This window comes from Scyliorhinus canicula, chromosome 1 (assembly GCF_902713615.1).
Source record: "Scyliorhinus canicula chromosome 1, sScyCan1.1, whole genome shotgun sequence".
In the NCBI taxonomy this organism is placed as follows: Eukaryota; Metazoa; Chordata; class Chondrichthyes; order Carcharhiniformes; family Scyliorhinidae; genus Scyliorhinus; species Scyliorhinus canicula.
Genome location: NC_052146.1, coordinates 82674745 through 82818923, shown reverse-complemented (window position 1 = coordinate 82818923; position 144179 = coordinate 82674745). Strand labels below are relative to the sequence as shown.

Sequence of the window (144179 nt, the reverse complement as noted above, 5' to 3'; positions counted from 1 at the left end):
TGCCGGTCACGGCAATTCTCCGGCCCGGCCCCAAGGTGAGAGAATCCCGCCCAGTATTTACTAATTTGACGACTTAGAGTATTTCTGAACACCAACCATCTGGCCGTTCTGGAAGTAAGCAAATGAGTAACAAGATATTACTATACATAATATAACAGAGCTAAAGCAAGAAAAGCCCAAAATCGAAAAGCTAGAAAATTTAGAGGAAGAAATTGGGTGACTTAGATGTGAATTATTGGAGCTGAATTCAGAAAAAGTGAGCTACAATTCGTAAAAAGCAAGTTAGCATCGGAAAATGCAAAGCTTAAAATGGAAGTATCAGGACTTCTGATCCAGAATAGGGAACTGAAAGAGAGGTTACCAGAGAAATCCCTCACCTGGGGGAGCGTCAACGGGCCCTCAACACCCATACAACTGTGGCTCGTCCCCAAAACAGTAGATGTAACCCCAGAAACCCCGCCCGTGCCTCCACCTCTAATAGTTTGCGAGGTAATAGAGGCCTTTCCCGACGTAGGACGTACCATTCCAATGAAAAAGAAGCCAGTCGCAACCGCAAGCACTTCCGCAGCAGTTCCATTTCATTCCAAAGTAAAAGTAATTAAACTGGAGCACTTGAAAAATAAATCATCAAAGGGAGTCATAGAATCTGATTTTGTAACTGAGTCAGAATCCTCAGAATCCTGTAGCGACTCTGGTGAAGAGATTATTCAGGAGAAGGATGTTACGTTCTAATGCATTGCAATGATTGAGTCAGTACACCAAAGAACAACGACTCCTCACTCAGACTCCCGGAGGTTGCAGTGTCACGTGGTGTAGTTCTACTGCCACCTGCTGGTTGGAGGTCTAACATATTAACATATAGAATTGCTTATGCATATCATTACATCCCCTTTCCTTTAGATTTTAACAAAAATATAATATACATAATTTCAACCAATTATCATACATATGATATGCATAGCACAACAATTCCGATTATTTACAATTACAGTGTCCACTACAGATTCAGTCTGTCAGGCTTCTTTCGATGTCTGATTGATCTTCTAAACTTTTGTTGATACATTGAATCTGCTTGACATTCTAGTGGCTCTGAAGGTGCCTCTGTTGGAATTGCATTACTCTGTGCATCTTCAAATGGACACTTGATTCTTGTTCAGGTTGCGTTGGTTCGGATAGACAGAGGTTTTCACACTTCATCTGATGACAGTGAAATAACAGGTTGCTGGATTTTTATCAAAGGTCTTCTGTTCCTCCTGAGTACCTATCCTTGTTCTGTGATGACTGTATAGGACTTTGGACCTATCTTCTGTATCACCTTCCCACACTTTGACCAGCCATCAGGATCCTCCATCCTTACGATATCATTGTGTTCTACGTGCTGGGACCAGAGTCCTGGCGAATTGTATAACTAGGTCTGGAGATAGGGCTTTAAACTAATAGTGGGGGGAAGGGTTCAGTTGTAGGGAGAATTAGAAAATCAAAGTTAAAGGAGAGGGTAGAAGTGCAGGTTAATGATGAGGACTTTCAACTAGTTAAAGGAGTCGAGGGCTCAGGAGAGGCTAGCAAAACTTCCAGACCACGTAATAGAACAGAGACTATAGAAGGTGGCAGGAATCTAATCTCAAGCAGAGCAAAAAAGGTGGCAAGTATGAAAAGGGAGGTGGTCAATGCAGGACTGAGGGTGCTGTACCTAAATGTGCACAGCGTACGGAACAAGGTAAATGAGCTTGTTGCGTCCATTGAAATTGGCCGGTAAGATGTTGTGGACATCACAGAGATCTGGCTGCAAGGGGATCAGAGCTGGGATCTAAATTTCCTAAGGATACGTGTCCTATCGAAAGGACAGGCAGATGGGCAAAGGGGCGATAGCAAGAAGCGATATAGGATCGGAAGGCATAGAATCTCTGTGGGTAGAGTTGAGGAATCGCAAAGATAAAAAGACCCTGATCAGAGTTATGTACAGGTCCCCTCGCAGCAGTCAAGTTGTGGGGTAGCAAGTAAATCAGGAGATAGAAAAGGCATATAAAAAAGACTATATTACAATCATCATGTAATATGCAGATGGACTGGAAAAATTAGGTTGTTGTGGATCCCAAGGAAAGGAATTTGTGGAATATCTAAGAGATGGGTTTTTTTGGTGCAGCTTGTGACATCCTACTAGGGAAGAGGCAATTCTGGATTTGGTGATGTGTAATGAGGCAGAGTTGATTCAGGAACTTAAGGTGAATGAACCCTTAGGGAGCAGTGACCACAATTGTTAGAATTTACCCTGCAGTTTGAGAGGGAGAAGCTGGAATCAGATGTAACAGTATTACAATTAAATAAGGGTAACTATGAAAAAGGAGGAGAATAAAAAATATTTAATAAAAAAATAAGGGTAACTAGAAAGATATGAGAGAGGAGCTGGCCAGAGTTGGTTGGAAAAGGAGCCTAGGACGGAAGACAGTGGAACAGCAATGGGGGTTATTCGGGAGGCACAACAGAAGTTCATCCCAAGGAGGAGGAAACATGCTAAGGGGAGGTGAGGCAACCCATGACTAACGACGGAAGTCAAGGATAGCATAAAAGAAAAAACATACAAAGTGGCGAGGATTAGTGGGAAGCCAGAGCATTGGAAAGCCTTTAAAAGTGAGCAAAGGACAACTAAAAAGCAATAAGGGGGGAGATGAAATATGAGTGTAAGCTAGCTAGTAATATAAAAGAAGATAGGAAGAGCTTTTTTCAATATATAAAAGAGAGAGGCAAAAATAGATATTGGCCACTGGAAAATGAGGCTGAAGAAGTAATAATAGGAAACAAAGAAATGGCAGAGGAACTGAATAGTTACTTGGCATCAGTCTTCTCAGTGCAAGACACAAGTGGGATGCCAAAGCTCCAGGAGAATCAGGGGGCAAAGGTGAGTGTAGTGGCCATCACTAAGGAGAAGGTTCTACGGAAACTGAAAGGTATGAAGTTGGATAAATCACCTGGACCAGACAGACTACACCCCAGGGTTCTAAAAGAGATAGCTGAGGAGATTGTGGAGCATTGTTGGTGATTGTTCAGGAATCACTGGAGGCAGTGATGGTCCCAGAGGACTGGAAAGTGACTAATGTAACACCGCTGTTTAAGGATGGAGAGAGGCAGAAGATGGAAAATTATAGGTCAGTTAGCCTGACTTCGGTCATTGGTAAGATTTTACTGTCCATCATTAAAGATGAGATCACGGGGTACTTGGAAGTGCATGGTAAAATAGGACTGAGTCAGTACGGCTTCGTCAAGGGGAGGTAATGTCTGACAATCTGTTAGAGTTCTTTGAGGAGGTAACAAGGAAGTTAGACAAAGGAGAACCAGTGCACGTGATTTATTTAGATTTCCAGAAGGCCTTTGACAAGGTGCCGCATAGGAGACCGTTAAATAATTTAAGAGCCAATGGTGTTAAGGGTATGATCCTGGCATGGATAGGGGATTGGCTGACTGACAGAAGGCAGAGAGTGGGGATAAAGGGATCTTTTATAGGACGGCAGCCAGTGACTAGTAGTGTGCCTCAGGGGTCTGTGCTGGGACCACAACTTTTCACAATATACATTAATGATCTGTAAGAAGAAACTGAAGGCACTGTTGCTAAGTTTGCAGATGAGACAAAGATATTTAGAGGGACAGGTAATATTGAGGAAGCGAGGGGGGGCCGGGGACAGGTGGCTGCAGAAGGACTTGGACTGTCCACTCTACAAGAAGTGGACAAAGAAGTGGCAGATGGGACTTCCGGTGGCGACCATGGAGTGAGTGATTGCACATTTGGTGGCTCCCGCTCGTGGCAGTTTTTTTCAGTCCTTTTCCACGCTTAACAGGTGGATGTGAGGTGGAATAAAGGTGCAGGGGAGTATGGGGAAGAGAGTGACTCTCTGGTGTATGGAGCTGAGGGTCAGAAGCGGTCGAAAAAGAGGGAATCAGTCGGTTGGTGCGACACCTGCGACGCATGTGGAGATGGCAGAGGGGCAAGAAGCGACCCTGCCAGATCAGTGGTCAAAGGACCAGTCGGTGAGCCTCTTAAATGAGAAGTTCACCCAGCAACAGAATGAGAGTCTGGAGGACCTGGCCCAGGCGGTGGGTTTGATCAAGACAATGGTCGACCGCGTGGAGACGAAGCTGGCAGCTCAGGGTCAGGTGATCTAGAAGATGGAGGAGGTGATGGGGGATCACGAGGCGCAGTCTGCCTCGATGGCAGCGGAGATGGGGCTGATACGCGATCAGCAGAGGCGGCTTCAGGAGAAGGTTGAAGACCTAGAGAACTGGTCCCGCAGGCAGAATATTAGGATTGTGGGCCTGCTGGAGGGGAGTGAGGGAGCAGACACCGGTGCGTATGTGGGGAGGATGCTGGAGAAGCTGCTTGGATAGGGTGCGTTTGCATGGCCTTTGGAGGTGGATCGAGCGCACAGGGCGCTGATGAGGAGGCTGCAGCGGGGAGAGCCGCCGAGGGCGATGGAGGTGCGGCTGCACCGGTTCATGGACAAGGAGCGAATTATGAGGTGGGCCAGGCAGACGAGGCACTGTACCTGGGAGGGCAGTGAAATTCAAGCGTACCAGGACCAGAGTGCAGAGCTGGCCAAGAGGAGAGCGAGCTTTAACAAGGTCAAGGCAGCCCTCTACAAGAAGGGGGTGAAGTTTGAGCTACTGTACCCGGCACATCTGTGGGTGACTACGAAGGCTGGGAATTGTACTTTAGCTTGGCGGAGGAGGCGGTAGAATTTGTCAGAGACAATGGGCTGGCAGGAGAAGGTGGACTTTGAACTTTGGTGGAGATGCTGTGCTGTTGTTGTTAACTTATGTTTGGGGCCGTTTCTTTCTTTATCGGCTTCAGGTTTGTTCTTTGTCCTTTGTTAAGAGATGGGGGGTGGTCTCTTTGTTTGGGCTTGGGGAGGGGTTGTGTTTGGTTCATTTGCACTAATGTTTGAATGTGGGGAGGGGCATTAACAGGGGGTAGGGTGCGAGGTGCCATGGGCGGGGGCTGCCACCTGCTGGGCGGACTAGTTCATGGAAACGCAATGGGGGGGTGAGGGGAAGGTCAGTGGCAGAATGCGGCAGTGGTTGTTGCTGGGGGAGTGGAGGTAGCAGGAAGTGCTGCTGACAGGAGAAGGGTATTTAATGTGTATGGGGAGGAGGATCGATGACGGTGGGCGCTTAAGGGCGGGCCTGGGGAAGTGCGGGAAACGGCCGGAGGCTGGCACAAGAGGGATTGTGGTTGATCGGCAGGGTGGGGGAGGGGAGGGCAGGGCAGGGTGCCCCCCCCCCCCCCGACCAGGCTGTGCGAGGAGTGAATGGGCCAGTCAAGATGGCCCGTGTATTCGCACACTTAAAGCGATTGAAGGTGGATGTGTCCATATTACAAGAGACGCATCTGAAGGTGGGGGACCAGATTAGGCTGAGGTAGGGATGGGTTGGGCAAGCATTGCATTCAGGGTTGGATTTTAAAATGAGGTAGGTGGCGATTTTGGTCAATAAGTGGGTGGCGCTTGAGGTGGGAAATATGGTGGCGGACTCTTGGGGGAGGTATGTTATGGTAAGCAGGAAATTGGAGGGGATTCCGGTGATGTTAGTCAACATCTAGGCCTCGAACTCGGACGATGTGGAATTTATGAGGTGGGATTTTCGTTTTACTCCCATGTGCACAAGGTGTAGTTCCGAGTAGATTTTCTTGTGGTGGATAAGACGTTATTATCAAGGGTGGTAGAAGTCCAGTATTCGGTAACAGTGGTGTTGGATCATGCCCCTCACTGGGTGGATTGACGAGTAAGCAAGGGGGGCGGCAGGGCCCACAGTGGAGGCTGGATGTGGGACTGTTAGTGGAGGAAGAGGTGTGTGAGCGGGTGAGGAAGGCCATCTGGCAGTATATTGAGATTACTGACACGGGAGAGATTTCGGCAGTATGGTTTGGGAGGCACTGAAAGCATTGGTCAGGGAGGCATTTATTTTGATTTGGGCACACAGGGAGAAGGCGGAGCAGGTGGAGATAGAAAGGCTAGTGGAGGAAATCCTGCAGGTGGACAGGAGATATGCAGAAGCTCCAGAGGAAGGGCTGTTAAAGGAACGCCACAGGGGTTGCTATCCACGGGTAAGGTGGAAGGGCAGTTGAGAAGGGCAAGAGGGAAGGTATCTGAGAATGGGGAGAAAGTGAGCAGGATGTGGGTAGGGGTGGTGTAGGGTGAGGGTGGTGGGGGTGAGGGGGGGGTTGAGGGTAGTGTGGGGGTGATGTTGGTGTGGGGGTTAGGGTGTTGTGGGGGTGAGGGTGGAGGTATGGGTGGTGTGGGGGTGAGTGTGGTGTGGAGGTGGTGTAGGGTCTAACTCCACCTCAGCGACCTCCCTTTCCAGCGCCCACTGCTCTGTCATGGTTAGGGGCCGCAGGTATGGCAGTCCTCCTCCTGTCTTCTCTCAATCCCAGCAGTTGTGTGTGGCCTTCTCGGGGGGGGGGGGGGGGGGGGGGGGGGGGGGGGGGGGGGGGGGGGGGGACAGATAACGAAAGTGTTACACAGTCCGACATATGCAGCCAAGGGTGTGGGTAGCTGGTAGCCTCAGTGACCAGGGCACCCAGCCATGGTGGCTTGTATGGGTGCTGACATGTGGTGCAGGGGGGTGGTTTGCCCGCCCTCTGGGTGGGGGGGGGGGTAGGGTTAGGGGTATATGGAATGGGGGTTACTGCCAGGGGCACAGTGCTGCCTACTCACCCTGGCCGCCCTGAGGAGTCGTGCAGTTTCTTGCGGTACTGCTGGCTAGTCCGGATGGTGTTGCCCACGGCGCTGACCGCCTTTGGCACCTGCCCCCAGGCACAAAAAGAATACCGGCAGCTGGCAGCCTTCTTCCCGGGCCGAGGTACAGGGTCATCCTCCTCTCCTCCACTGTGTCCAGGAGGGTCTCCAGTTCAGCATCGGTAAATCTCAGGACTACTCTCCTTGCTGCCATCCTGTTGGTTGGGATTGGGATGCAGTGTGTCGGGAGTGAAGTGTGTATATTGTTATGGGCCAGGGTTTAGAAAATTCCAAAGTATATAATGGACTTCACCTGACCCACAACTATTTATAGAATTTGGTTATGAGGAGCACAAGGACCTACTTTCCAGGTTGTATTCAACAGAAGGCCTGAAGCACTTCTAAACAAAACAAAGTTTATTCTACAAATTCAGTTAAGATTTTATAAACACTTTTTATCAACTACAAACATAAATTCCCCACACAGTTACAGTTCTCTCTATATATATAATCCTTAATAACTTCCCTTTCTGCTGTTTCAACTTGATAACAACATCCAATAAAACCAGGAAAACCCTTTTAACAAAACAGTAGGTTTGAATTCTTTACAGAAAACAATTATCACTTTTAAATTATCAAGTGATCTGAACACCTTTTAACATACAAAGGGAGAAGAAGCCTTCTTTTTCTGAATCCAGCTTCCAACAGTGTAAACCAAAAGTAAAACTCAGAGCCACAGCCCAGCCCCCAGCTCAAAACGAAAGTAAACCCAGCGCCACAGCCCAGCTCCACCCACACAATGACATCACTGAAGCCATGCGATAATGCAAACAATTCTGAAAAGGACACTCGCATGACACCTCCCCTCAAGAAAAAATAAATAAACCATCAACTTCAAAGATGGTTTGCACTGAGTGCTGAATTTGGGTGCATTTGAGTGCTATAGGGGCTGGTTTAGCTCGAAGGGGCTGGTTTAGCTCAAAGGGGCTGGTTTAGCACACTCGGCTAAATCGCTGGCTTTTAAAGCAGACCAAGCAGGCCAGCAGCACGGTTCAATTCCCGTACCAGCCTCCCCGGACAGGCGCTGGAATGTGGCGACTAGGGGCTTTTCACAGTAACTTCATTGAAGCCTACTCGTGACAATAAGCGATTTTCATTTAATTTCATTTTCATAGTGAGAGTTTGGTGACTGAGTGATATTAAGCGTTTATTTTTAATTTTTATCCAAAGTCTAGTCTTTCTTTTGTTTAGTTAATTAACTTAAAAGTTGCTGTTTGGTTGAGAAGAAAGTGGATTTTCAATCAGCTTTAAACAAAGGTTCTACTTGTAGCTACTTGCAGCTGGAGCTTGTTAATTAGTTAATTGGATTAGGCCAGTTTTCAAAGGCTAGAGTCACAGTATAAATCTGAGCTAGCTACAGTGCAGACTTTGTTTGCACTGAGTGCTGAATTTGGGTGCATTTGAGTGCTTTACTGAGAGTTTGGTGACTGAGTGAGTGTTAAATTTGGGTGCATTTGAGTGCTATAGTGAGAGGTTGGGAACTGAGGGAGTGCTGAATTTGGGTGCATTTGAGTGCTATAGTGAGAGTTTGGTGACTGAGGGAGTGCTGAATTTGGGTGCATTTGAGTGCTATAGTGAGTTTGGTGACTGAGGGAGTTAGGTGAGGAGGGAGTAAGGTGCTCCTTTCATTTCATTTCCTACATTACCTCAGAGCGTGAAGGGAGCCGGGAGTTACAGAGACTGCAGCTGACTGGGAGCAGAGTCGGAGGGCGGAGTTCCAGTTGCTCCACACTGCAGCTATATTCTGTAAGGTAAGAAGGGATGGAGGCCAGGGCAGTTGCATGCTCCTCCTGTAGGATGTGGGTGGTGAGGGATACTACCGGTGTCCCCACTGACTATACCTGCGGGAAGTGCACCCCAACTCCAGCTCCTCAGAGACCGTGTTAGGGAACTGGGGCTGGAGCTGGATGAACTTCGGATCATCTGGGATGCAGAGGGTGTAATAGAGAAGAGTTACAGGGAGGTAGCCACATCCAAGGTATAGGACAAGAGTAGCTGCGTTACATTCAGGGGAAAGGAAATGAACAGGCAGACAGTGCAGGGATACCTCGTGGTCGTTCCTCTTCAAAACAAGTATACCATTTTGGATGCTGTTGGGGGGGGGGATGACCTACTGGGGGAAGGCCCCAGCGGCCAGGTCTCTGGCACTGAGTATGGCTCTGGGGCTCAGAAGGAAAGGGGGGAGAATAGAAAAGCAACAGTGATAGGAGACTCAATGGTTAGGGGAATAGATAGGAGACTCCCGGAAGCTATGTTGCCGTTCGGCTGCCAGGGCCAGGGATGTCTCGGATCGTGTCTTCAGGATCCTTAAGGGGGAGGGTGAGCAGCCAGAAGTTGTGGTGCACATTGGTACCAACGACATAGGTAGGAAAAGGGGTGCCGATATAATAAACGAGTTTAGGGAGTTAGGCTGGAAGTTAAAAGCCAGGACAGACAGTTGTCATCTCTGGTTTGTTGCCAGTGCCACGTGATAGCGAGGCTAGGAATAGGGAGAGAGTGCAGTTGAACACGTGGCTGCAGGAATGGTGTAGGAGGGAGGGCTTCAGGTATTTGGATAATTGGAGCGTATTCTGGGGAAGGTAGGACCTGTACAAGCAGGACAGGTTGCATCCGAACCAGAGGGGCACCAATATCCTGGGAGGGAGGTTTTCTAGTACTCTTCAGGAGGGTTTTAACCAATTTGGCAGGGGAATAGGAACCAGACTTGTAGTTCAGCAACTAAGGACGTCAAAGCGTGTTGTGAGGCAGTGGGAAGGTAACACTGACAAAGGAGAGTACTTTCAGGCACAGAGATGGGTTGAAGTGTGTATACTTCAACGCAAGAAGCATCAGGAATAAGGTGGGTGAATTTAAGGCATAGATCGGTTCTTGGGACTATGATGTGGTGGCCATCACGGAAACTTGGATAGAAGAGTGACAGAAATGGTTGTTGGAGGTTCTTGGTTATAGATGTTTCAAAAAGATTAGGGAGGGTGGTAAAAGAGGTGGGGGGGGGGGGTTGCATTGTTAATAAGAGATAGTATAACAGCTGCAGAAAGGCAGTTCAAGGCGGATCTGCCTAATGAGGTAGTATGGGTTGAAGTCAGAAATAGGAAAGGAGCAGTCACCTTGTTGGGAGTTTTCTATAGGCACCCCAATAGCAACAGAGGTGTGGAAACAGATTTTGGAAAGGTGCAGAAGTCACAGGGTAGTAGTCATGGGTGACTTCAACTTCCCAAATATTTAGAGGAAACTCCTTAGATCAAATAGTTTGGGTGGAGTGGTGTTTGTGCAGTGTGTCCAGGAAGCTTTTCTAACACAGTATGTAGATTGTCCGACCAGAGGGGAGGCCATATTGGATTTGGTACTTGGTAATGAACCAGGGCAGGTGATAGATTTGTTAGTGGGGGGAGCATTTTGGAGACAGTGACCACAATTCTGTGACTTTCACTTTAGTAATGGAGAGGGATAGGTGCGTGCAACAGGGCAAGGTTTACAATTGGGGGAAGGGTAAATACAATGCTGTCAGACAAGAATTGCAGTGCATAAGTTGGGAATATAGGCTCTCAGGGAAGGACACCAGTGAAATGTGGAACTTGTTCAAGGAACAGATACTATGTGTCCTTGATATGTATGTCCCTGTCAGGCAGGGAAGAGATGGACCAGTGAGGGAACCATGGTTGACAAGAGAGGTTGAATGTCTTGTTAAGAGGAAGAAGGATACTTATGTAAGGCTGAGGAAAGGTTCAGACAGGGCGCTGGAGGGATACAAGATAGCCAGGAGGGAACTGAAGAAAGGGATTAGGAGAGCTAAGAGAGGGCATGAAAAATCTTTGGCGGGTAGAATAAAGGAAAACCCCAAGGTCTTTTACATAGATGTGAGAAATATGAGAATGACTAGAGCGAGGGTGGGTCCGATCAAGGACAGTAGCGGGAGGTTGTGTATTGAGTCTGAAGAGATAGGAGAGGTCTTGAACAAGTACTTTTCTTCAGTATTTACAAACGAGAGGGGCCATATTGTTGGAAAGGACAGTGTGAAACAGACTGGTAAGCTCGAGGAGATACTTGTTCGGAAGGAAGATGTGTTGGGTATTTTGAAAAACTTGAGGATAGACAAGTCCCCCGGGCCTGATGGGATATATCCAAGGATTCTATGGGAAGTAAGAGATGAAATTGCAGAGCCGTTGGCAATGATCTTTTCGTCCTCACTGTCAACAAGGGTGGTACCAGGGGATTGGAGAGTGGTGAATGTCGTGGCCATGTTCAAGAAAGGGAATAGGGATAACCCTGAGAATTACAGGCCAGTTAGTCTTACTTCTAAGGTAGGCAATGTAATGGAAAGGGTACTGAGGGATAGGATTTCTGAGCATCTGGAAAGACACTGCTTGATTAGGGATAGTCAGCACGGATTTGTGAAGGGTTGGTCTTGCCTCACAAGTCTTATTGAATTCTTTGAGAAGGTGACCAAGCATGTGGATGAAGGTAAAGCAGTGGATGTAGTGTACATGGATTTTAGTAAGGCATTTGATAAGGTTCCCCATGGTTGGCTTATGCAGAAAGTAAGGAGGCATGGGTTAGTGGGGAATTTGGCCAGTTGGATAATGAACTGGCTAACCGATAGAAGTCAGAGAGTGGTGGTGGATGGCAAATATTCAGCCTGGAGCCCAGTTACCAGTGGCGTACCGCAGGGATCAGTTCTGGGTCCTCTGCTGTTTGTGATTTTCATTAATGACTTGGATGAGGGAGTTGAAGGGTGGGTCAGTAAATTTGCAGACGATACGAAGATTGGTGGAGTTGCGGATACTCAGGAGGGCTGTTGTCGGCTGCAAAGAGACATAGATAGGATGCAGAGCTGGGCTGATAAGTGGCAGATGGCGTTTAACCCTTAAAAGTCTGAGGTTGTCCATTTTGGAAGGACAAATATGAATGCGGAATACAGGGTTAACGGTAGGGTTCTTGGCAATGTGGAGGAGCAGGGAGATCTTGGGGTCTCTGTTCATAGATCTTTGAAAGTTGCCACTCAAGTGGATAGAGCTGTGAAGAAGGTCTATGGTGTGCTAGCGTTCATTAGCAGAGGGATTGAATTTAAGAGCAGTGAGGTGATGATGCAGCTGTACAAAACCTTGGTAAGGTCACATTTGGAGTACTCTGTGCAGTTCTGGTCACCTCATTTTAGGAAGGATGTGGAAGCTTTGGAAAAGGTGCAAAGGAGATTTACCAGGATGTTGCCTGGAATGGAGAGTCGGTCTTACGAGGAAAGGTTGAGGGTGCTAGGCCTTTTCTCATTAGAACGGAGAAGGATGAGGGGCGACTTGATAGAGGTTTATAAGATGATCAGGTGAATAGATAGAGTAGACAGTCAGACAATTTTCCCGGGTGGAACAAACCATTACAAGGGGACATTAATTTAAGGTGAATGGTGGAAGATATAGGGGGGATGTCAGAGGTAGGTTCTTTACCCAGAGAGTAGTAGGGGCATGGAATGCACTGCCTGTGGAAGTAGTTGAGTCGGAAACATTAGGGACCTTCAAGCGGCTATTGGATAGGTACCTGGATTACAGTAGAATGATGGGGTGTAGATGAATTTGTTCTTAATCTAGGACAAAAGTTCGGCACAACATCGTGGCCCGAAGGGCCTGTTTTGTGCTGTATTTTTCTATGTTCTATGTTCTATAGTTTCACTTTTCACCTTTTCACTTTCCTTAAAGAAAAATTGACAGTAAATATACTAATTTTTAAACAAAACAAAACACGAAAACATTTATAATAACATAGTCCATTTTAGTTCTTCTTCCTGCAACTGGAATGCTCTTTGTCTCTTTGGACAAGAAGGTCTCCGCTCATCCATCCATTTCTCTACGCCTAGGCATTTTTCTTTAAGGTCAGGTTATTTGGTTCAATCCAATCACAGAGCCTCTTGTAATTCTCCAACACAGGAGAATTGGTCAACACAGCCTTGAGGCCTTCAAATGCCTGTTGACACTCTGCTGTCTACTGAAATTTGCGACGTTTCTTCAGCAAGTCAGTCAGTGGAGCAACCACGCTGCTAAAATTTGGCATAAATTTTCGGTAAAATCCACTCATGCCAAGAAAACCCATTATTTCCCTGCGTGTCGAGGGTTATTGGAAACTCCCCAATAACTTTTGTTTTGACATCCCGTGGGACTATTCGACCCGGTCCAATTGTATGGCCAAGGAACGTAACTTGGGCTTTTCCAAATTCTCTTTTGGCTAGGTTTACCACCAAACCTGCCTCCTGAAGTCAATCGAATAACTCCATCAGATGCTTCAAATGTTCTTTCCATGTCTGACTGAAAATCACCAGATCGTCAATGTATACCAAACAATTGGGTAATCCTGAAACAACTTTGTTAGTTAACCGTTAAAATGTGGCTGGGGCGTTTTTCATGCCAAATGCCATAACTTTGAAATGGTATATACCATCTGGAGTCACAAAAGCTGAAATCTCCTTCGCCCTTTCGGATAAAGGTAACCTTTAAGTAAATCCAGTTTGGAAATAAAAGCTGATTGTCCCACCTTCTCAATTCAATCCCCCAAGCATGGGATCAGATAAGAGTCTGTTCTTGTAACTGCATTAACCTTTCTATAGTCCACACACAATTGTTGGGTACTGTCTGGTTTCGGTACCATCACTATGGGTGAGCTCCATTGGCTGCAACCCACTTTAATTATGTAATTTTTAAGCATACTTTCAATTTCTTTGTTAACCTGTGCCAATTTTAAAGGGTTAAATCTACATGGATGTTGTTTAATTGGACAGCATTTCCCACATCTACATCACGTATAACTATTTTAGTACTTCCCAACTTATCTCCACAAACTTGCCCATGTGATATTAATAACTTTCAGGTCAGTTCATTTTTCTTTTGGAAGGTAATTAAACAATTTATCCCAATTTTTAAGAACATCCTTGTTATCCAATTTAATTTGAGGAATGTCAAATTCAGAGTCATCTGGATTCGGTTCTTCAATTTGAGTTAGAATCACTAAAACCTACTCCTGTTGCTCTCCTTCCCTTTCAAAGTATCTTTTAAGCATATTCACATGACACACTCAGTGAGTCATCCTTCTATCTGGTGTTTTTACCACATAATTCACTTCACTTAATTTCCTTTCAATCTGATAAGGCCCACAAAATCTTGCTTTTAAAGGTTCACCTACTACTGGTAACAATACTAAAACTTTATATCCACTGGCAAAACTACAAACTTTTGCTTTCTTGTCCGCTACCCGTTTCATCACATGTTGTGCAACTTTTAAATGTTGTCTAGCCAATTCACCTGCTCTATTTAATCGTTCCCTAAAATTTGACATGTAATCCAATAATGTAATTTCCGATTTCCCATTCACCAATTTTTCCTTAATCAATTTAAGTGATCCTTTTACCTCATGACCAAAAATTAGATCAAAAGGACTGAATTTGGTTGACTCATTAGGTGCATCCCTAATTGCAAACAGTACAAATGGAATTCCTTTATCCCAATCCTCTGGATAATCGTGACAATAAACCCTCAACATTGTCTTTAATGTCTGACGCCACCTTTCTAACGCTCCCTGTGATTCTGAATGGTACGCAGTTGATTTAAATTGTTTTATTCCTAAGCTATCCATAATTTCCTTGAATAACCTTGAGGTAAAATTTGATCCTTGATCCAATTGTATTTCTGTGGGTAGTCCATATCTAGTAAAGAATTTAAGTAACTCCTTCACAATCTTTTTAGCTGTAATATTTTTAAAAATAAATTTAGATTACCCAATAATTTTTTCCAATTATGGGGCAATTTAGTGTGGCCAATCCACCTACTCTGCACATTTTTTGGGGTTGTGGGGGTGAAACCCATGCAGTCACGGGGAGAATCTTGAGCTGTAATATTAAGTATTGGAATGGCCTCTGGAAACCTAGTAGACACATCCATTATAGTCAAAAGATATTGGTTCCCACTTTTCATTTTAGGAAGTGGTCCTGCGCAATCAATTAGGACCCTTATAAAAGATTCCTCAAATGCTGGAATGGGTATTAAGGGCGCTGGTTTTATCACTGCTTGAGATTTCCCTATCACTTGACATGTGTGACATGATCGACAAAATGTAACTACATCTTTATGTAGACCAGGCCAATAAAAATGTTTTTGAATTTTAGCTTGAGTTTTCCTTAATCCCAAATGACCTGCGACTGGTACATCATATGTTACTCGCAGCACCTCCTTTCTATAACCTACTGGCAATACCAGTTGATGAACTTCTGCCCACTTTACATCCACCTGCGTATGTAAAGGTCTCCATTTTCTCATCAAGACATCATTTTTAAGGTAATAATATTCTGGTATACACTCAGATTCCTCTTCCGTATATGCTTTCTGATACATCCGTTTTATTTCTTTCTCTTTCTCTTGTAACTCCGCCAATTTTCCTGAACTAAAAATATCCGCCTCATCCTCCACCTGTTCCTGTTCTTTTCCAACCACCTGATCAAAAATCGTTTCTGATAATTGAACTTCAACTTTCTCTTCACTCTTTGATTTCTCCTCTTGTGTTAACCTATGACTTTGCGATCATGTTACGACACGATCCGGAAACTCCCAGGATATTCGGCCTTCAACACTTCAGTTGTTTGATTTTCCACTGGCTTATCAACCACAGTAGGCATCACTCCCACCTGCGATCCAGCTATATCATTACGCAAGATAAGCTGTATTCCTGGTCAAGGTAGTTTCTCTGTTACTCCTACTACCACTTCACCACCCTTCAGTGGACTTTACAACCTTACCTTATATAATGGAACACTACTCTTCTCACCCTGAATTCCACATATTACCACCTTTTCTGGCATTATTCTTCTCAAAGTACATAACTTCTCATCTCCTACCATCAAAGATTGACTGGCTCCCATATCTGTTAAAATTCTGAGTTTTTTTACCTACTCCTCCTGATACACATGAGTAAACTTTACCCACACAAGTAAACTTTTGAAATAGATCTGGCACCTTCTGATCAATCACCTCTTGATCAGGCTGTACAATCTTTTGCACCTCCTTTGCTTCACTTGGGCTTTCCTTTACCACTTTACCAAGCCCCACTGTCTGATCCTGTTTTACTACATCAGTGCTTTTCTTCAATCACCAACACTGTGACTTTACATGACCTAGTTTATTACAGTAAAAACATCTGAAACTTTTCATTTCTCTTCCACCCTCCTGGATTTCTTTTTTAATCTGAGGTACACTCACCTTATTATCTCCCATCAGATCCCCTTTACCTTTAGCACTTGAGTATTTCTCATGTCCCCAGTTTCTATCCCTCACAGGCTGAAACTGATGTCGGAAACCAAATTTTGATTTATGAACTAATTCATAATCATCTGCCATTTCTGCTGCTAATCTCACAGTTTTAACCCTCTGCTCTTCCACAAGAATTCGCACTACATCAGGAATTGAATTTTTAAACTCCTCCAAAAGTATAATTTCTCTAAGAGCTCCATACGTTTGGTCTATTTTCAAAGCCCTTATCCGCCTATCAAAACTACTCTGATCCTTTCAAACTTCATGTATGTTTGACCAGGTTCTTTCCTTAAATTTCTAAACATTTGTCTGTAGGCTTCAGGCACTAGTTCATATGCACCTAAGATGATTTTTTTCACCTCCTCATATGTCCCAGATACCTCCTCTGATAGTGATGCAAACACTTCACTAGCTCTACCTACCAACTTTGTTTGAGTCAGCAATACCCACATGTCCTGTGGCCATTTCATTCATTGAGCTACCTTCTCAAACAAAATAAAAAAGGCTTTTACCTCCTTCTCATCAAACTTTGGCAATGCTTCAACAGATTTAAATAGATCCCGATCAAGTCTTCGACTACGACGCTCATGCTCACTATCCTCATCACTATCCTCAGACTGTACGTTTCTCTTTACATCCGCCAATTTTAACTGACTGTCATGTTTCATGGCCATTTTCTTAAGTTCAAACTCTCTCTCTCTTTTCCCTTTTCCTTGATCTGTACCTCTCTTTCTCTTTCTTTTTGTTATGCTAGGAGTATTCTTTCTTTGTCTCTTTCCTCTTTCTCCTTTTCTTTTTGTTCTGCTAGGGCTATTCTTTCTTTTCCCCTCATTTCGTATTCAAGCTGCTTTAATTCTTTTTCATGTTCAAGCCGCTTGATCTGTAATTGAATTCTTGTCATTTCCAATTATTCTGACTGTGTTCAGGCAATTTTAAGTGCCCAGCTGCGGCTGTAATTACTGCTTCTTTTTGTATGTTGTCAGGTAATGCTAACTGCAATGTTTTTGCCAAATCCATAAGCCTTTTTTTAGTCTCTGTTTGTAAGGTATTGAGTGTGACCTTCTCCACCCCAAAAACTTCTGAGCCTTTGAAAGAGCCATTGTCCACAACACACTCCCTACTTAAACTGGAATACCACACCTGAAAAACAAACACAAATATGCTCACCACTCCCTGTCTTTAAGTTCACTACGCCAACCCAATAACGAAAGGTAGACTTTTATCCCAGATGAGCCCCCAATTTGTTCTGGGCCAGGTTTAGAAATATGGTTACAAGGAGCACAAGGGCCTACTTTCCAGGTTGTATTCAACAGAAGGCCTTAACACCTTTAAACAAAGCAAAGTTTATTCTACGAATTTAGTTAACATTTTATAAACACGTACAGTAAGCATTTTTTTATCAACTACAAACATAAATTCCCCACACAGCAATAGTTCTCTCTATATATATATAAAATCCTTAATAACCTCCCTTTCTGCAGTTTCAACTTAATAACAACATCCAATAAAACCAGGAAAACCCTTTTAATAAAACAGTAGGTTTGATTTTTTTTTAACAGAAAACAGTTATCAAGTGATCTGGACACCTTTTAACATATATATATATAGAGAGAGAAGAAGCCTTCTTTTTCTGAATCCAGCCTCCAACAGTATAAACCGAGAGTAAAACTCAGAGCCACAGCCCAGCTCCCAGCTCAAAACAAAAGTAAACCCAGAGCCACAGCCCAGCTCCACTCACACATTGACATCAATGAAGCCATTTGATAATGCAAACATTTCTTAAAGGGACACTCGCATGACAATATGTGGCTGCAGCTTGTCAGCCTCCCGAGTGTCAATCGCAAAATCAGCGAATCCAGCACCATTTCTCATTGGAATTGATTGTGTTTCATGTGACGCTTGTGCTAGCCCTTTAACAGTAGCGGAATCGGTCCAAGTGTGGCACCAGTTTTGCTGTCGTGAAAGTCCACCAAATGTGTGTCGACGTCAACATTTAGTCTCAGGACGGAGAATCCCGTCCATGGTTATTGTGTTTTTACTGATAAAGCTGGGGCGGGATTCTCCTGTGGCGGGGTCCTCCGCTTTGCCGGCAGTGCACTCAAGCCCGTGGAGAGTGGCCACAATGGGAAACCCCATTGGCCGGCTGCCAGGATGGAGAATCCCTGCTGGGATGGGAGCACCATGCCAGAAAACGGCTGTGTCAGGACAATCACGTCCTTGGTGGGTGTAAGTAATTGGAGCAGTCTAGGGCCAAAGATCTCGAAATGTTTATAAGAATGATTTGTTTATTCACTGAGCTTGCGACTCCGGGTTAAGGTGGGCTGGAATTGACAGGTAAATGGGAAGCCTCTTAAGGTGGAAGTGTATACAGGGGCATCAGCCACTATGATGGGCAAGCACACATTTCAGTACTGAGAGAGGGTGTCCACCCATTGAATTTGAAGGGCACTTCTGCCAAGTTGAAGACTTATACAGGAAAATAGAAATAAAAGGCACCACAATGGTACCTGTAAGCTATCAACAATAATCGACCCAACTCCCAGGGCTAATAGTGATGAGTGAAAGACCTAGCCTTTTCGGCCACGATTGGCTTCAAGAAACCAAGTTGAAAAATCACTGCCCAATTCAAGTGCGGGAAGGGGTTTTACTGAACTGATAAGAAAATACGAGAGCAATTTCTGCAATGAATTAGGCGAAATCAAAGCACTACAAGCGAAGATCTTTGTGGATCCAGAGGAGACACCCTGATGCTTGAGGGCAAGACTGGTACTGTATGTCTTATGTGAGAAAGTGGATACTGAGTTAAAGAGGTTGAAAGAACTAGGCATTATCCAGCCAGTTCCATTCTTGGAATGGGCCGCACCGATAGTCCCTGTATTGAAGCAGGACAAGACTAACTGCATTTGCAGTGATTATAAGCTAATAGTTAATCAGGCCACCGAGCTGAATAAATAGACAATAGAAATAGGCAGGAGGTCAATCTTACGCAAAGCTAGATATGAGTCACATTTAAATTAGATGTCGCTTCCCGCGGGATATGTCACAATAAACACACACAAAGACCTGTTCCAGTACATGTACCTCCTTTTTTTAAAATGAATTTATAGCACCCAATTATTTTTTTCCAATTAAGGGGTAATTTGGCATGGTCAATCCACCTACCCTGCACATCTTTGGATTGTGGGGGTGAATCCCACGCAGATACAGGGAGAATGCGCAAACTTCACACGGACAGTGACCTAGGGCCGGAATCGAACCCGGGTCCTTAGCACCATGAGGTAGCAGTGCTAACTACTGCGCCACCCTGCCACCCAGAGCCTGCCTTTTAGCATGTCTTTGGCATGTATAATATTCCAAAGGGGAATGGAGAGTCTGCTACAGGGGCTACCTTGGGTTGTAGTATACCTTGATGATATCCTTGTAACTGGATGAATAGAGGTCGAGCATCTAGCAAACATAAAGGAGGTGTGAAAGAGATTTCAGGAAGCTGGAGTTTGCCTCAAGAAAGAGAAGTGCATCTTTCAACCACCGAGGTAGCCTCCCTGGGGCACCTTGTAGATGTACAAGGATTGCACACCATAGAGTCATAGAATTTACAGTGCAGAAGGAGGCCATTTGGCCCATCGAGTCTGCACGGGTCCTTGGAAAGAGCACCCTACATAAGCCCATGCCTCCACCCTTTCGCCGTAATCTGACCTAACCTTTTCGACCCTAAGGGGCAATTTAACATGGTCAATCCACCAGACCACCTGGAGGAAACCTATTCAGACACGGGGAGGAAATGAAAACTCTGCACAGTCACCCGAGGCCGTAATTGAACCCTGGAGCTATGAGGCAGCAGTGGTAACCACTGTACCACCACACCCCCACACCCCAATGGAAGGCAAGGCCAAAGCAATAAAGAAGGCGTCTGCTCTCACAAACTCAACTCAACTCAAATCATTTTTGGGGATGGTAAACTACTCTGGATGTTTTATACCCAACTTAGCAATGGTATAGACCCCCTTGCATATTCTGCTAAAGAAAGACTACCTTCTGCCTGGACTGCTGTTCGACTTTCAGATAGGGGTGACTGATGGGAGTCTCTGATGGGGTCACTGTTTAGGGCTCTGCTGGGTGTCTCTGTTATGGGTCTCTGATGGGAATCTCTGATGGAGGTTCTGTTGTGGGTCTCTGATGGGGTCTTTGATTGGGTTTCTGATGTGGGGATCTCTGATGGGGGTCTTTGTTAGGGGTCTCTGATGGGCGTTGCTGATGGGAGTCGCTGATGGGAGTTCTGATGGTGGTGTCTGTTGGGGGTCTCTGTTGGGGGGGTCTGATGAGGGGTTATGGGCAGGGCGGTGTCTGGTCACCCTCATATGTGCTGTGGGTGATGCCCCATTATTCCTGTGGTGGGGTGGAGAATGGCGGGTGGCAGAATCTGCATTTTCAGGGCAAGGGGGTCCGTCCCGGATGTCGACATTGTGCCGCTCACTCAGAATGGCAGCCCGATACCAGGATTCTGAAGGAATCTGGCAAGATCACCCTCCATTATAATTAACTTAGCACTAAAGGAGAGAGACTCGCATACTGGGCCCCACTCCTATCACCACGATGACCAGTGGCGATTCTCTGCTGGTGGGAGCTTTTAGGCTCCAGAACGGAAAATCCAGGCCATTAGAACTGTGCCTTATCGTCCAGTTTCAAACGGACTAGTCGAGAGAGTCAATCAAACTTTTGAGTCTGGCCTTAAGAAACTGTTCAGAGGAACCTTGGAGATCAAAATCTCATGATTCCTCCTTAGCTGTCATACCACTGCACATGCACCGGGACTTCCAGCACAGAACTTCTAATAAGACGTCATCTCAGGATACGACTGAGCCTCGTGTTTCCAAATTTGCCAGGGAGGGTAGAAGTTAGCCAAAGTAATTAGAAGGAAATCCATGATTCACATAGAACACATTTCTGGTAAATGAAGTCGGGGACATGAGAAACTTCGGTAGTGGATCAAATAGGGTTCTCAAAATTATTGTCTCTAAGCCCGGACCTGTTTCAACCAAGTAAACATGGAGAGATGGATCATTCATAAACATTTGGAACTTTTGAAGAAGAGAGATGCTCCAGCTGTCAGCGTTGCCATCAAGAAATGTTTTCAAGGGCAGCACGGTTGAGCAGTGGTTAGCACTGCAGCCTCATGGCGCCGAGGTCCCAAGTTTGATCCTGGCTCTGGGTCACTGTCCGGATGGAGTTTGCACATTCTCCCCCTATTTGCGTTGGTTTCGCCCCCACAACCCAAAAGATGAGCAGGGTAGGTGGATTGGCCACGCTAAATTGCCCCTTAATTGGAAAAAATGAATTGGATACTCTAAATTTATTATATTTAAAAAAAATGTTTTCAACCCGTAAGCACCAAAATACCTGATCGATCTGTCATTGACACAATTGATTTCTCCGTGGGAACAAAGAGTCCCAATTGCCTGTGCCAGAAGAGGACGGCGGTCCCCGGAAGACGGCGGCGGGTACCCAGGGAGAGGGCGGCGGGTCCCCAGGGCAGTGGCAGACCTACAATTTTGGGGCCCTGAAGCTTGAACTGTTATGGGGGCCCCTTCGCAACCAGCAACGAGGTCTGGATAACCACTGTTATCTTCTTAAATGGGGTTGTTCCATGACAGATCACCACAAATTGTTTTAAAATTTAACCACTACAGCTCAGATTTTGATTAAAATTGCTGTACTGGATTATCTCACATGTCAAAGTCACTGGTGTGAATAAAACATTCTGATGCCTTCAAGTTATGGGGGGATGAAAATTAGGGAAATGTTATATACATGCATGATGCATCATAGAATGATGAAATAAAACATAGAAAAGACCACAGTCAATATAATCTTTTATTTTAGACACCTATGAGAATACATACTACATGAAGCACATTTTACAAAATACTTTTTTCTGTTTTTTCTAGCAACATATTCACGTACAGTTTTGTCATATGAGAGCTTCCTTGGAATCCCATTTTCTAGAGACAATATGCATAAAGAATTTAAGCGCTCTTCAGTCATGATAGACAAAAATTTGTTCTTTATAAAGGATAGCTTTGAAAAATTCCTTTCTGCTTCACAGCTCGTGATAGGCATTGTCAAGTACAGCTTAAGCGCAGTAGTAATATTGGGGAACACTTCAATTAAGCATATTCCAGCTTTACCAACTTGTGGTATAAATTCTTTGCCTCTCGCTTACATTCAGGCTTATCTACTGAGTCTTCAAAAATATGTTTGAGAGTTTGTAAAATACCCATATATCCATTTTTAATTGCCCGGACTGCTTCATAGTGTGCAGACCATCTAATTACACTTAAGCTCTTTAGAGAAAAATGTAGATTGCCCTGTGTGTTTAAAATCCCCCATCTTCATGGAGATCCAGAAAAGAAAACATACAGCTCCTGCGAAATGCCAAAATAGTCAACAACTTCAGGTACAGTAAACACTGCCTTTTCTCCAACAAGGTTAAGTGAATGGGCTGCACATGGTACATAGTCTGCGAACCTGTTAATGTTTTTAAAGAATGCTTGCAGCCCTTAGTCCGAGCCCTTCATGTTAGATGCATTATTGTAGGACTGACCACGGATATTTTCTCTTTTTTTTTAAATAATTTTTATTGGAATTTTTTACAGAAAGTTGTATAGCAACAAGCAGTAATATGCAACTAACAGCCCCATAACACCCACAATTCCCCCCAAACCGCATCACATGTATCACACTCCCCCCCACCCCCCCCCCCCAACAAGAGAACTTAACCATAAATTAAAATTAAATAAATCAAATTTAAATAAAATAAGCAAACATAATCAACGTTCCCCCCCCCCCCCCCACCCCGGGTTGCTGCTGCTACTGTCCCAGTACCCTATCGTTGAGCCAGAAAGTCGAGGAAAGGTTGCCATCGTTTAAAGAGCCCTTGCACCGATCCTCTCAGGGCAAATTTGACCTTCTCAAGCTTACCGCCATGTCATTGATCCAGGTCTCCATGCTTGGGGGCCTTGCGTCCTTCCATTGTAGCAAAATCCTACTAGGGACGCAAAGACCAGCACACCGGCCTCTTTCGCCTCCTGCACTCCCGGCTCTACCCCAACCCCAAAGATCGCGAGTCCCCATCCTGGCTTGACCCTGGATCCCACCACCCTTGACACCGTCCTCGCCACCCCCTTCCAGAACTCCTCCAATGCCGGGCATGCCCAGAAGATATGGGCATGGTTCGCTGGACTCCCCAAGCACCTGACACATCTATCTTCACCCCCAAAGAACCTACTCATCCTCGTCCCAGTCATGTGGGCCCTATGCAGCACCTTGAATTGAATGAGGCTAAGCCGCGCACACGAGGAGGAAGAATTTACCCTCTCCAGGGCATCAGCCCATGTCCCGTCTTCGATCTGTTCCCCCAGTTCCCCCTCCCACTTCGTTTTCAGCTCCTCTACTCATGCCTCTTCCACCTCCTGCATAAGCTTGTAGATATCGGATATCTTCCCCTCCCCGACCCAGACCCCCGAGAGCACCCTGTCACTCACCCCCCTCGCGGGGAGCGCAGGGAATCCCTCCACCTGCTGTCTAGCAAATGCCTTTACCTGCAGATATCTAAACATGTTTCCCGGCGGGAGCCCAAATTTCTCCTCCAACTCCCCCAGGCTCGCAAACCTTCCGTCGATAAACAGGTCCCTCAGCTGTCTAATGCCCGCTCTATACCATCCCTGAAATCCCCCATCCATGTTCCCCGGGACAAACCTATGGTTCCCCCTTAATGGAGCCTCCATCGAGCCCCCCACATCTCCCCTATGTCGCCTCCACTGCCCCCAAATCTTGAGGGTAGCCGCCACCACCGGACTCATGGTATACCTCGTGGGAGGGAGCGGCCACAGCACCGTTACCAGGGCCCCCAGGCTTGTATCCCCACAGGACACTCTCTCCATCCGTTTCCATGCTGCCCCCTCCCCCTCCATCACCCACTTACGCACCATCGACACGTTGGCCGCCCAGTAGTACCCCGAGAGCTTGGGCAACGCCAGCCCCCCCCCCCCCCATCTCTACTCTGCTCCAAGAAGACCCTCTTCACCCTCGGGGTGCCATGCGCCCAAACAAATCCCATGATGCTGCTGGTCACCCTTTTAAAAAAGGCCCTAGGGATAAAGATGGGCAAGCACTGGAAGAGGAACAAGAACCTCGGGAGAACCAAACCACGGGTATTTTCAAGTGAAAGCTTATGTTCACCCAGGACTTGTTGTATTTTGTTGAACAAGGTCGTGGATGAATGGTTTTCTATCAGTAAAAATGTTAAAAATCTCTCACAGGGCTTTCCATTATAGCAGTATCGAACCACAATTACCAGCTGGTCAACATGTGTCAGGTCAGGCGTGGAGTCAACAATAATAGAGTAGTATTTGGTGTTGATTTGATTCACAATTTCACCTTGCACATGTTTTACCATGATTTCTATCAATTCTTCATACACGGGTTTGGATAGGTAAGTAGCATTTACTTTTTCATTTTTACATTTCTCGAGATGGGCATGTAAAAATGGGTCGAACTCTGCAATAAGTTCAATGGCCCCCATGAAGTTTCCATTATTTGGTGAGCCCCACTTCTCCTCATGACCTCTAAATGCCAAACCCTTTTCACTTAAAAACTTTATAACAGCTACAACTCTTTTCAGTACTTCAAAATAGTACTGTATGGTTTTTCATAATAAACACGTGTAATTTAACACAAATTCACCCTTTTATTACTTTTTCATAAATACTTGTACTGTAATATAGTATTAGCCGAGGCTATGCGGTCGTAGGCTACCTTCCGTTCACCTCTTCATAAAAACAATAGGCTAAGGCTAATCTAACACTATTTCACCTTTATTACTTACCTTACTTTTCTAAATATAACATGTATTTTTGACTAGGGGTAATTAAAATATTGTATCCTTATGAACACTTTATTGAAAAAAATTATTGTCTAGATCGCTACCACGAGTGCTATCACGTTAGCATTGTGACTGCCTTTTTAACGGCTCCCCTTTTTTGTTATGACACGTCATCTACTGTTTGTATTTCTGTCATAAATCTTAATAGTGTTTTAAATTATTTATAATTATTTTATATTAAATATATTTAGAATGGACTTCCAGTTGCGGCTATGCGGAGCTAAGCCGCACGTTCGGCAGCTCCCGCTATTTAGGGACTTTTGGGCCGTTTCGAGGGCCCCAAACGGCGCTGTTTCTACGCATCCCGGTGGGGGAAGGTGCCTGGAAGAACTTGCCCCACACTATATGGTGCTCACCCGGAGTGGGAAGAAGAAAAAGGCTGCAGTAACTCCCCAAAATAAACAGGGGAAGAAAAACAAAATGGCGGCCGGCGCTCCCGCTATTTAGGGACTTTTGGGCCATTTCGAGGGCCCCAAACGGCGCTGTTTCTACGCATCCCGGTGGGGGAAGGTGCCTGGAAGAACTTACTCCACACTATATGGTGGAAAAGGCTGCAGTAACTCCCCCAAAAAAACGGGGGAAGAAAAACAAAATGGCGGCCGGCGCAACACCCGAGGACTGGTGGAAGTGGGCGCAGGAGCAACAGGCCTCGCTCCTACGTTGTTTTGCTGAGCTGAAGGCTGAGCTGCTGGACTCCATGAATGCAACTACGACCAAGCTGCTTGGGACCCAGGCGGCACAGGAGGAGTCTATTCGGGAGTTGCAGCGGCAGGCCGTTGAAAGAGAGGAGGAGGCCGTGGTCCTCGTGGGGAAAGTGGAGTTGCACGAGGCACTTCATAAAAAGTGGCAGGACCGCTAGGAGGAGCTGGACGTTCGCACGAGGCGAAAGAATCTGAGGATCCTGGGCCTGGCGGAGGGGCTGAAGGGGTCGGATCTCCCGGCGTATGTGACCACGATGTTGAGCTCGTTGATGGGAGCGGGGTCCTTCCATTTGCCCCTGGAGCTCGAGGGAGCGCACAGAGTGATGGCCAGGAGGCCCAAGGCAGGTGAGCCCCCGAGGGCTGTGCTGGTGCGGTTCCACCGATTCAGTGACCGGGAGTGTGTGCTGCGCTGGGCCAAGAAAGAGAGGAGCAGTAAATGGGAGAGTTCGGTAGTGTGGATCTGCCGGGACTGGAGTGCGGAGGTGGCTGAGCGGCGGGCCGGGTTCAGCCGGACGAGGGCGGTGCTTCATGCTAAGTGGGTCGGGTTTGGAATGCTGCAGCCTGCGCGCCTGTGGGTGACATACAAGGACCGGCACCATTACTTCGAGTCCCCGGAGGAGGCGTGGGCCTTTGTACAGGCGGAGAAGCTGGACTCGAACTAGGGCCTGGGGACATACTTTGGCCGGCGTTGTTTCCGCTGTGGCTGTTTTGTTCCAACTATTTCAACTTTTTTAACTTCGACATGTGTGTTATGTATGCTGGTTTTCTGTTTGCTCTGTTTACGGGTGGGTTTGTTTGTTGGGCATGGTTGTGGGTTAGGTGGGGAGTGTTGGGGGTTTGTGTTCTATATGTTCTCTTCTGTACGGGGCTGGGGATTGAGGGGAAACTGGATTTTGGGGAACTGCGTCAGAAGGGTGGGGTGTGGCAGTGTGAAAGCGCGGGCTTGCCTCTGGTCGAGCGGGGTGTGCTGGCCTGGGGCGAACATCTGCCAAGCTATGGCTAGTCGGCGGGGGAGGGGGGCGTGTTGCCCTCTGATCCGGCTGATTACCTGGAATGTGAGGGGGGTGAACGGGCCGGTTAAGAGAACCATGGTGTTCTCCCATCTAAGAGGGTTGAAGGCGGACGTGGCTATGCTCTAGGAGACCCACCTGAAGGTGGCGGACCAGGTCCGTCTGAGGAAGGGGTGGAGGAGGGCAGGTTTATCATTCAGGATTGGACGCGAAGAACCGGGGGGTGGCGATTCTAGTGGGGAAGAGGGTGGCGTTTGAGGCGGCTGAGGTGGTGTCGGACAAGGAGGGCAGATATATCATGGTGAGGGGTAGGCTGCAGGGGAGAGAAGGTGGTGCTGGTGAACGTATATGCCCCGAATTGGGATGATGCTGGCTTCATGAGGCGATTGTTGGGCCGCATCCCGGACCTGGAGGCAGGGGGCCTGATCATGGGGGGAGATTTTAACACAGTGCTGGATCCCACACTGGACCGGTCCAGTTCAAGGACGGGTAGGAGACCGGCGGTGGCCAAAGTGCAGAGGGGATACATGGACCAGATGGGAGGGGTGGATCCCTGGAGGTTTGGGAGACTGAGAGCGCGGGAGTATTCCTTTTTCTCTCACGTCCATAGGGTTTATTCCCGGATAGACTTTTTTGTCCTGAGCAGGGGATTGATTCCGAGGGTGCAGGATGCTGAGTACTCGGCCATAGCGATTTCGGACCATGCCCCTGATCTGGAGATGGGAGAGGCGCGGGACCAGCGCCCGCTTTGGCGCCTGGATGTGGGGATGCTGGCGGAGGAGGAGGTGTGTAAGAGGGTTCGGAGAAGCATTGAGGGGTATCTGGATACCAATGATACGGGGGAGGTCCAGGTGGGGATGGTCTGGAAGGCTCTGAAAGCAGTGATCCGGGGGGAGCTGATCTCCATCCGGGCCCACAGGGAAAGGAGGGAGAGTAAGGAGAGGGAGAGACTGGTGGGAGAGCTCCTGGATGTGGACAGGAGATACGTGGAGGCACCGGAGGAGGGATTGCTGGGAGAACGGCGCATGTTGCAGGCCAATTTTGACTTGTTGACCACCAGAAAGGCAGAGACACAGTGGAGGAGGGCGCGGTATATGAGTATGGGGAGAAGGCGAGCAGGATGTTGGCGCATCAGCTCCGTAGGCGAGATGCGGCTAGGGAAATTGGGGGAGTGAAGGATGGGGGTGGAAATGTAGTGCAGAAGGGGACAGAAGTAAACGGGGTCTTTAGGGACTTTTACGAGGGATTGTACCGGTCGGAACCTCCGAGGGGGAGAGAGGGGATGGAGAGCTTCATGAACAGGCTATGTTTCCCAAGGGTTCAAGAGAGGCTGGTAGAGGGGCTGGGGGCGCCGATAGAGTTGGAGGAGCTAGTCAGGAGGATCGGGCAAATGCAGTCAGGTAAGGCCCCGGGGCCGGACGGGTTCCCGGCAGAATTTTACAAAAATATGTGGACCTGGTGGGTCCCCTGCTGGTACGAACTTTCAATGAGGCGTGGGAGGGGGGGCTTTGCCCCCGACGATGTCGCGGGCACTGATCTCTTTGATCCTAAAACGGGATAAGGACCCCTTGCAGTGTGGATCATATAGGCCTATCTTGCTCCTTAACGTAGACGCTAAGTTGCTGGCGAAGATCCTGGCTACCAGGATAGAGGATTGTGTGCCAGAGGTAATTCATGAAGATCAGACAAGATTTGTCAAGGGGCGGCAGCTCAACACGAATGTGCGGAGACTGCTCAATGTTATCATGATGCCGGCAGTGGAGGGGGAGACGGAGATAGTGGTGGCGCTGGACGCAGAGAAAGCGCTTGATAGAGTTGAGTGGGGGTACCAGTGGGAGGTGCTGGAGAGGTTTGGATTTGGGGAGGGATTCATCAAATGGGTGAGGCTGCTTTACGCAGCGCCGATGGCGAGTGTAGTCACAAATGGAAGGAGATCGGAGTATTTTAGGCTCTATCATGGGACCAGGCAGGGGTGTCCTCTGTCCCCCCTGCTCTTTGCACTGGCGATTGAACCGCTGGCCATGGCGTTGAGGGAGTCAGGGAAATGGAGGGGTCTGGTGCGGGGTGGGGAGGAGCACCGGGTATCGCTGTATGCGGACGACCTGCTGTTATATGTGGCGGACCCAGAGGGGGGAATTCCGGGGGTGATGGAGCTGTTAGCGGAATTTGGGGGCTTCTCGGGCTATAAGCTAAACTTAGGAAAGAGCGAGGTATTTGTAGTGCACCCGGGAGATCTGGAGGAGGGAATTGGGAGGCTCCCCTTCAGGAGGGCAGTGAAGAGTTTCAGGTACCTGGGGGTGCAGGTGGCCAGGAGTTGGGGGGCTCTTCATAAGCTTAACTTCACCAGACTAGTGGAACAGATGGAGGAGGAATTTAAAAGGTGGGACATGGTGCCGCTATCGCTGGCGGGCAGAGTGCAATCCGTCAAAATGACGGTTCTCCCGAGGTTCTTGTTCCTCTTCCAGTGCTTGCCCATCTTTATCCCTAGGGCCTTTTTTAAAAGGGTAACCAGCAGCATCATGGGATTTGTTTGGGCCCATGGCACCCCGAGGGTGAAGAGGGTCTTCTTGGAGCGGAGTAGAGATGGGGGGGGGCTGACGTTGCACAACCTCTCGGGGTACTACTGGGCGGCCAACGTGTCGATGGTGCGTAAGTGGGTGATGGAGGGGGAGGGGGCAGCATGGAAACGGATGGAGAGAGCGTCCTGTGGGGATACAAGCCTGGGGGCCCTGGTAACGGCGCCGTGGCCACTCCCTCCCACGAGCTATACCACAAGTCCGGTGGTGGCAGCTACCCTCAAGATTTGGGGGCAGTGGAGGCGACATAGGGGAGAAGTGGGGGGCTCGATGGAGGCTCCGTGAAGGGGGAACCATAGGTTTGTCCCGGGGAACATGGATGGGGGATTTCAGGGATGGTATAGAGCGGGCATTAGACAGCTGAGGGACCTGTTTATCGACGGAAGGTTTGCGAGCCTGGGGGAGTTGGAGGAGAAATTTGGGCTCCCGCCGGGAAACATGTTTAGATATCTGCAGGTAAAGGCATTTGCTAGACGGCAGGTGGAGAGATTCCCTGCGCTCCCCGCGAGGGGGGTGAGTGACAGGGTGCTCTCGGGGGTCTGGGTCGGGGAGGGGAAGATATCCGATATCTACAAGCTTATGCAGGAGGTGGAAGAGGCATGAGTAGAGGAGCTGAAAACGAAGTGGGAGGGGGAACTGGGGGAACAGATCGAAGACGGGACATGGGCTGATGCCCTGGAGAGGGTAAATTCTTCCTCCTCGTGTGCGCGGCTTAGCCTCATTCAATTCAAGGTGCTGCATAGGGTCCACATGACTGGGACGAGGATGAGTAGGTTCTTTGGGGGTGAAGATAGATGTGTCAGGTGCTTGGGGAGTCCAGCGAACCATGCCCATATCTTCTGGGCATGCCCGGCATTGGAGGAGTTCTGGAAGGGGGTGGCGAGGACGGTGTCAAGGGTGGTGGGATCCAGGGTCAAGCCAGGATGGGGACTCGCGATCTTTGGGGTTGGGGTAGAGCCGGGAGTGCAGGAGGCGAAAGAGGCCGGTGTGCTGGTCTTTGCGTCCCTAGTAGGATTTTGCTACAATGGAAGGACGCAAGGCCCCCAAGCGTGGAGACCTGGATCAATGACATGGCGGTAAGCTTGAGAAGGTCAAATTTGCCCTGAGAGGATCGGTGCAAGGGCTCTTTAAACGATGGCAACCTTTCCTCGACTTTCTGGCTCAACGATAGGGTACTGGGACAGTAGCAGCAGCAACCCGGGGTGGGGGGGGGGGGGGGGAACGTTGATTATGTTTGCTTATTTTATTTAAATTTGATTTATTTAATTTTAATTTATGGTTAAGTTCTCTTGTTGGGGGTGGGTGGGGGGAGTGGAGGGTGGGGTGGGGGGAGTGTGATACATGTGATGTTACGGTTTGGGGGGAATTGTGGGTGTTATGGGGCTGTTAGTTGCATATTACTGCTTGTTGCTATACTTGTTGTTATATTTTTATATTTTCTGTAAAAAATTCCAATAAAAATTATTTTAAAATAAATTTATATATTTAGAATGAAACATCCTTAATTTGAACGTTTTTTCGTTTACGGCTAGCCTACATGATACTTCAATAACCTTTTAATTTTTATTTTAACTATTATTTTGTATTGAATTACACTACATTATTAATATTATTATTTTTTTAAAATCCCTTCTCATACAGTAGACCCAAAATTTTTAAGCAATGTGGACTAAAGTCGCTTCTGGGGCCCCTCCGGGATTAGGGCCCCTGAAGCTTAAGCTTCATTAGTTTCATAGTTGTGCCGCTAACAATTGTACACACAAGACTCGATAAGGTACAAGAGAGGCTTTATTACAGTGAGATGCTATTCCTCTGGCTGCAGCTGTAGAATGGTATCTCAGTGAAGCTCATGCATATTTATACTGCTCCCTGGGGGCGGAGCTAGCCGGCAGGGGCTTACCAGCAAACCTGTAATCCAGGTACTGTCATAAATCCCCTAATGCAAGCACACTCATATATACAGTGGTAGAGATCACCACATTCACCCCCTGTAAAAAATGAGTCCGGCGGGGCTGACGTGAAACTATAATACATAGAAGTGATATAATTACAGAGGGGGGGGGGGGAAATCAAGAGTCAATTGGCAACCCAGCGCCAGTCACAGGTTGAGTCGGATCGGCGGTCGAACGTTCCGTTCTGAGCGACGCAGTAGTGGTACCGACGTCTGCACAGGCGGTGTCGGCGACGACGGCGTAGGTGCTGGCAGTGTTGGTGCTGGCCAGTGGCGGGATGACTCCGGGAGCGAGCCAGAATCCTCCATGTCCTCTAGTGTAGGCAGGGGGACGAGGGATGGACCTGATGGGGCTGAATTCGGGGGCGCCGGGGAAAAGGAGGGTGGCGCGTGGGTAGGGAGAGGCATGGGCATGGGATCGGCACCCGCGGGAGCCAGGTCCCTGAGCAAGACTGTATCCTGGCGGCCCTCGGGGAACTCCATGTAGGCATATTGGGGGTTCACGTGGAGCAGGCATACCTTGTCCACCAGGGGGTCTGCCTTGTGGTGCCAGACATGCCTACGAAGAAGGACTGGCCCTGGAGCAGTGAGCCAAGTCGGGAGCGACACCCCGGATGTAGACTTCCTAGGGAAGGCAAAAACACATTCATTGGGTGTATTGTTAGTTGCGGTGCACAACAGTGACCGAATGGAATGGAGCGCGTCAGGGAGGACCTGCTGCCAGTGAGCGGCTGGGAGGTTCCTGGACCATAGGGCCAGCTGGACGGCCCTCCATACTGTCCCGTTCTCCCTCCCTACCTGCCCGTTTCCCCGGGGGTTGTAGCTGGTCGTCCTGCTGGAGGCGATACCCCTGCTGAGCAGGAACTGACGCAGCTCATTACTCATGAACGAGGATCCCCTGTCACTGTGGATATAGTCGGGGAAACCGAACAGAGCGAATATGGAATCATGGGCCTTGATGACGGTGGCAGACGTCATATCCGGGCATGGGATGGCGAACGGGAACCTAGAGAATTCATCGACCACACTAAGGATATATGTGTTGCGGTCGGTGGAGGGGAGGGGCCCTTTGAAGTCCACGCTGAGGCGTTCAAAGGGGCGGGACGCTTTCACCAGGCCCGCGCGGTCTGGCCAGTAGAAGTGCGGCTTGCACTCGGCACAGACCTGGCAGTCTCTGGTGACTATCCGTACTTCCTCGACGGAGTAGGGCAGATTGCAGGCTTTGACCAGATGGTACAACCGAGTGACCCCCGGATGGCAAAGGCACTTGCAAGGCACGGAGCTGGTTCACTTGTGCGCTGGCACATGTAACTTGGGAGAGGGCGTCTGGGGGCTCGTTGAGCTTGCCGGGGCGATACAAGATCTCGTAATTATAGGTGGAGAGCTCGATTCTCCACCGCAAGATTTTATCAGTTTTGATCTTGCCCCGCTGCGTGTTGTTGAACATGAAGGCTACCGACCATTGGTCAGTGAGGAGAGTGAATCTCCTGCCGGTCAGGTAATGCCTCCAGTGCCGCACCGCTTCAACGATTGCCTGGGCCTCCTTTTCAACAGAGGAATGTCGGATTTCGGTGACATGAAGGGTGCGGGAAAAGAATGCCACGGGTCTGCCTGGCTGGTTCAGCGTGGCGGCAAGTGTGACATCTGAAACGTCGCTCTCTACTTGGAAGGGCAGTGTCACGTCTACTGCGTGCATCCCGGCCTTGGCTATGTCAGAGCGAATACGGGCGAAGGCCTGTTGTGCCTCGGCCGAGAGGGGAAATTGTGTGGACTGGATTAGTGGGCGGGCCTTGTCCGCGTATTATGGGACCCACTGGGCGTAGGAGGAAAAGAACCCAGGCAGCGTTTGAGGGCCTTGGGGCAGTAGGGGAGGGGAAGCTCCATGAGGGGGCGCATGCGGTCGGGATCGGGCCCCAGTAGTCCGTTCTGGACTACGTAGCCGAGGATGGCTAAGCGGTCTGTGCGGAACACACACTACTCCTTGTTATACGTAAGGTTAAGGAGAGATGCGGTGTGGAGAAATTTAGCAAGGTTGGCGTCATGGTCCTGCTGGTCATGGCTGCAGATGGTGACATTGTCTAAGTACGGAAACATGGCCCACAGTCCGTACCGGTCAACCATTCGGTCCATTTCTCGCTGAAAAACCGAGACCCCGTTAGTGACGCCGAAGGGAACCCTAAGAAATTGATACAGTCGACCATCCGCCTCGAAGGCAGCGTAGGGACGGTCCGATTTACGGATGGGGAGCTGGTGCCAGGCAGATTTCAGGTCAATTGTCGAGAAGACCCGGTACTGCGCAATCTGTTTGACCATATCAGATATGCGAGGCAGGGGGTACGCGTCGAGCATACCGGTTGATGGTCTGGCTGTAGTCCACGACCATCCTATGCTTCTCCCCAGTTTTAACCACCACAACTTGGGCTCTCCAGGGACTGTTGCTGGCCTCGATAATACCCTTCCGAAGCCTTACCGTGTCTGGATGGATGAAGCTGTCCATGCTCCCGGAGTCGATGAGGCAGGAGGTCGCGTGGCCGTTGACAAGCACCGTCGTGGAAGCGTTGGCCAGGATGCGAGGACGGGACTGGTCGACCGTCATTGAGGTGAGTAGCGGGCGATCGACCGAAGAGTCCGACAAGTCCGATGAATAGCGGCTGCGACCCGGGTCCCGTGGTCCAGTTCCGAGGGGAGGACAAAATGGCGACGTCTGGAGTACCTGCAGAGAAGACGATGGCGGCGCCCATGCAGCGCACGTTGCGGGGGCGGAGCAAGATGGCGGCGACCATGGAGCACATGTTGCAGGGGCGGAGCAAGATGGCGGCGACCATGGAACGCACATGGCGGCAGCGGCAAAAGATGGCGGCGCCATCCGATCGCACGTGGAGTCGGGGAAGGAAGATGGCACTACCCACTCATCGCACGTGGCCCCGGGGGTGGTGGACGGCAGGGCCCATTGCGCGATCGGCTGCGGCGAGGGGGGAGTTCGGGCGCGATAGCGGCAACTGCGTGGGACTGACACACCGCTGCATAGTGGCCTTTCTTGCCACAAGACTTGCAGTGCGGGCCGGGCAGCGCTGGCGGGGGTGCTTCTGCTGACCGCAGAAGTAGCAGCGGGTACCCCCAGGGTACGCGGTGCGGCGAGCGGCACAGGCATACTGCGTGGGAGCAGCTCCAGTCGGGGGGGGTCGGTTGCGGGGTCCACGAGGGGTAGGATGGGTGGGCCGAGCGGCATTACGGGAAGCGGCAGTCATTGAGAGCGCTAAGGTCTTTGTTGCCGCAAGATGGAGAGCGGCCCCTTCCAGCAGTTGTTGCCGGATGGGGTCCGATGCAATACCCGTAACAAATGCATCCCGCACGAGTAGATTCGAATGTTCCGTGGCCAAGACGGCCTGGCAGTCGCAGTCCCGTACTAGAGGGATAAGGGCCCCCCAGAAGTCCTTAATCGACTCATCCGGTTGTTGAACGCGAGTGGAGAGTACATGTCTCGCAAACAGAGTGTTCGTCGATTGTGCGTCATTTTCTTTGAGCAGTTCCATGGCCCGGGCGTAATTAGGCGCGTCCTGGATCAGCGGGAACATGCTGGAGCTCAGTCTGGAGTAAAGGAGTTGTACCTTCTGAGCCTCCAATGGTTCAGGGTCCGCTGAGGAGATGTAGGCCTCGAAAACAGCCAGCCAGTGGTTGAAGTCTTTCCTGGCGTGTGGCGACTGCGGATCCAGCTGCAGGTGATCAGGCTTGATTCTGATGTCCATGGTTTTGGGAAAATCTCACTGTAATAAATTGTGGCGCTAACAATTGCACACAAAAAACTCGATGAGGTACAAGAGAGGCTTTATTACAGTGAGATGCTATTCTTCTGGCTGCAGCTGTAGAATGGTATCTCAGTGAAGCTCATGCATATTTATACTGCTCCCTGGGGGCACAGCTAGCCCAGGGGCTTACCAGCAAACCTGTAATACAGGTACTGCCGTACATCCCCTAATGCACGCACACTCATATATACAGTGGTAGAGATCACCACAATAGTAGATCCGCCCCTGCCCCAGGGAGAGGGTGCCAGGTCCCCAGGGAGAGGGCATTGGGACCCCGGGGACAGGACACCCTCTTTGTCAATGAGTCATCCAGACTCGAAACGTTAGCTCCCTTCTCTCTCCACAGATGTTGTCAGACGCGCAGAGTTTGTCCAGCATTTTCTGATTTTCTTTCAGATTCCAGCAGTAATTTGCTTTTATCGACTTGAATAGCCATTGACAGGCTGAACTCTTTTGAGGGTTCAACCAGTAAAACTAAATGAACCTAACTAAGGGAAAAATTAAAAGAGGCTGCCCCTTAAAGGGGCACTGCCCTGAACAAAAACAAAGATCAAGTGAAATTTAAAAGGTGGTTAAAGGGGTCGATAAAACACCCCAGACCCTTCTGTCCCCACCGGGCACGGAAGGGTACCATGGTGCCCGTGGACATTGCATGTTCCCTCACCAGGAACACCCGGCCGTGAATGAAGCCACAGAAGTGGGGCAGACAGTCAAGTTGGATGACTCCCTCATCGCCGCTGCCTGGACCTCTTAATGGCAAGTTCGCCAGGCCCAGGTGCATGTTCACGAGGACGTCTTTCTCCTTTCCTGCCCCTCTAAACACCGGTTGCCCATAGATCAGGAGCGTGGGATTGAAGTTAAAAAAAAAAATTCAAGAAAAGGTTTGATAAATAATTAAAAAGGGCGTGCAGCCCTTAATGTAGACATGGTCCATGGACTCCACAACTCTGAAAAAGTGACAGGCGTCTTGGGAATCCGTGAACTGGTGAATTGATGGATGCATGGCATGGCTGCATGCATCAGTCTCCACTCCAGGTCCCTAAGATTGATGGGGAGGACTCCTCTGTCGAAGGAACTCGTTGCCGGATGGCAGCAAGGCACTCCAAAGCTTGAACATAGAACATACAGTGCAGAAGGAAACTGTTTGGCCCATCGAGTCTGCACTGACCCACTTAAGCCCTCACTTCCACCCTATCCCCGTAACCCAATAACCACTCCTAAACTTCTTTTGAACTCTAAGAGCAATTTAGCATGGCCGATCCACCTAACCTGCACGTCTTTGGACTGTGGGAGGAAACCGGAGAACCCGGAGGAAACCCACACAGACACGGGGAAAACGTGCAGACTCTGCACAGACAGTGACCCAGCGGGGAATCGAACCTGGGACCCCGGCTCTGTGAAGCCACAGTGCTAGCCACTTGTGCTACCATGCTGCCCCATGCTGCTTGGTTGGGTGATGGGCAAGGGCAAGGAGGTGAAAGGTGTGGAGCAGCAACCCAAAGAGGAAACCGCTGTGTGGAGTGTCAAAGGGCATGGAGGGCATTTCTGTCAGGCGACTAGGATTTGGGGTTTGGGCCAATGTGAAATTCTGTCCGAGCAGGGGTCCGCTCAGACTGGAGTCCACCGCACACCTACACATGAGTTCCAGGGTACTCTGATGGAGGTAGAGCCCATAATAGTGAAACTCAGTTAAGGGACTGCCGCTGGGGGATAGGCAACTGCATAGCCATCCTCAGGAACGACTCGGATACTAAGTTACCCAGGCCCACTCGCAGAACCACTCCAAGCAAGGGAAAACTAGGTCCAGACAGAAGGCAGCCCCTGCAGCTTTTCGCCTGGCAAAATATTGTAGTTGTTGCCAGAGATCGGAGCCAGAGAGGAGAAACAGAAGCCCAAAACCACCAGCTTGGAGAAGGACAATTAGGCCAGGGTACAGGGTACAGGGTACAACTAAATTACGTAATGATGGTTAAATCAAAACACATTAAATTATCCATAAGGTTAAATGGACGCCCACAATAATGGAAGTTGACACTGGAGCAGCCGGATAGGGGAAACGGTATTCAATAAAATTCGCACTGGACTCCTTGTCCCTAACCAGGACCTCGGCAAAACTGAGGACATACACAGGGGAACCACTGAGAGTGTTGGGCACAACACATATACCTCTGGCTTATGGAGAGCAACTGGTTCAGCTGCCTTTAATGGTAGTGAAAGGTGCGGGACCGAGCTTAGTGGGACGGAACTGGTTAAAAGAGATCCAGCTGGATTGGGTAAACATTTTCCAGCTGGAAAATGGTCGCCTGAGCGAACTCCTGTGCAGATACCCAGAGGTTTTCCGAGAAGGACTCGGAACAATAAAGGGAGCAAAGGCAACATTACATGTAGATCCAGAGGCAGTCCCAAAATTCTACAAGGCCTGACCAGTACCTTTCACATTAAGGCAGAAAGTCGATACAGAAATCAAAAGATTGGAGTGTCAGGGAATAATAAAACTGTACAGTTTGCAGAATGGGCGGCACCCATGGTGCCTATCGTTAAGCCGGATGGCTCGGTCGGCCTTTGTGGAGATTTCAAACAAATGATTAATCGTTACTTGCAACTGGACAAATACCCAATTCCCCAGATTGAAGATTTGTATGCAAAGCTGGCTAGAGGACTCTTATTCTCAAAGCTGGATATGAGCCACGCATATCTACAGCTGAAGCTGGATGAAGAATCGCAAAAATGCTCAACAATAAACAGCCTGAAGGGCCTTTTTCAGTATACAAGATGACCCTTCGGGGTATCGTCAGCTTGTGCGATATTCCAGAGGACAATGGTGAATATATTACAAGGGTTACTACAGATCGCCATTTACCTGGACAACGTCCTCATTACGGGAAAAACAAAGGCAGAACACCTGCAAAACCTGGAGGAAGTCCTTAGGAGGTTTTCAGCAGCAGTGTGCGCCTAAAGAGGGAGAAATGTGTTTTTCTAGCACCTCAAGTAACTTATCTGGGGTACATGGTTGACAAGACAGTGTTACACACTTTGGAGGATCGGGTTTTTTATTTTATTTGATTTGATTTATTATTGTCACATGTATTAGTATACAGTGAAAAATATTGTTTCTTGCATGCTGTACAAACAATGCATACCAAACATAGGGAAGGAAGGAGAGACTGTAAAATATAATGTTACAGTTATAGCAAGGTGTAGAGAAAAGATCAACTGAATACGAAGTAGGTCCATTCAAAAGTCTGATGGCAGTAGGAAAGAAGCTGTTCTTGAGTCGGTTGGTACGTGACCTCAAACTTTGGTATCTTTTTCCTGACGGAAGAAGGTGGAAGAGAGAAGAGAATATGTCCGGGTGCGTGGGGTCCCTAATGCTGGTTGCCTTTCCGAGGCAGCGGGAATTATAGATACAGTCAATGGATGGGAGGCTGGTTTGCGCGATGGACTGGGCTACATTCACGACCTTTTGTAGTTTCCTGCGGTCTTGGGCAGAGCAGGCTCCATACTAAGCTGTGATACAACCAGAAAGAATGCTTTCTATGGTGCATCTGTAGAAGTTGGTGAGGGTCATAGCTGACATGCCAAATTTCCTTAGTCTTCTGAGAAAGTAGAGTGGTGAGGGCGATTAAAGATGCCCTGGTCCCCACCACAATCCAGGAGTTAAGATCTTTTTTAGGATTGATGACATAATATGGAAAGTTCATATAGAACAGGGCTTCCATCCTGGACCTTCTACACCAATTACTTAAAAGGGGGCAAGCCTGGGAGTGGTCAGCCCCGCCAAGACAGGGCTTTCAAGAAGATAAAAGAACAGCTCTCCTCAGAGGACGTCTTGGCACACTACGACCCCAGGAAAGAGTTGGTGCACACTTGCGACACGTCTCCATATGGGGTTGGGGCAGTTCTGGCACACAGAGGACGAAACGGACAGGAACGGCCTGTAGAGTTTGCTTCCAGGACGTTAGCAGCAGCAGAGCAAAAGTACGCCCAAACTGAAAAGGAAGGACTGGCTGTGATCTTCGCAGTGAAGAAATTTCACCAGTATTTGTACGGGCGGAAATTCACTATAGTCACAGACCACAAGCCATTGCTGGATTTGCTGAAAGAAGACAAAGCAATAACACCAATAGCTTGGCCCGGATCCAATGCTGGGCCCTACTATTGGCTGCGTATCAGTATCAATTGGAGCATCAGTCGGGAACCCGGGTGGCAAACACCGATGCATTAAGCAGGCTGCCATTACTGGACACCCCGCCATTAGTACCCAGAATAGAGGAAACTGTGATGACATTACATTTCCTGGACACCCTTCCAGTGGCCGCACAAAACATTTGTTCGTAGACTCAAAAGGACCCGGTTTTATCAAAAGTAAAACACATGGTGCTAACGGGGGAGATGGAAAAACCGGTCCAGGCGGAATTCCACCCTTACTGGAGCAGATCAATGTGCAAGATGGGATACTGCTATGGGGAGCTCAAGTAATAGTTCCAAGTCAAGGCCGTCGAGCCATACTGGGTGAACTACATCATGGGCACCCTGGAGTCTCAAAAATGAAGATGCTGGCCAGGAGCTATGTATGGTGGCCGGGCCTGGACACAGATATCAGTAGGTCGGTGCCAAGAATGCCAACAAGGGAAGGTGCCACCAGCTGCCCCGCTGCACCCATGGGAATGGCCGGGTAGACCATGGCCGTGACTTCATGTCAATTTTGCAGGCCTGTTTATGGGTTCAATGTTTTTTGTAATAGTAGACGCCCATTCCGAAAGGCTTGATGTCTACCAAATGAACTCTGCAAATTCAACAGCTACAATCGAAAAACTTTGCACCTTGTTTGCAACACATGGTATCCCGGAGGTGTTAGTTTCAGATAATGGATCGGTTTTCACCAGCCAGGAGTTCTCAAAATGCATGAAGTCAAACGGCATTCGGCCCATAAGGACGGCACCATACCACCCGGCATCAAATGGGTTGGCGGAGAGAGCCGCCCAGGCCCTCAAAGTCGGGTTGAAAAAGCAGTCCGCAGCATCAGTGGATGAGGAATTGAACAAAAGAGTATGATATAAAATGGGATAATTAGTTAGGATAATGTAGAGGTAGACTCTAGTATAGGAGAGCCGAAGATTAGGATAGTGCATTTATAGGCATTCAGGTTGCAATGAATGAACAAAGGAACTGGGCAAAGCATGGTCAGGAAGGGGGGATGGGCAGCCGTTAGGGCAGATCTTTGTGCAAAGGGTGCTGCCAGGAAAGTTGGGTGAAAGGAGCCTCAGGCCAGGTTAAGGAATGTGGGGAAAGCCTACGGGAGCTTTGCATTTGCACTGTTGCCTGATTTGGTCATGTGTATGTGAAAGTTGATGCTACCTGAATGTATATGAAATGAGATGCTTTGTCCCTTTATCTTCACTCACTCTGGAAGCTTCAGGAGACCAAGTGGTGTCCTGCCTTTTTATCAGAGTGAGTGGAGCTTGCAAGCTGTTTGAAATAAATGATAATCAATACCTACAGTCCGACTTGGTGATTTACTGAGACTAGACTGACAGCAAAAGAACTCGAAATCGTCATTGAGACTAAACTATTGCCCTGGCTATTTGACTACAGGACAACCCCACACGCCACAACGGGAATAGCACCGGTGGAGCTACTCGTGGGCAGACGACTCCGAACCAGGTTGAGTCTACTATTCCCAAATTTAGGCGGAAAAGTAGAGCGACACCAAGAGGCCCAATGCAGGGGCCACGACAACACTCACCGAGAAAGGCAGTTCAACACGGGCGAAAAAGTATGAGTCAGAAATTATGCCAATGGCCCCGCATGGCTAGCAGGAACAGTCAAGGCCAGGACAGGACCTGTGTCGTATGAGATACATGTGGGAAAACATGTAATAAAGAAACACCTGGACCAAGTGCAGATCTCAGATTCGTTTCCTCCCCCGGAACTGACTCAGAACAGTATACCGAGGACTGTGGAGAATCTTACCCGACGAACTATTCACGCCCCTCCGACACCACTGGTGAGGACATCGGACTTGGATATGGACGCAATGGATAATGCTGCAGCTGTCCCACTGCCGCCGGAGGAAATAGGTGAACCACCCCTCAGGCGCTCACATTGGAAAAGACGGGAGCCTAGACGTTATAGCCCTCCTACGTCGGAGGCCGAAGTGGAGGGTCCGGACCCGGCGCAGAAACTAAGCAGGAGACCCGTGAGTCATGAGGACCATGGAGGCTCCTCTGACTTTGGGGGGGGAGGGGTGTAATGACTTAGACCAGGCCTTTGAGATTGGCCAATTAGAATATGAGTTCCCTGATTAGTGGCCCAAGTAGGGGCTGGTTTAGCACACTGGGCTAAATCGCTGGCTTTTATAGCAGACCAAGCAGGCCAGCAGCACGGTTCGATTCCCGTACCAGCCTCCCCGGACAGGCGCCGGAATGTGGCGACTAGGGACTTTTCACAGTAACTTAATTGAAGCCTACTTGTGACAATAAGCAATTTTCATTTCATTTCATTTCAATCATCGAACCCCTTTCTGTGTATATAATAGGGAGTGTCAGATCCTCTGCACTCCCAGTGTAGACAGCAAGCTGGATGCACCTGGTTGTTTGGCTGTTGGTTTTGTAAATAAAAGGAATTCTGGTGAAGGGACTTCTGCCTCCGTAGACTTAATACAAGAGACCACATCCCTGATACAGAGACCCCTCCCCTGGCACAGACCCCGTCCGGATAGTGACCCCATCCTCAGTCCATGGCCCCACCTCAGTACAGAGACCACATCCCTGGTACAGAGACCCCTCCCCCTGGCATAGACCCTGCCTGGATAGCGACCCCATCCTCAGTCCATGGCCCCACCTCAATACAGAGACCACATCCCTGGTACAGAGTCCCAGGCCCAGAGCTCCGAAACCCCGCCCCCTGGTACAGACCCTGCCCTCAGCACAGACCTCACCCTGATAAAGAGACCCAGCCCTCAGTCCTTGACCCACCCCAGTACAGAGACCATGCCCCCCGTAGAGAGCCCCGAGCACAGAGACCCCGTCCCTTGGCACATACCCCGCCCTCAGCACAGACCTGCTCTAGTACTGAGACCCCGTCCTGGTACACAGACCCTGCCCTCAGCACCGACCCCGCTCTCAGCACAGACCCAACCCTGGTGCTGAGACCACACCGTCAGCACAGACCCTCTCACAGTCCCTGCCCTGGTACAGAGACCCCACCCTCAGCACAGACCCACCCTCAGAACAGACCTCACCCTCAGCACAGACTCACCCTCAGAACAGACCCCACCCTCAGAACAGACCCCACCCTCAGAACAGACCCCACCCTCAGCACAGACCCCGCCCTCAGCACAGACCCCACCCTGGTACAGAGGCCCTGCCCTCAGCAAACCCCACCCTGGTACAGAGGCCCTGCTCTCAGCACAGACCCCACCCTCAGCACAGACCCCACCCTGGTACAGAGACCCCGCCCTCAGCACAGACCCAACCCTCAGCATAGACCCCGCCCTGGCACAGACACCCCTCCCTCAGCACAGACCCCGCCCTCAGCATAGACCCCGCCCTCAGCACAGACCTGCCCCCAGCACAGACCCTCCCTCAGCACAGACCCCACCCTCAGCACAGACCCCACCCTCAGCACAGACCCTACTCTAGTACAGACCCCACCCTCAGCACAGACCCCACCCTCAGCACACCTGCCCTCAGCACAGACCCTCCCTCAGCACAGACCCCGCCCTCAGCACAGACCCCGCCCTCAGCACAGACCCGTCCCTCAGCACAGACACCGCCCTCAGCACAGACCCTGCCCTCAGCACAGGCCCCACCCTCAGCACAGACCCTCCCTCAGCACAGACCCCGCCCTCAGCACAGACCCTCCCTCAGCACAGACCCTGCCCTCAGCACAGACCCCACCCTCAGCACAGACCCCGCCCTCAGCACAGACCCCGCCCTCAGCACAGACCCGTCCCTCAGCACAGACCCCGTCCTGGTATAGAGACCCTCCCTCAGCACCAACCCTGCTCTCAGCACAGACCGTGCCCTCAGCAAGACCCCACCCTCAGCACCGCCCCCCATCATCACAGACCCCGCCCTCATCACCGACCCTCCCTCAGCACAGACACAGCCCTGGTAAAGAGACCCTGCCCTCAGCACAGGCCCCACCCTCAGCACAGACCCCACCCTCAGCACAGGCCCCACCCTCAGCACAGACCCACCCTCAGCACAGGCCCCACCCTCAGCACAGGCCCCACCCTCAGCACAGGCCCCACCCTCAGCACAGACCCTCCCTCAGCACAGACCCTCCCTCAGCACAGACCCCGTCCTCAGCACAGGTCCCACCCTCAGCACAGACCCTCCCTCAGCACAGACCCCGCCATCAGCACAGACCCCGCCCTCAGCACAGACCCCGCCATCAGCAGAGACCCCTCCCTGAGCACAGAACCGCCCCAGTACACAGACCCCACCCTCAGCACAGACCCCTCCATCAGCACAGACCCTGCCCTCAGCAAAGGCCCCACCCTTAGCACAGGCCCCACCCTCAGCACAGGCCCCGCCCTCAGCACAGACCCCTCCCTGAGCACAGAACCGCCCTCACACAGGCCCCACCCTCGGCACAGACCCCACCCTCAGCACAGACCCCACCCTCAGCACAGGCCCCGCCCTCAGCACAGACCCCGCCCTCAGCACAGACCCCACCCTCAGCACAGACCCCACCCTCAGCACAGGCCCCACCCTCAGCACAGACCCCTCCCTCAGCACAGACCCCACCCTCAGCACAGGCCCCACCCTCAGCACAGACCCCACCCTCAGCACAGGCTGCACCCTCAGCACAGACCCTCCCTCAGCACAGACCCTCCCTCAGCGCAGACCCCACCCTCAGCAAAGACCCTCCCTCAGCACAGACCCCGCCATCAGCACAGACCCCCTCACAGTCCCTGCCCTGGTACAGAGGCCCCGCCCTCAGCACAGACCCGTCCCTCAGCACAGACCCCGTCCTGGTATAGAGACCCTCCCTCAGTGCCGACCCTGCTCTCAGCACAGACCGTGCCCTCAGCAAGACCCCACCCTCAGCACCGCCCCCCGTCATCACAGACCCCGCCCTCATCACCAACCCTCCGTCAGCACAGACCCAGCCCTGGTAAAGAGACCCCGCCCTCAGCACAGACCCCACGCTCAGCACAGACCCCACCCTCAGCACAGGCCCCACCCTCAGCACAGACCCACCCTCAGCACAGGCCCCACCCTCAGCACAGGCCCCACCCTCAGAACAGGCCCCACCCTCAGCACAGGCCCCACCCTCAACACAGGCCCCACCCTCAGCACAGACCCTCCCTCAGCACAGTCCCCGCCCTCAGCACAGACCCCGCCATCAGCACAGGCCCCACCCTCAGCACAGGCCCCACCCTCAGCACAGGCCCCACCCTCAGCACAGGCCCCGCCATCAGCACAGACCCCGGCCTCAGCACAGGCCCCACCCTCAGCACAGACCCCACCCTCAGCACAGACCCCACCCTCAGCACAGACCCCACCCTCAGCACAGACCCAGCCCTCAGCACAGTCCCTGCCCTGGCACAGAGACCCCTCCCTCAGCAAAGACCCCACCCTCAGCACAGACCTCCCCCCAGCACAGACCTAACCCTCAGCACAGACCCCACCCTCAGCACAGACCCCGCCCTCAGCACAGGCCCCACCCTCAGCACAGACCCCACCCTCAGCACAGGCCGCACCCTCAGCACAGACCCTCCCTCAGCACAGACCCTCCCTCAGCACAGACCCCACCCTCAGCACAGGCCCCACCCTCAGCACAGACCCTCCCTCAGCACAGACCCTCCCTCAGCACAGACCCCGCCCTCAGCACAGACCCCACCCTCAGCACAGGCCCCACCCTCAGCACAGACCCTCCCTCAGCACAGACCCTCCCTCAGCACAGACCCCGCCCTCAGCACAGACCCCGCCCTGGAAAAGGGACCCTGCATCTGCACAGACCCTCCCTCAGCACAGACCATGCCCTGGCACAGAGACCCCACTCTCAGCACAGACCCCGCCCTCAGCACAGACCCGTCCGTCAGCAGTCCCCGCCCTGGTACAGAGGCCCCTCCCTCAGCACAGCCCCTCCCTCAGCACAGACCCGCCCTCAGCAGACCCCGCCCTCAGCACAGACCCCGCCCTCAGCACAGACCCTGCCCTCAGCACAGACCCCGCCCTCAGCACAGACCCCACCCTCAGCACAGACCCGCCCTGGAACAGGGTCCCTACCTCAGCACAGACACTGCCCTCAGCACAGACCTCACCCTCAGCACAGACCCAACCTTCAGCACAGGCCCCGCTCTCAGCACAGACCCTCCCTCAGCACAGGCCCTGCCCTGCTACAGAGATCCCGCCCTTAGCACAGACCCCGCTCTCAGCACAGACCCTCCCTCAGCACAGGCCCCACCACAGCACAGACCCCGCCCTCAGCACAGGTCCCACCCTCAGCACAGACCCCGCCCTGCTACAGAGATCCCGCCCTTAGCACAGACCCCGCTCTCAGCACAGACCCTCCCTCAGCACAGGCCCCACCACAGCACAGACCCCGCCCTCAGCACAGACCCTCCCTCAGCACAGGCCCCACCACAGCACAGACCCCGCCCTCAGCACAGGTCCCACCCTCAGCACAGACCCCGCCCTGCTACAGAGATCCCGCCCTTAGCACAGACCCCGCTCTCAGCACAGACCCTCCCTCAGCACAGGCCCCACCTCAGCACAGACCCCGCCCTCAGCACAGACCCTCCCTCAGCACAGGCCCTGCCCTGCTACAGAGATCCCGCCCTTAGCACAGACCCCGCTCTCAGCACAGACCCTCCCTCAGCACAGGCCCCACCACAGCACAGACCCCGCCCTCAGCACAGGTCCCACCCTCAGCACAGACCCCGCCCTGCTACAGAGATCCCGCCCTTAGCACAGACCCCGCTCTCAGCACAGACCCTCCCTCAGCACAGGCCCCACCACAGCACAGACCCCGCCCTCAGCACAGACCCTCCCTCAGCACAGGCCCCACCACAGCACAGACCCCGCCCTCAGCACAGGTCCCACCCTCAGCACAGACCCCGCCCTGCTACAGAGATCCCGCCCTTAGCACAGACCCCGCTCTCAGCACAGACCCTCCCTCAGCACAGGCCCCACCTCAGCACAGACCCCGCCCTCAGCACAGACCCTCCCTCAGCACAGGCCCCACCTCAGCACAGACCCCGCCCTCAGCACAGACCCTCCCTCAGCACAGGCCCCACCACAGCACAGACCCCGCCCTCAGCACAGGTCCCACCCTCAGCACAGACCCCGCCCTGCTACAGAGATCCCGCCCTTAGCACAGACCCCGCTCTCAGCACAGACCCTCCCTCAGCACAGGCCCCACCACAGCACAGACCCCGCCCTCAGCACAGACCCCCCCTCAGCACAGGCCCCACCACAGCACAGACCCCGCCCTCAGCACAGGTCCCGCCCTCAGCACAGACCCCGCCCTGCTACAGAGATCCCGCCCTTAGCACAGACCCCGCTCTCAGCACAGACCCTCCCTCAGCACAGGCCCCACCACAGCACAGACCCCGCCCTCAGCACAGGTCCCGCCCTCAGCACAGGTCCGACCCTCAGCACAGACCCCGCCCTCAGCACAGACCCCACCCTCAGCACAGGCCCCGCCCTCAGCACAGACCCCACCCTCAGCACAAACCCCGCCCTCAGCACAGACCCTGCCCTCAGCACAGACACCGCCCACAGCACAGACCCCACCCGAGTACAGACCCCGCCCTCAGCAGACCCCGCCCTCAGCACAAACCCCGCCCTCAGCACAGACCCTCCCTCAGCACAGACCCCACCCTGGTACAGACTCCACCCTCAGCACAGGCCCCGCCCACATACACAGGCCCCGCCCCCAGTTCATGGGAACGTCTATTCCCATCATGCTCTCCGCGGTGTAGTCGCCATCTTATGTGTTTCCCGGAGCCTGAGCGCGCAGCCGGGGCCGGGGCGGCAGCTGCCGGCTGGAGGATGCCTGGCGGATAAATGTGGCCCAAAGCCGACATCCCTTTGCTGTTGTTGTTTATTGCAACGGTGGCGGAGCCGGAACGACCAGGTACCTGCGTGGAGGATGGATCAAGACAGGGCCGGGCCGACCAGCGGCCTAGACTCCGGGCAGAGGGGGAGACTGGGGCGAGAGACAGAGAGAGACTGAATAAGGGAGGGAGAGAAAGTGAGAGAGACTGTATCGGGGAGAGTGAGAGAGAGAGAAAGAGAGAGAGAGACTGTATCGGGGGGAGTGAGAGACTGTATCGGGGGGGGGGGGGTGAGAGAGACTGTATCGGGGGGGGGGGGGGGGTGAGAGAGACTGTATGGGGTGGGGGGAGTGAGAGAGACTATCGGGGAGAGTGAGAGAGACTGTATCGGGGGGGGGGGGGTGAGAGAGACTGTATGGGGTGGGGGGGGGAGTGAGAGAGACTATCGGGGAGAGTGAGAGACTATCGGGGAGAGTGAGAGAGACTGTATCGGGGGGGAGAGAGTGAGAGAGACTGTATGGGGGGGGGGGGAGTGAGAGAGACTGTATCGGGGAGAGTGAGAGACTGTATCGGGGGGGAGAGAGTGAGAGAGACTGTATCGGGGAGAGTGAGAGACTGTATCGGGGAGAGTGAGAGACTGTATCGGGGAGAGTGAGAGACGGTATCGGGGGGGAGAGAGTGAGAGAGACTGTATGGGGGGGGGGAGTGAGAGAGACTGTATCGGGGAGAGTGAGAGACTATCGGGGAGAGTGAGAGAGAGAGACTATCTGGGAGAGAGAGAGACTATCTGGGAGAGAGAGAGAGAGACTGAATCGGGGAGGGAGAGAGAGAGAGACTGTATCGGGGGGGGGGGGAGAGAGAGCGAGAGACTGTATGGGGGGGGGGAGAGAGAGAGACTGTATCGGGGGGGGGGGGGGGGAGAGAGTGAGAGACTATCGGGGAGAGTGAGTGAGAGAGAGTGAATCGGGGGAGAGAGAGAGTGAGAGAGACTGTATCTGGGAGAGAGAGAGAGAGAGAGACTGTATCTGGGAGAGAGAGAGACTGTATCGGGGGGAGAGTGAGAGAGACTGAATCGGGGGAGTGAGAGAGACTGAATCGGGGAGGGGAGAGAGTGAGAGAGACTATGGGGGGGGGGAGGGGGAGAGAGTGAGAGAGACTGTATGGGGGGGGAGAGTGACAGACTGTATGGGGGGGGGAGAGTGAGAGAGACTGCGTGGGGGGGGAGAGAGAGACTGTATGGGGGGAGAGAGTGAGAGAGACTGTATCGGGGAGAGAGTGACGTGAGAGAGACTGTATCGGGGGAGAGTGAGAGAGACTCTGGGAGGGAGAGTGAGAGAGACTGTATCGGGGAGAGTGAGTGAGAGAGAGAGAGACTGTATCGGGGAGAGTGAGAGACTGTATCGGGGGGGATGAGAGAGACTGTATCGGGGAGAGTGAGAGAAAGAGAGAGAGACTATCTGGGAGAGAGAGAGAGAGACTATCGGGGAGAGAGTGAGAGAGACTGAATCGGGGAGGGAGAGAGAGAGAGAGACTGTATCGGGGGGGAGAGAGTGAGAGACTGTATGGGGGGGGGAAGAGAGTGAGAGACTGTATCGGGGGGGGGAGGAAGAGAGTGAGAGACTGTATCGGGGAGAGAGAGAGAGAGAGAGACTATCGGGGAGAGAGTGAGAGAGACCGAATCGGGGAGAGTGAGAGAGACTATCGGGGAGAGTGAGAGAGAGTGAATCGGGGGAGAGAGAGAGAGTGAGAGAGACTGTATCGGGGAGAGTGAGAGAGAGTGAATCGGGGGAGAGAGAGAGTGAGAGAGACTGTATCGGGGAGAGTGAGAGACTGTATCTGGGAGAGAGAGAGAGACTATCTGGGAGTGAGAGAGACTGTATCGGGGGGAGAGTGAGAGAGACTGAATCGGGGGAGTGAGAGAGACTGAATCGGGGAGGGGAGAGAGTGAGAGAGACTATGGGGGGGAGGGGGAGAGAGTGAGAGAGACTGTATGGGGGGGGAGAGTGACAGACTGTATCAGGGGGAGAGAGTGAGAGAGACTGTATGGGGGGGGAGAGAGTGAGAGAGACTGTATCGGGGAGAGAGTGACGTGAGAAAGACTATCGGGGGAGAGTGAGAGAGACTCTGGGAGAGAGAGAGTGAGAGAGACTTCGGGGGAGAGTGCGAGAGACTGTATGGGGGGGAGAGAGACTGTATCGGGGGGGAGAGTGAGAGACTGTATCGGGGGGGGGGAGTGTGAGAGCGACTCTGGGAGGGAGAGAGTGAGACTGACTCTGGGAGGGAGAGAGAGAGACTGAATCGGGGGAGAGAGAGTGAGAGACTGTTTCGGGGGAGAGCGAGTGAGAGACTATCGGGGGGGAGAGAGAGAGACTCGGGGAGAGAGAGAGAGAGACTGTATCGGGGAGGGAGTGAGAGAGACTATCGGGAGAGAGTGAGAGAGAGTATCGGGGAGAAAGAGTGAGAGAGGCTGTATCGGGGAGTGAGAGAGGCTGTATCGGGGAGTGAGAGAGGCTGTATCGGGGAGTGAGAGAGGCTGTATCGGGGAGTGAGAGAGGCTGTATCGGGGAGTGAGAGAGGCTGTATCGGGGAGTGAGAGAGGCTGTATCGGGGAGTGAGAGAGGCTGTATCGGGGAGTGAGAGAGGCTGTATCGGGGAGTGAGAGAGGCTGTATCGGGGAGTGAGAGAGGCTGTATCGGGGAGTGAGAGAGGCTGTATCGGGGAGTGAGAGAGGCTGTATCGGGGAGTGAGAGAGGCTGTATCGGGGAGTGAGAGAGGCTGTATCGGGGAGTGAGAGAGGCTGTATCGGGGAGTGAGAGAGGCTGTATCGGGGAGTGAGAGAGGCTGTATCGGGGAGTGAGAGAGGCTGTATCGGGGAGTGAGAGAGGCTGCATCGGGGAGTGAGAGGCTGTATCGGGGTGGGAGAGAGTGAGAGAGACTGTATCGGGGTGGGAGAGAGTGAGAGAGACTGTATCGGGGGGGAGAGAGTGAGAGAGACTGTATCGGGGGGGAGAGAGTGAGAGAGACTATCGGGGGGGAGAGAGTGAGAGAGACTGTATCGGGGGGAGAGAGTGAGAGAGACTGTATCGGGGGGAGAGAGACTGTATCGGGGGGGGGGGGAGAGTGAGAGAGACTGTATCGGGGGGGGGGGGAGAGTGAGAGAGACTGTATCGGGGGGGGAGAGAGTGAGAGAGACTGTATCGGGGGGGGGAGAGAGTGAGAGAGACTGTATCGGGGGGGAGAGAGTGAGAGAGACTGTATCGGGGGGGAGAGAGTGAGAGAGACTGTATCGGGGGAGAGAGTGAGAGAGACTGTATCGGGGGGGGGAGAGAGTGAGAGAGACTGTATCGGGGGGGAAGAGAGTGAGAGAGACTGTATCGGGGAGAGTGAGAGAGTCTGTATCGTGGAGAGAGAGAGTGCGAGAGACTGTATCGGGAGGGGGAGAGAGAGAGAGAGACTATCGGGGGGGGGGGGGAAAGAGAGTGAGTGAGAGAGACTGTATCTGGGGGAGGGGGAGAGAGACTATCTAATAATAACAATTGCTTATTGTCACAAGTCGGCTTCAATTATGTTACTGTGAAAAGCCCCTAGTTGCCACATTCCGGTGCCTGCTCGGGGAGACCGGTACGTGAACCGAACCCGCGCTGCTGTCATTGTTCTGTATTACAAGCCTACTGTGCTAAACCAGCCCCCTATCTCTTTCCCCACCCCCAAAATCTGGGGGGGGGTGGGGGTGGAGGCTGTATCCGGTGGGGAGCGAGACTGTATCCGGTGGGGAGCGAGACTGTATCCGGTGGGGGGAGCGAGACTGTAACTGGGCAGGGAGCGAGACTGTAACTGGGCAGGGAGCGAGACTATCGGGGGGGGGGGGGGGGGGGGGGGAGCGAGACTGTATCGGGGGGGGGGGGGGGCGGGGGGAGCGAGACTGTAACCGGGCAGGGAGCGAGACTGTAACCGGGCAGGGAGCGAGACTGGATCTGCGGGGAGGGACAGAGAAAAAGAAACTATGTGGCTGCATAGAAGTGCAGTGGTTAATAATATTAATAATCACTTATTGTCACAAGTAGGCTTCAATGAAGTTACTGTGAAAAGCTCCTAGTCGCCAACTTCCGGCACCTGTTCAGGGAGGCCGGTACGGGAATTGAACGCACGTTGCTGGCATTGTTCTGCATTACAAGCCAGCTGAAGAATAAAGGGATTAAGGGTTATGGTGTTCGGGCCGGAAAGTGGAGCTGAGTCCACAAAAGATCAGCCATGATCTCATTGAATGGCGGAGCAGGCTCGAGGGGCCAGATGGCCTACTCCTCCTCCTTGTTCTTATGTTTAGCCCACTGTGCTAAACCTGCCCCTAACAGCATTCTTGCTTCACAGCGCCAGGGTCCCAGGTTCGATTCCCGGCTTGGGTCGCTATCTGCGGAGTCTGCACGTTCTCCTTGTGTCTGCGTGCTCCTGGATCTGCGTGGGTTTTGTCCTGCAGTTTCGATTTCCTCCCATAAGTCCCAAAAGACGTGCAGTTAGGTAATTTGGATATTCTGAATTCTCCCTCCATATACCCGATCAGGCGCGACTAACTATCTGTGGGGGGGGGGGGGGGGGGGGGGGGAGGCGAGACTAACTATCTGTGGGTAGGGGGAAGAGAGACTCACTGTACCTTTATTAAGAGTAACATTGAGTGCAAATTTATGGAGGTCATGTTGAACGTGCCAACAACATTGTTGGTTCAATGGAGACTGTCTAATTCTGGGTACCTTACCTGAGGAAGAAGGTGAAGACATTGGAGAGAGCACGGAGGTGATTCACAAGAATGGTTCCAGCAATAAAGAACTGTAGCTATGAAGATAGAATGGAGAGGTTCGGACTTTTCTTTGAATAAAAGAAGGCTGAGAGGAGACTTGATTGAGGTATTCTTAAGATCCTGAGGGGTATAGATGGGGTAAATAGTGAGGAATTGTTCCCACTCGAGTGCATCAAGTACTAGAGGGCACAGATTCAAAATACTCGGCATTCAAAATAATTGGCAAAAGGCGTAAAATAATGTGAGGAGATTTGTTATCACCCAGACAGTTGTAGTCTGGAACAAACTTCTTGAGAGGTTGGTGGAGACAGGTTTGATCAAGGTATTCAAAAAGGAATTGGATTGCTATCTGATAAAGAATGCTCAAGGTTACACGATGAGCCATGGGAATGGGGTTAGGTAGAATGCTCTTTGAGAGGGCTAATGCAGTATAAATGAACCAGATGGTCTCCTGCATTGTAATGATTCTGTTTTGGTTTCAGTTTGGGTTGCAATGATTGAACCACCCACACAAAGCTGAGATTACTTTAACCACCGCTTGTTAAGAAGTGTTGCTCGTTGTGCTCTCCTTAATTTGCTCTGTTTTAATTACGTTTGCTCAAGAGTCGCCAGGTATCTATTCGATACCGCCACAAGGTTCAAAACCGAATACTGATCAAAGACTTGATACACCAGTTAGTAAGTTTGAAATCAATGCACATTTATTTACACACACAGTCAATTATTACTCATGCACAAACTCTACTCACTAAACTACAACTACTACTAAAAGCCTATACTTAGCTTCGGGTGCCCACTGAGTCAGAGGAACAATGGCCGTTGTCCGATCTGAGGCTGCTGGCATTGAACTGGTATGGAATAGTAGCTAGGAGCGCCAATCTCGTAGCGTGCGTTGACTTTAGACTTACTTGGCTGGTGCTTGGCGGGTCTCTCATCGCTGAGAGCCAAGGCCAAGATGAAGGTGAAGAAGAAGAGAGCGATCTGTCTTTGGGGACTCCTCTTTATACCCCAAAGGGGCTTCGTGCTCTTTTGGGCGCTTCCTGAACTTGGCCCCAATTAATTGGACCATGTCCTAATCATTTGTATTGATTTCTCCAATAAAGGGGGCGTTGCTTGATCACTGGGCAGGTCCTAGGTGACCGTTGGCCTGCCTTTGTTTTAGTCTCCACTGGCGCCGGGGAGTCTGCCCTGGTACCGATTGCTTAAATGTTTCTCTTTTGTCCCCGGAGATAGCTCATTACTATGCTAATGGCTTGTAGTATCGGTTTTGTCTGGGAGCTGCAAACTCCAATCCACAGGCAAACCTTGCACCTGCTTGTTTCCTTAGCACTGTCCAATTTTCCCTTTACTCTTTGCAAGTGTCCATTTTGAAATCGGGACGTGGCCACCCCAGGTGGCTACAAAAGCATGGGATGATTTTACCTTGTGCAGCTGTGCCCTGGCACCTCCATCCCAGATGTGAAGGAGCAGTCTGAGGCACTGACACTGCCATCCACAATTTTCTCAGTGCCAGGGGACTGTACCTTTTCTGCGTTTCAATTCAAGAGTGAGTATTGACCACACAGTCGAGCCAATGTGCAAAGGGTACCAGGGAATCAGTGAGATGAACAAAAATGGACAAAGAATGCTGAGCTATGCTGTTACCATCAAATCTGTCTGACAAACAACTACTTCCAAACCAAGGTCTCCTGGAGAGACCTGAGATCACTCCACTGGACCAACTAAATCTCATAATCGGCAGACATACCACTTTCAATAGCATCCTCATCACTTCTAACTATCCAGCGCAGGCTGTGACACTGACCATTCCCTCGTGTGTTACAATTTTAAGCTTCAGCCAAGGAAACAATACCTCTCCAAGAAAAAGTCTGTCTGACACTGTGCCAATCAATGCTGGGTGAAACTGCAAGAACGTACTACCTGCTGCTGAATCCGATGCTACAGGGAAGTATGAAGCAATAAAGAAAACAATCGGCGCAGCACCAACCAAATTAAACTCCAAGGCAAATAAGGGGTTGGCTATCACTGAACCTAGCAAGCTGATGGTAGGTGGCTGGAGCATTGCCTCAAACTCTGCAACATAGTTGTCACTGAAGAGGTTCTCAGTGCCATTCCTGATTTTCCTGTCATCGAGTTGTTGTCCTGGCTTGGAGACAAATGAAGTCCATAAGCTGTCAGAGGGTCGAGTACCAATACAGCTCATATCTTTCAATGGCATTCACAAAAACATGCACTAATATAAATATTTTCATAGGAATGAAGTGGTGTATGGACTCTGAACTCAATTGTGAAGTTGTGAATAGTTGAGGCCTCAACTCTGATCCCTGTGGGCAGCCACACTCCTTTCTGACTAGGAACTACATTACTGTTCCATCTCCGCTGGACCCCAGAACTCCCTCACTAACAGCACTGTGAGCGTACACCAAATGGAGTGCTGTGGCTTAAGTTGGTGGTTCACTACCATCTTCCTGGGCAATTGGGGACATGCAATAAATGCTGACATTGCCAGTGATGCCCATATATTGAATTTAAAAAATAGTTGTTTAACTGAGCAGACAGTTGCAAAAGGACAAAGAGGGGGCCAAACTGTTGACAATGGACTTTTTTATTCGTTCAGGGAATGTGGACATCACCAGCATTCATTGCCTATCCCTAAATGCCCTTCAACGTCTTGCTAGGCCATTTCGGAAGGTATTTAGGAGTCAACCACATTGCTGTGGAATTCACATGTAGGATGGCAGATTTCCTTCTCGAAGGACATTAATGAACAGCAACAATGGTTTCATGATCATTCGGCTATTTAACTCCCAGATTTTACTGAATTCAAATTTCATCATTCGAATCCGGGTCCCCGGAGATTACCCTGGGTCTCTGGATCACTAGTCCAGTGACAATATCACTAGGTCACTGCCTCCCTTGAATGTGGGGGAATTATGAGATTACCCACTTGGGATCTAAAAAAAGAAAATAGAAATAATGATGAGACACCAAGAATTATGGAGGAGTAAAGAGATTAAGGGGTCCTGATTCACGAGTATACAGGCAAAAAGGCTATTGAAATATTGACCTTTATCTTGACCGCTTGAAAATAAAGTTGCAGATTTCTGTCTTTTGATCACTGAAAACTGACTCTAGCTTTAAATGAATCACATAATTTGGGAAGGAACCACCTGGCTCATCACATTGCACCAACTCTGAGCATCTCCCCATAACTCTGCACATTCTTCCTTATCAGATCTGAATCCAATTCCCTTTTGACTAGTTGTTCAGGCAAGCAACCTGCTTAAATCTCTGCCTTCCTCTCGCATTGGCAAATTAGGGTCTGCTGGAATTTCTTGTGAATGAGCCACCTGTCAATAACATTTCCAACTGCAAAAGCGGAGCGGAAACACTGACATTGAGGATTAGAAACGGAAAATGTGGTGCTGGATTGTCAGCTTGCACCTTGCAGAAGAAAGGGCAGCTCATCCTTTTGTGAGAGACCATTCAGTGTGGCATTGCTCAGTAACCGACCGAGTCAGGTGGCATCACCACTTGTGTACAGCTCATATCCTTTAATGGCATTCACAGAGGCAATGTATACATAGTATTTATCAACTAAAGCCATGTATCAAGCAACAAGATGTGGTATTGAACTCTGCTATCCTCTTTGGGACTTGTGGGACGAAACCCAAGCAGACTCTGCACAGCCAGTGACCCAAGCCGGGAATCAAACCCAGGTTCCTGGTGCGGTGAAGCAACAGTGCTAACTGTATCTGATCTCAAACCCCTACACGTGGATTTAAAGGTCAGGCTCAGCTAGGCTGGTTGTGCACTGATGTAAGGAAAATACTACAGATGCCAGGATCTGAATCAAGATTAGAGGATACTGGAGAAACAGGTCTGGCAGAGTCTATTAGGAGAAAAAAGAGTCAATGTTTTGAGACCATTAGCCTTTTATCAGAACTGAAGGGAGGGAGAATATGTTAGAAATGTAGAAACTGGAACAAAAAGTAGTAACTTTAAGAAAAGAGAGATGACATGGTGTGAGGGGAGGGAGAGATGCACTGAGGCAATACAGCATGAGGGGCAGCACGGTAGCATGGTGGTTAGCATAAATGCTTCACAGCTCCAGGGTCCCAGGTTCGATTCCCGGCTGGGTCACTGTCTGTGCGGAGTCTGCACGTCCTCCCCGTTTGTCCTGGGAGGATGGTTGAGCAGGGGCGAGGGGAATCAAGCTAACTGGGCGGTCTAGTTCACGGAAGCCCAGTGGGGGGTTAGCAGGTGGTTAGTGCATTGATGAGGGTTGGGGTTGTTATTTTGTGGTGTGGGGGAGGGGGTGAACTGTTGACAGTGGAGGGGTTTCTAAAAGGTGGTATGGGGAAGGTCAATGACTGGGCGGGCTGAGGTGCCGTGCCTGAGGTGGTGCAGGACGCGGGCTGGGGGCTGGCCCAGGAGGGGCTATGGTTGATCGGCAAGGAGGGAGGTGTTGAAGGCAGTGGTGGGAGGGGAATTCTTATCGATACGGGCACGTAGGGAGGAGAAGATCCTGCAGGTGGGCAAGAGGTATTCTGAAGCCCTGGACACAGGGCTGTTGGTAGAGTGTCAGAAGCTGCAGATGGAGTTTGTGTTATAGAATTTACAGTGCAGAAGGAGGCCATTCAGCCCATCGAGCCTGCACCGGCCCTAGGAAAGAGCACCTTACCTAAGCCCATACCTCCATCGTAACCCCACCAAACCTTTTTTGGACACTAAGGGCAATTTAGCATGGCCAATCCACCTAACCTGCATATCTTTGGACTGTGGGAGGAAACCGGAGCACCCGGAGGAAACGCACGCAGACACGGGGAGAACGTGCAGACTCCGCACAGTGACTCTGGAGCTGTGAAGCTGCTGTGCTAACCACTGTGCTACCGTGTTGCCCAATCTACGGGGAAGGCGGTGCACAGTTGAGAGGGGCAGTGCATGAATATGGTGAGGTGAGCAGGTTACTGCTGCACCAATTGAGGCAGCGAGGGAGATCAGGAAAGTGAAGGACAATGGGGGGGGGGGGGGGGGCAATGCGGTTTTGGATCCAGTGGGGGTGACTGGGGTATTTAGGGATTTTTACATTGGGCTGTATGAGTCTGAACCCCCAACCAGGGTGAAGGGGATGAAGCGGTTTTTAGAGGGGTCGGAGTTCCCGAGGTTGGAAGAGGTGCTGGTGGAGGGCCGGGGGCCCCAATTGGGTTGGTAGAAATGGTGGCGGGGCTGGAGACGATGTAGTTGGGCAAGGCTCAGGGTGTGGATGGATGCCCAGTGGAGTTTATAAAAAGTTCTTGGGGCTGCTGGGGCCCTTGCTGGTGAGGGCTTTTAATGAGGCATGGAGGGGGGTGTACCTCCCAACAATGTTGCAGGCCTCGAGATCTCATGCTGAAGCGGGATACGGATGCGGAGTAATGTGGCTTGTACAGGCTGATCTCCCTGTTAAATGTGGATGCCAAGTTATTGGCCTCGAGAATAGAGGATTGTGTGCCAGGAGTGATAGGGAGGGACCAGACGGGGTTCGTGAAGGGAAGGCATCTGGTGGCGAATATCAGGAGGTTGCTAAATGTCATAATGATGCCCTTCGAGGGACGAGAGGTGGTGGTCGCCATGGATGAGGAGAAGGCATTCGATAGTGGCAAGTGTGCGGACGAACCATGTGAGGTCGGACTGTTTTAAGCTGCACCGGGGGGACAAGGCAGGGATGTCAACTCTCCCCACTGCTTTTTGCCTTGGCAATAGAGCCAAGAGCGCTGCGGGCATGTCCGTGGCTTGGGGGTTTCTGGCAGAGGTTTGCTAACGTCATGTCAGAGGTACTGAAGGTATGAGTGGTTCCGAGTCCAGAGGTGGTGACTTTTGATGTATCAGAAGACCTGGGAGTCCAGGGGGTGAGAGAGGCTGATCTCTTAGCCTTTGCCTCCCTGGTAGCCTCCGGAGACTGATTTTATTGGCATCGAGAGACTCTGAGCCCCCGAAGCCGCGGGTGTGGGCTTATGACATGGCTGTGTTTCTTCGGCTCGAGAAGATTAAGTTCACCCTGAGGGGATTGATGCTTGGGTTTGCCCGGAGGTGGCAGCCGTTTATCGACTTCTTTGGGAAAAAATTAAGCTATCAGCAGTGGGGTTTGGGGGGGGGGGGGGGGGGGGGGGGGGAGAGGCATGGGTGGTTGGGTAAGGCGGGGATTGTTTGTGGGAAATTGGGATTGGGGAGTTGTTTATGTAAGCCATGTCGGCTGGGTTTTGTCGTTGGTTGGGTGAGTGTTCATCGAGCTCTTTTGATATCTAGTTAAAATTATAAATGCCTTAATAAAAAGAATTTAAAAAAAAGAGATGTCTGTTACTTAGAGGATGATTTATTAATCAAACATTGGCCTTTACTTAAGATTGGCTGGTATCAATCAGGAATAATTCCGTGTCTATGTGCGCCGCCTCATGAGAATAGGTTTTCTCATGCCACTGCTGGCCGTGGACGTTGCTATAACTAATTATTTGATACATTCCTATTACTAAATGCACTGAAATACAATGGTCTATTCATTATGTGAAACATTCGTTGAAACAATGTCCGAATTTCTACAGACAAGACCATAAAGTTCAGTAGTTAATTCATTATCTGAAACAATTCATAATCATTTCACAATGTGGAGATGCCGCCGTTGGACTGGGCTGGGCACAGTAAGAAGTCTTACACCATCAGGTTAAAGTCCAACAGGTTTATTTCAAATCACTAACTTTCGGAGCGCAGCTCCTTCCTCAGCTGCACTCCGAAAGCTAGTGATTCGAAACAAACCTGTTGGTCTTTAACCTGATGTTGTAAGACTTGCTGCATCTTTTCACAGTCATGGCATTTTGAATAATTCCATTCTTTAGCTCTGCACTCAGTCAGTACCTAAAAAAACATCAATAAATCAATAGTCTATCGGTTAGAGTTGAATCTGGGTCCCTGGTTCTGTGAGGCATATTGTTACTCAGTCTATCACCAGAAATGGAGGTAGAGAGGGGTCAAGGAAGGGAAGTAAAGTGTGGTTATGCACAGGTTGTTTTTGACCAGAGAACTTTTAAAAGATTCAATATTACCAAATTCCTTCAAACGTTAGCTGTCTTGATAAATAATGTTTTGATTTGCTGGTTGACTTTTAAAGCTGCTTGTTCTCTGTTTCTTGTAGGTCCACGGCTAGGCCTGGCCAGACTTTTATCAGGTGAGTGTTTTATATAGAAAATAGGGGCAGGAGGAGGGCATTCAGCCAATCAAGCCTGCTCCACCATTCATTCTGATCATCGCTGATCATCGAACTCCTTAACTTGTTCCTGCTTTTCCCCCCCGTATCCTTTGATCCTTTTAGTCCCAAGAGCTATATCAAACTCTTTAAAAACGTAGAATATCTTGGCCTCAACTGCTGTCTGGTCGTGAATTTCACAGGCTCACCACTCTCTGGGTCAAGAAATCTCTTCTCATCTCAGTCCCAAATGGTCTACCCAATATCTTCAGATTGTGACCCCTGGTTCTGTATTCTCCCGCCATCAGGAACATCCTTCATGCATCTACCCTGTCTAGTACTGTTAGAATTTCATAGATTTCTATAAGATTCCTCCCTCATATTCGTAAACAACATCCACTGGCTCCTCATCATCAACGCCATTGGTTACATACTCAAAAGAATTCCAGTAGATTTGTCGAGCAGAATTTCCCTTTTTATAAATCCATGCTGATTCTGTCTAATCCCACCACTCTTTTCCAAGTGCTCTGCTATAAAATCTTTTATAATAGACTCTCGCATTTTCCCCACTACTGATGTCAGACTGACTGATTTATAATTCCCTCCTGGTGATCACCAGTTCATCCGCCATTTCTAGGACCACTTCCTTAACTTTTTTAAAATTAATTTACGGGATGTGGGCGTTGCTGGTTAGGCCAGCATTTATTGCACATCCCTAATTGCCCTAATGGTGATGGTGAGCTGCCTTGAACTGCTGCAGTCCCTGACGTGTAGATACACCAACGTGTTGTTAGGGAGGGTGTTCCAGGATTTTACCCCAGCGACAGTGAAGGAACAGTGATATTTTTCCAAGTCAGGGTAGTGAGTGACTTGGAGGGGAACCTCGTGGTGGTGTTCCCAGGTACCTGCTGCTCATGTCCTCTGGGATGTAGATTATCAGGCCCTGGGGATTTATCGGCTTTCAATCCCATCAATTTCCCTAACATTTCCCTACTAATACTGATTTCCTTAATTTCATCCCTCTCACTCAACCTTATGTTCCCCAACATTTCTGGTACGTTATTTGTGTCCTGCTTTTGTGAAGACAGAACTAAAGTATGTATGTAGTTGGTCAGCCATTTCTTTGTCCCTATTATAAATTCCCCTGTTTCTGACATCTTTATTCAATCCTTTTCTCTTTACATACCTACAGAAGCTTTTACAATCTGTTTTTATGTTCCCTGCAAGTGTGCTCTATTTCCCCCTTCCTAATTAATCCCATTGTCATTCTTTGCTGAATTTTAAACTGCTCCCAATCCTCAGGTCTGCTGTTCTATCTGGCCCATTTGTACCCCTCTTCCTTGGATCCAATACTATCTCTAATTTCCCTTGTAAACCAGAGTTAGCTCAAGTTTCCCGCTTTTTATTTGGCCCAGAGAGGAATAAATTATTACAGTTCACCCATGGGTTCTTTCGATGTTTGTCATTGCCTATTCGCTGTCAACTCTTTTTAAGTAATGTTTCCCAGCCCATCCGAGGTAATTTGTGCCTCATCCCATCAAAGTTACCTTTATTTGCATTCAGGGCCCTTGCCTCAGAATCAATAACGTCACACTCCAGCTTGACAAATTCTGTGATAATCACCAAGTGGCCTTGCACAACTAGTTTGTCAATGATTCCTTTCTCATTACACAATATACAGTCTAGGATGGCCTGTTCTCTAGCTCGTTCCTCAACATATTGGTTCAGAAAACCACCCCGAAAACACATTTTATAGTATTTTTACTAGTTTGATTTGACTAATCTAGTTGTAGATTAAAGTCACCCACATTTGCAGGAGTACCTTTATTGCATGTGTCTCTAATTTCCTGTTTCATTCTGTCCCCCAAACCACTACAGTTTGAGGGTCAATATACAACGCTCACTAATGTTTTTTGCATCTTGGAAAAAGTTCTCCTTCAGATTCCACACTGTTGCAACTACTATCCTTTCCCACAATTGCATTAATTTCCTTCATTTAAAAAAAAAAAATTTTATTCAAGTTTTTCAATAACAAATTTTATCCCCACAATTTAAAACAAACAAGGCGTGTTTCCACACCAACACAAGAAAAGAACTCTTCCCCCCCCCCCAAAATAAATAATAACAAAAAACCAACAGCAATACAAGAAAGAAGAAAATAACAACATAGCAAACCCACCGCCGCAAAACCAAACCCTCTAACCATCCCCAAAACCCCCCCCCAAGTTGCTGCCAGACCGACCACACTCTACCCCTTCGCCAGGAAGTCGAAAAAAGGCTGCCACTGCCGAAAGAACCCCTGTACCGACCCCTTCAGGGCAAACTTCATCCTCTCCAACTTGATGAACCCAGACATGTCGCTGATCCAGGCCTCCGAACTCGGGGGCCACGTATCCCTCCACTGTAACAGAATCCTGCGCCGGGCTACTAGAGACGCAAAGGCCAGAATGCCGGCCTCTCTCGCCTCCTGCACTCCCGGCTCCGAAGCTACCCCAAAGATCGCGAGCCCCCAGCCCGGCTTGACCCTAGACCCGACCACTTCCGACAAAATCCCCGCCACCCCCTTCCAAAACCTCTCCAAGGCCAGACAAGCCCAGAACATATGGGTGTGGTTCGCCGGGCCTCCCGCACCTATCTTCCCCCCCGAAGAACCGGCTCATCCTTGCCCCTGTCATGTGAGCCCTATGTAGCACCTTCAGCTGAATTAGGCTGAGCCGTGCGCAAGAGGAGGAGGAATTCACCCTCTCCAGGGTGTCCGACCACGTTCCATCTTCAATCTCTTCCCCTAGCTCTTCCTCCCACTTCGCTTTGAGCTCTTCTACTGAGGCCTCCTCCTCCTCCTGCATCAGCTGGTAAATAGCCAAGATCTTTCCTTCACCGACCCACGTCCCTGAAAGCACCCTATCTTGCACCCCACCTTGGCGGCAGCCGCGGAAACTCCGCCACCTGCCTCTTAACAAATGCCCTGACCTGCATATACCTAAAAGCATTCCCAGGGGGGAGGTTCCACTTCCCCACCAGCTCTTCCAGAGTCGCGAACTTCCCATCCAGGAAGAGGTCCCCAAATTGTCTGATGAAGGTCTACACAAGCACCGTCTTGTCTGTCCTCAGATGGTAGACCTATTGTGTGATGCAGAATATCTGATATTGGAAGACAGGTTAATGTTCCATGAGTATTCCTTACAAGTGCTCAGTAAATTTAGGATTTATCCAGGCTCATTTAAGAAGACCCTGATGCCTAATATTATTGCACTAGTCTCCTGATGGGGCTCTCAGTTTGTCCTAACCCCATCTATTTTATTTGCAGAGTAGTAATTTACTGGTTTTGTTTTCACCATTTGTAGGTTTTCTTTCTCTTCCTGTGTGTAAAGGTAATTGGGGATTCTTCCCTACAGTTCTGCCCACCATTTAAATAGCTGTGATGGGATACCTCTAATAGCACTTTACTTAAATACTGCAAGGAGTGCAGCAAAAGTATTTAGATGATTGCCACTTGATAACAGTATTGTCTTGCCTTTCACAGAGCTGCGATGTACCTCTGGACAGTTTGCTTGTAATACTGGAACTATTAAGTGTATTCCTCTCACCTGGCATTGTGACGGCTGGCAGACCTGTGAAGATGGCAGTGATGAACTGGATTGTCCAGGTGAACTATAAGATGAGGGATTGAGTGTTACTTATGATCATATCTGTAAATACCACCTCTATCTGGGATTTTATAGTTAACTTGACTAGAACTTTAAAAGATGCAAAATAAGTTAAAGTTTAAGAGCGGCACGGTGGCACAGGTTAGCACTGCTGTCTCACAGTGCCAGGAACCTGTGTTTGATTCTGACCTTGGGTGACTGTGGAGTGTGCACATTCTCCCCGTGTCTGTGTGGGTTTCCTCTGGGAGCTCCTGTTTCCTTCCACAGTCCAAAGATGTGCAGGTTAGATGGATTGGCCATGCTAAATTGCCCCTTGGTGTCCAATTGTTAGGTAGGGTTACAGGGAAGTGGTGTGGGCCTAGGAATGGTGCACTTCTGGATGGTCAGTTCAGACTCGATGGGCAGAATGGCCTCCTCCAACACGAGTGATTCTGTGACGCTGCTTTGACCAAAAGGCATTTGATGCAGTGCCGCACAACAGCCTTCTGGGTAAAGTTATAGCTCATGGAAGAAAAGGGACATTAGCAACATCTTAGGCTTTATTAATAGGGGCGTAGAGTACACGAGGAAGGAGATTATGTTGAATAAAAACAAATTACTGCAGATGCTGGAATCTGAAACGAAAGGGAAAATGCTGGAAAATCTCTGCAAGTCTGGCAGCATCTGCAGGGAGAGAAAAGAGCTAACGTTTCGAGTCCGATGACTCTTTGTCAAAGAGATTATGTTGAACTTGTATAATACACTAGTTGGGCCACAGCTGGCATATTGTGCCCTGTCTTGAGCACCACACTTTAGGAAGGATGTGAAGGCTTTGGAGAGAGTGCAGAAAAGATTCATGAGAATGATTCCAGGGATTCGGAGCTTCAGTTATGAGGATAGATTGGAGCAGTTTGGATTGTTTCCTTGGTAAAGAGAAGGCTGAGAGAAGATTTGATAGAGGTGTTTAAGATCATGAGAGGTCAGCCCGGTGGTGGCGGCGACCCTAAGAATCTGGGGACAATGGAGACGGCATAGGGGGTAAACGGGGTAAACAGGGGGCTCGATGGAGGCTCCATTGGGTGGCAATCATCGGTTCATCCCAGGGAACAGGGATGGGGATTTAGGGGGTGGCAAAGGGTGGGCATCAGTAAATTGAGGGACCTGTTTATTGGCGGGAGGTTTGCGGGCCTGGGGGAACTGGAAGATAAATTTGGGCTTCCCCAAGGGAACATGTTCAGATACTTGCAGGTAAAGGTGTTTGCTAGGCGACAGGTAGAGGGATTCCCTTTGCTGCCCTCGCGGGGGACGATGGACAGAGTGCTTTCGGGGGTGTGGGTCGGAGAGGGGAAGGTGTCTGACATCTATAAGGTAATGCAGGAGGTGGAGGAGTCGTCAGTGGAGGAGCTGAAGGCTAAATGGGAGGAGGAACTCGGGGAGCAGATAGAGGACGGGACTTGGGAGGATGCTTTGGAGAGAGTCAACTCTTCCTCCTCATGTGCGAGGCTTAGTCTCATCCAATTTAAGGTGCTGCACCGGGCCCACATGTCCGGGACTAGGATGAGTAGGTTCTTTGGGGGTGAGGACAGGTGAACCAGATGTTTGGGGAGTCCAGCGAACCACGCCTATATGTTCTGGGCATGCCCAGCACTGGAAGAATTCTGGAAGGGGGTGGCGGGGACGGTGTCGAGGGTGGTTGGATCCAGGGTCAAACCAGGGTGGGGACTCGCGATTTTTGGAGTTGCGGTAGAGCCAGAAGTGCAGAAGGCGAAAGAGGCCGGTGTCCTGGCCTTTGCGTCCCTAGTAGCCCGACGAAGGATCTTGCTGCAGTGGAAGGATGCGAGGCCCCCCAAGTGTGGAGACCTGGATCAGTGACATGGCGGGATTTATAAAATTGGAAAGGGTCAAATTTGCCCTGAGAGGATCAATACAAGGGTTCTATAAACGATGGCAGCCTTTTCTGGACTTCCTGGCTCAAAGATAGGTATCTTGGTCAATAGCAGCAGCAACCCGGGGGGGGGGGGGTTGTTCCTTATTGTAGTTTCTATTATGTAACTTAATATTGTGTTAATTTGCGTTGTTGTTAATATGCTGTGTTGTTCATAGAGGTGGGGCGAATGTTTATGATTGCTACTATTATTGTTATTTTTGGTATTTTATTATGGTTCGTTGTTGTATAAATTCAAAATTTTTCAATAAAAATTATTTTATAAAAAAAAGATCATGAGAGGTCTAGACAGAATAGATGGTGAGATGCTGTTCCAACTCATCATTGATGTTTATAGTTTTTAGCACTAAGCTAGTCCCAATTGCCCGCATTTGGCCCATATCCCTCTGTACCCATCTTTCCCTTATAGCTGTCTAAATGCTTTTTAAAATACAAAGTTGTACCCACCTCTACTACTGCCTCTGGCAACTTGTTCCAGACACTCACCACCCTCCTGTATGAAAATATTGCCCCTCTGGACCCTTTTGTATTTCTCCCCCCCTCAGTTTAAACTCCTTAAACTCATGAAAAAATTGAGAACAAGAAGGACACCGATGTAAGGTATTGTCAAAAGAAGCAAAAGCAACATGAGAAAAAAAAAATCACTTTGAGTGGTTAGGGTCTGGAATGCGCGGCCAGAGTGTGGTGCAGGCAGGTTCAATTGTAGCTTTCTAAAGGGAACTGGACTGTTCTCTGAAAATGAAGAATGCTCAGGGTTACAGGAAGAAGGCAAGAAATTGGCAGTAAATGAATTGCTCATTTGGGGAGCCAGTGCAGACATGTTGAGTCAAATGGCCTCCTTATAGGCTGTTAACAATCCTTTGATTCGTAAATGTCTGCATTCCTTATTTCTTTGCCGTGTACAATCAGAAATCCAAAACTTGGTGCCAGTGGTTGCTGGCAGCCTTCGCTTTGGTGCCAGTGGCTACCAGCTTGAATCCCTGTGGGTCATGGAAAATCTGGAAAAGTCATAGAAATTTCAAAACAAAAGGGCCCAAAATCCATAGGAATTTGTTTCTAAAGATCTGACTTTGTGGAGTTCCAACCTTTTCCAATGTTTTTCTGACCTCCATCTCCCATTCTCTATAATTGTTTCCTTTGCATATCTGGGATCCAGTGCAGGTTTATTTCTCTCTTCTCTCTCTCTTTCCCCCCCCCCCCCTCCCTCCTCCTCCCTCCTCCTCCTCCTGTTTGATCCCAGTGACTGGCTGATTTGGAGACTGCCAGAACAACAACAGTCATTGTCTGAGTAGCCTGTCCAGTCTAACCTTAGATTGGCTTTGGACACTGCCAGAACAATGGAGGTAACTGACCAAGTAGTATGCTCCAATATTTCCTCGTCCTTGTTTGTTGGCCTTGTGTGAGGCAGGGTTCAAGATATGTGGGAGATGTAGGTATATTCACCCTCAAAACACCACCAGTAGCCTGCGAAAAGTAAAGATGGGGTGACAGATATAAGAAAGGTTGTCCCAGTAGAATATTTCTGTACACCCTGGGCCTGGCTGAACAGTTGGAAACGCAGGTAAAGAAAGTGAGAAAACAAAATGCAGTTTTATTGGAGGAGCAGAGAGGAAGCATGGGAGGAGCTGCTGCTCCAATCACAGATTCTGTCTCTCCCAGAAACTAAATCTGTGATTGGATGAGCAGCAAGGGTAGTACGTAGTCGCAAAGCTGTCATTGGAGGAACTGGAGCAATTATCCTAGACAACGATCTGTGTTTGACTGAAACTTCCTACATCCTCTGCGATGAGACTAAACTAGCTAGTGACTCATCAGAGGATCTGTAGAATAGATAGGCTTTTCAAACTGCATAACCTGCATGAGGAGGCAGAAGACTGACTGAGCGAGTGACAAATTAGATTTGCATGAGGATTCGGGGCATGGGGGAAAAGTGCTTCAAGGTTTATTGCTACTCGTAAAGTGAGTTACATTATTAGTCGGATTTATCAGTACCAGTAAGGGTTATTAATAGTTGTTAGTTGTAAGGTTTATTAAGTTACGGTCAAATAAAATTAATAGAAGTCAACCAAAGGAAAATAAAGTTTGTGTAAGTAACTTAAAGACATGGCTCAGTCGCATATTATGCATGTCCTATAGTAAGTGGGTAGTTACTACGAGTGACCCAGGCACCCATGTGCAGAAAGTTAAGCTACAGGTTTTTTAACTCGAGTGGGGGCTGAAGTTACCGTGGTGCATCCATGAGGCTGAGAGCTATGTGGATAGCATATTCAGAGGTTGGCTAGGGACATGGGGGCAGAAAGGGGATACATGACTGCCAGGCAGCCCCAAGAGAGCCAGGACTGAAATAGTGGGTGCTCTGAGGATTTATTTTCTGATCCTCAATAGATACAGGCGAGGTATCAGAGGATTGGGGTCTGTGAATATTGTATCATAGTTTCACAAGGGATAGACCAGATAATTATAGACTGGTTAGTCTGAGTTCGATGTTGGGCCAATTATTAGAATCAATTTTGAGAGCCAGGATAAACTATCACTTGGGCACAGATTGATCAGGGTTCATCAGGATGGTTTTAAGGGAAAGTTGTGCCTTACTAACTGAATTGAATTTTTTGAAGAAGTAATAAGGAAGGTTGACGAGTGTAGTACAATTGATGCAGTCTGTGAATTTTAGTAAAGCATTTGACAAGATCCCACATGGCAGACTGGTCAGAAAAGTAAAAAGCCAATTGGATAATCGTAGTTTTACAACATGAAAAAGAGGCCCTTTGGCCCAACGCGTCCGAGCTGACCATCAAGCACATTAATCCCATTTTCCAGCATTTGGTCCATAGCCTTGTATGAAATAGCATTTCAAGCGCGGATCTAAATGCATCTTAAAAATTGCGTGTTCCTGCTTCTACCACCCTATAAGGCAGTGAGTCCCAGATTCCAACCACCCTCTGGGTGAAAAAGTTTTTGCTCACTTATCCTCTAAATCTCCTGCCCATTACCATAAATCTATGCCCCCTGGTTATTGACCTCTCCACTAAGGGGAAAAAGTACCTCCTGTCCACCCTATCTATGTCCCACATAATTTTATGTACCTCAATCTGGTCCCCCCTCCGCCTTCTGTGCTCCAGGGAAAACAACCCCAGCCTATTAAGTCTCTCTTGATAGCTGAAGCGATCCAGGCCAGGCAACATCCTGATGAATCTCCTCTGCACCCTCTCCAGTGCAATCACTTCTTTCCTATAGTGTGGTGACAACAGTACTCCAGCTGGGGCCTAACCAGTGTTTCATACAGCTCCAGCATAACCTCCCTGCTTTTATATTCAATGCCTTGGTTAATGATAGCGAGAATCACCTAGGCCTGCTTAGTCACCTTGTCAACCTGCCCTGCTGCTTTCAGAAATCTGTGAACATGCACACCAAAATCCCTTTGATCCTCTGCACTTCCTCAGATCCGACTATTCAATGTATGTTCCCTTGCCTTGTTAGTCCTCCTAAAATGTACTATCTCACACTTTTCATGATTAAATTCCATTTGCCACTCTGCTGCCCACCTAACCAGCCCGTCTATATAGTCCTGTAATCTAAGGCCTTGCTCCTCACTCTTTGCCGCACCACCGATTTTTGTCAAATCTGCAGACTTACTTATCATACCTCCTCCATTCCCAACCAGATCATAAATGTATACTGCAAATAGCAAGGGTCCCTACACCGATCCCTGTGGCACACCACTCGATACAGGCTTCCGGTCACCACAACTTTCAACCATCACCCTCTGCCTCCTACCATTAAGCTGGTGTTGGATCCAGTTTAACCAAATTGCCTGGATCCCATGTGCTCTTACTACCATCATCAGCCGCCCATGTGGGACCTTGTCAAAAGCCTTACTAAAGTCAATGTGGACTATGTCATCCGTACTACTCTCATCTACACTTCTAGTCACCTAGAAGGGAACGTGGTGGGTTGGAGCCAAAATTGGCTCAGTGACAGGAAACAGGATGACTGATGAATGTTTTAGTGAACGATGAGCAGTTCCAATGGCCTTCCACAGGGCTCAGTTTTGGGTCCCCTGTTGTATATATTAAATGTGTGAGGCATGATTGGGAAATTTGCAATGACACAAAAATCAGCAGTGTAATTGATAGTGAAGAGGATAGCTGCTGTCTCCAGAATTATCTCAATGGTTGGTTGAGAGGATGGAAAGGTAGCAAATGGAATTGAATCTGGAAAGTGTGAGGTAATGCATTTGAGGAGTGCAAACAAAGCAAGGGAATGCTCATTAAATGGGAGGATGTTGAGGGGGGGCTGAGGAAGTGAGAGACCTTGAAGTGGAAGCACATAATTGCTCCGGAGGGAGTGCAGAAGAGACTTACAAAAATGTTGCCAGGGCTTGAAAATTGTAGCAATGAGGAAAGATTGGATAGGCTGGCGATGAACTGATTGGAGTACAACCTCGAATGTAGTGTGGAAGTTTGGTAGCTGAGGGAAACTTTCTTTAAAAAATCTAATCTTGTTTATATTTGTGTTTTAACATTTAACTGCAAGTCTCATCCAGGGGTCTAAGCAGGGAGATAGCAGCTATCCTCTATCCTCTAGCAGCAATTGAAATAGTTAATTAAGGAAACTGACCTGAGCTGGTCTCTGCTGTACCTGGACTCAGTTGGTCCCTTTGTTCGGAACATATAACTCACAATCTCAGCACTGCAGTGCAACCTCAAACTGAGTGTGGCGGTTTGGTGAGCTGAGGGGAGTTCGGTGAGGAGGGGGGGATGTGCTTGTTTGCTTTATCTAACTTTTTCAACCTGTGGGAATTGCCTTCTGCTCTACTGCAGGGAAGAGGGGAACTGTTGGTGAGTATCTGGCAAGTGATCATGGTCTATTTTCCTACAGTTTGAAATAGTACTGAAATTTGTGATACTATTAATAAATATATAAAAACAAATAATTGAATAAAATAATTAAGTAATTAAAGCTCATGCTTATGGCAGGACAGATGATATGTCATGGCTGCAGCTCATACTGGTGTTATCCAGGACGAGCATGTCTGCGGCTTAAGGAGCTTCGGCTCAAAGTCATTTAGCTGGAGGCTGAGCTGCGGACATTGTGACAGACCAGGGAAGTGAGAGTTACCTGGAGGCTTTGTTTCAGGATGCAGTCACAGTCTTTAGGATACAATCTTCTGATTTGGAAAGTGTTCAGGGACACGTGGGTGTGATTGCAGTTGGGGCAGGGAAGGGGACCCAGAGAGCAGGAGTGTTAGCCTCTGCAATTGCCCAACAGGTTTCGGGTCCTTTCAGCTTGTCTTAATGAGTGTGGGAGTTAGAGGGTGGATGAGTTGATTAGCCATGGCACTGTGGCAGAGGAAGCCATTCAAGTGCAGAGTACAAGAATGTAGTGGTATTAGGGGACTGTATAATGAGGGAGATTGACACTGTTCTCTGTAGCAAGGAGAGTGTGTCTAGACACAGTGTTGCCTGCCAGGTTCGGGACATCTGCTTAGTGCTGGAAAGCCACTTGCAGTAGGAGGAGAAGGACCCAGTGGTCGTGATCCAGGTAGATACCAGTGACATGGGCAGGACGAGGAAGGAGCTTCTCCATAGTCGGTATGAGGAGCTAGACCGAATTAAGTGGAACTTCAATGGTAATAATATCTGAATCATGTGCAAATTGATATCAGGCAAAAAGATGTGAGAAATGAATGCATGGCTTAAAGACTGGTGTCGGAGAAGTGGGTTTTGGTTTGTGGGGCACTGGCATCAGTACTGGGGAAAGTGTGAGTTGCACTGTGAAGACGGTCTGCACCTGAACTGTGCTGGGGCTGATGTTCTAGCGAACTGAATAACTAGGGAACTAGAGGGTGTTTTAAATTCAATAGTGGCGGCAAGGGATCAAATTTGGGAATATGTGGTAAACCAAAACGTAGAGACAAGGTAAGAGAGCAAGGGAAATGTGGGAAATGATAAACCATGACAGGAAGGAACAAATGTAAAAATAAATCAGCAGATAAGGCTAGATGCTACAAAAATAATTGGATGAGCTAAGGTTCTGTATCTAAATGCATGTAGCATTTGAAACAAAACAGATGAACTGATAAATTCTATGATTCTATGACTTCACCCTAAGGTCTAGAAAGAAGTGATGAATGAGTTATTGATGCGTTAATTTTAATTTCCCAAAATTACTTGAATTTGGGGATGGTTCCATTCGATGGGAAGATAGCAAATGTAACCCCGTTATTCAAAAAGGGAGACCAAAAACAGGAAACTACACACTAGTTAGCCTAACATCTTTCAGAGGAAAATGTTAGAAGCTTTATTAAAGAGGTTATGTGCTGTTCTTAGATTTTCACAAGGCATGTGATTAGTTGGCACATCAATCGTTATAGCGTAAAATAAAAGCTCATGGTTTTGGGCAGGATTTCCCAAACTGGGTTCCACTGCGGAGTCATGGGGGTTTTGCTCTGGGTTCCCTGGCGGAAGCCGGGGGCTTGGGCTTATTTTTAAAAACCCTGGTTTAAAATACATAACTTTTTAAGGTGTCGTAAAAAGTGAGGTAACAATAGTTTCTAACCATTTACTTGTTTACATATAGATGGCTATCGATATTGGTTTGATTGCTGGAGATTCCCTGGGGTAATTTGAGGGATTGTGTTTAATCCTAGTTCAAGCAGGTCATAGGACATTTTAGTGGGATATAGATTATGTAATTAATGGGAGGAGCCAGGCCTGTCTGTAGTTTGCAGTTTTGCCAAATACTGTTGGGTTGATCAGAAGGGTCCGATGAGCCAAAAGTGTCCTGGACCTGCTCTTTTAAAGAGTTTTTCTCCATGAGGTCGAGACAGGACAGCAAGTAAACCTGTTTTGTTAACTTTAATTATAAGTGGCATTTAAACTGTATTGGGCTGCTTGGTTGGAACATTTATAGTGAAGGCATAGGGCAAAAGTTAAGGTTTTCTTTTTATTTAAGAACGGTTTAACTGTTAATTGTAAAGCTATTTCTTTGATAATGTGTTTGATTCTGTGTTTAAATTAAAATTTGTTTGACCATAAAAGATTATTGGTCAGAGTCATCACTCCTGGAGTGAAGTATCCTTTTCTCCCCGTTTTACAAATTGCAAGTTGTTTGGGGTCTGGTATTCTAACAATTGCTCCACTATCAGCGGCAATGTGGATTTTAAGCATCGGAATTCCATCCCTAAACCCCTCTTCCACTCGACCAAACATTTCTTGTTTAATACATTCCTTCAAACCTAGCTGTGTGATCTCATCCAATGTTCTATTAGTCTTATGTTACTCCTTCTGAAACACATTGAAAGTTATTTGATAATGCAATGTTATTTGGTGGTTAGAACGGTTGTCCTAATTTCACCAAGTGCCTATTTTTCTTGTTAGGTGGAATTGCCGATCACCGGGTACACCATGTGAAGGAAACCGTGGACTTGAAACATGAGCATGGCATAGGAGCTGAAGACACACACTTCTACCCCGTCAATGTGGGCCAGCCATTTCATTTCACCCGTAAGTTTTTGTTCCCTAACGCAAGCTTATGACCTTGCCTTTCCAAATCCATGCATCCTATTTCACATGTATCCGGGAGGGATACTAGCTTGGGCTTTGGAACCACAAAAACATCAATTCAATGTTTAAATATTGTCCTCTTCCTGCATGCTATCTCTGAAGTCATAAGTACTGACCCTCACTGGGATGCAGTTCCTGAAGGTGCTGACTCACTGGGGTACAGTTCCTGAAGGTGCTGACTCTCACTGGCGTACAGTTCCTGAAGGTGCTGACTCTCACTCGCGTACAGTTCCTAAGGTGCTGTCTCCCACTGGGGTACAGTTCCTGAAGGTGCTGACTCTCACTGGCGTACAGTTCCTGAAGGCGCTGTCTCCCACTGGGGTACAGTTCCTGAAGGTGCTGACTCTCACTGGTGTACAGTTCCTGAAGGTGCTGACTCTCACTGGGATACAGTTCCCGAAGGTGCTGACTCTCACTGGTGTACAGTTCCTGAAGGTGCTGACTCTCACTGGGATACAGTTCCCGAAGGTGCTGACTCTCACTGGTGTACAGTTTCTGAAGGTACTGACTATTTTGGGTACAGTGTACTCATGTTATATAATGACAGACCAGCACTTTTTCTTTATTATATAATCTTACTATTGTCACAAGTAGGCTTACATTAACACTGCAATTAAGTTAGTGAAAATCCCCTTGTCGCCACATTCCGGCGCCTGTTCGGGTACACTGAGGGAGAATTCAGAATGTCCAATTCACCTAACAAGCACATCTTTCGGGACTTGTGAGAGGAAACCGGGTCACTTGGAGGAAACCACGTAGGCACAAAGTAATCTTGTACCTAGCAGGCCTGTACCCAATGTTGTGTAGTGACAGACCTGTCCCACCAGCAATGTTACATGCGCAGAACCGTAGCCCAGCATCCCGCTGGCGCCAACCTGTAGCACAGCATCCTGCCAGCACCGGCCCGGAGTCCCGCTGGCATTGACCCATACGATACTGTGGTGTATTATTATGGACCGGTGCTGCTTCTGGTAGAAATGGCTTGGTGAGAGTTATTTAAAACATTAATGTTTGGACAGAATAAATGGAGGGAAATTGATTCCAATGGTTTACGGTTTGATGACAAAGGGAGTTACAGAGGGAAGTGGTGGGACAGTGGTATTATGGACTAGTTATCCTGGTTCAAATCGCACCACGGCACAGAGTAGAATTTTAATTCAGTAAAAAAAAAGTAAGCCTGGAATTAAAAGTCAAATGTTGACCATGAAACAATGTCAATTGTTGTAAAAACCCATCTGGTTCCCTAATGCCCTTTAACAAGGGATAACTGCCATCCTTATCTGGCCTATGTGCAACCCCAGATCCACAGCAGTGTGGTCGGCTCTGAAATGGCCGGGCAAGCCACTCCTTTCAAGGGTAATCAGAGATAGGAAATAAATGCTGGCCTGTACAACGATGCCCAGATCCCACCAATGCATTAAAACAAAAATGAGGATTTGAAATTCACTGCACTACAAGCTGATGGGTGGGGATTCAGTCTTCGCTTTCAAAAGAGAATTGAATAAATAATTGCAGGAGAAATATTTTGGGAAAAGGGGAATGAATGCGGAAGTGGGACTAGCTTAATAGCTATTCAAAAGAGCCAAAACAGACTCAGTGGGCTAAATGGCTTCCTATATTGAATTACTGCAGGGTGTTTCTCGTGTGGATATAGAGCACCCTTTGCTAAATTTTACATGCTGCATACCTCTCCATTGTAGTGTCATAATATGAGAGCCAGTCAAATCGAGTCTCTTCTTGTTGATAGGGAAGTGCCCAACAGGCTGGCATCACTATGAAGGGACAGCAAGCTGTTACCGAGTGTATTTGAACAGTGAGAATTATTGGGATGCAGTCCAGAAATGTCAGCAAGCAAATGGATCACTGGCCACCTTCACAACTGACCAGGAGCTGCGATTCATACTGGCAGAAGAATGGGATCTGGAGGAACATCCAGTGAGCCACAAGGACCAACGCAGGTGAGACGAGATGAAGGAAGGCTTTCGCGTGCGGGGGGGGGGGGGGCGGCCGGCAAAGGCAGAGGAGAGACGGAGGAATGTGGGACATGGGATGTGAAAGTGGGGGGAATATGGGCAAGAGGAGTGGGGTAAGGGTGATGGAAGAAGGTCATAGGGGTGAGTGGGAAGGGGCGGTGGGGGGGTGGGGGGGAACGTTTTGGAAAAATTGGGGATAACAGTGCGTGGGTGTATGGGGAAAGATGGAGCTGTGGGTGGGAGTGGACTGAGAGGGGACTTTAGACGGTGGGTGCTTGACTTAAAGGTGTATGCCCATTAAGCATCCATGGATCAAAATGATAAAAATAAAGAGGGAATCATCAGGATGTTGCTTGGGATGGAACATTCAACTTGTGAAGAGAGGTTGGATAGGCTTGGATATTTGCTGGAGCAGAGAAGACTGTCCGTCATTGGTCAGCCCATTCTGCCAGCTGATTTCCATCCTATTACCTGTGATTGTATAACCTTCGCTGTCTCCCACTCACACGTTTGGTATCATTGGGAAATATTGAATTCAAATCATTTATTTATATATACATATATAAAAAGCAGTGGTTCCAGCATTAACCCTTGCAAACCCCACTGTTCACCATCATAAAATTAGAACCATAGATTTCCCACAGTGCAAAAGGAGACCACACGGCCCATTGAGTCTGCACCAACCCTCTGAAAGAGCACCATACTGAGGCCCCCCCCATCCCTATCTCACTAACCCTACCTAATCATCCAGTCTAAAAAAACAAATGTTAACTGGGACTCTGCTTTTTTTCTGTCCTAAAATAATTTTTTTTAAACCCAAGCTGGTACCGACTGTCACTTCCATCAGCCTCAAGCTTGTAAAACAGCTTTCCGTACGGAACTGTAATTGGAGGGAATGAATGTGTTCTCCATCTGCGGCATCCTTTATTTTCCAGGTTCTGGGTTGGCTATCAATACATGGTAACCAACCGAAGCCACACCTCACTCCAGGGCCAGTGGGAAGTAGCCTACAAGAGTAGTAAGTATGCTGGAGGGTGCCCCAATCCCTCCGTGAGATTTTGTAGCTCAACCCACACAACCGTTGCACTTCTCTCCCCATGCCCCTGGCGCAGCCCTGGCGATTTGCAACCCTTGTGCACCCGCGGTGCCCCCCTGACACTCTCAGCTGCACGTCCCCCGTCCTGCTGCTGCGCTCCTTCCCCCCCGCCCCATCCCCCACGTGTCCCTCGCGTCTGCGCTCCCCCCCCCCCCCCCCCCCTTACGTGAGACACCTGCAGCCCCCCCTTATTTGCTTCAAAATGCAGTTTCATTTTTGCATTTTACAAGTGATTGTTTAATTCTGTAGGTTCCTCGGAAGTGTTCCTTCCCCCGGAGAAAGTAACATTTTTTGGGATGACCATCTCTGAGCAGGAAAATGTATTGTGCGCTCAGCTCCAATGCTCCCACTTCCCCAGCCTGCGACACCGTGGCTTACACAGCTGGTATGCAGAGAACTGCAATGAAAAATCAGCATTTCTTTGCAAGAGAAGTGAGTGCACTCTTGGGGTGGTGGTGGGGGGGGGGGGGGGGGGGGGGGTGTGAGTGATAACCTGAATTATAGTACTTGTCGGCTTGCTCTATGCTCTTAAAATCTGAATTTTTAAAAGAAAAAAATCTGGATTATAACTGCAGTGTTATATTACGGTAGACCACAGAAGTAAAGATCACTGGGCGATGGCCCCAAATAAAGCTCCCGTTCTCTCCTCCTGGAGTTCAGTTTGAATTTGTCTATGCTAGCATGCAGGATGGCCACTTTTGGTCGTGAGGCACCACAACTGTCTTTATTTTCTCCTGAGGTTTTTTTATTCAGTTAAGTGATGTAAGCATCGCTGACTTCACCAGCATTTATTGCCTACACTCAATTGTCCTTGAGAGTTGCCTTCTTGAAACTTTGCAATCCCTGAGGTTTAGATACACAGTGCTGCTATGGAGGGAAGTCGAGGAATTTGACCCAGCGACAGTGAAGGAACGGTCGATATATTTCCAAGTCATGGTGGCGAATGACTTGGAATGGAACCTCCAGGTGGTGGGATTCCCATGTGTCTGCTGCTCTTGTCCTTTTAGATGGCAGTGGTTGTGGAATCCTTGATGTGTTCCTGCAGTCTTATAGATCATACACACTGTTGCTACTGATCGTTTGTGGTGGAGGAAGTGAATATTTTGTAGAAGGGGTGGCAGCCAGATGGGCTGCTTTTCCCTGGATGGTGTTGAGCTTCTTCAGTATTGTTGGAGCTGCACTCATCTACGCAAGTGGTGCGAATTCCATTAAACTCCTGACTTGTGTCTTGTAGATGGTGGACAGGTTTTGGAGAGACTGGGTGAGTTACTCACCACAGCATTCTTTGCCTCTGACCTGTCCTGGTAACCACAGTATTTATATGGCTAGTCTGGTTAGGTTTCTCATCAATGGCAACCCCTGGGATATTATATCATGTTACAATGGTTAGATTCTCTCTTGTTGGAGATGATCACTACCTGGCACTTGTAGGGTGGTGCAGTGGTTAGCACTGCTGCCTCACAGCGCCAGGGTCCCAGGTTCAATTCCGGCCTTCGTTACTGTGTGGAGTTTGCAGATTGCCCCTGTGTCTCTGTGGATTTCCTCTGGGTGCTCCGGTTTCCTCCCACAGTCCAAAGATGTACAGGTTAGGTTGATTGGCCATGCTAAATTGCCCCTTAGCGTCGAAAGGATGTGCAGGTTAGGTGGGATATTACGGGGATAGGGCATGGGAGTGGGCCACGATAGGGTGCTCGGTGTCTGTGCAGACCCGATGGGCCGAATGACCTCCTTCTGCACTATGGATTCAATGGAATGTTTACTTGCCACTTGTCAGCCCAAGCCTGGATATTGTCCAGGTCTTGCTGGACAAGGACTGCTTCAGTTGATGAGTCGTCCTGAATGGTTTTTGAACATTGAGTAGTCATCGGCGAACATCTGCCCTCATGATTGAAGGAAGCAGATGAAGTTGGGCCGAGCACTCTATCCTGAGGAACTCCTACACTGATGTCCTGGAGCTAAGATGATTGACCTCCAACTGCAACATTCATCTTCTTTTGTGCCAGGTTTGATTCTAACCAGTGGAGAGTTTCCCCCGATTCTCATTGACTTTAGTTTTGATTGGGTTCCTTGATGCCAAACTCGGTCAAATGCTGCCTTGATGTCAAGAGCAGTCACTCTCGCCACCTCTGGCGTTCAGCTTTTTGTTTTCATTTTTACGGGATGTAGGCTTCGCTGGCTAGGCCAGCATTTGTTGCCCATTCTTAATTGCCCCTGAGAAGGTGGTGGTGAGCTTCTATCTTAAACCACTGCAGTCCATGTGGTGTGGGTACACCCACAGTGCTGTTAGGGAGGGTGTTCCAGGATTCTGACCCAACACATGTGAAGGAAGGGCAGGGTAATGAGTGACTTGGAGGGGAACTTCCAAGCGGTGTTGTTCCCATGTATCTGCTGCCCTTATCCTTCGAGATGGTAGTGCTCGTTGGTTTGAAAGATGCTGCCTAAGGAGCCTTGGTGAGTTCCTGCAGTGCATCTTGTCGATGTTACATGCTGTTACTGTGTGTCGGTGGTGGAGGGAGTGAATGTTTATGGAAGGGGTGCCAATCAAGCAGGTTGCCTTGTCCTGAATGTTTTTGAGCTTCTTAAGTGAAGGTGACCAAACAGCTGGATGAGGGTAAAGCAGTTGATGTGGTGTATATGGATTTCAGTAAAGCGTTTGATAAGGTTCCCCACGGTAAGCTATCGCAGAAAATACAGAGGCATGGGATTCAGGGTGATTTAGCAGTTTGGATCAGAAATTGGCTAGCTGACAGAAGACAAAGAGTGGTGGTTGATGGGAAATGCTCTGACTGGTGTCCAGTTACTAGTGGTGTGCCACAAGGATCTGTTTTAGGGCCGTTGCTGTTTGTCATTTTTATAAATGACCTGGAGGAGGGCATAGAAGGATGGGTGAGTAAATTTGCAGATGACACTAAAGTCGATGGAGTTGTGGACAGTGCAGAAGAATGTTACAAGTTACAGAGGGACATAGATAAGCTGCAGAGCTGGGCTGACAGGTGGCAAATGGAGTTTAATGCAGAAAAGTGTGAGGTGATTCATTTTGGAAGGAATAACAGAAAGGCAGAGTACTGGGCTAATGACAAGATTCTTGGTAGTGTGGACGAGCAGAGAGATCTCGGTGTCCATGTCCATAGATCCCTGAAAGTTGCCACCCAGGTTGAGAGGGTTGTTAAGAAGGCGTAAGGTGTGTTAGCTTTTATTGGTAGAGGAATTGAGTTTCGGAGCCATGAGGTCATGTTGCAGTTGTACAAAACTCTGGTGCGGCCGCATTTGGAGTATTGTGTGCAGTTCTGGTCACCACATTATAGGAAGGATGTGGAAGCGTTGGAAAGGGTACAGAGGAGATTTACAAGAATGTTGCCTGGTATGGAGATCATGAGGAAAGGCTGAAGGACTTGAGGCTGTTTTTGTTAGAGAGAAGAAGGTTAAGAGGTGACTTAATTGAGGCATACAAGATGATCAGAGGATTAGATAGGGTGGACATCGAGAGCCTTTTTCCTCGGATGGTGATGTCCAGCACGAGGGGACATAGCTTTAAATTGAGGGGAGATAGATATAGGACAGATGTCAGAGGTAGGTTCTTTACTCAGAGAGTACTAAGGGCGTGGAATGCCCTGCTTGCAACAGTAGTGGACTCGCCAACACTAAACGCATTCAAATGGTCATTGGATAGGCATATGGACGATAAGGAAATAGTGTAGAGGGACTTTAGAAGGGTTTCACAGGACGGTGCAACATCGTGGGCCGAAGGGCCTGTACTGCGCTGTTATGTTCTATGTTCTAAGTGTTCTTTGAGCTGCACTCGTCCAGGCAAGTGGGGAGTATTCCATCACACTCCTGACTTGTGCCTTGTAGGTGGTGGACAGTTCTTTGGGGAGTCAGGAAGTGTGTTACTCACCACAGGATTCCTCGCCTCTGACCTGCATTTATAGCCACAGTATTTATATGGTTAGTCCAGTTCAATTTCTGGTCAATGGAAACCCCCAGGATGTTGACAGTGGATGATTCAGTGATGGTAATGCCAAGGGGCGATGGTTAGATTTTCTCTTATTTGGAGATGGTCATTACCTGCCATTTCTGTGGCATAAATGTTACTTGCCACTTGTCAGCCCAAGCCTAGATATTGTCCAGGTCATGCTGTTTTTGAATGTGGACTGTTTCAGTGTCTAAGGAGTGCTGAACATTGTGCAATCATCACCGAACTTACCCACATCTGACCTTGTGTTGGAAGGAAGGTCACTGATGAAGCAGCTGAAGATGTTTGCCCAAGGACACTGCCCTGAGGAACTTCTGCAGTGATGTCCCGGCCTGAGATGACTGACCTTGTACAACCACAGTAATCTCCCTTATGCCAGGTATGACTCCCAACCATTGGAGAGTTTTCTGACTGATTCCCGTTGACTCCAGTTTTGCGAGGGCTCCTTGGTTCCATACTCTATCAAAGTCTGCTTTAATGTCAAAGGCAGTCACTCTCGCCTCACTCTGGAGTTTAGCTCTTTTGTCCATGATTGAACCAAGGCTGTAATGAGGTCAGGAGCTGAGTGACCCTGGTGGAACCCTAACTGAGCGTCGGCGAACAGGTTATTGCTAAGTTTGTGTCGCTTGATAGAACTGTTGATATCTCCTTCCCCGTTTTGCTGATGACGGAGATTAGACTGATGTGACAGTAATTAGCCGTGTTTGATTAGTCCTACATTTTGTGTACAGGACATACCTGGGCAATTTTCCACATTGTTGGGTTGGTGCCAGTGTTGCAGCTGTTCTGAAACAGCTTGGCTAGGGGCACATCAAGTTCTGGAGCACAAACCTCCGGTTCTATTGCCAGAATATTGTCAGGGACCATAATCTTTGCTGTATCCAGTGCCTTCAGCCATTTCTTTATGCCCCATAAAGTGAATGATATTGGCTGAATACTGGCATCTGAATGCTGGGGACCTCTGGAGGAAACCAAAATGGATCATCCACTTGGAACTTCCTGGCTGAAGATTGTAGTAAATGCTTCAGCCTTGTCTTTTGCCCTGAAGTGCAGGGCTCCTCCACCATTGAGGATGGAGATATCTGTGGCGCCTCCTCCTCCAATGTTGATTAATTGTCATTGACCATTCACGGTTGGATGTGGCAGGGCTGCGGAGCTTAGATCTGACCCATTGGTTGTGTGATTGCTTAGCTCTGTTGCTTATGCTGTTTGGCATGCAAGTAGTCCTGTGTTTTAGCTTCACCAGGGTGTCACCTCATTTTTAGGTATGCCTGGCGCTGCTCCTGGTATGCCCTCCTACACTGTTCATTGAACCAGGGTTTATTCCCTGGCTTGGTGCTGATGGTAGAGTGCGGGATATACGCAGCCATGAGGTTGCAGATTGTGGCCAAGTACAATTCTGCTGCTGCTGATGGCCCACAGTGCATCATGGGTGCCCAGTCTTGAGGTGCTGAGTCTGTGCAAAATCTATCCCATTTAGCACGATGGTGGTGCCAGACAACACCCCGATGGAGGGAATCCTCAATGTGAAGACGGGACTTTATCTCCACAAGGACTGTGCAGTAGTCACTTCTACCAATAAAGTCATGGAAAATGCATTTCTGGCAGGCAGGTTGGTGAGGATGAGGTCACGGAGGTTTATCCCGCTTGTTGGTTCCCTCCGCATCCGCAGATGCAGTTGCATCCCGCTCAATCAGTGGCGGTGCTCCTGAGGCGCCACCATTGGTGATAGAACATAGAAAATACAGCACAGAACATGCCCTTTGGCTCACGTTGTTGTGCTGAACTTTTGTCCTAGATTAAGAACAAATTAATCTACACCCATCATTCTACCGTAATCCATGTATCTATCCAGTAGCCACTTGATGGTCCCTAATGTTTCTGACTCAGCTACTTCCACAGTCAGTGCATTCCATTCCCCCACTACTCTCTGGGTAAAGAACCTACCTCTGATCACTCTCACTCTCACTCTCACTCTCTCTCTCTCTCTCTCTCTCTCTCACTCTCTCTCACTCTCTCTCTCTCTCACTCTCTCTCACTCTCTCTCTCTCTCTCTCTCTCTCTCTCTCTCTCTCTCTCTCTCTCTCTCTCTCTCTCTCTCTCTCTCTCTCTCTCTCTCTCTCTCTCTCATTCTCTCTCGCTCTCTCTCTCTCTCTTTCCCCCCCCCCCCCCCCCCAATATCTTCCACCATTCACCTTACATTTATGTCCCCTTGTAATGGTTTGTTCTACCCGGGGGGGGGAAAGCGTCTGACTGTCTACTCTATCTATTCCTCTGATCATCTTATAAACCTCTATCAAGTCTCCCCTCATCCTTCTCCATTCTAATGAAAAAAGGCCTAGCACCCTCAACCTTTCCTCGTAAGACCTAATCTCCATTCCAGGCAACATCCTGGTAAATCTCATTTGCACCTTTTCCAAAGCTTCCTAAAATGAGGTGACCAGAACTGCACAGAGTACTCCAAATGTGGCCGTACCAAGGTTTTGTACAGCTGCATCATCACCTCACGGCTCTTAAATTCAATCCCTCTGCTAATGAACACTGGCACACCATAGGCCTTCTTCACAGCTCTATCCACTTGAGTGGCAACTTTCAAAGATCTATGAACATAGACCCCAAGATCTCTCTGCTCCTCCACATTGCCAGGAATCCTACCGTTAACCATATATTCCGCATTCATATTTGTCCTTCCAAAATGTACAACCTCACACTTTTCAGGGTTAAACTCCATCTGCCACTTCTCATCCCAGCTCTGCATCCTATCTATGTCTCTTTGCAGCTGACAACAGCCCTCCTCACTATCCGCAACTCCTCCAATCTTTGTATTGTCTGCAAATTTACTAACCCATCCTTCAACGCCCTCATCCAAGTCATTAATGAAAATCACAAACAGTGGAGGACCCAGAACTGATCCCTGTGGTACGCCACTGATAACTGGGCTCCAGACTGAGTATTTGCCATCCACCACCACTCTCTGACTTCTATCGGTTAGCCAGTTCGTTATCCAACTGGCCAAATTCCCCACTATCTCATGCCTCCTTACTTTCTGCATAAGCATACCATGGAGAACCTTATCAAATACCTTACTAGAATCCATGTACACTACATCCACTGCTTTACCTTCATCCACGTGCTTGGTTACCTCCTCAAAGAATTCAATAAGACTTGTGAGGCAAGAACTACCCCTCAGAAATCCGTGCTGACTATCACTAATCAAGCAGTGTCTTTCCAGATGCTCAGAAATCCTATCCCTCAGTACCCTTTCCGTTACTTTGCCTACTACTGAAGTAAGACTAACTGGCCTGTAATTCCCAGGGTTATCCCTATTCCCTTTCTTGAACAGGGGCACGACATTCGCCACTCTCCAATCCCCTGGTACCACCCCTGTTGACAGTGAGGACGAAAAGATCATTGCCAACGGCTCTGCAATTTCATCTCTTGCTTCCCATAGAATCCTTGGATATATCCCGTTAGGCCCAGGGTATCCTAAAGTTTTTCAAAATGCCCAACACATCTTTCTTCCTAACAAGTATCTCCCTGAGCTTACCAGTCTGTTTCACACTGCTCTCCAACAATATGGCCCCTCTCATTCGTAAATACTGAAGAAAAGTACTCGTTCAAGACCTCTCGTATCTCTTCAGACTCGATACACAATCTCCCACTACTGTCCTTGATCGGACCTACCCTCGCTCTAGTCATTCTCATATTTCTTACATATGTGTAAAAGGCTTTCCTTGATCCTACCCGCCAAAGATTTTTCATGCCCTCTCTGAGCTCTCCTAATCCCTTTCTTCAGTTCCCTCCTTCTATTGAAGTCCCCCATTCTTTGCCTTTGCCATGCTCTGTTTTCTCTAAGTGGTGTTCTACATGTGGGAGTGCTGATCATCGGCTGAGGGACGGCGGGGAGGCAGTACATGGTAATCAGCAGTAGGCTTCCTTGTCCATGAGCCCTGATGCCATGAGACTTCATGGGGTCCAGAGTTCAAGGACTCCCAGGGCATCTCCTTGCCATTGTTTGCCACTGCGTCACCTCCTCTGCTGGACCTGGACTACTGGTGGGACAGGACATAGCCAGGAATGGTGATGGTGGTATCTGTAATATATGATTCCCTGAGCATGACTAAGTCAGGCTGTTGCTTGACTAGCCTGTGGGACAGCTATCCCAATATAGGCAGAAGCCCCCAGAAGGAATTTGCAGTAATACTGAAGAGGCAACTGCAGAGTGGGTCATCTGGGTAGTTGGGGGCATCCAAATGTTCTCTGGCCTCTGTCAAGTCTCAGTCTTGCACTGAGGAAATTCAGCAGCTTGTCAGCAATGTGGAAAAAGAGAAAGAGAGCCAGTTGTGGTATTGGGTATTTCATTAGAATTCTTTGTAAATTAGAAGGTGTGCTGCCTTCTGAGATAAAGGATCTGATGTCCAGGGTGGACAGTGCAAGAGGGAGCTAGTGTGTGAATTGCTACAAACCAGTGCCATACGCAACATGCAAATTTCAACTGAACCTATCAGGAACAATTGTACAATGGTGTTGGTTGGTAAGATAGGGGAAAAATTTCTGGAGTTGATAGCCATTTGAAAAGGAGAAAATCAGGGCAGTTAAACATTCTGGATTTGACTCAGTCATAGCGATGATTGAATCTCCATCATCAGAAGGGTTTTGAATACAAGTTATCAGGATGTGATTACAGTTGACATTGCAAGGATTAGAAAGGTTACCAAAGTTCAAACAAAATTGCAATTTAGCAAAAGAATTGAAAGTCTGGGGCTTCGCAGACATGAATTTGGAAAATGGAGAAATTGTGCACTTCCCGTGACAACTGTGGACCCAATGGATAGACTTAGCATCAAAATAAATAGTGTACCATGTGTTTTATTTAGAATCACTACAATGCAGAAAGAGGCCATTCAGCCCAAGTCTGCACCAACCCTACCTAGGCCCACTCATCCCAATAACCCCACCTAACCTTTGACTTGTGATTTTGTGTTAACGGAACATTAAGGCTTTTTATCATTTTCTTTTTTAAACATGCACCACTGCTGTTACATATTTCTATATTGTGACCCCATAATTGACCGATGGAGGCTAGTTCTCCGTGGTCTGAGAGCTCAATGTTTGGACAATTAAAGTTATAGAATGATACCTGAGCACAGTGCCTTTCCACCAAACCTGTTACATGGCTCTTGTAATTTTTGTGTGTGAGAAGAACTGCAGACAATGTGACAGTGCTGTTTATCTGACAGGGTTTTATAGCCTTATGAGAGTCTGCAACTGTTTGTTTCCTAGGTCAAACCTGTGTGGATATAAAAGATAACGTGGTGGATGAGGGGAGATACTTTACTCCAAAGGGCAATGACCCATGTTTGAGCTGCACCTGTCACAATGGTGAGCCTGAAATGTGTGTGGCAGCTTTGTGTGAGCGGCCCCAAGGCTGTCAACATTATGAGAAAGACCCGAAGGAATGCTGCAAATTCACCTGCCTCGACCCAGGTAAAGCAGGGCAACGTTGTTTAAAAATATAGGCTTGATTGAGTGAATGCAGGGTCCTCATGTAAGGGGCGTGCAGTGGCATTGTGGTATTGTCACTGGACTAGTAATCCTGTTTAATGTTCTGGGGCCCTGTTCAAATCTCATCATGACAGATGGTAAAGTTGTAGGGGGAGGTGGTGGCATAGTGGTTATGTCATTGCACTTGTATCCCTGAGACCCAGGCTAATGGGTCATAGGCTCAAATCCTGCCATGGCAACTGGTCGAATTTACATTAAATTAATAAATCTGGACTATAAAAGCTAGTCTCAGCAATGATGGCCATGGAACTAACACTAAGAAAATCTGTCATCCTTGCCTGGTCTGGCCTACCCTACCTGTGACACCAGACAAACCACAATTTGGTTGACTCTGTCCAGTATGTTACTCAGTTCAAGGATAATTAGGGATGGGCGACAAATGCTGGGTTGACCAGTGAAGATGGCCCGATAAAAGTAAACAAATTAACAGAAACCCACATTGTTTTAAGAGCGGCACTGTGGTTAACACTGCTGCTTCAGGGCCAGGGACCCAGGTTCAATTCCAGCCTTGGGTGACTAGGTGGAGTTTGTACGGTTTCCCCATGTCTGCGTGAGTTTCCTCCGGGTGCTCCGGTTTCCTTCCACAGTCCTAAGATGTGTAGGTTAGGTGGATTGGCCATGATAAATTGCCCCTTAGTGTCCAAAAGGTTAGGTGAGGTTATAGGGATAGGTTATAGCGTTACAGGTATAGGTTGGTTACTCTTTCAGAGGGTTGGTGCAGACTTGATGGGCCGAGTGGCGTCCTTCTGCACGTGATTCTATGATTCTTATGAAGTGTAGCAGGGGAACACTAACTGGCATTAAAAGCCTGAAGTTTGTTGGAAAGGAAGGAGAGAGTGAGGTGAGAAGCACCATATTCTTTGGGTGTGAATTCCCAGACTCGATTCGTCAAGTGCCAGAATCTACTTCTAAACTGGATGCAGCAGATGTGCTCAAGGGCAATTCATGCAAAACTGATCTCAAATGTATTGTATCTGTGACTCTGGGTAGCTTTCTCTGTACACCTTGTTTTCCTTCTGATATTACCTCCAGCCACATATTGATCTGCTCTCATCTCCTGTTCTACTACTGAATAGTATTGGTACTGGAAGAAATCCAGATTACTCATTTGAGGTTGTGCTCTTTAATCTCTCCTCATCTCCCAAAACGCTGTCTGCATCTCTTCTTTCTACCTATGTCAGTGGTGCCAATATAGACCAGAACCCCATCCTCCTTCAACCCCCTCAGAATGCCCGGAAACTCTTGATACCAGGGAATCAGCACATCATAGAATCATAGAATTTACAGTGCAGAAGGAGGCCATTCGGCCCATCGAGTCTGCACTGGCTCTTGGAAAGAGCACCCTAACCAAGGTCAACCCTATCCCCATAACCCAGTAACCCCACCCAACACTAAGGGCAATTTTGGACACTAAGGGCAATTTAGCATGGCCAATCCACCTAACCTGCACATCTTTAGACTGTGGGAGGAAACCGGAGCACCCGGAAGAAACCCACGCACACACGGGGAGGATGTGCAGACTCCGCACAGACAGTGACCCATGCCGGAATCGAACCTGAGACCCTGGAGCTGTGAAGCAATTGTGCTATCCACAATGCTACCGTGCTGCCCTGCTTATCATCCTAGCTTCATGTCTGCAGCCATAGAAATGTTTGTCTGTTCCCCTAACTATCGAAAGCTATATCACTATTGCTTCTCCAATCTTCCTTCTGACCCCTTGTGAAGCTGAGGCAGCTGTGGTGCCATGGACTTGGCTCTGACTGCACTTCCCAGCGGAACCATTGCTTTCACCAGTATTCAGAGTTGAATATTGGTTGGAAAGTATAATACACTCGGGGGGACTCCTGTATGCCTGTTCATTCTTGACCTTCAAACAGTGACCGATTTTTCCCTTCTCCTTGCACAACCTTAAGTTGTGGAGTGACCACATCTATCCACGAAACTGTTATTCTTGTGGGTATGTCACAGTGACACCATCTGCTACTCAAGGCTCTGAATACCAACTGGCATCTCTTTCTGCACATGTGTTTGTTCAGGATGCTAGATGTGTCCTAGAATTCCCACATGGAACAAGGTATGTGTTCCATGGAACTGAACTGTACTGCCATATCTCTATTTTTATACTATTTATCTTACTGTTTTTGTGCCCTGCTGTGGGCCAGCGGCTGGCTGTGTATTGCTGTGGGCCAGCGGCTGGCTGTGTATTGCTGTGGGCCGGCGGCTGGCTGTGCCCTGCTGCGGGCCGGCGGCTGGCTGTGTCTTGCTGTGGGCCAGCGGCTGGCTGTGTCCTGCTGTGGGCCAGCGGCTGGCTGTGCCCTGTTGTGGGTCGGCGGCTGGCTGTGCCCTGCTGCGGATTGGCGGCTGACTGTGCCCTGCTGCGGGTTGGCAGCTGGCTGTGCCCTGCTGTGGGCCGGCGGCTGGATGTGCCCTGCTGTGGGCCGGCGGCTGGCTGTGCCCTGCTGTGGGCCGGCGGCTGGATGTGCCCTGCTGTGGGCCGGCGGCTGGCTGTGCCCTGCTGTGGGCCGGCGGCTGGCTGTGTCGTGCTGTGGGCCGGCGGCTGGATGTGCCCTGCTGTGGGCCGGCGGCTGGCTGTGCCCTGCCGTGGGCCGGCGGCTGGCTGTGCCCTGCTGTGGGCCGGCGGCTGGATGTGCCCTGCTGTGGGCCGGCGGCTGGATGTGCCCTGCTGTGGGCCGGCGGCTGGCTGTGCCCTGCTGTGGGCCGGCGGCTGGCTGTGCCGTGCTGTGGGTCGGCGGCTGGCTGTGCCCTGCTGTGGGCCGGCGGCTGGCTGTGCCCTGCTGCGGATCGGCGGCTGGCTGTACCCTGCTGTGGGCCGGTGGCTTGATGTGCCCCGCTGTGGGCCGGCGGCTGGCTGTGCCCTGCTGCGGATCGGCGGCTGACTGTGCCCTGCTGCGGGTTGGCAGCTGGCTGTGTCGTGCTGTGGGCCGGCAGCTGGTTGTGCCCTGCTGTGGGCCACGGCTGGCTGTGCCCTGCTGTGGGCCGGCGGCTGGCTGTGCCCTGCTGTGGGCTGGCGGCTGACTGTGCCCTGCTGTGGGCCGGCGGCTGGATGTGCCCTGCTGTGGGCCGGCGGCTGGATGTGCTCTGCTGTGGGCCGGCGGCTGGCTGTGCCCTGCTGTGGGCCGGCGGCTGGCTGTGCCCTGCTGTGGGCCGGCGGCTGGCTGTGCCCTGCTGTGGGCCGGCGGCTGGATGTGCCCTGCTGTGGGCCGGCGGCTGGATGTGCCCTGCTGTGGGCCGGCGGCTAGATGTGCCCTGCTGTGGGCCGGCGGCTGGCTGTGCCCTGCTGTGGGCCGGCGGCTGGCTGTGCCCTGCTGTGGGCCGGCGGCTGGCTGTGCCCTGCTGTGGGCCGGCGGCTGGCTGTGCCCTGCTGCGGATCGGCGGCTGGCTGTACCCTGCTGTGGGCCGGTGGCTTGATGTGCCCCGCTGTGGGCCGGCGGCTGGCTGTGCCCTGCTACGTTTGAACTCTCATGGTGAACTCTCTAAATATGTCTGTTTTGTGGCACATTCAGTGCTTTCTTTTGTCATAATTGTTGAGTGTGCGTGACTGTATCTCTGTGAATCATCTGTGGAGTATAACTGTCCTGTAACACTTGTGCCCACAGATGGCAGCAGTATTTTTGACTCGATGGCGAGTGGAATGCGTTTGATCGTAAGTTGTATCTCCTCCTTCCTCATCCTCTCACTGCTGCTTTTCATGGTTCACCGATTACGACAGCGACGCAGAGAGAGAATAGAGTCTCTCATCGGGGGCAACTGTATGTATTATATTGTCAATATTGTACCCCTCGTGTTATATTGTTTGCATTGTTAGTGTCTTCAGATGCACATTGATAATGATTTTTAAAAATGTATTTTTTTTTTTAAATTACTGCAATTTTTGACATTATGTACATTGACGTTCATGTTTATTTATTGTAGAGTGTAACGCAAAAATGCTTTTGTCTTACTTTATTTATAGATTGCTGCCGTCTAGTTCGGCATGTTCCCCCCCCCCCGCTCCCCATTCCCTAACTCCTCCCCGTCTCCTTCCTCCCACCCCCTTGCTATCTTCCTTCGTCGATACGGGAGGGGTGTCCCCTTTTTTTTGGATGAATGAGTGGGGGGGGGGGGGGGGGGGGGGGTCCCCCCCTCCTCCCCTCCTCCTCCCCTCCTCCTCCCCTCCTCCCCTCCTCCTCCCCTCCTCCTCCCCTCCTCCTCCCCTCCTCCCGTGTTGTCCCTCATGGCTCGTCTCAGACTCTCTGCCCCCTGGGTTGTGCGTCCCTGGCTTTGCTCCTTGTCTTTCTTTTTCCCTCTACTCCTTCAAGTTCTCTCTCTAATGGTTGTTGCTGGCCTCAAACAGGTTTTCGAACAGACTGACAAATTGCCCCCATGCATTTAGGAAATCTTCCCTCCGACCCTCAGATGGCGTATTTTATTTTCTCCAGCTGGAGAAATTCCGAAAGCTCAGCGAGCCAGTCTACAGCCGTGGGTGGTGCTGCTGATCGCCAGCCGAGCAGGATTCTCTGGCATGCGATTAGGGAAGCGAAAGCTAGGGCGTCGGCCCTCTTTCCCATGTGTGGCTCTGGCTGCTCCGATACCCTGAAGATTGCCACATTTGGGCATGACCACCCTCACCCCCACATCCTTGGACATTGCCTCGGAGAAGGCTGTCCAGAACCCAGCAAGTTTGGATCAAGCCAGAACATGTGGGTGTGTTTGGCCGGGCCCCTCTGGCACTGATCACATTTATCCTCATTCTCTGGGAAGAACCTGCTCATTCAGGTTCTGGTCAGGGGTGCTCTGTGCACCACTTTGAACTGCAGGAGGCTGAGCCTTGTGCAGAGGTACAGTTGTCGCTGCTCAGTGCTTCGCTCCAGAGCCCCCACCCCACTTCTGTCCTCAGTTCGTCCTCCCATTTCCGTCTGGTCTCGTCCAGTGATGTTCGGGCTCTGTCCAGTAGCTGTCTGTATATTTTGCCAAAAAGTCCCCCTCCTTACTGTCTATGGTCATCAAGTCCTCTAAGAGTGTGGTCTCCGGGGCCCTGGGTTATCCTATTGCCTCTTTGCGGAGGAAATGTTTTCTTTGTGTCTCATTTCCTGTCCTGTCGGCAAATCCCATTCCTGTCAGTTCGCTCAGCGTCGCTAGTCTGTGCGCTATGTAGAAGTCCCTAACTGTCAGTGTTCCCCCGTCCTGTCTCCATTTTTTAAAACGTTGTGTGTAACGTGGCTGGCGGGAATCTGTGGTTACTGCAGATGGGGGCCATTGGGGACATCCCGGTCAGCCCGAGATGTTGTCTTAGCTGGCCCCATGTTTTCAGTGCGGCCAGTACCACTGGGTTCGATGTGTATTTCGAGGAAGAGGATGGGAGTGCTGCCATGGCCAGGGCCCGCAGGAACGTTCCCTTACAGGAGACCTCCTCCATCTGTACCCACTCCGATGTGCAGGTTAGGTGGATTGGCTATGCTAAATTGCTCTTAGTGTCCAAAAAAGGTTAGGTGGGGTTACGGGGATAGGGTAGAGGTGTGGGCTTTAGGTAGGGTGCTCTTTCCAAGGGCTAGTGCAGACTCGATGGGCCGAATGGCCTCCTTCTACACTGTAAATTCTAAGAAATGTTTTGTGGAAGTCCGCTGGGAACCCATCAGGTCCCGGCGCCTTCCCCACCTGCATGGAGCTGATGCTCTCCATGATTTCTCCCAGATCTATTGGTGCTTCCAGCTCCCCCATCTGTCCGCCCCCACAACCGGCATTTCCAGTATGTCGAGGAACTGTTTAATCTCTGCGCCCCCATCGGGCGATTCGGAGGTGTACAGTCCTTGGTAGAAGGTCTCAAATGCTTGGTTGACCTCTTTTGGTTCCGCTACCAGTCTGCCTCTGTCACCCTTTACCTGCGTTATTTCCCTCATGGCTGTCTGCTTTCTCAGCTGGTGAGCCAATAGGCGGCCAGCCTTTTATCCGTGTTCGTAAAAGGTCTCCCATGTCTGGCGGTTGGTACACTGCTTTCCAAGTGGATAGCTGGTTAAAGTCCATTTGTAGTTTTTTCCTCTGCCAGCAGCTCTGCAGTCGGAGCCTCGGAATATTTTCTGTCTACCTCCAAGATGGAGTTGATCAGCTATTGCCTGGTCCCCCTCTCTTCCCTATCTCTACACGCTTTGTAGGCTATTATTTCCCCTTGGGTCACAGCCTTCAGTGCCTCCCTGAAAGTAGAGGGTGAGACCTCGCCGCTCCGGTTGTTAGTCACGTAGTCGCCTATGGCCTGCAATTGTTTTTTGGCAGAAGGCCTTGTCGGCCAGGAAGTCAGTGTCCAGTCTCCATGTGGGGCGGTGAGCAGAGCCCGTCACCAATCTCGCATCCATGTAGTGCGGAGCGTGGTCGGAGATGACTATGACTGAGTACTCCGCTCCTATAATTCCTGGAAGCACTGATTTCCCTACTGCAAAGAAGGCGATATGGATATATACCTTGTGCACTTGTGAAAAAAACAAGAATTATTTTTCCCCCGGGTGCAAGAACCTCTAGTGGTCCACCGCTCCCATCTGCTACATAAATGCTCCCAGTTCTTTAGCCATGTCTGTTTTTTTTCCCCTGTCCTGGGGTTTGATCGGTCGGTTAGCGAGTCCTGTATGCAGTTAAAGTTGCCCCATAATTAGTTGGTGCACGTCAGTGTCGGGGATTTCCGCCATGGTCTTTTCTTATAGTCTGTGTTGTCCCAGTTGGGAGCGTACACATTTGCCAGTACTACCGGTGCCCCTTCCAGGACACCGCTGACCATTACGTACCGCCCACCCCGGGCCCGTAACCGTCCTAGTCTCAGTAAATTTTGTCCTCTTGCTGATCAGTATGGCCTTCCTCTAGCCCTCGTCCCATAGCATGAATGATACGTCTGTCCCACCCAGCCCTTTCTTACCAGTGATCTGTTCTCCCTCGGGTGTGTTTCCTGCAGGTAAGCTATGTCTGCCTTCAGGCTTCTCAGGTGGGCGAAGACTCTGGAACTTTTCACTTGTCTGTTAAGTCCCCTTGCGTTCCTGTTGACTATCCTGGTGGGGGGGGGTTTCTGATCTCTTCCTCTAAAGTGACTGCTTGCGGCACCATCTTGATTCCTCGGCCTGCTCCATGCCTGCTGAGGCCTGTGTCTGTCTTGCTGCCAACCCTTTCCTACCCTTCTGCTCTTTTCTGTTCTGTGAGCCCCCCCCCCCCCCCCCCCCCCCCCCCCCCCCCCGTATTCGCTCCCTCTCCCCTGAGAGGTGCGCCACGGCCCTCTTTACTGCTTGTCAACCCGTGCTAGTCCTCCCTGCTAGTACGGTGGCTCCCCTCACTGGGCTGGTCTCACCCTGTCTTTGTCCTATCTGCCCGTCTCCGTTCCCTTCCTCGCCCCCTCACCTGTTTCCCCTCTCCCCGCTTCTCCCTCTCTGTCCTCCTACTTTAGAGAAAGAGGCAACACAGTCCTGCGCAAACACAGAGTCCATACAACAGATCTTGGTTCTGTTTCGTCCTCCACATTACATCATTTTCCCCACTGCCCTCACTGTTGCTGCATCGGTTCCCTCTCTAGACTGCTGGTTTTCACAAACCCCTTGGCCTACGGTGGGGTGCCAAAGTAATATTCTTTTCCTTTATAACTTACCCAGATCTGGCCAGGAACAGCATGCCGAATCTCACCCCGCTCTTGTATAGTGACAAATTCACCGTACTAAACTCGGCCCTTTTTTTCATGAGGTCTGCCCCAATGTCCTGATAGACTCTTATTCTGTGACCTTCCCACTAGCACAATTTAATCTGTCAGGCCCACCTCAGGATCTTTTCCCGCTCCTGGTACGTGTGCAGCTTCACAATGATCGCACTCGGCTGCTTCCCAGTCTTGGGTTTTGGCCGGAGCGACCTGTGTGCCCTGTCGAGTTCTGGGGGGTTTGGGAAGCTGTTACTCCTGACGAAGTTGCCCAGCATGTGGGCGATGTAGGCAGTTGGGTCCCTTCCCTCCACCCTCTCTGGCAGACCCACAATACGGACGTTCTGTCGCCTGGACCTGTTATCCTGGTCCTTTACCTTTCCCCTCCGGTTCCCTTGGACCGACATCAACCTCTTCACCTCGGTCTCCAGAGCCACGCTCCTATCACTCTGGTCGGTTGCCAACCTTTCCAGGTCAAGCATCGTCTTTTCTTGGGCTTCTACCTTCTTTCCCGGGCCGTCTATCGTGCACTGGAGGGCAGCCATTGCTTCCGTCACCGCCTCCTTCCCCACCTCTTTCATCACCACCTGGAGTTCCATTTCGATCGCCTCCCTATGGCGGCCAGTTCTTTTTTAAGGAATGTCTGCCATCTCTCCCCCGGTGTAATGGGGGGCTTTGCTGCCCGTTCATGCTCCTCTGTTCGGGTTGTCGGTCGCACCCTCCCTTGTTTTGCCGGGGCCTCCGCCTCGCTTTATGCGTCCGCTGGTCCGTCTGCTCGCTGTTCCTGCCCCTTACCGCCACTTCTGCCTTCTCACCGGCCCTTTGAATCATAGAATTTACAGTGCAGAAGGAGGCCATTCGGCCCATCGAGTCTGCACTGGCTCTTGGAAAGAGCACCCTACCCAAGCCCACACCACCCTATCCCCATAACCCAGTAACCCCACTCAACCAACACTAAGGGCAATTTTGGACACTGAGGGCAATTTATCATGGCCAATCCACCTAACCCGCACATCTTTGGACCCGGTTTCCTCCCACTAGTTCCAAAAGACATGCTTGTTAGGTGAATTGGACATTCTGAATTCTTCCTCTGTGTACCCGAACAGGCGCCGGAGTGTGGCGATTAGGGGATTTTCACAGTAAATTCTTTGCCATGTTAATGTAAGCCTACTTGTGACAGTAATAAAGATTATTATTATTATCTCTGTGAGCAGCTCAATGGGCCGCACTCTTCACTCTGATTCAGATCATGGTTCAAACTCCACTCCCAAGCAGACCATAAAGGCACTCTGATTGTGATGAGCTTGATTAAACTGAAGACAGAAATAAAGTCAGCAGGGGCAGAAATTTGTTCCCGACACAGTCCACAATGTATTTGAACTTCTCAGGTTTTAACTGAAAGAAATTGTGGCTCAGCCAGGACTAGATGTTGCACAAGCAGTTTGACACCAGAGGCAGTGGAGGGTGTGAGAAAGGTGATGGAGGCGACAAACTGGGTGTTGTCAGTTTGGATATGTAAGTTGTCTTTATGTGTCCAAGGTGTAGCTTGCGGATGAGAATGAGGTAGAAGTGCAGAATGAATCATTGCTGAAATGCTGGGATAGGGAGATAAGCTCCTGGCTTATCTTAATAGACAAGCAAGCAATTGATATCGTGCTGAGCTGGACAGTGAAGCAGAGACCTTGTAGGGTGAAGAATGGCTGAGTGATAAGGAATAGCAGAAAGTGGTTGGAAGTGGAAATAGCCTGGTCAGTGATTAAGAGCATGGGAGTGGAGAGGCCAATGGTTATGGCAAAGCTCGGGATAGCCATGAGTATGAATCAGAGAGTTTACAGAGCAACAAAGAGGTTAAGGACAAACAGAAGGCAACAACTTCAGAAATAAGTGGAGAAAGGGAACTGAAATGAAGAATGAAATCACTGCTATGAGCTTTTCTTGGAGCAAGGCTTTCTCAAGAATTTAAAATACTCATCCCCAAACCACACAATGTTACCCATTCAAACCTCTCCAGCAATGTGTCTGTGCTTCTGACTCCACCTATCTCATTCACTGCACAATTTCTCTCACATCAACCAGAGTGGAATCCAAAGGGACAGAATCTCAGGTGGTAAGATTGAAATTTTGCAAGGTGCCATTGATGCCATCTGAGTTGGTGCGGCTTGAATAGAGAATTCCAAGGCGAGATCTTCGACGGTGAGGATGGAAATCCCTTGTGTAAGAGACAATGATTTAGTGAAATTGGTTGACGTCGGGGTGGGTTGTTGAGAAATTCATGGGTGTCTTAGTTCTGCTATGGGCCAGGGTTTAGACACTCTAAAGTATATTATGGAGTTCACCTGACCTATAACTTTATTTTGAATTTGGCTAGGATGAGCACAAGAGCCTTCACTTAAGGTGTGATTCAACAGTCTTCCTAGACACTAATCAAAATAAGCTTTATTCTAAGAACTTAGTTAACATTTATATAAAACTGAACAGCAAGATTTTTTATCAATTTCAAACATAAAGATACCCCACAGCTACAGTAATCTATGTAGAACACTTAATGAATTCCCCCTTAACTGTTCCAATTCAAAAACAAAATCCCAAAACCCCCTTTTCAAAGGCGTGGCCCAGGATTCTGCATTCTCACTTCAATAAGACTGCCTTTCCCTGAGATTCTGACCCCGTCTCGCCAGCAGGTTTAAACACTTCCGGAAAGCAAACTATATCTAAAGCCACCACCAAGGTGATTTTTATTGGAACAGATATTTAAAATTAAAATAGAGAGACACAGACCAAAACACTTCTGTTCTCTGTCTGAGTCCACAGCAGTAAAATCTGAAAGTGAAACCAAAAACAGTTCACAAGCCACAGCCCAGCTCCACCCACATAATGACATCACTGAAGCCATATGATAAGACAAAAACCTTTCTTAATGGAACACTCCCATGACAGTTCCATCTATCATTTATGGTGTGTTCACCCACAGTTTCCCTGTAAAGTCTTACAAACCTCATATCCAAAATGTTGCAGGAATAAGATGGATAATGTAAATTGTTTCATCTTTCTGACCGTGTAAAGTTTATTTGTTTTTATTCAAAACCCTTGGAATCTTGTGACTTTATTCTAGTAGGAAGTGTCTTGAATCTCAAACTATATCTACTTTAAACATTCTCGGTCCCTAACTAGGTCATACCAAGAACTTGGAGTTCTGGCCTAGGATCAGAACAAAATAAATACTCTCTGGGAAGGATGCAGGTATCAAATTGAAAGAAAATGTTTGCAATACTGCAACAATTATTAGTTGGCAGAAGATTGTACAGATTTTTAAACACCAGCAATGAATGCTAAAAATAATGAAAGGAAGGTAGTTAGAAATGTAGAAACTCTTACCATCTGTTTTTATAAATATTAAGAATCTGTAGAATCCCTACAGTGCAAAAGAAAGCCACTCAACCCATTGAATTTGCATTGAGCCTCCGAAAGAGCGCACTACCTAGTCCCACTCCCCAACCCTTTCCCTGTAACCCTACACATTTATTACGCACCAATCCACCTAACCTGCACAACATTGGACTGTGGGAGTAAATCAGAACACTCAAGAGGAAACTTATGCATATACGGGGAGAATGTGCAAACTCCACACAGTCACCTAAGGCTGGAATCAAAACTGGGCCCATGGTGCTGTGAAGCAGCAATGATAACTACTGTATCAATTGGTCCATTAGAGAATGGGGAATTAATAATGGAAAACGTGGAAGTGTTGAACAGGTATTTTGGGTGTCTTCAATGTAAAAGATACCAAAAACATACCAAGAATACTTGTAAATCGAGGTAAATGGGAGGGAGAAACTCAAGCAATCTCAGTCACTACGGAAGAGCTACTGGGAAAACTATTAGAACTAATATTTGACAGTCCCCTGGTCTGATGGCTTTCAACCTAGCGTCTTCAAAGAAATGGCTGCAGAGATAATGAATACATTGGTTGTGATGTTCCAAAATTCCAAATGTTCTGGAAAGAACCCAGTGGAGTGGGTGTGATTTTCTCGTTTTGTATTTCCTGTGCCGAGCAAGGTTGAATGAATTCAGCATTCCCAACTCTGAGCTAAACATCTCTAATCTGTATGATAGGAGAGAGACAGAGCTGTCTCCTAAAACATATCTGACTCTAAGATGAAAGAAAAAAGCATGAAGCAGAGTGAAGTAGAAAGTTTCTGAACTGTTTCTCCCAATCAGGTTCTGCATGACCTGAGTATTTCAATCAGCTCCTATTTTTATTAAAGGTTTGTGTTCTGTTAGATATTCCGCATGTTATCAGCTCTCCAATTCATCTTCTAATGCTCTCTATCACTGACCAGACTATTTCTACCTGTGGGTTGTCGCTAACATGCTTGGAATTAACTTTCTGTTTTTATTTTCACAGTGCATCATTTTAATCTTGCCCGAAGTGGAATGCCAGGCTTCGATTATGGCCCAGATAGCCTTGGGTCAGGTTTAACTCCTTTACATCTTTCTGATGATGGTGAGGGAGGAGCATTCCACTTCCATGACCCCCCACCTCCATATACAGCATACAAATACCCAGACATACAACATCCTGATGACCCACCACCTCCATATGAAGCGTCCATCAACCCAGACAACATGCTTTGTGTTAGCCATGGTATGTCCAACCTCATCTGTTCTAAACCAGTTTAAAGATCTGTAAAAAGAGGTTAATGAGACCCCTCCACAGGGATGGGCTGAGAGTATAGGGAGTGAGATGCAGAGTGCAATTAGATTGGATGTCCCCTAGAGCGTAAGGGGAGCGAGAGTGGGGGTAAGGAGAGCGAGAGTGGCGGGGGGGGAGCAAGTGAGTAAAGTCGCTATAGTCCCAGTTGACCATTGGCTGCTTTCCCCTGGAGAGGGGGGGGGGGGGGGGGGGGAGAATCTACACTAATCCCACTTTTCAGCAATTGGCCCATAGCCTTGAATGTTATGCCATTTCAAGTGCTCATCCACGTACTTTTTAATGGTTGTGAGGTTGCCCATCTCGCAAGCCGTGCATTCCAGTCTCTTACCACCCTCTGTGAAAAAGGTTTTCCTCAAATCCCCTCTAAAATTGCTGCCTCTCACTTTAAAATTATGTCCCCTCGTTAGCGACCCTTCAACTAAGGGGAACAGCTGTTTCCTATCCACCCTATCCATACCCCTCATAACATTATACCCTCAATCAGGTCTCCCCCCTCAGATTCTCTGTTTGAAAGAAAACAACCCAAGCTTATCCAGCGTCTCCTAATAGCTCAAATGCTCCATCCCAGACAACATCTTGGTAAATTTCTTTCCGTGATTGTCCATACTAAATTGCCCCTTAATTGGGAAAAGTTAATTGGGTACTTTAAATTTATTTAAAAAAAAGAACCCCTCAGTTCCTGACCTCAAATTCTGTATCTGCAGCCCCCTCCTCCCGAGTGAAGAAAGATGTGAAGTACTTGTTTAACACCCTACCAATGTCCTCCAGCTTCACCGCTAGTGCTTTTTCATGCCCCCTCTTTGCTCACCATATTGCTCTCTTAAGTTCCCTCCTGCAGTTTCTATTCTCCACTAAGGTCTCCACTGATTTACTCCCTTTGTACCCACTAAAAGCCTCTCTTTACTTTCTTACCCAGTCTTAGACATATTCCTAGACATCCTGAGTTCTCAAGGCTTGTGGCTCCTACATTTGACCCTAAAGGGAATATGTTGGCTCTGCTGTAGATTTTCCCACAAGAAGCTGTTTCCAGTCTACTTTGGCCAGATACTGTCTTATTTTGTCAGATCTGAGGGCAGATCTTCACCGGAACCTTTGGCCTGTATCTTCTGTCCTTGGGTGCTGCCTCCAGGATATATTCCCAGCTTTGTGTTGGGGTTTGTTGGTGTCAAGCAGATCTGCCAAAAGACCCTAATTTGATCATCCATCATGGAATGAGAGAGCTATGTGCACAAGCAATCTTCAGCAACTGGAAGTCTGCTATTTCTAGTAGGAGCATTATTTTCGTGCAATGCAGAAAATAAAGTGAAAGTTTTTTTTTAAACTTTTAGATAGCAATCATGGGCAGGTGATAGAGCCAAGTGGCCAGCTACCCATGGCAGAAGATGCTGTTGGAGAACAAGCAGATGCTGCAAACTTTACTCTACCAAGCGTCACAGAGGAGCTGGAAGATTCAGCTGACAGCTATACGTTGCTAGTGCCACATGACACCGGCTCAGAGAGTGGAGCACTAAGCAGTCATTCCTCAATAAATACTGTTGTATAAATGGATGGGTTTACCATTGTTTTTTGGAAGAAGAGCAGATGTTTGCACAGTGCTGTACAGACGGACACTAATCAGGTGACTAAAAAAGGCTTTAGTTCTGGTTTTCAGCAGTCAAATTTCCTGTTTCAATGAGCGAATTGATCTTTTTTGTATATATTGATGGTGGAATGCAGCACATTTCCCTGGAGACAGGTACAATAGGACTTTTAAGAAGCTAATGGGTGGCTGGTTTTTGTGTTTTTAAAAATATATACATCTGAAAGCAGGGTTTGGAATTAAGAGGCTGTAAAAGACTTGAGGTGGTTCTGCATGCTGAATATATATTGGCAAATCAAAGCTCTCCCATAACCAGAGTTTTCAGGCCAGGAATGGATGGAAAGAGCCGAGTGATATTTCTAGGCAAACAAAAGCGCAGGCACCATTTTGTGCTGTCAACTGGGATACAAGAATGATGGGAATGGGCTGTGCACTAGGATGAAGGGTATACCTGCGTTGTGCAAGCTGCTTGAGGGTTTTGTTATGGGGATGGTGGGGTGGGGGGGGTTTATGGGTGGACGCAGGCTGGGGCCGTTACTGCCCCTCCAGATAGGTTGGGGCAGCGGGGAAGGGCAGTTTGCAGGATCTCATTGGGTATTGGAAATTTTGGCGCTCACTAGAACGGGTTGAAGGTCTGAATTAGGGATAATATACAATAGTGCACGGTTTTGGTACAGTATCAGTAGCAATCTGTTCACCAAGCTGGTGGTAGATTTTGCTCCCAGCATTGGGGCACAGAAGGAGTGGGACCTGTGTACTTCAGTCTGCTCCCAACCCAGGTTTAGTACTGGAGGACCGAATGGTGAGGGCGTGGAACCAGCATAATTTAAGAACATAGAGTCCAAGAGCACATTCCCCTACTCTGTGCACCATTACCTGCTCACTTTTCTGCACTGGAAATTTTCAATATCATTTTCATTTCAGTTCAATAATATTGATCAAGGTATTAACCAGTAATGTTGATATTGATTAACAAGTTAATCATTGATACTGATGCAGTCAATAGTATTGATTGTTAATATTGATGTGGTCAATGATTTTGATATGGTCAATATGGATCGTCTCTTTTGCTAATCAGTATGCTAATCTTTGGTATTAACGCAGTTGCTATTTATATGTTGATGCTGGGGAACATTTAGAGTACAGTGATCATTGGTTTAGGTTGGCTATGGAAAAGGGCAAGGAACAATCCAGAGCAGTAATAATTAACTGGGGAAAAGCCAACTTCAATTGTGTAAGAATGAATCTGCCCCAGATGAATTGGAACCAAAGATTGGCAGACAAAATAGTCACTGAACAATGGGCTACCTTTAAAGCAGAGATAGTTTGGGCACAGGCAGGGAAAATCCCACTAAGGAGAAAAATGAAGGCAAACAGATCTAGAGTTCCCTGGACGACAAAAGAGTCCGAGATTAAGATGAAGTGTGCTTATGGCAGAAGTTAGATGAGTAAAACAACCGAGCCTGAATATGGGAGATTCAGAGGGGAATTTTTAAAAAAGAGCCTAAAAGATAGCGCAAGAAGGAATCCAAAAGTCTCCCAAAGGCATAGAAAGAGCGAAAAGGTAGGAAAAAGAGGGTTGGGACTTATTTGGGACCAAAGAGGCAGGGGGCATTGCTGAGGTGCTAATTGAATACTTTGTATCTGTTCATACCAAGGAAGATGATGCTGTGAAGATCATGGTGAAATAGAAGATAGTTCAGACATTTGAAGTGCTTAAAATTGATGAGGTATCGGATAGGCTGTTTGTACTTGAAATTTGACACCAGGATCGAGTAAGGTGCATCCAAGGAGACCGAGGGAAGTGAGTGGGAATTGCAGAGGCACTGGTCATAATTTTCCAATCCTTCTTAAACCCAGGTCGTGCGATTGCAAACACCCTTATGAGTGTAAGGATAAGCCCAGCAATGGCGGACCAGTCGATTTAACCTTGGTGGTGGGAACGCCTTTAGAAAGGATATTCTAGGACAAAATTAATAGGCTGCATGGATTCAAGGATAAATAGTGTTTAACTAGCTGGGGTTTTTGAAGCGGTAACAGGGTCGATGTGGTTAATGCTGTTGGTGAGGTGTACATGGCACTTGATCGAGTGCCACACAGACTTGTGAGCAAGCACATGTAATAAAAGACATTAGCAACATGGGTATGAAATTGGTTGAGTGACAGGAAACAGGATTGTGGTTTATGGATGTTCTTCAGACGAGAGGAAGGTTTGTAGTGGGGTACCCTAGGGGCTCTTGTTTTACCTGATGTATGCTAGTGACCTAGACCTTGGTGCACAGAGCACAATTTCAAAGATTGTGGTTGATACAAAACTTGGGAAGTATTGTGAACTGTGAGGGGAACAATGTAGAACTTTAAAGGGACATAAGTTTATTGAATCAACAAGTGACAGATGAAAGTTACTGCAGAGAAGTGTGAAGTGATTACTTTTTTGGTAGAAAGAATGTGGAGAGACAATATACAATAAAGGGTACAATTTCAAAGGGGATGCAATAACAGAGGGACCTGGGTACATATGTGCATAAATTATTGAAGGTGAAAGGACAGGTGGAGAGAGCAGTTAATAAAGCAGATAGTATTCTGTGCTTTATTAATATGAGCATAGAGTACAGTAGCAAGGTTATATTAAACTTGTATATAACACTAGTTTGGTCTCAGCTGGAATACTGTGTCAGGTTCTGGGCACCACACTTTAGGAAAGATGTGAAGGCATTAGAGTGCTGAAAAGATTCATGAGAATGGTGCTAGGTATGAGGAACTTCAGTTATATAGAATAGAGAAGTTGGGATTGTTTTCATTCAAATAAGAAGGTTGAGAGAAGATTTAATGGAGGTATTCAAAATTAAGAGGGGTTTAGACCGAGTAGATGGGAAAAGCTTCCCATTGGGGGAAAGATCGCCAACAAGAGAGCAGAGGTTTAGGTTAATTGGAAAAGAAACAATGGAGACTTGAGAAATTTTTCACATAGCGAGCAGTTAAGATCTGGGCTACACTGCCTGAGAGTGTTGGAGGCAGACAATCTTGAGAGGGAATTAGATTATTACCTGAAAAGGATGAATGCTGGGCCACAGGAAGATGATGGGGAGTTGCACAAGGTAAACGTATCCTTCAGTGAGCTAGTATGAGCACGTCTGGCCAAATGGCCTCTTTCTGTGCTGTAACCATTCCTACGATTGAGACCTTAATATGTGGGTGCTGAACTTTGTGTTGACCTGGTTGCAACTATTTTCTTGGAAAAAATCTAATTCCGATGGAGAGTTTAGGAATTATGCAATACCTTCCTATTGTTTGGCAATCTCTTCCTTCGGTACTTAATTCATACAAGCAGAGGCACGCGCACACAATCTATTCAAATACTGCAGTTACCAGATGTTTGTACTTAGTTTGTCTGTAATTGATCTTACTGTAGCAGTGGAAAGATTTTGATAATTGGTGAAATATTATGTAGAAATTAAATTTGATACTGTTAATAGATCCATGTACGTGTTCAGGAGTTTCCATTTTTCACTGTTGGCAGCACGTTTGAATTTTCATGTCGCTGTTAATAATATTCATTAAAATGCCAAATAAATTCTAAAATGGAGATAACTTCCTTACTGTTGTGATCTTTTTCATTGGTATTTCTTACTATATTCAGCTCTCATTCACCAAGAAGTCAGGAGTGGAATTTCAGCATGCCTTCCTGGACTAAGCCCTGGGCAATCAATTCACAGGCTTGAATCTAATTGAGGGATGCCGGGCCTTTTATATGGAATACTGTACACCCAGGGAGAGATTGCTATTCTAACTTTGTGATTCTACGAAAGCACCCAGATCTCTCTCCACATCAATATTTAAAATTTGCAGGGGCAGCACGATGTCACAGTGGGTTAGCCCTGCAACCTCACGGCGCCGAGGTCTCAGGTTCGATCCCGGCTCTGGGTCACTGTCCGTGTGGAGTTTGCACATTCTCCCCGTGTTTGCGTGGGTTTCGCCCCCACAACCCAAAGATGTGCAAGCTAGGTGGATTGGCCACGCTAAATTGCCCCTTAATTGGGAAACATGAATTGGGCACACTAAATTTATTTTAAAAAAATATTTAAAATTTGCTCACCATTAAAAAATATTTTTATTTTCTATAATATCTACCACAGTGAATAATCTCATATCTCGTATTTGGCAGGGGGATGGGAACCAATGCAGGAAGTCGGAAGGTAGTAAAACGGACAGAAACAAAAGGCAGTAAGGGGAAAAATGTACGGCAGAGAAGCCATAGTCAAAAATCAAAAAGGGCGACAGTACAAGGTACGGTGACTGAGGGGAGCTCAGCGAATAGGCCCAGTAATACTAAAAGGAATAAAACAGGAAGTAAAAACATAAATGGCAGGTTGTTACATGAAGATATGGGTTCAACGACAAGGAAAATTAGGAGAAAAGTTAAGAGGAAATATAACTTGGGAGAGGTTACTGATCGAGGTGTTAAGATTCAAAACAGGTATAAAAGCCAACATAATTGTACTTTATCTGAATGCTCGTAGTATTCGGAATAAGGTAAATGAGTTGATGGCGCAAATCATCGTGAATGACTATGATTTAGTGGCCATTACTGAAACATGGTTAAAGGATGGTCACGACTGGGAGTTAAATATCCGAGGGTATCACACTATTGGGAAGGACAGAGTGGATGGTAAGGGAGGTGGTGTAGCTCTGTTATTTAAGGATGACATCCGGACAATAGTAAGGGATGACATCGGTGCTATGGAGGATAAGGTTGAATCCATTTGGGTGGAAATCAGGAGGAGTAAGGCTAAAAAGTCACTGAACCGAGTAGTCTACAGGCCACCAAATAGTAGTAATATGGTGGGGCAGGAAGAAACAACTGATGCATGTAGAAATGGTACAGCAGTTATCATGGGGGATTTTAATCTACATGTCGATTGGTTTAACCAGGTCGGTCAAGGCAGCCTTGAGGAGGAGTTTATAGAATGTATCCGCGATAGTTTCCCAGAACAGTATGTAATGGAACCTACGAGGGAACAAGCGGTCCTAGATCTGGTCCTGTGTAATGAGACAGGATTGATTAATGATCTCATAGTTAGGGATCCTCTCGGAAGGAGCGATCACAATATGGTGGAATTAAAATACAGATGGAGGGTGAGAAGGTAAAATCAAACACTAGTGTTTTGTGCTTAAACAAAGGAGATTACAATGGGATGAGAGGAGAGCTAGCTAAGGTAGACTGGGAGCAAAGACTTTATGGTGAAACAGTTGAGGAACAGTGGAGAACCTTCCAAGCGATTTTTCAGTGCTCAGCAAAGGTTTATACCAACAAAAAGGAAGGACAGTAGAAAGAGGAAAAATCAACCGCGGATATCTAAGGAAGTAAGGGAGAGTATCAAATTGAAGGAAAAAGCATACAAAGTGGCAAAGATTAGTGGGAGACTAGAGGACTGGGAAATCTTAGAGGGCAACAGAAAGCTACTAAAAAAGCTATAAAGAAGAGTAAGATAGATTGAGAGTAAACTTGCTCAGAATATAAAAACAGATACTAAAAGTTTCTACAAAAATATAAAACAAAAAAGTGGCTAAGGTAAATATTGGTCCTTTAGAGGATGAGAAGGGAGATTTAATAATGGGAGATGAAATGGCTGAGGAACTGAACAGGTTTTTTGGGTCAGTCTTCACAGTGGAAGACACAAATAACATGCCAGTGACTGATAGAAATGAGGCAATGACAGGTGAGGAACTTGAGATGATTGTTATCACTAAGGAGATAGTGATGGGCAAGCTAAAGGTAGACAAGTCTCCCGGCCCTGATGGAATGCATCCCAGAGTGCTAAAAGAGATGGCTAGGGAAATTGCAAATGCACTAGTGATAATTTACCAAAATTCACTAGACTCTGGGGTGGTCCCGGCAGATTGGAAATTAGCAAACGTGACACCACTGTTTAAAAAAGGAGGGAGGCAGAAAGCGGGTAATTATAGGCCAGTGAGCTTCGGTAGAAGGGAAGATGCTGGAATCTATCATCAAGGAAGAAATAGCGAGGAAATTGTCCCATTGGACAGACGCAGCATGGGTTTGTAAAGGGCAGGTCGTGCCTAACTAATTTGGTGGGATTTTTTTGACGACATTACCAGAGCGGTAGATAACGGGGAGCCAATGGATGTGGTATATCTGGATATCCAGAAAGCCTTTGACAAGGTGCCACACAAAAGGTTGCTGCATAAGATAAAGATGCATGGCATTAAGGGTAAACTAGTAGCATGGATAGAGGATTGGTTAATTAATAGAAAGCAAAGAGTGGGGATTAATGGGTGTTTCTCTGGTTGGCAATCAGTAGCTAGTGGTGTCCCTCAGGGATCCGTGTTGGGCCCACAATTGTTTACAATTTACAGAGATGATTTGGAGTTGGGGACCAAGGGTAATGTGTCCAAGTTTGCAGATGACACTAAGATGAGTGGTAAAGCAAAAAGTGCAGAGGATACCAGAAGTCTGCAGAGGGATTTGGATAAGTTAAGGAAATGGGCTAGGGTCTGGCAGATGGAATACCATGTTGACAAATGTGAGGTTATCCATTTTGGTAGGAATAACAGCAAAAGGGATTATTATTTAAATGAAAAAATATTAAAACATGCTGCTGTGCAGAGAGACCTGGGTGTGCTCGTGCATGAGTCGCAAAAAGTTGGTTTACAGGTGCAACAGGTGATTAAGGCAAATGGAATTTTGTCCTTCATTGCTAGAGGGATGGAGTTTAAGACTAGGGAGGTTATGCTGCAATTGTATAAGGTGGTAGTGAAGTCACACCTGGAGTATTGTGTTCAGTTTTGGTCTCCTTACCTGAGAAAGGACGTACTGGCGCTGGAGGATGTGCAGAGGAGATTCACTAGGTTAATCCCAGAGTTGAAGGGGTTGGATTACGAGGAGAGGTTGAGTAGACTGGGACTGTACTCATTGGAATTTAGAAGGATGAGGGGGCATCTTATAGAAACATATAAAATTATGAAGGGAATAGATAGGATAGATGCGGGCAGGTTGTTTCCACTGGCGGGTGAAAGCAGAACTAGGGGGCATAGCCTCAAAATAAGGGGAAGTAGATTTAGGACTGAGTTTAGGAGGAACTTCTTCACCCAAAGGGTTGTGAATCTATGGAATTCCTTGCCCAGTGAAGCTGTTGAGGCTCCTTCATTAAATGTTTTCAAGATTAAGATAGAGAGTTTTTTGAAGAATAAAGGGATTAAGGGTTATGGTGTTCGGGCCGGAAAGTGGAGCTGAGTCCACAAAAGATCAGCCATGATCTCATTGAATGGCAGAGCAGGCTCGAGGGGCCAGATGGCCTACTCCTGCTCCTAGTTCTTGTGTTTCTTATGTTCTTATTTCAGCATTATTCTCTCTGCTACCTTATTCCCCACTCAATTAACCTTTATTCATTTGGAGGTGGGCTAAATGGCTTCCTTCTGTGCCATTCACTGTATATTAAAAAAAATTGTTCCTCATTTTCCACCTGCATCTTTTGCCATGCTAAATTATCCTTTAATTGGAGAAAAAAAAAGAATTGGGTTCTCTTTAAAAAAAAAAACTTTAAAACTTAATCAACCAGGGCTGACTGGCTTTTGTGCGGGATTATGCACCCTTAAGGAATGTATAAGTGCTGTGTGTAATAGTTATTTAAAAACCATCCATTGCCTATGCACAGTAATACATTTTAATGTATTTTCCCAATTCATGGAGCCAATTTGTCCCTCATGTCTTCATAGTTTCCTTTATTCAACTTAGCTTCAGATTGAACTTCCTCACTTTCAAACATAATGTAAAATTCTATCATAAAAATAGAAAAAAAACAGGAGCAGGAGGAGGCCATTTGGCTCTTCAAACCTGCTCATCCAACTGATCATCCAACTCAATAGCCTAATCTCGCTTTCCCTCATATCCTTTGATCCCCTTCGCCCTAACTGCTATATCTAACTGCTTCTTGAAACAATACAATGTTTTGGACTCAGTACTTCCTGTGGTAACAAATTCCACAGGCCGCCCACTCTCTGGGTAAAGAAATTTCTCTTCATCTCTGTCCTAAATGGTCTACCCCATATCCTCAGACTGTGCCCCCCCTGGTTCTGGACACACCCATCATCAGAAACATCTTTCCTACATCTACCCTGTTCAGTCCTGTTAGAATTTTATAGGTTTCGAAGAGATCTCCCCATATTCTTCTGAACTCCAGCGAATACATTCCTAACCGATTCAATCTCTCGTACATCAGTCCTGCCATCCCAGGAAACAGTCTGGTGAACCTTCCGTGCATTCCCTCATATTGTGATCAGTCATCCCGAAAGGTTCTTTTACAACTAGGTTATTAATTAGCCCTTTTTCATCATAATACTAGATCTAGAAAGCCTGTTCTCAATTGGCTCCTCAACAAACTGCTCCAGAAACCCATCCCTAACACAACCCAAAAACTTGTCTTCCTCAGCATTAATGCTCACTTGGTTTAACCAGTCTGTGCAGATTGAAGTCACCCATGATCACATTGCCCATGCTACAAGCTTCTCTCATTCTCTGATTAATACTCTAACCAACATCACCATTATTATTTGGTTGCCTATAAACAACCCCAACCAATGTCTACTGCCCTTTGCTGTTTCCTAGCTCGATCGAAACAGATTCCACACATTGTTCTTCCTATCTGAGATCCTCCCTTACTGCTGCACTGATCCCATCCCTTATTATCAGCACATCTCCACCTCCTTTCCTTCCTTGTCTGTCCTTCCTAAACGTCAAATATCCTTGAATATTCAGTTCCCAGTCTTGGTCACCAGGCAGCCATATTTCCGTAATGGCAATTACACCACCCAACTTCCTGCCAGCATTTCAGTGCCAGTCCTGTTAAGATGTAATCTGTCCAGTTTCTACAGGTTCCACCTGCTCCAGAACCGGTCCCAATGCCTCAGAAATTTGATGCCTGCCCTCCTACACCTTTTCTCCAGCCAAGTATTTAATCAACCAATCCTCTTATTCCTATGCTCATGAGCAAATGGAACTGGGAGTAATCCCAAGGCCCTGCCTCAAGTGGTCTTGCTTTTTAATTTCCATCCCAACTCCCTCAAATATGCTTTCAGAGCCTCATCCCTCTTCCTGCCTACGTCAATATAAACCATGACTTCTGACTCATCACCCTCTCTTGAAGGATGATATTGTTGACACTGTTACCAGAGAGGCAACCCACCATCCTGGAGTCGCATTTACTGCCGCAGAGACATTCTGCCTGATCCCCTGACAATGGAATTCCCGAACACAATTGCTCTTTCAATTCTTCTTCCTCTCCTGTGCAGCTGAGCTGCCTATGGTGTCACAGGACGGGATCTGGCTGCACTCACCTGAGGAGTCATCGCCCTCATCAGCTTCCAAAATGGAAAATCGATGAGCAACTGGGATAAACTCGGGGGCCACCTGTGCTACCTGCCTGATTGTCTTAGACTGCCTGGCAGTCACCCATTCCTTCCATGGCCTGACACTTTGTCACAATATCTGTGAGGAAATTCCAACTCGGAACTCTGGATCGTAGAGGTGTACAGTTTTGATTTTGGAATGGTGTGAGGAGGCAAGTGAAGCCCCAGTGAGAATTAACAGTCCAGTCATCATGTAACAATTATTAAAGGCTATTTATTAATTTCAGAAAAGACAAATGCACATGGATAGGACATGACTATGCTCAGACAATTAGATATATGAATTACTAAAAACACACAGTTAATGAAGCAGGTGCCCCTTGTTCCAAAATATATCTACCATCCCTGAGCTGGGGAGGCAGTGGTGTAGTGGTATTGTCACAGGACTAGTAATGCAGAAACTCAGGGTAATGATCTGGGGACCCGGGTTTGAATCCCACCACGCAATTAAAAATCTGAAGATGACCATGAAACCATTGTCAATTGCCGTTTTTAAAAAAACATCTGGTTCACTAATGACCTTTAGGGAAGGAAATCTGCCATCCTGACTTGGTCTCGCCTCATGTGACTCCAGCAATGTGGTTCACTTGTAAATGCCTTCTGAAATGGCCGAGCAAGCAACTCAGTTATGTTCAACCGCTGTGAAAACACAAAAAAGGAATAAAACCGGATGGACCACCAGTGTCGACCAAGGCACCAGAAACGATAACGGTAAACACATTGACCCTTGCTAACATCTGGGGGCTTGTGCCAAAGTTGGGAGAGCTGTCTCACAGACTAGTTAAGCAACAGCCTGACCTAGTTATACTCACGGAATCATACCTTATAGATAATGTTCCAGACACCACCATCACAAACCCTGGGTATGTCCTGTCTCACCAACAGGACAGACCCAGGAGAGGTGATGGCACAGTGCTTTACAATCGGGAGGGAGTTGCTCTGGGAGTCCTCAACTCTGAACCCCATGAGATCTCATGACTTCAGGTTAAACTTGGGCAAGAAAACTTCCTGCTGATCATCATGTACCAGCCACCATCAGCTGATGAATCAATGCTTCTCCATTTTGAACACCACTGAGGGTGGCAATGGTGCAGAATATACTGTGGGTGGGAGACTTCAATGTCCATCACCAAGAGTGGCCTGGTGACCTGGCCACCACTGACCAAGCTGGCCAGGTCCTAAAGGCCATAGCTGCTCGACTATGACTGCAGCAGGGGTGAGGAACCAACAAGACGGAAAAAATATATGTCCTCATCAACTTACCTGCTGCAGCCACATCTGTCCATGACAGTATCAGTAGAAGCAAACACCACACAGTCCTTGTGGAGATAAAGTCCCATCTTCACATTGAGGATACCTTCCATCATTGTGTTGTCTGGCACTGCCATCGTGCTGATGGGATAGACTAGCAACTCAAGACTGGGCATCCACGAGGCGCTGTGGGCCATCAGCAGCAGCAGAATTGTATTCAACCACAATCTGCAACCTCATGGCTGGGTATATCCTGCACTCAACCATCAGCACCAAGCCAGTGGCATCAACCCTGGTTCAATAAGAGTGCAGGAGAGCATGCCAGGAGCAACACCAGGCCTACCTAAAAATGAGGTGACAACTTGGTGAAGCTACAACATAGGACTACTTGACTGCCAAAAAACATAAGGAGCAAGTAATAGAGCTAAGCGATTTCACAACAAACACATCAGATCTAAGCTCTGCAGTCCTGCCATATCCAGCTGGGTGGTGGACAATTAAACAACTCGCTTGAGGAGAAGGCTTCCCAAATATCCCTATCAATGATGGAGGAGCCCAGCAAATCTGTGCAAAAGACAAAAGTGAAGCATTCGCAATAATCTTCAGACAGAAGTGCCGAGTGGATGATCCATCTCGGTCTCCTCTGGAGGTTCCCAGCATCACTGATCTCAGTCTGCAGCCAATATAATTCATTCCACATGATATCTTGTTAAAAGTTGCTGTTTGGATTAGAAGAAGGTGAGTTTTAAACCAGCTTTAAACAGAGTTTACTCAGGCTCTACTTGCAGCTGCAGCTTGTGAATTAGTTAATTAGATAACTGGATTAAGCCAGTTTTCAGAGGCTAGAGTCAGACAGTATAAAAGTGGACAATCTTACAGTGCTCACTTTGTTTGCACTGGAGTGCTGACTTTGGGTTGCATTAAAGTGCTAAAGTGGGAGTTCGGTGACTGGGGAATATTAAGGGTTTATTTCTATCTCAAGTCTAGTCTTTCATTTATTTAATAAATTAATTTGAAAGTTGCTGTTTGGTGTAGAAGAACGTGAGTTTTAAACCAGCTTTAAACAGAGTTTACTCATGCTCTACTTGCAGCTGCAACTTGTTAATTAGCTAATTAGATAACTGGATTAAACCAGTTTTCAGAGGCTAATGTCAGACAGTATAAAAGTGAACTATCTTACAGTGCTGACTTTGAGCTGCATTAGAGAGCTAAAGTGGGAGTTCGGTGACTGAGGGAGTTTGGAGAGGAGGGAGCAAGGTGCTCCTTTCATAATCCTCCAAGAGCGTGCGAGGAGCCGGGAAGGGGATGGATCAGGGAGGGATGGATGGGAGCATGTGGGGAGGATCGGGGGGATTTTGGGAGGGTGGGAGGTGATGTGGGGAGGGTGAGGGGAAATCAGGGGAGTACGTGGGTGAGGATCAGGGGGGAAGGTGGGAAATGATGGGGATGATGCTGTTGGGAGTGGCTAATGAGGTGGGGGAATAAGGGGATGAGGAAATTAGTGGGGAGTAAGAGGGGGAGATGAGGGGCAGCATGATGGAACGATGAAGGAATAAGGAGAGATGAGAGGGGGAGATAAGGGGAGATGAGGAGGACATGGGGGTAGGCGGTGGATGATGTGGGGGATATGGGGCTTGAGGTGGGGGGATATGGAGGGTGATGAGGAGGAGGAATAGGGCACTGAGACGTGGGGGATATTGGGGGTGAGGGGTCGGGGGTATGAGGGGGAAATAAGAGGAGAATTAGGGATGGGGAGATGAGGGGAGAGAAGAGGGCAGGGATGATGAAGGCAGAGGGGGATGTGGAGATGAGGGGAATGGGAGATAAGGGGTATGAGGGGGGATAAGATGATGAGGATAAAGGGAGGGGGAGAGTAGGGTGATTGGGTGGGTAATGAGGGGGGAGATGTAGCATGGATGAGGGGGGAGGAAAGAGGGATTAGAGGGGAGATTAAGGGGGATGAGGGGGAGAGGCGGGAAGGGTGTGACAAGGGAAGATGGGAGATGAGTGGGGGAGAAGAGGGGACAAGGCAAAGAGGACCAGGGGAGAAAAGGTGATGGCAGAATGGGATGAGGGGGAGATGACAGGGGATAAGAGGGGGTCAGTGGGGGATAAGAGGGGGTCAGGTGGCGATGATTGGTGTGGGAATAAAGGAGTGGGGAGATGAGCGGGGGCTTGAGGAGCGGGCGAAGGGGGTTTTTGAGGGGAGTGGGGGTTGGGGGAATGAGACAGGGGTGAGGGGGAATGAGACAGGGGTGAGGGGGAAAATGAGGGGAGGGGTGATGAAATGGCATGGGGGAGATAAGAGGGGTGGGGAGATAGGAGTGATGTAAGGTGGGGGGTATATGGGGGAATGAGGTGGGGTCTATACAAGGGGGTGAAGAGGGGGGATGAGGAATATGGTGGGGTTGTGGGAATTAGAGGGGGAATGTGAGGGGATCAGGGTGACTGAGGGAGGGATGAGGGGTAGAGTGGGGATGAGGGGAAGGAGATGAGGCAGGATATAGGGATGGGTGGGTTAAGGGGAGGTATGGGGTAATGAGGGAGATGGGGAAGATAAAGTGGGGAGATGGGGATGAGGAAAGTGATGAGGGGGAGAGGGGCATGATGAGGGAGGGAGGTGTAGGAGAAGGGGAGGATAAGGTGGAGGTTGAGGGGAGTGTGAAGATGGGTAGGGGGGATGATGGGTAGAGGGAGAGAGGGGAGGTTGGGGGGTAGAGGAAGTATAAGATGAAGATGAGGGGGAAAGGTGAGGATGGGGGAACAGTGGTAGGATGGAGGGGGATGAAGAGAGGGGAAGGATGAGAGAGGGGATGATGAGGAGGGGGGAAGGATGAGGTGGATAAGAGGGGTGTGGTAAGGAGAGTGAGGAGGAGAGGGGAGGCTGAGGGGACGAGAGGGGAATGGGAAGGATAAGAAGGAGAGGGAAAGTTGGGAGTAGAGAGATGAGGGGGAGAGAGGAGGATGAGGAGGGAGGGGGAGAATGAGGGGAAGGCGAGGAGTTGGGGATGATGAGGATGAGAGGTGGAAGTGGAGGGGTGAGGGAAGGATGAGAGGAGACGAGGGACCGGGCATGATGAGGAGGAGGAGGGGCGGCACGGTAGCACAGTGGTTAGCACAGTTTCTGCACAGCTCCAGGGTCCCAGGTTCGATTCCCGGCTTGGGTCACTGTCTGTGCGGAGTCTACACGTTCTCCCCGTGTCAGCGTGGGTTTCCTCCGGTTGCTCTGGTTTCCTCCCACAGTCCAAATTTTTGCAGGGTATGTGGATTGGCCATGATAAATTGCCCTTAAGTTAGGTGGGGTTGCTGGGTTACGGGGATGGGGTGGAGGTGTGGGCTTAGGTGGGGTGCTTTTTCCAATAGATGGTGCAGACTCGATGGGCCGAATGGCATCTTTCTGCGCTGTAAATTCTATGAGGGGGAGGATGAGGAGGAGAGAGGAGGATGAAGGGGAGAGTGGGAGGATGAAAATGAAGGGGAGAGTGGGAGGATGAAAATGAAGGGGAGAGAGAGAGTGAGGGAAGATGGGGAGGATGAAGGGGTGTGGGGGAGGATGAGGGGGAGTGAAGGAGGATGGGGAGGAGAGGTGGGATGAGGGGGAGTGAAGGAGGATGGGGAGGAGAGGTGGGATGAGAGGGGGAAGCAGAGGGGTGAGGAGAGGATGAGCGGGAGGGGCGAATGAGGGGAAGATTATGGGGAGGCGAGGGGGATGTGGGGAATGGGGAGGATGAGGAGATGAGAGGGGAGACTGAGGAGGATGAGGGAGAGAGTGGGGGATGAGGAGTGGGAGAGGATGAGGTGAGGTTGAGGGGAGGATGAGCGGGGGATGAGAAGGAGAGAATAAGGGGGAGAGAGGATTGTGAGGGGCAGGGGGGGATGAGAGGGATGTGGGTCTGGGGAGAATGAAGAGAGGGGAGGATGAGTTAAGCAGGAAAGGGGGAGAATGAGGATAGGGGAAGAGAAATTGGGAGGATCAGTAGAGGGGGAATGAGGGGTAGTTGTGGAGCATGAGGAGAAGGAGGATGAGGAGCAGAGTGGGAGGATGAGGGTGTGAGGAGGGGTAATTGAGAGGGGGATGAGAAGGAGAGAGGGAGGATGGGGGGGGGAGGGAGATGGGAGGATGAGTGGAGGCAGGGGATGGGGAGGATTAAGGGAGGTTGGAGCGTTCCTGTTTTAAAGTGGCGGACTCTAGGACCTGGCGGAAGCCGGGAGCGGGGCGTCTGCAGGAACGAGGTTGTTTACAAACTAGAGACGAAAATGGAGAAAGTCAGAGTGGGACTGCAGCTTGTAACTATCAGTGTGATGGTGCAGCTGGTGCTTCCCAGTGCAGTCACCCAACCGACAGGTAAATACTGAGAGGGGAGGAGGAGGAGTGAGGGAGTGAGGGGAAGGGATGGGGATGGATGGATTGGGGAGGTGGGGGGGACGGAGACAACTACTTCGGGGGGGGGGGGGGGGGGGGTCAACAACAGGGCTTTTTAAAGTTTCATATTCATTTGCAAGTTGAGGGCGATGCTGCCTAGACCACCATCTATTGCCCTTGAGAAGTTGGTGGTGAGCTTCCTTCTTGAACCGCTGCTGTCCATAGGTTGTAGGTACACCCACTGTGCTGTTAGGGAGGGAATTCCAAGATTTTGGCCCAGTGTCAGTGAAGGAATGGTCATGTATATTCTCCGTCATTTTTTTAAAATTTAGAGTACCCAATTTAGTTTTTTCCAATTAAGGGACAATTTAGCGTGGCCAATCCACCTACCCTGCACATCTTTGGGTTGTGGGGGCGAAACCCACGAAAACACAGGGAGAATGTGCAAACTCCACACTGACAGTGACCCAGAGCCGGGATCGTACCTGGGTCCTCAGCGCCGTGAGAGAACAAGGCAAACCCACTGTGCTGCCCCATTTCCCAGTCATAATGGATTGTGGTTTGGAGGGTAGTGTTGACCTGTATCTGCTGCCCTTATCTATCTAGGACAGTGTTTTCAGACATTTTTCCTGGGGACCCATTTTTACCAACCGGCCAACATTCGGGACCCAACCCTGACGACCATAGTGACCCACCATTTTTGCTTACCTTCAATGCGACAGGTGAGCCTGCTTGGTCCTCACGATCTCACTTGCTTCGTCATTCAATGTTACATTTCTGTATGGGTTGTTCATCAAAGGCCCTGGAGCTCACACCCGCACTTTACCACAAGGATAAGAGTGGTCCTAGGGGTGAAAGTTAAAAGGCAGGACCTCTAGGGTTGTAATCTTGGGATTACTCCCTGTGCCACGTGCCAGTGAGGCTAGAAATAGGAAGATAGAGCAGCTAAACACGTGGCTAAACAGCTGGTGTAGGAGGGAGGGTTTCCGTTATCTGGAACACTGGGAGCTCTTCTGGGGCAGGTGTGACCTGTATAAGAAGGACGGGTTGCATCTAAACTGGAGAGGCATAAATATCCTGGCCGCAAGGTTTGCTAGTGTCACAAGGAGGGGTTTAAACTAGTATGGCAGGGGGGGTGGGCATCGGAGCAATAGGTCAGAAGGTGAAAGCATTGAGAGAGAACTAGGGAATAGGGCCACTATGGCTCTGAGGCAGAGCAGACAGGGAGATGTTGCTGAACACAGCGGGTCTGGTGGCCTGAAGTGCATGTGTTTTAATGCAAGAAGTATTACGGGTAAGGCAGATGAACCTAGAGCTTGGATTAGTACTTGGAACTATGATGTTGTTGCCATTACAGAGACCTGGTTGAGGGAAGGACAGGATTGGCAGCTAAACGTTCTAGGATTTAGATGTTTCAGGCGGGATAGAGGGGGATGTAAAAGGGGTGGCGGAGTTGCGCTACTGGTTAGGGAGAATATCACAGCTGTACTACGGGAGGACACCTCAGAGGGCACTGAGGCTATATGGGTAGAGATCAGGAATAAGAAGGGTGCAGTCACAATGTTGGGGGTTTACTACAGGCCTCCCAGCAGCCAGCGGGAGATAGAGGAGCAGATAGATTTTGGAAAAGAGTAAAAACAACAGGGTTGTTGTGATGGGAGACTTCAACTTCCCCAATATTGACTGGGATGCACTTAGTGCTAGGGGCTTAGACGGGGCAGAGTTTGTGAGGAGCATCCAGGAGGGCTTCTTAAAACAATATGTAGACAGTCCAACTAAGGAAGGGGCTGTACTGGACCTGGTATTGGGGAATGAGCCCGGCCAGGTGGTAGAAGTTTCAGTAGGGGAGCATTTCGGGAACAGTGGCCACAAATCAGTAAGTTTAAAAGTGCTGGTGGACAAGGATAAGAGTGGTCCTAGGGTGAATGTGCTAAATTGGGGGAAGGCTAATTATAACAATACAGTAGTCCCCCGTTATACCGCGCTCCGCAATACCGCGGTTCGCGATATACCGCGGGGGGGGGGGGGGGCTTATGGACCCCAACTATCAGTTGTGTCAATTTCAGCGGCCGGCTCACTTTGATCCGGAGAGGGAAGCTGCTCTCTCACTGAAACAATCAACCGGCCGCTGAAATTGACACTGCCCGCTGCTCTCTCCCTCCAATCAGAAACATTAAAACTTAAAAGTTGGATTGGAGGGAGAGAGCAGCCGGCAGTGTCAATTTCAGCGGCCGGCTGATGGTTTCAGTGAGAGAGCAGCTTCCCTCTCCGGATCAAAGTGAGCCGGCCGCTGAAATTGACACTGCCGGCTGCTCTCTCTCTCCAATCAGAAACATTAAAACTTAAAAGTTGGATTGGAGGGAGAGAGCAGCCGGCAGTGTCAATTTCAGCGGCCGGCTGATTGTTTCAGTGAGAGAGCAGCTTCCCTCTCCGGATCAAAGTGAGCCGGCCGCTGAAATTGACACTGCCGGCTGCTCTCTCCCTCCAATCAGAAACATTAAAACTTAAAAGTTGGATTGGAGGGAGAGAGCAGCGGGCAGTGTCAATTTCAGCGGCCGGCTGATTGTTTCAGTGAGAGAGCAGCTTCCCTCTCCGGCCGCTGAAATTGACACTGTTTTAATTAGATCCACGATGGGGGTTTTAAATTTATTTAAAAAGCTATGCTAGCGCTTCCCATTGTGAGTCTACGGGGGTTTGACCTCTTCCCCCCGCCCCCCGTAGACTCTCAATGGGAAGCGCTAGCATAGATTTTTAAATAAATTTAAAACCCCCATCATGGATATCCGCGGCTCGGATGCAACGCGGGTGGCTGTCTTGGACCCCAACACCCGCGTTATAAAGGGGGACTACTGTATTAGGCGGGAACTGAAGAACCTAGATTGGGGGCGGATGTTTGAGGGTAAATCAACATCTGACATGTCGGAGGCGTTGAAGTGTCAGTTGAAAGGAATTCAGGACCGGTATGTTCCTGTGAGGAAGAAGGATAAATACGGCAAATTTCAGGAACCTTGGATAACGAGAGATATTGTAGGCCTCGTCAAAAAGAAAAAGGAGGCATTTGTCAGGGCTAGAAGACTGGGAACAGACGAAGCCTGTGTGGAATATCAGGAAAGTAGGAAGGAACTTAAGCAAGGAGTCAGGAGGGCTAGAAGGGGTCACGACATGTCAGTGGCAAATAGGGTTAAGGAAAATCCCAAGGCTTTTTACACGTACATAAAAAGCAAGAGGGTAGCCAGGGAAAGGGTTGGCCCACGAAGGATAGGCAAGGGAATCTGTGTGGAGCCCGAGGAAATGGGCGAGGTACTAAATGAATACTTTGCATCAGTATTCACCAAAGAGAAGGAATTGGTGGATGTTGAGTCTGGAGAAGGGTGTGTAGATAGCCTGGGTCACATTGAGATCCAAAAATACGAGGTGTTGGGCATCTTGAAAGATATTAAGGTAGATAAGTCCACAGGGCCTGATGGGATCTACCTCAGAATACTGAAGGAGGCTAGAGATGAAATTGCTGAGGCTTTGGCAAAAATCTTTGGATCCTCACTGTCTTCAGGTGATGTCCCGGAGGACTGGAGAATAGCTAATGTTGTTCCTTTGTTTAAGAAGGGTAGTAAGGATAATCCAGGGAACTACAGGCCGGTGAGCCTCATGTCAGTGGTAGGGAAATTAGTGGAGAGAATTCTTTGAGACAGGATCTACTCCCATTTGGAAGCAAATGGACATATTAGTGAGAGGCAGCATGGTTTTGTGAAGGGGAGGTCGTCTCTCACTAACTTGATAGAGTTTTTCGAAGAGGTCACAAAGATGATTGATGCAGGGAGGTCAGTGGATGTTGTCTATATGGACTTCAGTAAGGCCTTTCACAAGGTCCCTCGTGGTAGACTCGTACAAAAGGTGAAGTCACACGGGATCAGGGGTGAGTTGGCAAGGTGGATACAGAACTGGCTAGGTCATAGAAGGCAGAGAGTAGCAATGGAAGGGTGCTTTTCTAATTGGAGGGCTGTGACTAGTGGTGTTCCGCAGGGATCAGTGCTGGGACCTTTGCTGTTCGTAGTATATATAAATGATTTGGAGGAAAATATAACTGGTCTGATTAGTAAGTTTGCAGACAACACAAAGGTTGGTGGCATTGCGGATAGTGATGAGGACTGTCAGAGGATACAGCAGGATTTAGATCGTTTGGAGACTTGTGCGGAGAGATGGCAGATGGAGTTTAATCCGGACAAATGTGAGGTAATGCATTTTGGAAGGTCTAATGCAGGTAGGAATATACAGTGAATGGTATAACCCTCAAGAGTATTGCAAGTCAGAGAGATCTAGGTGTACAGGTCCACAGGTCACTGAAGGGGGCAACACAGGTGCAGAAGGTAGTCAAGAAGGCATACAGCATGCTTGCCTTCATTGGCCGGGGCATTGAGTATAAGAATTGGCAAGTCATGTTGCAGCTAGAACATAGAACAGTACAGCACAGAACAGGCCCTTCGGCCCTCAATGTTGTGCCGAGCAATGATCACCCTACTCAAACCCATATATCCACCCTATACCCGTAACCCAACAACCCCCCCCTTAACCTTACTTTTTAGGACACTACGGGCAATTTAGCATGGCCAATCCACCTAACCCGCACATCTTTGGACTGTGGGAGGAAACCGGAGCACCCGGAGGAAATCCACGCACACACGGGGAGGACGTGCAGACTCCGCACAGACAGTGACCCAGCCGGGAATCGAACCTGGGACCCTGGAGCTGTAAAGCATTTATGCTAACCACCATGCTACCGTGCTGCCTGTATGGAACTTTAGTTGGGCCACACTTGGAGTATAGTGTTCAATTCTGGTCGCCACACTACCAGAAGGATGTGGAGGCTTTAGAGAGGGTGCAGAAGAGATTTACCGGGATGTTTGATGTCTGATATGGAGGGCATTAGCTATGAGGAGCGGTTGAATAAACTCGGTTTGTTCTCACTGGAACAACTGAGGTTGAGGGGCGACCGGATAGCGGTCGAGGTCGACAAAATTATGAGGGACATAGACAGAGTGGATAGTCAGAGGCTTTTCCCCAGGGTAGAGGGGTCAATTACTAGGGGGCATATGTTTAAGGTGCGAGGGGCAAGGTTTAGAGTAGATTTACAAGGCAAGTTTTTTACACAGAGGGTAGTGGGTGCCTGGAACACGTTGCCAGAGGAGGTTGTGGAAGCAGGGACATTTAAGGAGCATCCTGACAAATACATGAATTGGATGGGAATAGAGGGATACGGACCCAGGAAGTGTAGAAGATTGTAGCTTAGTCGGGCAGCATGGTCGGCATGGGCTTGGAGGGCCGAAGGGCCTGTTACTGTGCTGTACTTTTCTTTGTTCTTTGTCCTGCTGTGGATTCTCCTGAGCCACTCACTCCAGCAGGTTTAGTTCTGAGATCCTGGCTTGTTTGTGTCTCTGGTCCTCTCTTATTACAAAACGATCCATCTTAAATTTTACAGTTCTGTTGCTTGTTTGCTGTTGACAAAATGGAGGAATCGCAATTGCGCCCAGAACATGTGACACCAGCGTTCTGGTCGCATGACCTGTTCTTTGCCATTGCTTCAAGCAGGAAGTCTTGAATAAAAAAATAAAAAAATCTTCTGCTGGGTCAGCGTGCTGACGTCCGGAGAAGGCGGTGTTTCTCGCTGGGCTCCGGGCATGCATGCTAATGAGCGGGCACGCATGTGCAGCGCACCCGCATTCTGAAAGTCGGTCGCAGCTATCATTTTTAAAGCCGGTCACAGCCGGCATTTTTAAAAGTCTGCTACTGCAGCCGTTGCACATTAATCCCCGCGATTGGGAACACGGCGATGAATGGCTCCGCGACCCTCCCAACAACCGCCTGTGGGTCATGACCTCAACTTTGAAAATGACCGTTCTAGGACAGGGTTTTCCACAATGTGGGTCACAGGCGGTTGTCAGGAGGTTTGCGGAGCGATCGGTCGCAATGGCCCTGATCACTGGAGAAACGGCCAACGGCGGTTGCTGGCATCTTTGTTGAGAATGGCAGCCGCTGCTGCCTTTTAAATGAGTAGAAAATTAGGCTTAGTGCGATCTTTTGGCCGAACGGCAGCAGCGATCAGGTCACGCACCTGACATGTACACTTGATGTCAAGCGCCCTCTTTGTTTATGCTTTTGCTGCCCAATCATGGGGGAAAGCTGCTTCCATTTTCTAGCTGCTAACAAGCAAGACAAGCGAGCTGTGAAGATTAATCGTTTTCTTACAAGAGATGACCAGAGACACAAATAGGCAGAGTACCTACTGGACAGTATCTCACAACAGAATCTGTTCGTGAGAACTGCTCAGGAGAGTACAGGGAGGGATGGAACAGTGCTAGTGTTAGCTCTGTGCAGAACTGCAGGGCCTTTGGCTAACAGCCTACAAAGAAGAAACTTAATTCCGGAACAACGCAGTATAAAAATGATTTCTTGAGTTATGGTTTTGTCAATTGTGCCGATGCAAATAAGGATGCAAAGCCCATGTGTGTTATGTACAGGGAAGTACTAGCAAATGAGAGGAGAAATTTCAGGTTTTGAAAGAGAAGTGGTGGGTGAAAAATACCTTTTGAGATTGAGACCCCAGATTCCTATTAACTTATAGCTGACTCCAAATGAAAAGACTACGCCACTGTACGTGAACTGTCACATTAAAAACATGCCAAAAGTTCATGAGGCTGTCAGCATTCTGGAGTATCCAGTGCTGAGTAAAACCAGCATTTAGTTGCCATTGTCATTCACAATGACCAAACGCGAGAGGTTGGATTTTCTGTTCTCACAAAGATGAAGATAGCACAACAAAACTGGCTGAGTCTGCACCTGATATGCACATTGCCCCCTCCTTCTGTTAACCTGATTAGAGTAAGATCGCGAGGACCAAGCAGGCACCCAGTTCGCATTAAAGGTAAGTGAATGTGGCGTGGTTCGCGAAGGTCAGCTGGGCCAGTGTGGTTCTCGAAGGCCAGCTTTGGACTGGCAGTAGGCGGTGGAATTTGATTCAGTCGTCTCGTTCTTAGAATAGGAACAGGAGAGCGTTTCTGCAGCTTTCTTCACAACTGAGCAGCCCTTTTCAGGATTCACTCTGTTCACCCTGCATGGGGAAAGGGCTAGAAAAGGTGCCCTAAAAATAGTCTGCTCCGTCCCCAACCTGGCTGGAAAACCACATCCAGCAGGTTCATCTACCTGCGGTCAGAAAATCAAAGTTAAACTGAATTTCAGAACCCGGAATGTAAGAACCCTCATGGAAAATGAGCAAATCAATCGACCGGAGCAGAGAACTGCCGTTGATGCCAGTGAACTTAGGCACTTCAACATTGATGTCGCTGACCTGCAAGAGGCCCGAAGAGCAGGCGAAGGGCAGCTGAGGGAAGATGGCGGTAGTTACACCTTCTTCTGGAGAAGAAAACCCGAGGATCAGCCCACGACACATGAATTTGGTTTCGTCATCAAGAACAAACTAGTCAGCCGACTCTGAGCTCCCTGTCTGCATCAGCAAGTGCCTCGTGACCCTCCACCTGCAAATTGCCAAGAACCAGCAAGCAACGGTTGTGAGTTCTTACGCCTCAACCTTGATATTACGGATGAGTCCAAAGAAGGCTTCTTACTCCACCCTGGACACTATACTATCCAACATCCCAAAGGAAGAAAATATCATCCTCCTTGGGGACTTTAATGCCAGGGTTTGAAAAGACTCCTCACCTGGAAAGGAAGGAGTTGGAAATTGCAACTCCAGTGGAGTTCTCTTGCTCACCAAATCTACGGAACACCAGCTTGTCATTACAAACACACTGCGCTGCCAAAAAGACAGCTCGAGACTTCCTGGATCAAAGCATGATCGACTTTATCATCGTCTGATTCCGAGACCAAACGGATGCACTCATCGCCAAAGCAATGACCGGTGCAGATGACTGCTGTACACACCACCAGGGGCTGGTTTAGCACAGGGCTAAATCGCTGGCTTTTAAAGCAGACCAAGGCAGGCCAGCAGCGCGGTTCAATTCCCGTACCAGCCTCCCCGAACAGGTGCCGGAATGTGGCGACTAGGGGCTTTTCACAGTAACTTCATTTGAAACCTACTTGTGACAATAGCAATTTTCATTTCATTTTCAGCTCGTCCACTCCTCTATGTTCATCAAACTCCACCAGAAGATGAAGAAACACCTTAGGAAACAATCAATGTTGAGCAGCTTCAAATGCCTTGCATGCCAGTGAATTTCCAACAGTTTCTTCACCAAAATCTTCAAGTGTCCATTCTAACGGAGTGGAGGAAAACTGGAAAGAGTTGAAGACAGGCACCATTTCAAGCTGTGAAGTTCCTGCCAAAGGCCGGCTGTCCAGAGAAATTTAACACCATCCTTCGACAACTCCACCACAAGATGTCAGCGACAGTCGTCCCCGAAGGAAATAAGACAGAAACTTTCGAGGTCAAGACTGCAGTCAAACAGGGATGTGTCATTGCCCCACCCTTTTCTCCATCTTCATCGTCACCATGCTTCACCTTGTCAAGATCAAGCTTCTCAATGGAGTGGACATCGTCTACAGGATGAATAGAAGACCGGTTCAAAACCAAGAAGCAAACAACACCAACAATGCTCATGGAACATCAGTATGCAGATGACATCGCCACCTCCACTCTCAGAAGAGAATTCCCAAGCCATGCTTGACACCTTCGTGGAAGCATACTGAAGAGTTAGTCTCGGCCGCAACCTCCCGATGATGCAAATCCTTTACCATCTTGCCCCAGGGCAAGATCCAGTCTCCCCCTCCACCAAGATCAACAGAGGAACTCTCCCAAACGTGCAACATTTCCCATACCTGGGAGCCATCTTTCCTCTTAGGCTGACATTGATACGGAGATCCGACATCGTATCCAATCTGCAAGCGCCTCCTTCGGGCACCTAAAGGGCGAGAGTCTTTAACGACTGTGACATCCGTGCTGACACCAAGATCCTCGCATACAAGGCGGTCATCATCCCAACTCTTCTATATGGCTCAGAAATTTAGATAATGTACAGGCCACTTCAAGGCCCTGGACAGGTACCATCGATGCTGTTTGAGATGGTTTCTCCGCACCAGCTAGGAGGACAGACGCACTAACATCAGTGTCCGTGAAGAAGCCAAGAACACCAGCATTGAGGCCATGATCATCCAAAACCAACTCCACTGGGCTGGCCATGTGCTTAGGGTGTCAGAGACCTGACTGCCAAAGCAAATCTTCTATGCCAGCTCAAGGAAGGCTTCCCAACAAGAGGTCGACAAAGGAAGCTCTTCAAAGACACTTTGAAAGTTTACCTCAAGAAATGCAATATCGACATCAATGCGTGGGAAATCCTTGCTCAGAAGACTACTTGGAAGAATCTCCTGATTGAAGGAACACAATTCTTCGAGGACACATGACGGCAAAAGGAGGCCCTGAAACGGAGCCTTAGAAAGGAATACCAGCGATCTAGAGTCCTAGGACCGACCCCAACTCCTGGACACACCTGCCACATGTGCAGTCAAAGATGAGGCTCTCGGATCGGGTTCCTGAGCCACGCAATCCACAGAACCCATGACCAGTAACACAGTTTCTTAGGTGGACGGTCATACTCGTTAACGAGTGATCACAGAAGAAGGAGGTTTCTTATCCGGGTGACATGGTGGCACAGTGGTTAACACTGCTGCCTCACAGCGCCAGGGATCCAGGTGACTGTGTGGGTTTCCTCCGGGTGCTCCAGTTTCCTCCCACAGTCCAAATATATGCAGGTTAGGTGGGTTGACCATGATAAATTGCCCTTCGTGTCCAAAGATGGGCAGGTTAGGTGGGGTTGCAGGGATGGTGTGGGCCTGGATAAGGTACTCTTTCGAAGGATCGGTGCCGAATGTCCGCCTCCTGCACTGTAGGGATTCTAGTTGTTTCTAATATCCCTTTCTAGATAAGGAGAACCAAACTGTATATAGAAAAGACTTGAAAAATGTTTGCAGTCAAATTAGTATCTTTGTTGCCACAGTACTGCTTGAAATACAGCATTTCTAGTTATTCAAGCCTGGAATTGTGACTTGATTTACTGTCATCAAATATGAAAGTCTTTGTGAACTGATTCTTATGAATTGAAAAGGCAGGTTTACATCTGATTGATAGGCTCAATATTATTGGTGAAATTAACACTTTCCATGAAATTCTTTGGTACTAAAAATTGGAGTAGGCCATTTAGCCCATTGAGTGTGTTCCATCATTCAGTAATATCATGGCTGATCTGACTGTCTTAACTTCCATTTTCCTGCTATAGCCCTGACTCCCTCCCATTACTTTGTCATCTTTATCCCACTCAAATCCCATGACCTAATTACTTATGTTCAAACATAATGGTCGGGATTCTCCGACCCCCCGCCAGGCCGGGGAGGGCGGCGTGAATCCCACCCCGCCGCCGGCTGCTGGATTCTCCCGCACCGGTTTTTCAGCGGGGGCGGGAATCACGTCGCACCTGTTGGGGCCATTGGCAGTGACCCCCCCCCCCCCCCGACAGTCCTCCGCTCTGCGATGGGCCGAGTGGCAGCCAGTTTTCAGCCAGTCCCGCCGGCGTAAATCAAACCAGGTCCTTACCGGCAGGACCTGGCTCTACGGGCGGCCTGCAGAGTCCTCGGGGGGGGGGGGGGGGGGGGGGGGGCTGTGCCGCTGTAACGGTCCGCCATGGCCGGCGCGGGGAAGAACCCCCCTGCGCGTGCGCTGGGATCATGCCAGAACACGCTGGCGCTCCTGTGCATGCGCCGGCCGGTGGAGGCCCTTCGACGCAGGTTGACGTGGCGCCAACCCCGCCGCCGGCTGTCGCAGCGCCAACCCCACCTGTGCCGGCCTAGCCCCATCCTCCACACCTTCAGGGCGGCCCGACGCCAGAGTGGTTTACACCACTCCTTGGCGCCGGTCCCCCCCCCCCCCCCCCCCCCCCGGATAGCGGAGAATCCCGGCCAATATCTCTATTCCCCAGAAATAGGGGATTGGTTTAGCTCAGCTGGCCAGCCAGTTTGTGATGCACAGTGAGACCAATAGCACGGTTTCAATTCCTGTATCGGCAGAGGTTATTCATGAAGGCCCGTCTTCTCAACCTTGCCCCTTTCCTGAGATGTGGTGATCCTCAGGTTAAATCACCACCAGTCAGCTCTCCCCCTCAAAGGGGAAAGCTGCTTATGGTCACCTGGGACTATGGTGTCTTTACTTTTACTCTACTCCCTAGAAATCATAACAGACTCAAAAACATAAGCGTGGTTTGAAGTAATGATAATCTCACTTTCACAATACCTTAATTGCACGTTCTACAGCCACAGTCTGTCTTTTAAACCAGAGAATATTACTGCAGCAGAGACATACAGACCCTAATCCAGGCTTTCAAAATCATTACTGCACCAGATACAGATAACATAACACATATAGCAATTTCTTACATTAATCAGACTGATGCTCCATCGTTCTCATCAATTCTCGTTTGTTATTAGCAGACTTGTCTTTCATGCGTGAAAGTTGATTCTCCATACTAGAGTTTTTCTTGCCGTCACTCGTTTTCGCCAATATTGGAGTTTGGTAAGATGAGCATGGTCAAATGTTTGCTGCAATACAGCCGTGGCCATGTTACTGTCTCTGCTAGCCAAATCATCACCCAGAATAAAGTCAATCATTTCAATAGATGAATGGGGAACAATTGTCATCGTAATAATTCCATTTAGAACCGTAGAATCCCTACAGTGCAGAAGGAGGTGGCCATTCAGCCCATCATAAGACCATAAGACATAGGAGCAGAATTAGGCCACTTGGCCCATTGCGTCTGCTCCGCCATTCAATCATGGCTGATATTTTCTCATCCCCATTATCCTGCCTTCTCCCTATAACCCCTGATCCCCTTCTGCACCAACCCTCTGAAAGAGCACCCTACCTAGGCCCACGCCCCATCCCCATAACCAAACCTAACCTGCAACTCCTTGGATATTAAGGGGCAATTTAGCATAGCCAATCCACCTGACCCACACCTCTTTGAACCGAGAGGAAGCCGGAGCACACGGAGGAACCCATGCAGACACGGGGAGAACGTGCAAACTCCACATAGGCAGTCACCCAAGGCCAGAATTGACCCAGGGTCTTTGGTGCTGTGAGGCAGCAGTGCTAACCACTGTGCCACCATCAAAATCACTTTATAAATTGACTTTACACAAAGGAATGTGTTGATAAACTCCATGAATAACTTCTATTAATATCTTTTCCTTCATCAAACTATCTGGAAAACCACGCCAATGACGGGTCTGCCCCAGTATCTCTCAAATTTTGAATTTGTTTACTTTTTTTGGAGGAGTAGGGGAACATTTTTCCCTTTGAGACAACATTCAGAACCTCCAGTAATCTGACTCTCTTCAGTTTTAGAATTCTCAGAATCTGGTTCTCTACCACTGTTATTTGATATGTGATTAACGTCTGTCAACATTTCCATCTTTGAGTCATTTACTGCCCAATGTGTTTTCCTAACTCCCATAAACCCTACCATTAGCATATCATGTGCTAACTGCCTTGGGGCTCTCTGCAATCTGAGGTGAAGAGATGATTCTTCACCCATGCCAAATCATTCCCAAGTCGAAAGGTTAGGTGGGGTTACAGAGTTACAGGGATAGGGTGGAGGTGTGGGCTTAGGTAGGGTGCTCTTTCCAAGGACCGAATGGCCTCCTTCTGCACTGTATATTCTATGATGGTCTTTCCACTGGGTATTCCTTAACCACTCCCAACAACTACTGGAGCTGACACTAAATCGCACTCAAATTGTATTTTATACATTGAATTGGATTGGATTTGTTTATTGTCACGTGTACTGAGGTACAGTGAAAAGTATTTTTGTGTGCGCAGCTCAGATCATTTAGTACATGAAAAGAAAATACATAATAGGACAACACAAGGTACACAATATAAATACCTAGACACGGGCATCGGGTGAAGTAGTATTAATCAGGTCAGTCCATAAGAGTGCCCTTTAGGAGTCTGATAACAGTGGGGAAGAAGCTGTTTTTGAGTCTCTTCGTGCGTGTTCTCAGACTTTTGTATCTCCTGCCCGATGGAAGAAGTTGGAAGAGTGAGTAAGCTGGGTTGGGGATGTCTTTGATTATGCTGCCCGTTTTCCCAAGGCAGCGGGAGGTGTAGATAGAGTCAATGGATGGGGGGTGGGTTTGTGTGATGGACTGGGTGGTGTTCACGACTCTGAAGTTTCTTGCGGTCTTGGGCTGAGCAGTTGCCATACCAGGCTGTGATGCAGCCAGATAGGATGCTTTACAAGGTGCACCTGTAAAAGTTGGTAAGAGTCAGTGTGGACTTTTAGTTTCCTTAGTTTTCTGAGGACATATAGGCGCTGTTGTGCTTTCTTGGTGGTAGCTTCGACGTGAAACTGAGATACAACCTCCACCTATCCCATTCACTAATACCTCAGCTTTCATTGAGCTCTCTGAAGGAAAAAAGTAATCCCTTCTCCAATACGAGAATTTGAGTAGCATCTCTGTCCCTTATAATACTTATGGGTTTGGCTAAATCAGTTGAGGAAAATTGGGTGATCTTCCCCTTGGACAAAAACCCTGTATATCTGTCCTCTATCTCATTCCTCACCCCTGCTCCCACAGCAGTGTTTACCTCCAGTCTCCTCAGTCCAGTTAAAGCTACAATCTGCCCTGTAGTATTCTCCACTCTTGCTCCCTATTTGGAATCCTCCTTATGAACACCCACAAGTCCCATGGGCTGTCCTTGCAACTTCCAACATGCTGAAAGAACATGTCCTACTTTATTACAATGGGAACATCTAGGCTTCCAAGACTCACTTCCACCCTCAGTACCTTCCGTTCTGGTCTGAGGAGGAAGATCTCTGAACATTCTCAGCTATCCGTTCCTTACCTTGGCTCCCTACCTTCCTTTCACTCCCCCATTTCCTATCCTTTTCAAAATTATGGGGGTGATGGAGCAAAGGTTTAAATTTATGGACTTGTTCACAGTCATCAGCCATAATCTTCAACATGGGTTCTTATTCTAGAAGATAGGCAATTCTTAAATTTCTCTCAGAGAATAGCCTCTCAGAGCCTCATAGGCAGTTTCAGCCACCAATGCCCGTACCCACCTATTAAAATTGTTCTGCTTCAGCCTTTCGAATTCTGCGCAAGTCTGTCCCAGCTGTCTCCTTAAGTTCCAAAACTTTTGCCTATATGCTTCGAAAACCAATTCATATGCAAACAGAATAGTCTTTTTACCATCCCATAATTCTTAAACTCCGGCTCTGACAGAAAAACATAAACCTGCGCTGTCAATTTACTCTGCATGGGTAATGTCCACTTTTCTCTCGGCCACCCCATTTGGAGCTGGTTTAACTCAGTGGGCTAGACAGCTGGTTTGTGATGCAGAACAAGGCCAGCAGCGCGGGTTCAATTCCCATACCGGCTGAGAATTCTGAATTCTCCCTCTGTGTACCTGAACAGGCGCCGGAGTGTGGCAGCTAGGGGCTTTTCACAGTAACTTCATTGCAGTGTTAATGTAAGCCTACTTGTGACAATAAAGATTATTATTATTATTTGCGTTGCCATTTTCTCAAAAGTCCTAAAAAAAAAAGTTTCTACTTCCTTCTCGCCAAAGTTTGGGAGGGCCTGTATAAATTTAGACATATTGCCACTGGGTTCCATTCTAGGAATAAGGCACCTTTCTACTTTCTGGCAGATATCTGCTCATTTCCAGTGCCTTAAGCTGGAAGGCTCTTTCTTTTTCTGTTTCCTCTCTCTCTCTCTCTCTCTCTCTCTCTCTCCAACCTTATTTCCATCTTCAGTTCTTTTTGCTTCATCTCCATTTCTCTTTTCTGCATCTCCATTTGTGTTCTTTATGCCTCAGCTCCAATTCCTTTGTACTTTTTGCCTCGGCTTCCTTTCCTTTTGCTGCATTTCCAATTGTTTCATTTGTAACTGGAATTTAACCAATTTTACTGATTGTTGTCATGATCCAGGCTGTGTTTCTTGCATTCCTTTCAAATTTAAATGTTGAGCAATCGCTTCAATTATCTCCACCTTAGCTCTGACTGGTACCTCTATTTTGAATTCACTTACCAATTTGACAAGCTTGTCTTTTCAAAGCTCTTTCAAATGAACTAGAGATAAGTCTTCCCACCTTAAAAAAAATGCTTAGAAGGGCAGCACGGTGGTGCAGTGGGTTAGCCCTGCTGCCTCACGGCGCCGAGGTCCCAGGTTCGATCCCGGCTCTGAGTCACTGTCCGTGTGGAGTTTGCACATTCTCCCCGTGTTTGCGTGGGTTTCCCCCCCACAACCCAAAGATGTGCAGCGTAGGGTGGATTGGCCACGCTAAATTGCCCCTTAATTGGAAAAAATGAATTGGGTCCTCTAAATTAAAAAAAAAAAGAAAATGCTTAGCAGCTTCCAAAGTCATCCTGTTATATCACCACAAACTGATGTCTCTTTTTAATTTATACTGTAACCCAGATTTCACAGCCTACCATTTGAGAGATCCTGGACCAGAGCCCCCAATTTATATTACGATACCCTGGACAAGTGCAAGGTCAATTCCAACCCCACTGGTCCCAGAGTCCCAACGCAAGTGAATTAATCAATAAGTTGTTTTTACGTCCGAAGTCTTTGGCCCTTGGCTGTCTAATAATTACAGTCACCAGGTTTGTAAGTTTAAACACAATTACTGTTTATTTACAACAAGAACAAATATGAAATACGCAGTAAATACAGCTGCTTAATGACAAGCTAATACCTGACACACCTTTAACCGCCCACTCTTTATCCACACAGACAGACAAACACCGAGGGGTAAAAAGAGGTAGAAATAATAAGGATGAAGGTCAAAAGATGAGAGTCTTTGCTTCAAATGTTGGTTCATAGCCTGCTTTTTACACAGTATGCTGGTGGATTAAAGTCTCTTGTTTACAGCCTGTAATGATCTTCCTTGCCATATAGCAGTGGATAACTCACAGCTTCTCCTGGAGAGGCTCATTTCTTCGCATCAAACTTTGCTTCTAGGCCTCTGCCTTTTCTAGAGAAGGGGTTGGTCGGTTCACCTCCGTCTTTTCCGCAGGGAGAGAGTTGTCAGATTCTAAACCTTTCCTATAGTGAGTCTCCTGTAACCAGATTCATCCAGACTTAGTCTTTCTGGAGGATAACCAAAGCTGCCAAAACAAAACTGAAAGCTTCTTAGGTCTCTGAGTCATTTCAGTGGGAACAGATCCAATCACCACTTGTTACCAGGCAGAACACAGCCTTTTGGATCAGTCAAATAAATCAAACCGAGACTCAGCCAATCTCTGTCATTGGTGCCGGTCAGTCCACAACTCCAGTCCAAACCAGAACTGGCTTCTGCTCGAATTAAAAGCAGAGGACAATGCTTTCTTCTGCTTGAATTAAAGATACAGGCTGTCTTCAGGACACATGTCCATAAATCATCCATGGATCAAAAATGGAATAGCAAAATTAATAGAAAGTGGAAATAAACAGGAAGGACCCATACAACTTGAATTTAAAAGATTACTGAGCGACCTAATTAAGATGTTTCAAATGATTAAAGATTTCATAGAGTAGATGGATAGAAATTATTGCCTTTTACGTGAGAGTGCCTGTGCAGGGCGGCATAATGTTGAAATTAGAGCTACACTGTTCAGGGGGATGTCAAGAAGCGCTTGTTTACACAAAGGGGCAGCATGGTAGCACAGCGGTCAGCACAGTTGCTTCAAAGCGCCAGGGTCCCAGGATCGATTCCTGGTTGGGTAACTGCCTGTGCGGAGTCTGCACGTTCTCCCCGTGTCTGCGTGGGTTTCTTCCGGGTGCTCCAGTTTCCTCCCACAAGTCCCGAAAGTCGTGCTTGTTAGGTGAATTGGACATTCTGAATTCTTTGAATGACTGTGGCGACTAGGGACTTTTCACAGTAACTTCATTGCAATGTTAATGTAAGCCTACGTGTGACAATAATAAAGATTATAATCCTGAACATGTAGAACTCTTTCCACTCCCCCCAAAGATTGGGGGGGGGGGATGGGGGGTCAGTTGAAAATGTCAATACTGAGATGGATGGTTTTTGTAAGGGCTACAGAATCAAGGTAGGTGAATAGAGCTTTGATACAGATCCCCATGATTGAAATTAACAGTGGAGCAGGCTTCAGAGCCTGAACTCCTATTCCAATGTTCCCATGTTCTCCTTCTCTCCCTCACCGTGGATTCCACCTAATGATCTCTGCTAAACCATGATCCTGGGACAAGAGAGCCTATTGTTATGGGTCAAGGTTTAGAGAGCCCCAAAGTGTATCATGCAGTTCACCTGACCCACAACTTTTACTAGATTGTGGTATGGGGAGCACACGGCCCACTCTACAGGTGTGGTATAGCAGAAATCTAAAAGTATTTTTTAAAGCTAAACAATGTTTATTCTATGTACTCAGTTAACCTTTTTAAAACATACGGTGAACATCTTCGCAACCATCAATTCAAATACAACCCCCAAAGAATACAACACTAAGTAATCCTTACTTTCCTTTTAACATCCATAAGACAAAAACCCTTTTTACAGAAGCACATCAGGTTTAAATTCTCTACTGAGAACAGTTATCACTCTGAATTCATCAAATGATCTGGAGATAGTCTTTAGATGGCAGAGAGATCAAAATTACACCTTCTTTGGCTGGCTGCAGCTCCAGAACTAAAACAAAACTAAAAATCACGGACATACAAGCTTTTCCTCAAAGTGAAACTAAAAAGTAGAGCCAGAGCTCAGCTCCACCCACACTCTGACATCACTGCAGCCACTTGAGCAGGCAAACATTTCTTAAAGTGACATTCCCATGGTGCATTCTTAACCATAATGCTGGGACAAGATAGCCTATGGTGCATTCTTAACCCATCAGTCCTGTCAACAACACTCATGGTACAAACCCTAACAAGTGCTGCAACTGTGCTACAGATCAAATGAACCTGTCCATAACAAGAAGGAAAAGTGCTGGTTCCAGTCAGAAATCGTTTCATGGTCATTGCCCCAAGTGATGTTTGCTATCTGGTGATGATGTTTATCTGGGTTTTCCAATGTATAGATGGTGATTTACTCCCACCTCCTTGATCATTTACTTTCCTCTCTTGTCTTTTCATTAGGTGCTTCTCTGAATGAAGATCTTAATCCCGCAACAGCAGAACTGGAATCAGTGAATGTTGAATTGAGTGCAGGTCAGATTGATGATCAAAGTATATCAGTGTCGTCCAAGAGTGACCATACTCTGAAGGAACCAGTCACTGGAATTCGGCAACCTGAGAGTCAGACTGGTAAACAGAAGAAGGATCTTGGAATTCTAGGTATAATTCCTGCCGTCAGAGATAAGAGGGATTAAGATAATACTGTAGAGCGTATGCACAACTAATCTGCAGTGTCGGGGAGCAATCAGTGCACAGTGTCGGGGCTCAAGCATCAGAGAACATTCAATGTGCACAGTATCAGAGGGCAGTCAGTGTAGACTGTATCACTGTACAATGTCAAGCCACAGTCATAGAGTAATAGAAAATTACTGCATAGGAGGTCATTCAGCTCATTGTGTCTTTCCTGTATTTCTTACATAGACCAGCTACCACCCTCTGGGTGGTTTCTTCCACTGCCTTCTAATCTTCCTGCCAATTAATTTCAATCTGTTTAAATCTATATTCCCTGGTTATTGACATTTCTGATAAGGGAAATAGGTCCCCCCACCCATTCTATCTAGGCCCCTCATAACTTTATAAACCTTAACTTTTTACATCTTATTTGTTCCAAAGAAGCAAATCCTAACTTATCTAACTTTTCCTCACAATTAAAATTCTGTATTCCTGGCAACATCCTTTGTAAATATCTTCTGTTCCCTGTCATTCAATCACATAATCGTGTACAGTGGTGATTATAACTGTATGTAGTACTGTAGTTGCGGTCTAACTAGTATACAGTTCTTCCTTAATCTGACAGCTCATATACTTTATGCCTTGGTCGGGGAGACAGTGGCTTAGTGGTACTGTCACTGGACTAATAAACCAGAGACCCAGAGTAATGCTCTGGGGACCTAGGTTCAAATCCCAGCACTGCAGATGGTGAAATTTAAATTCAATAAAAATCTGGAATTAACGATGACCATGAAACCATTGTTGATTGTCGGAAAAACCCATCTGGTTTACTAATGTCCTTTAGGGAAGGAAATCTGCCATCCTTGCCTGGTCTGGCCTACATGTGACTCCGGACCCACAGAAATGTGGTTGACTCTTAACTTCCCCATCAAGGGCAATTAGGGATCGGTAATAATTGCCGGCACAGTCTGCAACACCCACATCCCATGAACAAATGAAAAAAAAACGTATAGGGCGTATGCCTTCTTAACCACCTTTCTAGTTTTCTTGCTACCTTCTGGGATCCGTGGGCATTCACAACACCCTATTATACTATTTATTTTGTATTCCCCTGCTCGTTCTCCCTAAATTTATTTCCTCAGATATCTCTGGATTCAATTTTATTTGCTGCATTGACCATCAGACCAGCCTAATGTATCTAACCTCATAGTGTGCGTAGGACTGTGGTACTCTGAGAAAGCACAGAGTCAGATGCAGTAAGTGTGTCGCATCAGCATGTAGTCAATGTACAGTGTTGGGGCACTGGTTTCGGTGCCAGGCTGCAAGTAGCTTCTGGCCATGATGTCAATCCACTGAGCAATGGTCATGCTGTTGAATATCAGATTCACTGTTCTTGAAAATGGATCATTGTGTGGGTATGGCTGTTAGTTGCCATCACTTATCCACTGAAGCCTGAATGTTGTCCAGATCTTTCTACATACAAGCAGGGACTGCTTCAGTGTCTGAGGAGTAATTCTAAACATTGTGCAACTATCAGTGAACATTACAACTTCTGACCTGATGAAGCAGCTGAAGATGGTTGGGCCTAGGTCACTATCCTTAGGAGCTCCTGCTGTGATGTCCTGGAACTGAGATGATTATCGTCCAAGAACCAGAAGCATCTTCTTTGTGTTAGGTATAATTCCATCCAGTGGACAATTTTCTTCCTGATTGCCATTTACTTCAATTTTGCTGTGACTTCTTATTGCCACACTTGGTCAAATGCTATCTTTATGTCACTCTCACCTCTGCAATTCACCTCTTTATTGTTCGTGTTTGGACCAAGATGATAATGAAGTCTGGAGCCAGTTTGCTCTGGCGGAACCCAAAGTGAGTACTGGTGTGCAGAATATTACTGTGTAAGTGCTGCTTGGTAGCACTTGTCAGCGACACCTTCCATCGTTTTGCTGATGATTGAAAGTAGACTGATGGAGGGGTTAATTGGCCGTTTGGATTTGTCCTGCCTTTTTTGAACAGGACAGTCTTCCACATTGTTGGATAGATGCCAGTGTTGTGGGTATACTGGAACAACTTGGCTAGGGGCGCAGCAAGTTCTGGAGCACAAGTCTTCAGGACTATTGCCAGAATTTTGTCAGGGCCCATAGTCTTTACAGTATCCAGTGCCTTGAGCCATTTCTTGATATCACGTAGAGTGAATTAGATTGGTTGAAGATTGATATCAGTGATGCTGGGGACCTCTGGAGGAGGGCATGGTGAATCATCCACTTGGAACTTTTGGCTGAAGATTGTTGCAAATGCTTCAGCTTATCTTTTGCACAGCTGTGCCGTGCTTCTCCATCATTGAGGATTTGTGGAGCCTCCTCCTTCAGTGAGTTGTTTAATTATCCACCACCATTCATGACTGGATGTGGCAGGGCTGCAGAGCGTACCTCAGATTGCTTAGATCTGTCTATTCTGTTTGGTTATTTTGTTTGGTACACAACAAGTAGTCCTGTTTTGTAGCTTCACCAGGTTGAAATCTCATTTTTAGGTATGCCTGGTGTTGCTCCTGGCATGCCCTCCTACACTTCATTAAACCAGGGTTGATCCCCTGGCTTGGTGGTAATGGTAGAGTGGGGGGTATGCCAGGCCATAAGGATACAGATTGTAGTTGATTGCAAATCTGCTGCTGATGGACCACAAAATCACATGCATAACCAGTCTTGAGTTGCTAGATCTGGTCAAAGTCTGTCCCATTTAGCATGGTGGTAGTACCAAACAACACTGTGGAGGGTATCCTCAATGTGAATACAGGGCTTTGTCTCCACATGGACCATACAGTGGTCACTCTTAACAATACTGTCTTGAATAGATGCTTCTTCGGCAGGCAGGTTGGTAAGGATGAGGTCAATTTTTTTCCCCCTCCTGTTGGTTCCCTCACCATCTATCTGCTGCAATCCCAGTCTAGCAGCTATGTCCTTTAGGACCCTGCCAGCTTGGTATGTGGTGGTGGTGATGGAGACATTGAAATCCCTCACCCAGAGTACATTCTGCACCCTTGCCACCCTCAGTGCTGCCTCCAAGTGGTGTTCAACATGGAGGGGCGGCACCGTAGCACAGTGGTTAGCATCACAAATCAGCTGTCCAGCCAACTGACCTAAACCGGCCCCTAAATGACCCGTAGCCTTGTATACAGTGGCATTTCAAGTGCTCATCTAAATACTTCTTAAAAGTTGTGATGGTTCCTGCCTGTACCACTCTGTCAGGCAGAGAGTTCCAAATTCCAGTCACCCTCTGGGTGAAAACGTTTTATCTCACATCCCTCTAAGCCTCCTGCCCATTACCTTAAATCTATGCCCCTGGTTATTGACCCTTCCACTAGGGGAAAAGTACCTTCCTGTCCACCTTATCTATTCCCCTCATAATTTTACACACCTCAGACAGGTCCCCCCTCAGCCTTCCTGTCTTATTTTATTAAATTTGGCCCTCCCCCAATTAAGAACTTTACTTTCCGGTCGATCTTTGTCCCTTTCCATAACTACCTTGGATTGTATTGAGTTATGGTCACTGTTTCTAAAATGCTCCCCCACTGAAACTTAAACAATGTGATTTTGTTGCAAATCCACTACTCCATCTCTGTCCCACTATTTGGTGGCTTATAAAATATACCAAGTAGCATAATAGTTCCTTTATTGTGCGAATCAATGTATGGGATTGATTGAGTGATATCTTTAATCCAGTGCATTCTCCATTTGTAACCAAGCTGTCCTTATTCAACCGTAGCTTCATTCAGAACAGAAGTCAGCAGCTAAATTGAAAGACTACGGACGCGATTCTGCGACCCCCACGCCAGGTGGGAGAATCGCAGGAATGCCGGGCGATTCACGCCACGCCGCCCTGGCACCCGCACGCGATTCTCTTTCTCCCCCCCCCCCACAAAACGGTGTCGCGTTTTGCGTCAGGCCGCTCGGAGAATCGCCGCTCCGGTCGAGAGGTGATTCTCCAGCCCAGATGGGCCGAGCAGTCTGCCTAATACGACCGGTTCACGCTGGCGCCAACCACACCTGGTCGCTGTCGGCGTGAACACGCGCGACCGCTGCGTGTGGGGCCTGAGGGGGGCGGAGGTAGAATCGAGCACCGGGGGTGCTCAGGAGAGGTCTGGCCCACGATCAGTGCCCACCGATCGTCGGGCTGGCATCTGTGAAAGTCGCACTCTTTTCCCTCCGCCGCCCCGCAAGATCAATCCTCCATGTCTTGCGGGGCAGTGGAGGGGAAGACGGCAACCGCGCATGCGTGGGTTGGCGCTGGCCAACCTGCGCATGCGTGGGTGACATCATTTAGGCGTCGCCGGCCGCGTCATTCAGGCGGCGCCGCTTTGACGCGGGCGTCAAGGCCCAGCACCCGAGATTGACGCGCCGCTGCTCCTAGCCCCCTGGGGGTGGGAGAATAAGCGGCGAGGAGCGGCCTCCGACGCCGGAGTGAAACACTCCGGTTTTCACTCCGGCGTCGGCACTTTGTCTCCCTTTGGGAGAATCGCGCCCTGATTTGAACTATGATGACACCCATTACTTACCAATACCCAGACTGTGCAGTTTTCCTATAGCTGGTCAACTCATCAAGGGAAACACAGCCTCTGAGATTGGGTTAAATTCTACACTTAGGGAAGATAGGACATTACAGCGGATTTGATTGAGGTTTCTGTACCTCCCCTCTTTCCATGGTATATCATTGGTCTACTTTTATTTCTAGGTCAGACTTTGGCGATTGGAATGATGACCATTATAATAGTGTTGGGTGCTGGCATCACCTTGGGCTACATCTACAAACGGTAAGGATGTGCCAGACGCAGGATTCCATGGAGATACTTTAAGATGGATTATATGGGATATAATGGAATAGAAGGTTGCACATGCTGTCCTAGGAATGGCAGTTAATTTGACTCTGCATCAATCATTTGCTGAAAATTCCGCACTGTGCCCGCCCTGACTCTTTTTATTAGCTTCTATTGGTAGATTAATTGAAAGTTTACAGCACAGAAAAAGGTCACTTGGCCTATTGTGTCTGTGCCAGCTGAAAAAAGACCCATCCAGTCTAATCCCACTTCCCAGCATTTGGTCCGGAGCCCTGCAGGTTACGACACTTGAGCTGCACATTCAGACCCCTTTCAAATGAGTTGAGATGTTCTGCCTCCACCAACCTCTGGGTGAAAATATTTTTCCTCGTCTCTCTTCTAACCCTTCAACCAATCACTTTAAATTTATGCTCCACATCTGATCTCACTACTGAGGTAAATAGGCCATTCCCATCCTCAAAACTTTGTATATCTCAATCAAATCTCCCCCAGCCTCCTCTGTTCCAAAGATAACAACCCCAGCCTTTACAATCTTTCCAAATAGCTACAATCCTCCCCCCCCCCCCCCCCCCCAACACACACACACATTTATGTCCAAATCATGAATATGTACCACAAAAAGCGTGGGACCTAGTACTGAGTCCTGTGGAATCCCACTGGGGAGCAGCCCTCTAGTCAGAAAAACGTACATCAACAATTACCCTTTGTTTCTGCCACGGAGCCATTTTTTTGCCCAGTTTGCTACATGCACCGGATCCCAGTTTTTTTTTAATTGACCTGAATCATGGGACCTTGTCAAAAACCTTGCTAAGTCCCATGTAGACCACATCAACTGAATTCATCAATCCTCCTTGTTACATCCTCAAAGAATTCAAGAAAATTAGACCGTTAACAAATCCATGCTGGCTGTCCTTGATTAATCTGTGCCTTTCTAAGTGACAGTTTATCCAGTCCTTCAAAATTGATTCCAATAATTTGCCCATTACTGAGGTCAGACTGATTGACCAGTAATTATTTAGTCTATCCCTCAATCCCTTTCTAATCAAAGGTACAATGTTAGCAGATCTTCAAACCTACAACACCTCACCTGCATCCAGTGAGGTATGGAAAAAGATGGCCACAAGTCATAAATTGAGGAGATAGCAAAGCTTCTCTGAACTGGGTCCTGGGCTGTGACTTTCCCATCTGCTCCTGTTAACAGAACTTTCAATCACATTCTCCCCGTGTCTGTGTGGATGTCACTCCCACAACCCAAAGATGTGCAGGGTAGGTGGATTGGCCATGCTATATTGCTCCTTAATTGGGGAAAAAAATAATTGGATACTCTAAATTTATTTGTTAAAAATCTTTTTTTTGAAAAATACTTTATTGAGGCTATTATATATTTACACATCAAACACAACCACAAAACAAAACAAGCCAACAGGGCTGCAAATAACCAAATCAACTAAATACCTAACACCCCATAATAATAATATCTGTTTCCGGGCTACCAGGGAGGCAAAGGGCAAGCCATCGGCCTCTCTTGCCCCCTGGACTCAAGGGTCTTCTGACACTCCAAAGATCGCCACTTCTGGACTCGGGACCACCTTCACCTTCAAAACCTCCGACATATCGTCGGCAAGCCCCTCCCAGAATCCCCCAAGCTTCGGACATTCCAAAACATGTGGACATGATTCGCGGGTCCACCCGCATGCCGTCCACACCTATCTTACACCTCTTCAAAAAACTTGCTCATCCTGGCCACTGTCATGTGCGCCCTGTGGTCCACCGTAAACTGAATAGAGCTTCCTCCCACAGGCCAGCCTCCAACTCCCGACCCAACTCTTCCTCCCTCTTGTGCTTCACTTCCACAATTGGGGCTCCCTCCCAATCCATCAATTCCTTGTAAATTTTTGACACTTTACCCTCCCCTATCCCTGTTCTTGACACCACCTTGTCCTGCAGCCCCTGGGGCAGCAGTTGAGGAAAGGACAGTACCTGCTTCCAGACAAAATCCCTCACCTGCAAAGGCGCTGCCCTCAATGAATAGATCCCCAAACTGTTCAATCTTTGGCCATTGCCACCCCCGAATTTAAAACGATGATTCCCATAGATTGATGCCCAAACTGAGCCCCCATCCAGCCTCAGGTGCTGCCACCACCAATACCGGGCTTGTGGAGTACCTGGTCGGCGAGAACGGTAAAGGCGCTGTCAACAAAGCCCTCGAGTCTTTACAAGAGGCTGCCTCCATCCGCTCCCCGACCGACCCTTCCCCTACTACCCACTTCCTAACCGTGGCTATATTTGCCGCCCAGTAGTAGTTCATTAAATTTGGAAGAGCTAAACCCCCCCCCCCCCCCCCCCCGCTCCAGCAGCACCTTTTTCACCCACGGGGCTTTACCCGCCCAGAAAAACCCCAAAATCAGCGCATTCACCCACCAGCCTTGGGGAAAACCAGTTTCTCCAATCTGAAAAAAGCAACCAATTACCATCAGCCGTTTTCTGTCATTAAGGCAATTTTTTTATCTAAGGCGACACTGACCCTCCCATTCCACAAGCCTCAATTTTCTAATCAGCCCTTTATGTGGTACTTTAACAAATGCTTTCTTAAAATCAATATAGACAACACCAACCACATTCCATTCATCAACCTTCTCTGTTACTTCATCAAAAAATTCAATTGGATTAGTTTTTTTAAAAATTTAGAGTACCCAATTAATTTTTTCCAATTAAGGGGCAATTTAGCGTGTTCAATCCACCTACCTTGCACATCTTTGGGTTGTGGGGGCGAAACCCACGCAAACACGGGGAGAATGTGCAAAACTCCACACGGACAGTTTCTTTCAGATTCAGCATCCTCAGTAATTTGCTTTTATATTTACTAGGATTGTCCTTGCACCCATCCTTGAATAAGGGTGACACATTTGCCGTTTTCCAATCCTCTACATTCCTGATTATCAAGAGAAAAATAAAAGATTATAATAAGCCTTTCCAGTTTATCCACCCCCACTTTCTTTAGCAACCTGGAATGCAAGCCATCCGGATTGGGTAAATTATCCAATTCAAGCATAGCCAGCCTTTCCTACCTCTCAATTTTCACATCATCCTCTATTGCCATTCCTACCAAAATGTTGTCAGATTCCTCTTCTTCAGTACACATGGAATAAAAATAGTCCTTAAGTACTTTGGCTTTGTCCAGCATAATTAAGCATACATCACCTTCTTTGTCCTTGCCTCATACTTGAATGACATTCTCTTCCAAAGTGCAGATCAAATGTCAGCGCTTTAATCTGTGAAGAGGTGCAATGCCATTCTTAAATATCTGGAAGGCAGTCCAAGGATATACATCCAGTACTGGATGCGCAGAATCTCCCAACTAAATGTTGGGGTGACTGAAGAAATTGTTTTTGGTCCCTAGCTGCTGACTCCTTTCCTCTCCCCTGAGGCTGACTCAGGCTGTCGAAAACCTTGGCATTCTGGTTGACCTTACGAACCCTATGGACATTTCATCACCAACATAGCCTGCTCCCAGCTGTATAGTCTTGCCTATCTCTGACTTGTCGCGGCTCTTCTTTTGCTGAAACCGTTATCCATATCTTTATTATCCCTGATTTGACTATTCCACTGCTTTCCCTGGCAGCTTCCCACCTTGTAGTCTCCATGTAATTATGATGCTATTGCAATTATGATGCTATTCGGCAAGATTTAGGATGTATAGGATGGGGAAGGAAACTGCAGGGGATGGGTACAATCGAAATGTGGAGCTTTTTCAAGGAACAGCTACTGCGTGTCCTTGATAAGTATGTACCTGTCAGGCAGGGAGGAAGTTGTCGAGCAAGGGAACCGTGGTTTACTAAGGAAGTTGAAGCACTTGCCAAGAGAAAGAAGAAGGCTTATGTTAGGATGAGACATGAAGGCTCAGTTAGGGCACTTGAGAGTTACAAGTTAGCCAGGAAGGACCTAAAGGGAGAGTTAAGAAGAGCGAGGAGAGGACACGAAAAGTCGTTGGCGGATAGGATCAAGGAAAACCCTAAGGCTTTCTATAGATATATCAGGAACAAAAGAATGACTAGAGTAAGATTAGGGCCAATCAAGGATAGTAGTGGAAAGTTGTGTGTGGAATCAGAGGAGATAGGGGAAGCATTAAATGGATATTTTTCGTCAGTGTTTACACTGGAGAAAGACAATGTTGTCGAGGAGAACACTCGGGTTCAGTCGACCAGGCTAGATGGAATTCAGGTTCAAAAGGAGGAGGTGTTAGCAATTTTAGAAAATGTCAAAATAGATAAGTCCCCTGGGCCAGATGGGATTTATCCTAGGATTCTCTGGGAAGCCAGGGAGGAGATTGCAGAGCCTTTGTCCTTGATCTTTATGTCGTCTTTGTCGACAGGAATAGTGCCGGAAGACTGGAGGATAGCAAATGTTGTCCCCTTGTTCAAGAAGGGGAGTAGAGACAACCCTGGTAATTATAGACCTGTGAGCCTTACTTCGGTTGTGGGTAAAATGTTGGAAAAGGTTATAAGAGATAGGGTTTATAATCATCTTGAAAAGAACAAGTTGATTAGCGATACTCAACACGGTTTTGTGAAGGGTAGGTCATGTCTCACAAACCTTATTGAGTTTTTTGAGAAGGTGACCAAACAGGTGGATCAGGCTAAAGCTGTTGATGTGGTGTATATGGATTTCAGTAAGGCGTTTGATAAGGTTCCCCACGGTAGGCTATTGCAGAAAATAAGGAAGTATGGAATTGAAGGTGATTTAGCGGTTTGGATCAGTAATTGGCTAGCTGAAAGAAGACAGAGGGTGGTGGTTGATGGCAAATGTTCATCCTGGAGTTCAGTTACTAGTGGTGTACCGCAAGGATCTGTTTTGGGGCCACTGCTGTTTGTCATTTTTATAAATGACCTGGAAGAGGGTGTAGAAGGATGGGTTAGTAAATTTGCAGATGACACGAAGGTCGGTGGAGTTGTGGATAGTGCTGAAGGATGTTATAGGATACAGAGGGACATAGATAAGCTGCAGAGCTGGGCTGAGAGGTGGCAGATGGAGTTTAATGCGGAAAAGTGTGAGGTGGTTCACTTTGGAAGGAGTAACAGGAATGCAGAGTACTGGGCTAATGGCAAGATTCTTGGTAGTGTAGATGAACAGAGAGATCTCGGCATCCAGGTACATAAATCCCTGAAAGTTGCCACACAGGTTAATAGGGCTGTTAAGAAGGCATATGGTGTGCTAGCCTTTATAAGCAGGGGGATTGAGTTTCGGAACCACAAGGTCATGCTGCAGCTGTACATAACTCTGGTGCGGCCACACCTGGAGTACTGCGTGCAGTTCTGGTCACCACATTATAGGAAGGATGTGGATGCTTTGGAAAGGGTTCAGAGGAGATTTACTAGGATGTTGCCTGGTATGGAGGGAAGGTCTTACGAGGAAAGGCTCAGGGAATTGAGGTTGTTTTCGTTAGAGAGGAGAAGGCTGAGAGGTGACTTAATAGAGACATATAAGATACTCAGAGGGTTAGATAGGGTGGACAGTGAGAGTCTTTTTCCTCGGATGGTGATGACCAACACGAGGGGACATAGCTTTAAATTGAGGGGTGATAGATATAGGACAGATGTCAGAGGCAGTTTCTTTACTCAGAGAGTAGTAGGGGTGTGGAACGCCCTGCCTGCAATAGTAGTAGACTCGCCAACTTTAAGGGCATTTAAGTGGTCACTGGATAGACAGATGGATGAAAATGGAATAGTGTAGGTCAGATAGGCTTCAGATGGTTTCACAGGTCGGCGCAACATCGAGGGCCGAAGGGCCCGTACTGCGCTGTAGTGTTCTATGTTCTATGTTCTATGTGGAGCTCACTCAGAACTGTCCTGACTATATCCTAACATGCACCATATCGCATTCGTCCATGTCCAGCAAGCCTCATTTTTAAGATTCCTAACTTTGTATTTAAGTCTTTCCAAGGCCCCTCACTATGTTCTCCAACCTATAGTCTTCTTGGCTCCCTGAACCTCTGCAATTATCTCTTCTCGTTTTAAGATGCTGCCTACGACCTATCTTGCTATTGAGGCTTTTGTTTATATGTCCTAGTATCCAATTATGCGAGTAAATTTCAAGTTTTGTTTGATAATCTTCCTGTGAGCAATTTGGGCCATTTTACTATGTTAACTATGCTATGTAAATGTTTATATAGTTTGTGGAATTAAAGGGCTTTGATATAATTTTATTCCAGGGGACGAGACTTAAAGAAAGAGCAGGAGCAGCGAGCCAGTGAACGAGCAATGCATCGTATAATGTTGCCATTGTCAGCCTTCTCCAACCCCAGCTGTGAACTAGTTGATGAAATAACTGTGGTAGTGGAGAACCCTCAAGTAGAAACCGATGAAATCAGCGAGAGGACAAGTCCGCTCGTTGGCACAGATGGCACTCCTGGAGCTTGAGTTTGGATGCAACCCAACCGCGAGGGATCACGGGATCTGGGCTTCATGCTTTGGTTGAGCAAGTGGACTGTAAATGGAGTTTGGATTTGAAGCCAAACTCAGACCAGTGCCATTATTAAAATCTCTCTGAACAGTGAACTCGCTCGAGAACTGGCAGGGATGGCACAGTGTCTGCTTCACCTGCAGTGTAGGGAAGGACCCGGCCACATCTTGATGTTGGCCATCAGTGCATGAATTCGGCTATTGTTACAATATGATGGTATTTCAGGTGATGGTTGTTTGTTTTTAAGAGCAGCAGACTTTGTGTTGCAAGCATGCGCAATGGTCCTTTCTGTAATATTCATTTCAAACATGCACCAATTTATTTGAGGCTGGTATTTGAACATGTAAACAGCCTGCTTCGCAGTCTTTTAAACACTAGTCAACCATGTTTAACCTACTATTGAATAAAATATTTTTGAGTAAGTGTTGAAGGTCTGAATTGTTTCAGTGAAGAAATGAGTACTACATCCGATGTAGGAGCATGGAGTAGACCAAGCCCACTCTGCTGTTCAGTGAGGAATGGCTGAAGATCTATATCAACATATTTCCATCCAATTTCCATATTCCTTAAGAGTTCCAAAGTTTATTGATCTCAAACTTTTTTTTAAATAAATTTAGATTAGCCAATTATTTTTTCCAATTAAGGGGCAATTTAGCGTGGCCAATCCACCTACCTTGCACATTTTTGGGTTGTGGGGGCGAAACCCACGCAGACACGGGGAGAATGTGCAAACTCC

General features: G+C 48.3%; 2 protein-coding genes across 2 annotated transcripts; both read left to right on the top strand.

The window, feature by feature from the left end:
* Positions 1 to 46957: 46957 nt before the first annotated feature.
* On the top strand, positions 46958 to 102356 carry dgcr2 (DiGeorge syndrome critical region gene 2). The gene is made up of 11 exons (XM_038794274.1): positions 46958 to 47141; positions 59022 to 59054; positions 62596 to 62718; positions 72023 to 72148; positions 73956 to 74166; positions 75117 to 75199; positions 75527 to 75709; positions 84534 to 84737; positions 88433 to 88585; positions 96878 to 97117; positions 98515 to 102356. The coding sequence occupies exons 1-11, from the start codon at positions 47072 to 47074 to the stop codon at positions 98727 to 98729; spliced, it is 1641 nt and encodes a 546-aa protein (XP_038650202.1). The 5' UTR covers positions 46958 to 47071; the 3' UTR covers positions 98730 to 102356.
* Positions 102357 to 113628: 11272 nt separating this feature from the next.
* On the top strand, positions 113629 to 143865 carry pik3ip1 (phosphoinositide-3-kinase interacting protein 1). Its single transcript, XM_038794264.1, has 4 exons — positions 113629 to 113787; positions 131944 to 132141; positions 136882 to 136960; positions 143193 to 143865. Exons 1-4 carry the CDS (start codon positions 113700 to 113702, stop codon positions 143398 to 143400), a joined length of 573 nt encoding a protein of 190 aa, XP_038650192.1. The 5' UTR covers positions 113629 to 113699; the 3' UTR covers positions 143401 to 143865.
* Positions 143866 to 144179: the final 314 nt, after the last annotated feature.

What these genes read in the sequence shown, in the direction of transcription:
- dgcr2 (XM_038794274.1), top strand. Translation starts at nt 47,072, where the DNA reads ATGTGGCCCAAAGCCGACATCCCTTTGCTGTTGTTGTTTATTGCAACG. An exon ending in GGCGGAGCCGGAACGACCAG is followed by an intron (nt 47,142 to 59,021) that starts GTACCTGCGTGG and finishes TGTTTCTTGTAG; the next exon opens with GTCCACGGCTAGGCCTGGCC. An exon ending in CCTGGCCAGACTTTTATCAG is followed by an intron (nt 59,055 to 62,595) that starts GTGAGTGTTTTA and finishes TGCCTTTCACAG; the next exon opens with AGCTGCGATGTACCTCTGGA.
- pik3ip1 (XM_038794264.1), top strand. Translation starts at nt 113,700, where the DNA reads ATGGAGAAAGTCAGAGTGGGACTGCAGCTTGTAACTATCAGTGTGATG. An exon ending in TGCAGTCACCCAACCGACAG is followed by an intron (nt 113,788 to 131,943) that starts GTAAATACTGAG and finishes TCTTTTCATTAG; the next exon opens with GTGCTTCTCTGAATGAAGAT. An exon ending in GAAGGATCTTGGAATTCTAG is followed by an intron (nt 132,142 to 136,881) that starts GTATAATTCCTG and finishes TTTTATTTCTAG; the next exon opens with GTCAGACTTTGGCGATTGGA.